Source organism: Pezoporus occidentalis, unplaced genomic scaffold (assembly GCF_034315485.1).
Source record: "Pezoporus occidentalis ecotype Australia unplaced genomic scaffold, CSIRO_AGI_Poc_V1 ctg35, whole genome shotgun sequence".
Classification (NCBI taxonomy): Eukaryota; Metazoa; Chordata; class Aves; order Psittaciformes; family Psittacidae; genus Pezoporus; species Pezoporus occidentalis.
The window spans coordinates 3,250,964-3,379,582 of NW_026915483.1; the positions used below are offsets into that span (position 1 = coordinate 3,250,964).

The 128,619-nt window shown below is 44.0% G+C and overlaps 2 protein-coding genes and 2 long non-coding RNA genes across 9 annotated transcripts; 3 read left to right on the plus strand and 1 right to left on the minus strand.

The window, feature by feature from the left end:
- The first annotated feature begins 35,357 nt into the window (after positions 1-35,357).
- On the plus strand, positions 35,358-43,885 carry LOC134169578 (uncharacterized). Its single transcript, XR_009966930.1, has 3 exons — positions 35,358-36,437; positions 42,243-42,418; positions 43,541-43,885. It is a non-coding gene; the product is annotated as an uncharacterized LOC134169578 (long non-coding RNA).
- On the minus strand, positions 35,918-37,716 carry LOC134169579 (uncharacterized). Its single transcript, XR_009966931.1, has 2 exons — positions 37,600-37,716; positions 35,918-37,127 (listed from the first exon to the last, which is right to left on the minus strand). It is a non-coding gene; the product is annotated as an uncharacterized LOC134169579 (long non-coding RNA).
- A 3,907-nt stretch (positions 43,886-47,792) lies between the features above and the next one.
- Positions 47,793-58,524, plus strand: KBTBD8 (kelch repeat and BTB domain containing 8). 2 transcript variants are annotated; one of them, XM_062630276.1, is made up of 4 exons: positions 47,793-47,952; positions 50,171-50,381; positions 51,036-52,150; positions 54,834-58,524. In XM_062630276.1, the coding sequence occupies exons 1-4, from the start codon at positions 47,937-47,939 to the stop codon at positions 55,295-55,297; spliced, it is 1,806 nt and encodes a 601-aa protein (XP_062486260.1). In that variant the 5' UTR covers positions 47,793-47,936; the 3' UTR covers positions 55,298-58,524. The 2 variants fall into 2 exon arrangements, with proteins under 2 accessions (XP_062486260.1, XP_062486261.1); XM_062630277.1 differs by having other exon boundaries at positions 47,794-47,952; positions 50,222-50,381.
- Positions 58,525-62,273: 3,749 nt separating this feature from the next.
- On the plus strand, positions 62,274-104,032 carry LOC134169588 (monocarboxylate transporter 2-like). Of its 5 annotated transcripts, none has more exons than XM_062630278.1 (7): positions 62,274-63,315; positions 66,833-66,983; positions 67,188-67,445; positions 76,343-76,456; positions 93,272-93,415; positions 98,199-99,074; positions 101,917-104,032. In XM_062630278.1, the coding sequence occupies exons 3-7, from the start codon at positions 67,229-67,231 to the stop codon at positions 102,207-102,209; spliced, it is 1,644 nt and encodes a 547-aa protein (XP_062486262.1). In that variant the 5' UTR covers positions 62,274-63,315; positions 66,833-66,983; positions 67,188-67,228; the 3' UTR covers positions 102,210-104,032. The 5 variants fall into 5 exon arrangements, with proteins under 5 accessions (XP_062486262.1, XP_062486263.1, XP_062486265.1 ...); XM_062630279.1 differs by having other exon boundaries at positions 66,843-66,983; XM_062630281.1 differs by lacking the exons at positions 62,274-63,315; positions 76,343-76,456 and having other exon boundaries at positions 66,184-66,983.
- The last annotated feature ends 24,587 nt before the right edge of the window (positions 104,033-128,619 follow it).

Sequence of the window (128,619 nt, forward strand, 5' to 3'; positions counted from 1 at the left end):
ATGATTTCATGACCTCCCCAGTGCCAAGACCAGTCGAAAGAACAAGTCATGCTTGTGCTTTATGCAGACCATATGCCACCGATTTTTCTCTCTGAAACACAGCCAAAATCGTTCTGTGGTTAGATGGAGGTGCGTGAATAATGCATTTTCCCATTACCGATACTTCATGTCTAGAGCAAATCACAGATACCTTTTAAAGCAACTCCTCCAAAGATTTATTAAACACCTGCTCTTTCTCCCTGCTTGATGTTTGGCTCGGGCCTGCACTGAAGAGCAATTGATGCTGCTTTTAAACACAATGTCAGATAGTTTTAAAAGACTTAGTCCTCCATTACAGTGAAAAAATCTCTTCTTAAAAAATGAAGTATTTATTCTGCTCTTGTGCAAACACAAATCTGCTTCTTCCCTTGTCCTGCCCCCTGGCCAGCTGCAGTTCACCTTCTCTACTGAAATGGGGTGGACGAGTGGCTCTTCAGCGAGACGTTTATCAACAGTGGTTTGCAAGCCCATTGCTAAAAGCTCGCCTTCTTCCCGCCGCCATGTGTGTCCTGTGGAGCCCTGCTCCTCTTTCACGGCTTAGCTGTGGCTGCATGGCTGCTAATCTCATCTTCTCGCCCGCCTGGGGGGCTAAACCATTTGACCTGTGACCCTGAGCTGATCTGAAACCTCCATCAATCCTTCTGAAAAGTTTTACTGGAATCAGGGCTTCCCAATGACCCTTTGCATAGTTCCTAAAAGGAAAAGAAGAAAGAAAATAACCAACAACCTACTCAAAAAAACCACCCAGCCCTGTGCTGTTTTCTGTTGTTTTAGCACAAACCAAACATAACTCATAAAAACACAGGCAAGGAAAATAGAGTGCGCTGGTTGCCAGAAAAGCAGATTGTAACAGAACATAGAGGGGCCTCTTGCAGGGAGGAGGCAGGGAAGAAACACCTGTGATTTCCATTGAAAATCCCCTGATATCTGCATTCCCCCGTTCCGCTCCAACGCAAGTTCTGGTGTGCTCTATCCCTGACCTCAGGGCAAGGTCTCCATGTGAGGAGGTCCCTCTGTGTTGGGCCGCCTGGATGCAGCTCCGAGCGCTGGACCAGTGAATCACAGCACAGCTGAAGAGCGCCGAGCGCCTGCCAATTGTCCTCATGTCATTGCTATGGTTATCTCAGAGTGCTCTGCAGATGTTTGTCTGCTTAAAAAACAAAAGGGAAGAAAAAGGAGAGAGGAAGATAAAAACAAAGCTTTAAATCTCTCCCTCCCCCTCATACAACTGCTAGACCAAAGTTGCTAAAAACCTTGGATGGAGGCAGAGCTGTTTTTGCTGATGGGGTTTTGGACCGTGATGGTCCCTAGAGGCTCTGGTGGAGAGAAGATGCCCAAATGGTGCTGCTGTGCCTGCAGGGGCATGCAGAGCACATCCAGTGACAAGTGAGCAGAGAGCAGGGATGGTGCCCAGGATATGTGCACAGTGCTTGTATGGGCTCACTTCTGCTTTGGCCCTTCCCAGAGCAGAGGGACATTCACAGGAGCTGTGTTGGCCCCTTTGACATCCCCTCCACACTAGCTGCGTTTTTATATATAATTTTCCTAAAACTCCTTTGTTACCACGTGAAATTTGGGGATTGAAATCAGTCACACACAGGCAATGGAAATGGGTACCTCTGCACCACATCACGGGCACAAATCCTCCTGGAACCTCTCAAAAACCAGGCTTCAGGGTTAGGAAATGTAACTGCACCAGAACAGCTCCTCACTGGATAAATAGCTAACAGATGCACTGATTCCAGGACCCTTCTTAGGACTGTTGTGCAGTGTGGACATGCCCAATGGGGTAATCACAGCGCTGAGCTTTAGGACACAACTCAAACATCCAGTTTTCAGCATTGAGTAACATAACCCCACCTGCAGGTGCTTTTGCAAACACCATTACTTTGCTGCCTGGTAATGACCCATGTTCCTCATTATCCTTCCCCAAATGCTCCTTGATCAAAATGCACAGGGACAGTGGGGCTTGGAGATCTGAGGCTTCATGGACCTGAACTTGGTGCTTCAATGTTTGTTGTGGTTGTTTAATAGCTTTTTCAGACTTCTTGTTTATGGGAGGCGTGATGATAAGTGATGGGAGAGATAAGTGCTGTGGATGTAATTTGGATGAACAGAAAGATCAAACAGGGCCTGAAGGAGCTGCTTTGTGTTATAACTGCTGTGGCACTTGCACTATGTCCAAATGCTGTGCAGAGATGTTACAGGGCTGTACAGCTCCCTGGAATCAACAGGAGATTTTTATCTTCAACTTAGATGAGACCTGAATCACATTAGAATTGAGTGTGCGTGTCCTCAGGAGCACCACCAGCTCATTGGGCTTGGGTGAGTTACAACAGGACACGATGCACTGTTTGGTGAGGAGGCTGTCCCTAAACCACACAGCAAGAGAAACAGCCTGGGCAGAAAGATCCCTCTGTTACCTTATGGGTGGTAGGTTCAAGAGCACAGTGTTTTCAGGAACATTCTGGGAGGCTGGGGTGGCTAAATGTAGTTTCAAATTAATACAATTTCCTTTACAAAATGGGGTGAAAAGCCCTTATTAGGAACACAGAGCCCAGCTTAGAGTTGAATAGAAAATAGTTTTGCTATATAAAGCACCATTGCCTAGGAACATAAGCCCATGTGCATAAAGAGCTCAATTCAGCAGTACATGAGATGCTTCGCTGACCTGAGGTCTCCAAATTGTTTGCCTTGCTGTGGGACAGGAAGAGATGCATGGCTTGGAAACATTTGACAAACCCAGTCTTTGGAGCTGCCTGACTTACCTTCCGAAGGGCAAAAGAGGGAGCTCATGCTGCAACAAGAAGACAAACTATGCAGAAGTTTGTCTTCCTGACTTGCTTCTCAGGACAAGGAAGATCCCAAGAACTCTGGCATCTGAAACTTCCCTGCTCTCGTTAGAGCTATCTGAGCATCTCCACAGCTGAGGGGGTTTCCATTGAAACGAATTTCTTTCAATAACCGAAAAAAAAGTGCGAAAACTTGCCAATTTCAGTGCAAGTTTTTGGTTTGGGGTAGCCTTTGGAGTTTATCTTCTTACTGAAGGTACTCGCTAGTATTTTTATTTCCTTCTTTCCTTCCTTTATCCTTCTCCCCCTACATGAAACACACCAACAAACACCAACCCAGCTGACAGAAAGAAATGGGCAAGAAGAGAAACCAGGAAACATTTTGGAAGGCACTTCAGTAAACATTGGCTAAACCACTGAGAAAGTGGGTTTGTTTGCTTCTTGGAGTGGAGGAAGTCTCTCCACATGTGTGTTGAGCTGGTCTTTTGCCCCTAATGTTTGAATGCCCCATGCATGGTGCCTGGCCATACTTCCTCCCAGGCGTCATTCAGCTTCACCTATAGCATGGGGATGTGCTAGGGCACCTCTCTTGCGTGGCATTGCAGCCAGGGCACTTGTCCTGCTTCCAAGTCCTTTTCCAGTTTCCTTTTGGGGTTTGCTCAGTGCTACAGCATGTGACATCTTTAGGTCCAGACCAGATTAAAAATGAGCCTGTACAGATTAAAAGCAAGGAAAAACACTTGAATCACCACCAAAAGATGCATGCCCTAAGTAGTAATTCTGGATGAATGATATTTATAAGAGAGCCAGCTCTGTGGTCAGTTGCAGTACTTGTGCTGCTTTGGAGTCAGCCAGCATGGCCTGTATCTGAAGCTTGCAGAGATTTGGTGCGCACAGCTCCCCAGCTTGTGCTTCTGTGTTCAAGCTAACAATACCACTAGCTAGTCATTTCAGTTTGGTTCTCCATCTGAGGAGATCACTGTCCAAAGAGGGATAAAGGGTTCCTTTCTTCTGGGTAACATTTGGAATCACAGCCTGGGCTTTGGTAACAGGATACTGGTGGCTTCAGTTCTTCCGATAAGGGGGAATGCTTCTTTTCCTTGTTGTTAATCCTGGGAATGGAGATCAGTTGCAGTGCAGGTGTCTGATTTTCATTAAAATTGCAAATTGGACTGGAGGCTTGATCAGATAACAAAGACATCATTGAAACCATGTGTCTTCCTTCAGCAGCAGAACAGGGACAAGACAAAGAATTTCCCAGTGTGTGTCCACTTGTGCATATTTACTGCAGAGAGAGAGTCTTAATACTTTGGTCATGGGTGAATAAATAGCTTCTAAGAAATGCCAACCCTATCAAGCTTGCTGCAGCTTTGGAGCAGCTTTTGAGCTGAATTGAAGAACTACAGTATTAGCCGTTTGGGGAAAATACAGGCTGTTCTCAAAGGAAATCAATTAACTGTAGCATCATTATGGTCCTGATTTGTCAGATCTTCCCTTTATATCAAAGCACTTAAGTGTTTTCTTAGCTCTAAGCATGAACTTAAGTGCTTTGATGAATAAGGATGGACTTTCACACATGCTGCTGTCTTCTTCATAATCAAGGTCACATGTTTTTTACTATGGGAAAGGGAACATTAGACAGAAAGTATCAACAGTCATTCTGTTTGGGAATTGTATGCAAAAACCTTGTCTGGAGTAGGAAAGAGTGGGGGCTGATGGAATATACAAGATGTTTGGAAAGGAAGTTCCTCATGCGATGTCCTTTTGGCAGCTAAACAAAGTGATTTTGAAGCAAACACACAAACATTGCCTTTCCTAAGACAACATCTCCTCACCAATATCACTGTGTTTATATGTCTTAATTATGTCTTGTTTTAAATCCTTGTTTTCTCATCCTCTTCTTTGTGGTAAAATACCAATGAACTTCCCTTAGTCATGATGAAGGGAGCAGCTAAACAAAGATTCATCTGACCCAAACTATTAGCTAGCAGGAATCTAGGACAGGTTCATCTTAATCCTTTAAGCATTCCAGAAACCATGATCAGTGAGAAAGGTGCTGAGCTGTGCGTACACAGGGATGTGCATTTCTGTTTAAACTCTGCGAGATGGGGAGGTTTCAGCTGCGATCTATTCAGCTGGTGTTTGCAGAGCTTCTGAAGAGGGTGTATTTCAAATGGAGCATGTTAAATGGGTCCTTGACATTAGAGGAACTCTGAATGATCTTATCGCACCATCAGTAGGGTTAGATGAAGCTAAAATGTAATGTTTACCCATTCATGGGTGAAAGAAAGTCTTTTCTTGATGCAGGGGAGCAAGGACGTCCAATGTTAAAAACACCTTATTTGGAGGCTCTTTACCAAGTCTGCTCTGCTCTATGGTAAATGTTGCAGGAGTAATTCCTCAGGGTGTTTAGACAGCTCTTAGCTTAGGAGGGAAAACAATTCTTGACTTTTACAACGAGACAGTAGCGAGAAGTTCCTTGTGTCCTGCACACATAGCACACAACTCAACTTTTAAGTATAATTTGTAGTCCTGGTGTCCTTGAGTAAAACCTTCTCACCATGGGCTGTCTCCAGCACAAGTCCCATCTCATCTGTGAGAGAGCTTGCTTTGCTTTGCGTGAAGGACACAACATGGACAGTGCTTGCCCTCATGGCTCTGGCCATGGGAACAAAGTCATGCAGGGGCAGCTGGCTGTGATGTGCCTCGGAATACCCTGGATGCGCACTGTGAATGCTCGTGAAAACTGCAACTCTGAGAAAAATCTGAACTTTGCACCCCCAAAACGCTGTGAGAAGTCCATGAAATACTGTGAAACATTTTGTTTTCCAAGGACTGAGCATTATTTAAATATTACAGAAATATGCAAGGATTCTTCGGGACTCGGACACAATATAGACAAACTGATTGCTCTGACAGCTTCCCATGCAATAAGCACTCCGCATTTACTGTTCATTTTCATCCCTTGGTAAATGGGAGGTAATTTGAAGATATTTTCATTCCTCTCAGAGCATCACTTGGGATATCTGTAGAATCACTCAGCGTCACGATTCCAAGAAATCTGCCAGGATTATGTTCTGAAGTTTGCTTTGGATAATGAAGGACTCAAAAGGTCATAGATTATCCCAGGACATATCAAAACATGCATTAAGAATTTCCATGTTCTTGAACTTGTGGTAAAAGTCAGCCACATTCACTCAGTTTTGTTCAAGTTTAAACTCAAGGGACCTTATCTCTGCTTGCCAGTGTGTCAGTGCCTTGAGAGGGGAGGTAGAAATGCTCTCTGCCTGCGTCCCATCAGAGGGGAAGTGAGTGCTGCAACTGGAGCAGGGATCATTTGGACTATAAAGCATGGGAAACCACTGGCCCAAAATAGGACCATGTAGAGTTACAGTATTAATTAGTGCAGAGGAGCAACTATTTGGGCATCATTTGTAACCTTCTCTTATGGCAGTGGAAATCTGTCAGGAAATTGCTTCATGCAGGGATAAGTCAGATGTGCCCTATCCATGACAGCAGGTGGTTTTCAAGGACAGCAGTCATCCAGAAGCTGAGCTGTGGGAAGCAGCTGCTATTGTCACTGCAGGGAAAACAGTTTGCTCCAGCTCTGCTTTGCTTATTGCCTAAAGGGATGAACATTGCAGCAGAGACGACATCGCTATTCTCACCTTTTGCTGTAACTTAACAGGACTTGAAGCCTCTTCAATGTGCAGCAGATCACCGAAGGGCACTGCTACTTTCCTTGCTGCCACCACCTTTTACTAGCTCTTATATGAGCAGTAACCTCTTTTCAAACAGTAAGGTGAAGGTGACACGTTGGCACACCGTGGTACCTACCAAGTTGGTCTCAGAGGATGCTGGCACAGAAATAGATGTTGCAGCATGTTATGTGCTGCATCTGTAAAGCCTGTCCACCTCTCTGTTTCAGACATGTTGTCATAGGATCATTTCTAATCACAGAAGAATGGTGTCGAGAGGCAGATGAAATCATCACTGGGCAGGAGGTTCCAAGCAACAGCGACAAGATCAGTTGAAGCCCCTTGGCCAAAACTATCTAATGAAGAGAAGCAAGCCAGAACTCCATTGGTGACCCTGAGATTGTTTTGGCTTTTAGCAGCTTAAATAATCTCACCTGGCAACTCTGCTCTAAACAAAAACAGGGGGTTCATGGCCGTCCTCAATGCTTTTGCTTGCACTACAGTGGCAAAACAGAGGGTCAGGAATGGAAAACAGATGTTTCAATGTGTACGACAGAAGCAAGAAAGCAAATACTGCAAGCACAAAGTCTGACATGAAAAAGGAGGGTACCTCGGAACTCTAATGATAAAAGACCCACATTAATGAAGCACAGGATTAGATAAACTGCTAATTGTTTTCCATGGCTGTTTTCATGGCTATAAAATCTTAGTCCTTATATCTGAATCAGAACCTTACTTTAGCGTAGCCTGCTCCTAGTTCATACAAGGATAAACTACTGCACGAGTAGGGTTGCAGGAGAGTGCTGTGCTGCCAAGAAAACAATACAAGATTAATTATTTGCCTGGCACACTGCTGCCAGGCTATGAGAAATGCTTCTACGTATTCTTTTAATTAAGAAGAGATTAATGAAGGGACCTGCTTTGAAATCAGAGCGATTTCAATATTTCAAAATCAGTTTTCATTCCAAGTTGGATTTCTAAACCATGTCTATTCAGAGAGATTTGTAGTAGTGTCAGAACATTATGTAATTCAAAATATGTTTCTCCTGCAATATTTAAGCTATTGATGCACATTGGGAAATTATTACCATGAAAGAGAATCTAAGTGAATAATGTTTCTTTTCCTTTAAACAACAATACACATTCCTGAAGTGCATTAATTTGGACATGCTTCATTTTTGCATAGAAAACTATTTGGTTTGGTTTGGTTTTCACACCAACAATAGCAATATCTATATGAGTTTCAATCTTCATCAAAGGAATGTGATATAAAACATGAAAACAAGTGATTTCCTCAACCTGTTTTTGTGGGATGCATACAAGCACACAGAACTCCAGCGAGACGGTTAACAGAAATATTGGAATTGCCCTATTTGAAATGATAAAGATCATCTTGTTCTTTTTCAGCCTGTCTCCCTGCTATTCTTGGATGAGGAATAAAGGGTCTCAAAAGTAAATGTTGCATTGAAATCCATTGAGAAAAAATTAAACTTTTATATTATTTACTGGGAAAAAAGATGATTCTGCGAGCTGACATTAAGGGACAGATTTTCAACATTATTCACCCATTGAAAATAGCTCCTATTGTTCCCAAGTTCAAAAGCCTCTCTGGTTATTGCAACTTTGTCCTAAATATGTGGCTGAACAGTTGGGCTCAGGCTCTTAAAATGCAGTTGCAAACACATGTGACTTGCCCATGTAGTCACCACCCGGCGCATGCAGGGATCCTGCTCGCACCCTCCGGCCCTGCCGCAGACACTGTGTTTGTACTTGGGTTTAACAGGACCATGGGTTTGGCTGCAGCAAGAGCACAGAGAGGTTCTATGAGCCCTCTTTTCTTCACCCAAAGCTGGACCTTAGTGTGTTACTGTATTTCTGATGAGGGTATAAAAAGAAAGGGAGCTGCTTTGTCAGATCAGCCAATGGTAGATGGAATCATAGACTGGTTTGGGTTCAAAAGGACCTTAAAGCTCATCCAGTTCCAATCCCCTGCCATGGGCAGGGACACCTTCACCTTCCACTAGACACGGTTGCTCAAAGCCCTGTTCAACTTGGCCTTGAACACTGCCAGGGATTTGCTGCTTAAGGGTTTACCAGGAGACTAAAGGTCTCCTCCGGGTTGAGTGATGCTCTGTAGCCTGGGCACTGGGTCTTCCTGCTAGGTATTGTTGAAGGGGTTCTTCCCCTCAGACTTCATCTTATCTTATTGTTCCATGTCAGCATATGTCAGACAACAGTGTCTTATGGGGAAGCTACTGTGGGATTGTAGGTTTTATTGAGACAGCAGAAACTGTGATCACCCAAGAGGCTGTGCCCCCAAACAGGAACAAACCCAGTCCTAGGCGTGGGGCTGGAGGGTCGGAATGGTTCCTGACCCACCTTGAAGGATGGTGGGAGAGAGCTAGCACTGGAGCTGGGGCCAGCGATCGACGGTAACACTTCACACATGACTTTTGTGTGAAATTGAAGCAAGATAAACAGGATTTGGTATGAATTTAAACATGACACTGGTTATATTATTTGGGAACAAAACAGTTGCATAACACTGTGGAAAACAGCACAGCTGTTCAGGCTGGACAGGCACGCCAAGAGTCGCGTCCTTCCCTGCCAGAGGGATGTGCCTGCAGTCAGGGCTCCGTTCCACACCCCTCATGGTGATGCTCGCTCCCTGTCCTGGAGGTCCCAGGCAAATCGACTACCCCCCTCCAATCTGGCTTCAGGAGTCATCTACAAATACATACTTAAAAGACATGCAATGGGTCGTCCCAGCTGCAGAGCCCCTTGCACTGGAGGAGGGAAGCTGGGTCCTTCTCGCTCTTAGCCTGTGATAAATGTGCAGAGCATGAAAATCCGATTTGCTGTGAGATTAGGGGAGCATAATCCCATTAACAATGACAAGCTCCACTGGTACACTCTGCCGCCCACTCCATAGCCCTGCACAGCAAGCAGGAGCTTTGATTAACAGCCCACTGCAAAGATAATGACCCCACCAGCTAAGCTGGCATTGCAGGGAGATGTACCCTGGATGGAGCCTTAGGAGCTGGGCATCAGTGCAATCCCATGGGAGTCAGGTCTACTTGTGTGTGGTGTGATGGTTAATTTAGGACTAGATTTGGTACAGTCCCCAGACACAATATCCCCATAAGTGTTAGAGATCTCTGCAGGACTGATCACCGGATAACCCCCATCCTGAGGGATGCTTGTGCTCAGCTTTCCTTTAATGGACCCCAGTTTGTATTCACCAAAGATGCTCTGCGATGGGACAGCCTGCATGGGAAGGAAGGATGACTGGGGACTATCCCAATCCTACGTCAACACTATCAAGCCTCTCCAGTTTACTTACCTCAAAGGGAACTTTCTACTATTAAAGCCAATGTGCTTTAATGTGTGCAGTGCACTTTCCAAAATATCTCAGATTTTTCCTTTTATTTTTTTCCTTTTATTTTTATATGTTAAATTAAAATCAGCAGAGCAAATAGCTCTTATTTGCATATGCAAAAGGCACATCAACATGCTAATGATTACCTGCTAACGGTGCAGGCACTAATCCTTACAGGAATATGCTTGAGAAGGAAAACTAGGACCCAACCATGGGGCAGGTATTACAGGCAAACAGCTCTCTCAGTGACAATAAAAAGAGAAGTCTAATCCTGCAGGCGTTCCGGGAGTTCAAGTTTATTCACATTCCTTCCCTGGGCATTAGATGGAAATCCTTCTTTAATTAAAAACTGCTCCCAGTCCGCCAGTGCAGCAGGTGCTGTGCTGTGCACTAAGATGTGTGCTTGTGCATCCCGCTCTCCCCATCCTCCTATTTCCATGAGTCCCACTAATCTCGCCTTGGGTACAATCCTCATGCAGCCCTTTCAGGATGGGTCCTGTTTTCCCCCATGTATAGGGAAGAAACCAATCAAACAGGATGGTTTCCAAGGTGAATGTGTGGTCCCCAAGCACTAAGGATGCCTCTGTGCTCTGCACGTGTCCGTGGCGCCCGTACTCCGATGCTCTGCATGATTTCTTCTCAGAAAAACTCAAATATTGCTCAAATACTTCCCTGAAATGAAAACTATTTTGGAAGCTAAAGATAGTCCAGGCAGGAAGGCAGACATCGAGCTGACACTGAGCAAATAAATACAAGTTATGAAGAATTCTTAGTGAAAATAAAACCCTGGGGGAATGGAGCTTGTTACCGAAAACAGGGTGGGAAGCTGAGACAATGTCAAGCTCCACTGATAACTGTTGGCTCCAGCCACATGATGCTTTTTTGGGGCTGGGGAGCATCCACAGTTTCTGTTAATGCCACCAAATCATGCTGCAGGTAAAGGAGATCACAATACTGTCATATGTTGTAAGGTACCTGGTCTTGCACAACTTGTGGGCAAAGCTAGTGGCTTTCACCAAGCAGTGTGCAATGGTCTGTGGTCTGCAGAAGTATCCTGAACAGGGTGAACTGGAGTTTTGCTGTCAATTCCATTCCAGTCAAGCATTTTTGGCTGCAGATGGAGGTCAAGTTCCTTTCACAGCCAAGACAAGCTATGGGGCACATCTTCCCAGGACTTCCTCAGCATCACTTTTTTGGTCAGGTTGCTCCTAAAGCCTGGCCTAGCTCTTAGGAGCATTGCTGCTGTTAAATATGCTTGTGCTGCTGCTTTTCCAGCCTTGAGGCACTGCCTTCAGGCACTGACATTTCTGAGTTTCAAGGGGAAAATCAGTAGGGAGAAACAGTACTCAACCCAAAGGATGTATTTTTCCAGTGTCTTTCCTGGCTTGCTCTGTTCTCTAGATTTCAGTGACTGAAGTACTAGGAACAGCAACTGATCTTCTTTAACCTTTATTGCTATTGAGTGAGGATTTAACAGAATCAGGTGGAATTTCAGGAAAAAACAATAGTCTGCAGAAATCACCCTTCTTTTCAACACGCAAGCTTGTGTGTGTGCACCTTTATCTACTTCTAACAAAGGTTATATTGGTGCTGTTGTCACCTGTTGATGGTGGTAGGACATTGGTGCTAAGCAGAACTGCTAGAAATACTTTTATTGGGTTTTATGTGTTTAAGAGAACTGCCATTAGACAGTGGTTTTCAAGGGATGCAAAGCAGAAGCTTCAGAAGAGGCACTGAAGTGTTAGCTGAATGTCAGGTCTTGCTGGTAGCTTTACATGAAGACTGTGGTTGAGTATGTAAATACAATAGCAGATAAAGAGACCAGAAGAGGATTGAGAAAAGATACTGAAGGCTGAGGAGTGGTTTTGCACAGAGAGCATCCTCCTGTCTGATGTTTCAGCTGTGAGGTAGTTTTGTCTTGAGGGTTGAAGCCTCATTCTTTCATAAGAAACCAGTTTGGTTCCCCAACGAGAGGCTGATTTCCTTGGCTCAAGGGGATCAAAAGAACTAGTTGTTGCTTGCAGGGGTATATTCGTGGTAGTGTCAAACTAAAAGCAGCCAAGGCACGTTCCCATCACACAATGCCGGCGCACTGCACTGAGCCTGTAGTGAATGTCTGCTCCCCTGGGTGGATAGGCTGTCCCCAGCACATGCAGTCCAAGGGAACAAGGAAGGATTCTCTTTTACAAAGAACTGCTGAAATGATGTAAAAGACTGGCACAACCAGACAAGAAAAGTTCTCAGCTGCTTACCAGTGCTGATAGCTGCCATTATTTTACTTCCTGGGGCTGAACCAGGGCTATTTTGCAGAGAGTGGGAGTAAATCCCATATTGAAATACCACAGTGAGTATTAGCTACTAGAAATGCCTTGATAGAAACACTAGATAGAGCCACAGCAATCAAGAAGAATATGCCAGAGATGATTTCACTGCTGCAGAAGCTAATTAGCCTGATAGAGGAAGACACTATTATTAGTGTCTGCAGATACTTCCAGCCTGCCTTGTTCAATAAATTCCAGCTCACGGGTCTTGTTTTCCAGTGTGGTTTATTGCAGAGCACAGGGCCCATCCCATGACGGCATCCTGCAAGTCCCAGGCTGGTGTCCCAGGGGATGTCAGCTGTGATGTGAGCCATGCTGCAGGCTTCCTGGACACCTTCATGCACCCACTTAATTTCCTTGGGCTCCATCTTTCTGCATCTTTCACCTGGCACTATAGAGGCTGGGGGTTATGTTCAGATACCCCATGGGGAGAGAAAAACCTACTGTAGTGGTTTAATTCCTTGGGTAACCCTGGGATGCTCTTTAACAGGGATGCAGCTCCAGCCTTTGCAGACTCTATAGCTACCTCAGTTTATATTGTGGTGAATAATAAGTCAGTCCTATGGCCATACTGGAATCATGGTGGTGACTTGCAGGTTGCGGAAGTCCATATGGGCAAGCAGCACCATAAGAAGGACAAGCTCAGCTGACAGGCACCACTGGGTGGTGGTCCTTTTGCAGTCTTTGACCACATTTGATTGTACAAATGTGGATGTACCTAATGGCTCGGCTCAAATTGAAAACCCGGATGCAGATCGTTAGCCTTCTCCTATGGACAAGGTAGGTTCGTTCTCTCAATGCAGCCAATGTTGCTGGGCAGGGACATAAGATCAAAGTTTGCCCGATGCCTTTCAAAGAGAAGCAGCATATCTTCTGATTGGGCTCTTAAATAAAAGCCGTGCAGCCACCCTTTGAAAATGCATGGACCTGAGTGTAAACATTGCATTATGCATGGAAAACACCAAGAGCAAATGCTTTTATCAGCGAGAGCAATCAGGGCTGGCTATTAGCTTAATACAGCACTAAGAGGACAAAAATTGGTCTGGTTGATGCAGTTGAGAGAGGTTATGAGTTTTCCTTTTGGAGGGGCAGGATTGGAGTGGAAACACGGGCAGCAGAGGTGAAATGGGGTCTCCAAAGGACATACAACCCAGCCAATTGTGGCTCAACTGTTCCCTGCACATTCTAGGTCTGATGCTGCCTAGATTCTGCAAGCAGCTTCAAAAGCAACTAGGTGGTGCTCACACCAGCCTGGCAAGAACATTGCTCTGTGCTTTAATACAGCCAATATGACAAAGTCTGAGCATCTCTGAATGTAACAGAGGATGCTCCCAGCTCTTTGCAAGTCAAATAGTTTGTGTGAAGCAGTTTGGCAGCACAGTGAGGTGCAGCATCTCTTGAAGCTATGGGAACCAGGAGGGAAAGAAGGCTGAGATGTTGGGGTGAAATCATGGATCTCCAGAGTCTCTTCTTGGCCCTGCTACAGATGTTCTGCATGACATTGGCTCTACTAATGCAATGACTTCCATTCACTGAAGATGGGGCCCTTCATCTTTTCTGCTCTGGGCTCTCTCTTGGTAGATGGAAAATGCTTCCTTTTCTCTAAGGGGCTCTCAGGATGCATGTCTGTTCTCACTACTGAGGTGCTCACAGGCCGAGGTGATGAGAAACCTATAGAACCAAATCCATCTCTCTCAGAACCGATGAAAATGAAATGGGAAACAAATGTTAGCCTCAGATTGGAATAAGTGCAGAGGGATCGCTCACTCTGTTGGAAGAATAAAGAGTAATTCTGTGCATTTTGGTCTCCATTTGGTGTCGAACTGCACAGCTGTGAGTACTCCAGGGTGACATGACAACCCATCCTTAGGAACACTGCGCCTTCGGAAAGACAACGGTTTCAAACAATTTGGTCCTAATTGAAAGGGGTCACATGAGACTGACTTTACAAAGTTTACATAACAAAGAGTAATTCTGTTAAGTAAAATGATTAATTCCTGTCATTGCACATCAAACGGCGTGGTTACAAAACAGTATTGTCTATGCTCCCGTTGCATTGAAAGCCATTTTTCCCTCCAATTTCCCTTCCCATAACGCAACCTTTTGACAGAGCCTTAACTCTTTGGTGTTATTCAGCGGAGGAATTTCTGAATGGGAAATGAGTAGGCTGCCATGGACGTGTGAGATAAGTTACGCTGGTGTGGTGGCAGGCAAAAGACAACAGCTCTTTAGAGTGGTCCCAGCTTACCCAGGGACCCAGCGCGATGAGAAATGCTTGCCAGCACAATGCGTCGGTTGTCGCCTTTCTTCAGCATAATGAGGCATTGAGGGAGAATTGTAACCCCAAAATGGCAAATTTCGCCTTTGAAATGCTTCCATGGTGTCAAGAACCCACAACAGCAAATGGCTGAGTAATTTGGTACTTGGATAGACTGGGAGAACATGGGTATCTTCACATCCACCACTGTGTGCTTACATGTCCTAGGGGTAGCCTGCAAGCTGTTCTGAGACTGAAAAACCTACGGAGTCCCTGTGTGATAGGCATGAGTCTGATAGGAGGAGAACCTTTGAGTTTGGAGCTGTTCCCTGTTAAGGCTGTAGGGCCTCCAGCTTTGGAGGGGAGGCTGTATATCTTTTCCAGCCCTAACCTTGCTTCTACATCCATGTGGCTGCAGGGAGACCAGACATGCATGGGTTAGAGATCCTTTGTTGTCCTCTGGACCAACCTGTGTTTGTAGGTGCTGGAGGACGCCTTCCCAGCTCACTAGGCAAGGGGCTGGTCTTTGCTGCTGAATAGCACAGGCAGGCTGGGGAAAGGTTGGAATGCTCTGGGATGCACTGCTTTGCTGGAGAACCATGCTTGCAGCTTGGGCTGGCATTAAAACCCATTGCTGTATTTTAATATGAGGTCTCCTCCATAGTTTGGGATTTCCTTGTGTAAAGCTAATTCTACCTTTGCCCAGTCTGTGGAGTATAAGTGACTTTCCTGTAAGAACTTATTCTTGCTCTCTTATTCAATATAAAGTGCTTATTTGCTCCCTTTGTGTTTTTTCTCATTACAGTCCCTTTCCTTCCCTTTCTCCAGCCTCCCCTTGGGTCTCTCCCTCCTGGCCTGCATTTCAATTCAAAGCCCTGTTGGAGTTTTCCATTCTCTTCTAGGGCTGAGTCACTGACTTTTGTCAGCCTCCCACCATGGATGGCAGAGGGGAGGGGGAAGAGAAAGAAGAAACAGACAGAAATTGCTTCAACACCAGCCAAAAGCTGCATAAAAAGGCCCAAATGTTATGGCATCTGAAATAAAATCAAGTACAAGCAATCCCTGCCAAATCTCCCTTAAAATGCTGGAAATCTGGAAGCGTTCAGCACAGCTGAAGAGCAGCTTTCTAGCCCGAATGTCAGCGGAGGGGTTGGGTGCGTATCCTGCTTCTCAGGTGGGATGTCCATGTTCCTGGTCCTTTTCAGGCACATCCAAGATCTGCATCCCTTTCTGGTTGTGAGGGCATTTGCTCTACAGAGAGATGATGCCATGACTCTTGGTGGCCCAAAAACCAACATGTAGTAAAACTTGAGTTAACCTCCCCATGAGCACATGGTGGAACACTGCAAAGGATGGTGCTCACCTAACCCACTGTCAGCCCCTGTCCTGCCCCTGGCACCCTGTTGGAGCCAAGGGAAGAAAGGCTTGGGTCTGCTGCTGTATTCTAGTGCCGACTTCAGCCTAGGTCATGCAAAGACTGAGCTTTGGACTCTGACTTGCATAGAGCCCTCCCAGCTGGTGAACAGGACACAAGGCATGCAACACAAATACTTCCCCTGTACAAATCATTCAGTACCTCTTTATTTGATGGCAGCTGATCTCATTTCTAATTACTGAGAAATCTGCCAGGTCTAATTAATCTGTCTGGGACCTCCTCATACTGAAATCAGACTCCTTTTTTAGTAGAGAGCCCTGGGCTCAGCATGGCATATGGAGTCCCTTTTGCTGGCCATGGGCTGCACCTCAGTGAGTACCTCGGTCATGGGTGCAAGGAAATCCCTATTCACTGAACATCCAAAGCTCCTGCAGCAAGATCATTATATCCCCTGTTCAGGTGGAAATGATGGAGCAAAAGAATCTTATTCTTCTGTGTGTACAGTGAGAAGTCCCACCTCTCCCAGGTCTTTGCCTGAAGAGAGAAGTTGCTCCAAAAGGACATTCAAGCTAGATTTTGTCCCTGCGTTTGATGAAAAATAAGCCTGTTTTTCTCCACTATGTAAGTACTGATAGTCACCATCATGTCCCCTACATTAAACACCAACCCCCTCTGCACCCATCACCTTGCAACATCATTTCAAGGCCCCGTGACAGACCTTGCAAGGTTTGCTCTATCACACTCTGTTCTGATAGCTTGCAGAGTAGGTGAAGGTTCATTTCGATATCTGTCCACTAACATCTACTTTTGCCATAAAAGGCTATCACTGCCAAGTCCCGGCCATTTTCTACACCTCTTGCTATAAATCTAAGCAGTTTCAACTACATTTACTTATTTATTTGCGCCACCAGCTAATCTGTTCTGTTGGGAAAGCAGATTTTGTATTGTTTGTCATTTCAGAGACATTTTTCCATCTCTTTCATGTGCTAAATCACAAGCTCTTTAATGCTGCAATCCATTTTTCTCCATAAAAGTGTTTAATAATGATAGATTAGATTGGCTCTTCTGACAGATTAGATAGGTTCTTTAGCTTTGGCCTTTGATGAAATTACACGGGAGAGCACGAGGCAAGTAGTAAAAAATGTCCTCGTAGTGAAAGGTTTGACTTCTTATCTTCATAGATTAGCACCCTGCCTCTGCAAACAGCTTCAAGAAAGCTTAATGAGTCTGTGGGGACTGGCTGTTATTGAGAATGGTTGCTCTCTGGGGACTTGAAGGGCAAGGAGCAGCCACTTTGATTTAATGAGTAAAAATATACTGTGCTGCCCACTGCAAAGGCCATTAAACAAAGGAGGTCATGGGCTTTCTTATGGCTGCCCATACACCGTCTTCTACCTCTTTCTCTTATGTACGCCTATCTTAGAACATTCTGAGAGATCCCAGGACAGCCAGTGCAATCAGGACAGGTAAAGGCTGGTGGTTTAAGTACTTGGTTCTGTCTGTGGTTGGGTCCAGCCAGCCAGGAGAGGGATGACAAGACCTGAAGTCTGGCTAGCACATGATTTGGCAAACCAGTGTGATTTCTGCCTAATAAAGACAAATCTGAGGACATCACCTGTCTATCTGCAGCCCTCCTGTGATATATATTATTCATGGCAGATCAACATGGGCTCTCTCTGCCTGTCTCCATGAGATGGGAGACAAACACACACAAGTGCACCCTACTGTCGCACCCCTGCCTGTGATGAGTTATGCTCCATAGCTGTTACTAGTATATAAGGAGACTGGGCACCAAACGGATACCAAGTGAATGGGAAAGATGGAAACCAAAGTCCTTAATATCCTTTTCAGCTGCAAATGTGTTGAGGACCTTAGAGGAAAAAGTCTTGCAGAGCATCTATGATGGACAAAATACGCTCTGAGAATGCCTCAGGTCAAATGTTTCCAGGAGGAGCAGGGATTTATGTATGAAGCATGTAGAAGCTGTGAGTGAGACACTCTCTAGAATCATACACTATCTGTGTATGATTCTAGTCACCCATGTTCAAAGACTTGCAGCTGAAACGGATGGATGGGAAAGCTGCATGATGAGAAGGCAATGGGGAGTCTGGCAGAGAAGACACTAAATAGGCTTGTTTAGTCTGGCAAAGAGGAAGGGTGGGAGGGTGGACTCTATAAATACACATTTGCAAAGCAAGGCCCCATATTTATGTATTTGTTTTCATTAGATCAGTTTAAATGGGAAACCTGATTTTGTTTTCTGAAAAATAAATGCGGTCGAGTTCAGTGTCATTTCCACATTGCAGCATCCTGAAATTGATCCATTTTACGGACATTTTCAAGTGTTCCAGCTCACTTTTACCTCATTTTCCAGGGGGACTGAGTTCAGAGGTAGCAGGAGGTGATGGGGGGACTGGAGAAGTGGGTCCCACCAAGGAGGACCAGTACCTACAGGTGTGTGGGACACACGGTCACCGCACAGCCTACATCTCTTGTGCATGGATGTGTTTGCTCCTCCATAGCCTTGTGGTCCACAGAGCTCATCTCCACGGGGCCAAAATTCCTGAGGCAGAAAAGGGGCTGGATATTTGGTCATCATGGGAATATGGCCATTTCCATGTCAAAGGAGGATGCTCTCTTCCTGTGTGGACTTTTCTGATCCTGTTGTTTCCTCCTGCAGCAAGAGCATCACAGAGAGTATCTCATGGCAGTTCCACCACAAACTATTGCTTTTATTTTTAATGAACTCAGAATGTTCCCTTTTCAACGACTCAAAGCCAAAAGGACGTCCTGGGCCTTTGCATTGTGGCTTAGTGCCTTAAGAAACAGTCCTGTCCTGTGGGGGTGCAGGACTCCCTTCCCTGTAGGGGAGGGGACCGGTTTTCATCTGACTGTGTGGTGCAGTGCCCTATAGCAGTGCCACAGCCCTGGGGACTTTGTATAGGGCTGAGCTGGGCAAAGAGCTGCAAACACCATAGGGGACCTTTATAGGGGAGTGCAGGGATGTGGCACGGACTCTCACAACGCACAGTAGGTGCCTTTGCCCTTTAGGGAGTGCCAGCGATTCTTAGGGGGTTTTTCACCATAAGAAAGAGAAGATCAGCATGAAGCATGCACAGATTTCTGAAGCTGCTCTCATCCTACAGCTTCCACCCATGGAAAGGCTGATGGGGTATCAATGCAGCATCGTTTCTCTGCAAGGGAAAAGGCAAAACACCCCATTGAAGCAGAGCCCTTGTACCTCCCCAGAAAAAGCAGATTCAGCCATCTCTCTGTTCTGCTCTCATAAGACCCCACTTGGAGCACTGTGCGCAGTTCTGGTGTCCTTAACGTAACAAGGACATGGAGCTGTTGGAGCAAGTCCAGAGAAGGACCACGAGGATGATCAGGGGACTGGAGCACCTCCCGTATGAAGACAGGCTGAGGAAGTTGGGGCTGTTCAGCCTGGAGAAGAGAAGGCTGCGTGGAGACCTCATAGCAGCGTTCCAGTATCTGAAGGGGGGCAATAGGGATGCTGGGGAGGGATTCTTCATTAGGGACTGTGGTGATAGGACAAGGGGTAATAGGTTAAAACTTAAACAGGGGAAGTTTAGATTGGATATAAGGAGGAAATTCTTTACTGTAAGGGTGGTGAGGCACTGGAATGGGTTCCCCAGGGAAGCTGTGAATGCTCCATCCCTGGCAGTGTTCAAGGCCAGGTTGGACAGAGCCTTGGACAACATTGTCTAGCATGAGGCATCCCTGCCCATGGCAGAGGTTGGAACTTGATGATCTTAAGGTTCTTTCCAACCCAAACCATTCTATGATTCTATGGAGCTGAGTCAACAATGATTCTAAGTACCCTTTTTTTTTGGAGGTGGCTGCTGTGCTGCATCCCTGAGCATAATTCCAGCAAAATGACTAGCTGGTTGGTGAAAAAAGTATCTTAACACCATCGCCAAGCCCTTCTCTGAAACAAGTCAGCCTCCAGATTGCAGCTGCAGTTTTAAAGCCCTGCAGTGTGCAAGCACTTCAAGAAACCTGGCTGCAAAGAGGGACCTGCGCCTTCCCCTTGTGCATCTTTATGAATCCCTAATTCCCTTTTGTATTAAACTTCCCAAACACAACGATTTCCTTGCAACTTTTCCAAATATGCAGTTTATTTTAGGAATAGCACCTAAACCTCAGGGACCTGTTATCAATGCAACTGATTTATATTAACTATGGAGCAGGAATCCTTTGGGGTGAAAACGTGAGCTTCCAGGACATCGTGATGCACTGCTGATTTGTATTTATTTATTTATTCCACAAAAGGCATGAAAACTGAAAGGCATCCCAAGGATTATTTTAATCTCCTTGCCCTATTCTGGCTATTGTTTGCATTCTGGGGAGATCACTCGATGTTTCAGTGCTGTCTTCTCATGCAAAGGAGATGTTATTAACATGCATATTCTTTGGCAGCAGTTCCATGTGTTTTTTTGAACCAGGAAGGCATTTTTTATCTTGCTTGCATTTGAAAGGTGGAAAAACTGTTTTTCCATTAGGGCAGATTGTCAAGGGAAAAACTTCAGGCTGGAAGAAATCAGTCACAGGAGTGTCAATTCAGCTGCACAGGGCCCCAGAGGAAGGCTTGGAGGAGTTTGGCTCTGTCTGGGCTTTATCTAGCATAGCAGACCATTCAGGCCTGAGGGGTTTTTGGTGCAGAGGGGGATACCCAGGGAGCTTGTGAGGGGCTGTGGTGCAAGGTGGGTCTGGTGCAACCAGACTTGGCATGGAGAAAGAGAGACTAAAGCATCAGCTGTGCTGCTGAGGACTTGTAACTCGTGACACGTGCTGGCTGAGCCCGACTCCTCTTGGGCTGTGTGAGATGCTTTTGGCAAAATAAGGGAATGAATTCTCTTGTTGCCTGTGTTCTGGGCTGATACACGCTGCAAGTAACACAGGGCAGCCCTGTGGAGGGGTACTCTGCCTCTAGGCTTTAGCTCACAGTTTGGGTTAATCTGAATGAATTCAGCTGCTTTCTCTAGACACAAGTCCACGGGGTATTCTCCTGCCACAGGAGCATGAGCAGGAAAGGAGCTGTTTTCACTGGAGTGCCTGGATCCAGAAGGGGTTTGGAGCTGTGAGGTCCCCAAAGCACAGCTGGGCATTGCTCCCACAGGCACCAAGGAGATGGCTCTGCCTCCCCTGTGCTCCTGGACACCTGCCAGCATGATTTCATCTTCTGGCCTAAAAACCCATGCAGTTATTTCACTGTTTGCTTTGTGTCTGTAACAAACATGCTGATAACACCTCAGTTCAGTTATACAGAAGTGGTTTGTGTTCTGTCAACCGCATCTGCAGCCAACGGAATGAACGGCCCCGGCTGGCTCCGTTTCTTTCCCTGTAGGAGGGACGCAGGTGAGGAGGGATAGTGCCAGAGAATGGCCAGAATTGGATGTCCCAGCAGAGCGCTAGAGATGAGTCCCCTTTCCTGACGGCGTGCAGGCAGTGCCCTCTAGTGCTGTGCCTTTGGACGTCGCTGGCAATAGTGAAAAGAAACGGCAAAGCCCCTGTCCGAGATGTCTTGGTGGCACAGACAGATGGACATAGAACCCTGAGCCCATGTACCTGGACATGGGGTGGCTGTGGTTCCTCTTCTCCATGGAGGAGCTGCTGGTGGTGGCAAGAAACTGGGGCCACCATGGAGTGGGGAAACACAGAGGAAAGCCTATTTAACACGGATTCTTCCCTGGAGTCCCAGGAAGAAGTGGGATGTGGGGGATCTGCAGGGATGTCCTCTCCCAGTGGTACCTCATGTCCTCAATGTCGTGACCAGGATCCCTGCAAGCTTGTATCAGGCTCATGTTGGGAAGATCCCGTACAACCCATCATGCTCTGCTGGCCACTAAACCAGTGTGTTTCAACCAACAAGTGATACCCAACACAGTCGAACTGAGGAAACCAACGCCACGGGCAATAATGGGAAGAAAAGGTAAATCTGTTTTGAATTAAGAAAACAGCAACATTAATTTAGATTAGGGACTTCTTTTGTACCTTTCTTCCTTTTCATTTTTCCTCCTTTTTATTGCCTTGCAAGTTTTATTGCATTTTAATCATTTTATTGCTTCATTTTCATTTCTTGATCACACTTCTGTTTGCTGTTGGCTCCCAGCTTGAATCAGCTCTGCTTTCCAGAAGGGAAAAATGCTTTTTTTCTGGATGCATGTATGTTTAATGAAAAGCAAAAAAAAAAAGCCAAAAAAGCCCATCCTACCTCTGGATTGAAGGAAATTTTCATGGGTACTCTCGGGAACAGGCAAAAAGCTTTTCTATTAAAACACAATGAGAGAGGAAATCTGATCCATATGATTCACCACACAGCCTCTTCCTTCTTATTTCTGGCAGCACACTCAGAGGATGTCTTTTATCTTCATATCATCTTGGCTGACACTAGCCACAATCCAAGTACTGCTCTCAACATACTTGAGCACAGATAAAAATGCCTCCAATTTCTCAGCAAGGAAGATGTCATTTACTACTTCTGCCCCCTTAGTCTCTGGGCACTGAGCAGAGAGCAGGTTTCTTCTGTGTTAGCTGCTGTAAATACACACAATTAAAAGTTGTCCACGACTTCTTACAGATGGAGGCAAATGGGATTTGACCTACCTTTGGCATCAGTCCCTTAGGGCAGAATCAGGACCAATGAGGTACTGGCAACGGAGCTGTGTCATGGAGCAACTGCCTCTTCTCTGCCCATCTCAGCTCCATGGAGACATCCCTTTTGAAATCAAGAGGGCTAGAATGACTCTTTGGTTGATGCATAAATATCCTGGTCTGATACTGGAAGAACAAGAATCAGGGTATCACTCTCTGGAAAATCTGGGCACAAGTGCTTTGTGGATTCCTGCTGCAACTGATACCCTGATACTTGATCATCCCCAGTGTAGACGGTGCTCATTAACAGAAGAGTTTTAAGAGAGGCACATCCCAATGCCAGCATGGCCAGAAAGCAGCTCTCCCTCCTTTTAGTGACCTGAAGTTCTTAGTTAAGACTCATTTTTCCTTAAATGATATTTCAGTGCTACAGTAAATGATCAATTCCTGTTCCTTGCATCCAAGGTCAGGTGTGAGAGAATAACAGCCTCCTCCTCTAGCCTTGCACGCTGTGGAGAAATGATTTATTGCATTTCTAAAAGAGGATGCTTGACATTTTGAAAACGCAATGTAGTCCAACAGTAATTAAGCAAAAAGTAGACTGCTGAACAATTGATTGCCACTGTCAGCAAAGCCTGATTAACTCAGATGCTTGAAGAACTCTTTCTGCCACCTATGAATTAAAGGTTAGTAATTAAATTTATGGGCCATGGCCACTGTCTCTGGGTGGTGCTTCACGTATAAGGGGCCTCATGAAGAATAATCAGATGGAAAAAAAGCAGGTTGTTAAAGGCTTTTTACTGAGACAGACAGAAAAGTTCCTGAGGACTGTTCCAGCCTCCACACAGTGTGATGGAGCAGTGCCAGCCATTGGGCAACTTGCCTGAGGTGGCCAGCAAAGGCACATCTGGCAGGACTGATGTCCCAGTGGGACCCACATTCAAACTGAGAAGCAGGAGCTTGGCTTCAACAGGAATATTGATTTGAAGGGATGAGCATTAATAACTTCTCTCCCACTTGGAGTATTCGGGGCTGGCTCCTGATCCAGCAGCCCTGAATACTGTGCCCGAATTGGGCACAATGTTAACTCGGCACAATGGTAAGTATGATGCAGAAGTCACTAGCTGAAGCCAGGAGGTGGTCACTTCTGCAATGAAAGCTGGTTATAATCACACCTGGAGTGATAACAGAGAGTCTATTTTGGGGCCCAGCTGGCCAATGTGTAGAACATGACAGAGAGCAGCTGCCATGAAAAATTACTGAACCCTAAAGACAAGGGTCATCTCAACATTACCAAGGCCCCATATTTCAGGTCCTCCCTTCTGCAAGCTGGGCAACATGAAGGATTTGCAGGAGTCTTACATCCTTTCAAAGACCCAAATTTAGACCTTAGGTGTTTAGGCTTTCAGGCCCTGCTTTTGGCTGGGGCTGCCTCATCTGGGACCTACCAACCCTAGAGTAGCCAAAAGGCAGAGTTTAACCTAACCACAAGTGAAACAACACTTTGGGGTTGGGTGAAGCCATCATTTTCATACTAGATTTGTGAAAGACGTGCCTTCACCATGCAGGTTTATTGTGTGCCTGTTGAGGTGAAGCCTTCCTATTTGGATAAAGATGTGGCTGACAAATGCTCTTTGGTTTCTCTCCATCAGTGAAGCCTGGAGCTCTCCTGTGGTCCAGTGCACTGAGAGGTGGTCACTGGAACAGGGAGTCTGTGAACAACTTAGATGTGGATGTCAACAGGATGAGACCGTGGTGCAAATCCACTGTTGGCAGTAGAATGCAACAAGCACTTCTGGATCCAGCTGCCATGATGGTGTGCAAAGGCATGTTCTCCACCTACGCCAGCACAATGCAGAGCACCTCAGGCACACCTTGCGCACAGGAGCATCCAGGGGTGGGGGACACAGACAACTGAGTGTGCTCTCACATGTGAGTGCAGATACCCACATTCTGTCCTTTTGGGCAGCCTGAGAAGCCTGCACGAGCATGCGAAAACTACAGCAAAGCACCATATTGGCACAAGCCGAACCTGGTTAGTGCCAACATCAGCCATCCTCCTGCTACCCTCCATCTGCATGGCGCTGGGAAAGCTGATGGCTGAAGGAGGTTTGGGGGGAGGCCTGAAGTTTTGTTGCTGAGCAGAAGTTAACGGGTGTTATTGGATTGCTTTGACAGTCTTGAGCATTGGCTTTGCAGCTTTTTTTTCCCACTGCTGGGCTGTCATTCTTCATGAAAGCAACTTGAATTTAATTGCAAGGCTACGTAAGACTCCTGCAGAAGCAATTTGTAGTCTTGTTCTGACATTATGATAAAATAATAATAAAAAGAAATCAATGCATAATAATTTCTGCAAGCTGCCATCGTCTTTGGTCAAACTCATCCATAACAAACTGAGTAACAGTAAAAAACCCACTGCTTTAATGAAGACCCAGCAGTAAAAAACTCTCTGCTTTAATGCAGACCCAACTTTGTTCATTGTACATTTAAGATTTCTGCAGCCTTTCCTCCCCTTCCTGCCAATCTTGACACATACATTTAAAATCCTTGCACTTCACTGACAACAAATGACTCCTGGTTTCAGCAGCTGGAAGAGCACAGTGTGATTGAGCTGATGATGCACCTTTACTATTGTTTCCCCTCATGGACACAGACCTGCAACCCCTCTGTGCAGTCAGATGGTGTTTCTACCATGCACACAGTGTGTCTCAACATGATCGGGATTCACACTCCCTTGCTGGTGCCAACACACAGTACCTAAATGTGCCATTGCCACTAGGTTTGCTGCAGTACGTTACCTCTCCTGCTAATTGCATCTCTGTAACTACCACTGCTGTGTCTCAGCATGCTGCCAGCAGCTCAGGCATTTATGAAGAATTTATGGTGTTTGTAGGATTTTGGCTGCGTTTGCCCAGTGGCACTGGGAATACCTGTTATGTGTGAAGGAGCTGAGCTCATTCCTGTGTCATTGCCGACAACATCAAATCTGGTTGAATATCCAAAGTGGCCATAACTGGAACTCAGAACTGATTTTTTCCCTGAATTTCATAGAGGATAAGAGAATTAAAAACCCTGTCTGGAACTCAAAGTGCTGCTTCCTATGCATCTAAATAGCAAAACTGCTCCATGGGATTTTCTTGGATCCAAACCAGCAGAAATCTCATGGGTTTTTTGGTGATTTGAGGTTAAATTTATTAGGATGCTGGGAATTTTATGCTGCTGAATTTCAGACTTCGTCCTTGGGCTCTTCAAAACTGAAACCTGCACTGAACTTGTCCTTTTTATGCATCTAAGCAAGAGGCTGAACCAGTCTCCATTTAAAAACTGGTGCTTTATTGAAATGAACAGAAAAGGGATAAGAAAACTTACCACCATCAGCTGAACATGGGATGACTGGCTGCCTCCTAGAAAGTCTAACAGGTAAGTGTGGTTATTACACAAGTAGTTAGGATAGTAAATATTCCTTTATTCCATTTTAAAGTACATTTGGTCATCCCAGGAAAGTGAAGTGACATGACCTGCATTGAGGGGTTCACAACTGTGGTCTACAGGCTGGCTGTGGTCCATCTTACAGCACCTCCAGAGGTACTCTGCCTCATGGCATTGCAGATGGAACTCTCTGGTGAGCACACATGGTGCTCATCTCACACCGCAAGAACATGAAAGTATCCCCATGGGGCAGAGTGGGTGGCTGGGGACACATGGCTGGGGCAGCAGCAGTCAATCATTCAGCCTGAATGGGATAAATAGGCAGCGATTCATATCTCCATAGGTTCAGACACATTCACACAGCCATAGTGAAAGGAGAAGAAAGAGTTATTTATGATGTGTTCTGAAATATAAATTATATCAAAGTCAAAGCTCAGGGTAATTGCTGCTGAAATAGATCCAAAGTTTGGCATTATGATTAAATAGTGCTGCTGCCTTTTAGGGGAAATCTTGTTACAGCCAAACAACATGGAGGTCAGCAACAAAATATAATCCAATTCTGAGCTATGAATTAATGAATGTGTTTTAGATTAATTTAAATCCACAAAGAGACTTTGTGTTGCAGAAATATTCATTAGGAAGTTTACCAGATGATTCCTCTGGCAGGGGTTCAGCTTTCTGCACTCCTCCAGGTGAACCCACTTCCCGCAAAGCACAAGGAACATGCCAGCTTTCCCTACAGAATGGATCTGTTTTGGTTTTCCGATGCTTTCCCTCCTTTGCAGCTGACCTGTACAATGAATAGGACATCTGTGGTGTGCACCGGCAGAATGAGAGCCTGAGGGTTGTTTGAGCTCATGGATGGAAATACCATCCATGGAGCAGGTGATATCTTTCCATCTTCTGCTCTAAGAGCGTGGCCTCTCTGCAGGACAGCACAGGCTTCAGTGTGTCCTTGAACGTTTTCTGGAATAATGAAGCTCTTCCCAGCCACTGTTTATGGGTGTGTGCACTGGAAAAGCTTGTATTTTTGAGATTATTTGGAACCTCTTCTATGTGATGATAGTCTCTGGCCGCATTCCTAATCATGCAAGGAAAAGAGCTGATACAGCCAAGGACCATCCAGGAGAGGAAAATGAAATGCTTTCAGTGGTGGCAAGAGGGGATGGAGTGAGGACACCAGAGGTTCACAGCTCTGCCAAGGGATGCTGAGCCCCAGTCCTGCCTCCAGGAATGGTGCTGGAATGGGAAGGGCCCCTTGACCCACCACCCTTTCCCCAGAGGGAGCTGGAGCTGAAGGGACTGTGCTGGCAGGATATAAAAGCAGCTCTGACACTGCCTTGGCTTTGCTGTCCCCACTCATGGTGGTGGAGGAGGGAGGAATGGCCAGGCCAGAAGTCCACCCGCTTCCTTCCACCTCCTGTGAACTTAATGTGCTTCTTCCCAGGGCTGGAGGGATTTACGATGACCCTTTACAGGGCAGAAGGCTGCACTTGAAATAAGATGGACAGATCCCTCTGTCTTCACTCAGGGCTTCTACGGCTTTTGATTGCAAACCAAACCACAAAGAGTCCTAGGGCTCGGGAGGAGAGCAGATAGCACCTCCCTAGAGTAAAATATTTACCTATTGAGAGCCAGGTCATCTCACCCCCAAAACTAAACTGCTCTGAGCTTGCTGCCACCAGCTCAGAGCTGCTGCTAACAGAGATGGTTTGTCTGTGCTCAGCACACTGTACCTGCATGTGGTGTGCATGTGGGACTTTAGGGGTGGCTCTGGGGGTATCCTCTCATATTCACCTTTTTCTTTGCTTCCCCAGCAGCTCCTTGCACTGCATTTCCAGCAATGATGCTGTTCCCCCTCAGCTGTAATCTGTGTTTGAGCAACTTTGTTTTCTGAGTACAAATAGTACAAATTGCCTGAGCAGTTTGCTCTTCGATTTCAGACCTGCCACTCTTGACACAAGTGCTTTGCTTTTGCTGTGCTCCTTGCTTTGTAAACCATTAGTGGCTGAGGCTATGTGTGTGTGTGTTATTTGACCATCTGGATTTCAATGACTTGGCATCCTGCTTTTTAATTAATATGATGTAATACAGCCTGTGCAGGAGCCTCCAGCGAGGGCGACCACTGGCCACAACAGCCACTGCCTGCTCTTACTTGTGACGTTGCTCAGTGTCCCCAAAGCACTGAAGCGAAAGCTTCCAGCCTCAGATGAAACACTTTGCTCCATGTCCTAAACACGATTTGGTTGATTGCATCTTCAATGCAGCACTGCTTTTTCTGGGTTTGTTTTTTTTTGGGGGGGCTTTTTAGGTTTTGTTTGAGGTTTAGTTTTAGTTTTTCTATTGCTGTGGCTTTATATGGTTTGTGTCAGAAAGCTGCCCAAGCCTTGGGTAGCCTCACCCTTCCCAGCCTTGTGCTCCAGATGGTTTTGCTTTCCTGCAACAGCAAGATCTCTGGGCACAGAGGCCAGCAAGTAATAATTCATGAGCTGTGTTTTGGCCTCTTTTAGCTCCACAGTCAGGAACCAGGGTGGAAATGCATTTATTATGGAGAAGTTTTAGCCGTTAAACTTGGACTCTGCCTTCCAGGCACTGCAGTAATTCCTCACCCTGAAGTTTCTCTCTTTGCTTATGATAGGAAATCAGCTGCAGCAGTTCAGGATGCTCAGGATGTGGCTTCTTTCACCCTTGTGCATGCTCAGGCCTCAGGTGAAGACTCTTCTATACTCATAAAAGGTGATTTCAGTGATCACCAATTCAGACCTGGGGTTTCTGGAAGACTCTCACTTGGCTGAATGAGGGTATTTTCCAGACACAGCCTTGGGGTCCTGTACAGAGGGCACAGGATAAAACCCCCTATCCTGGGATAATGAAGCAGGTGGGCTAAGGCTTGTATTTCTTTCTTGTATGGCAGCTTTGAAAGCTGGAGTCTGAGAACAAGACTCATAGCTAGCATGAAATGGTATAGCTTTAATGAGCTCAGATAATATCTGCTTGAAATGAGATGCTCCTGGTTTCCAAGCAGCAGGAAAAGCAGCTGAAGTTGCTTGGCTGAAGTCTCTGAGCATGAAGAAAGCAGAAAGAGGACGGTCAAGGCAAGTCTCCTTGTGCTGCTCTTGGGGATCACAACCCACGTCCTCCCCTCTGAGATTTAATCCAGCTTCTATTTAGTCACAAGTCCCAGCCTCATTCTTTCTGGGTGCTGGAAATTACTTGTCCGTAGGCTATTTATCAGAAGATTTCCTTTCCTAACCTAAATGCCACGATAGCATTTGAGCTGGGCACCTGTTCCCAGCAGAAGCATTTCAATTCCTGAACAATAATTCAATATTCTGGCAGTCTCCAGGATAAGCATGTGTGTGTTCCTGTTATCAGCATGTATCTACTATCTATTACCTGAATATGCTAAAGGGTCAACATGATATTTGTAACCCTATCCCATACAGGGCCCCATGCTGGAAGGAAGGGCCTCTGTTGATAGTGTTGCTGATGACTGAACTGGATGCTTGACTCAACCTGAAGTTTATTAAAAGACTCCTATAATTTTGAAGGATTTGGGACTAGAACTATACTAAGCATAGAAGACATCTATAACTAAAGCTCAAACCATAGTGAGAGGAAACCATATGTGAATATTTGAAGTAATAGGTTCAGGAAATAGATGTTTTGAGCTTATGGAGAGTCCTCAAAATCCATAAAATTAATTGAACCAAGAATTACACAAGTGACTCCAAGGAACAGATGCAGCACAGAAACCTTGGCTACTTACCTTTTGCTATAAAACCACAGCCCAGTTTCTCTTCCCACTCCCACCCTCTCTGGAGGGCAATCTCCTGGTGTCACTGTGTCCCTGCAGCATGGAGGCCACTGTGACCATTACGGAGCACTGGATGTTTGGTCTCTTGCGAGTCAATTAGCTGGGGCATAAAGATGGAGACAGAAAGATTGTCCAATGGAAAACGTGCCAGTTTGAGATGTCTCACCTGCAACCAAAGCATTCCCAAAGGGTTTAGTGCTTTTCTCTCCAAAGGTACTTGGCTCCTGTAGCCTTTGGATGAGATTTTCAGCTCCAGGGCTGGCAGCCCTTGAAGGACTGTGCACTTAAATTTTATAGCCTGGTTTCTGCATGGTTCCAGGAGAAATTTCTATCCTGGAAGATAACCAGTTGAGCGGGTGGGAAAGGCTGAAGCAGCTGCTGGTCCAGGGAGTACATCTGGAGGGATTTCTAGGCTCTCACCCACCACCAGCTCTGGATTGGATCCAGCCACGCTGATGCCTCGGTGAATCTCCCAAAGAGCATCTTGCACTGACTCTGGTACCAGCCTCGGGCATCGGGGGTTTTATTTCAGCCTCCCATTGCTGGAGCCTGAAACTGCCAAACGCTGAATTTCATTACATGCAATAGTTTTACTGGCGGATTTGCTGACTGTGGGCTCTGTGTGTGTTCACTGACCTCTCCTGGCCAGACCCAGGATGCACCAGGCATTGTGCAGCCTTGAACTCGGACGAGGAGTAGCATTCTGGGTGGACAAGGAGCGATAGGGAAGTTTCCAGTTGATAGGCAGAAGAAAAAGAGGCAGAGACAGCCTTTTTTGGGAAATGAAGGAGATCTTCAGTGATGTCTTTAATTAACAGACTAAACGTGACTGGGATTGCGAAAAGACCATGGAATGCAAGTGGTTATTACTGCAATGATAAACCACAATATAGGACCCTGGGCAAGGGAGACCTGGAAGCATCCAAAATCCATTCCTATCCTGCAGTCCTTACTGGGAAACTGAGGGCTGTAAAACCATGTAGGTGAGAAAACTGGGCAGCCTTGGAAATATTAAAGAAATTAGTGCAAGGAAGAAAGGAGACAACACAGGAGGTTATCACATGTACTGGGGAGGGCATCATCTGCTGACGGAATCTGTCATATCTCTTAGCTCACAGTGTGGGGCCTTTTGTAAAAACCTGTATGATAATGACTGTTATTTTGCAGTTGTAGTAAAAGTTTAAATAAACAGCAGTTATTTTCCTGAGAAGATAAACCTCAAATCTCCCTGTTCTTATGGATTTCCACAAATTCCCCTTACTTATGTAACCACCTCAAAACACCTCATTCAATGGCTATCTCTTGGCTGAATGTTTCAGACATTGCCACCTCACAGGCAGAGTATACATTTGCTTTCAGGAAGAGCCAGAAGACAAGTGGTGCCTCTTGCCATCAGCCCCAGGGCAGCACTTGCCCCTCTGCAGCTCCCTTGCACACCAGCGCTCTGGGTCAAAGAGACCCAGACCCCCCTTCCCATCCTGCTTTCTTTTCTTTATTCTCCTGCTGGAAAACAAGGAGGATCAGCCAGGCCTGTAGCTTCAATATTATAATGATTTGGTGGTGCTATTTGATTTTTTAAATGCCTTCTGCTGCTATGCTAGAAGAGGGTTTTCTTTGTGTGAGAAAGCCTTTGTTTGCCTGAAACAGGTTTTTCTCACCCATGTATAAACACCACTTTGAAAAACTGCATCACAAAACCCACAGCAATTGTGATTTCAGAAAGAGAGCCTGGACTTGAAACTTCACATAGCTCTGCATCGAGGAGAGCGTGGCTTTCATCTGACAGACTGTTTAAGGATGGTTTGACCTCTCTCTTCCTTTACATGCTGGGAGTTAACTTCTCCTGTAAGTGTCCAGCATAAATTATTTTAATGCAAATTTCCTTGTCAAAACTACAAACACATTTGATCAAAGGTCAGCCCTCCTTTGTGTTCCTGTTTGATAGAGAAATTTCTATTTCATCTTTGACTGTCATGGTCGGTTAGGGGAACTGTAGCCTGATGGGAAATTACGGATGCATTTCATGTCTTCTCTCCAACGAGGCTTTTTTCCCCCCTTTCATATCTTTTGGGTATTTTAATTTGAATATGTTTTCATTTTTTTTAAATGGAATAGTTAAATTAGCTTTGAAAATGTAGTGGTGTGACACTGGAAATTGTCTGCTTTTTAAACTGAGGCTTGATATCCTGAGAGCTGATCAAATCATTATTTCCTCACTGCTGCCTGTATTTCATGATGGAGGAGGGAGCAGGGCTGGCCTCTGGGGCTGTAAAAAGTGCAGGGGTTGTTTGCATGAATGCTGTCATTTAGAGAAAGAGATGCTGTGGTTAGAGAGCTAAGGCTTGTAGGGCACCTGGGGGTTGGCAAACCTGTGTGGAGAGACAAACGATAGATCAGAAAAAAGCTGAACAACAAATGGCTGTGGAAGAACTGTCCTCCCTCCTAAATGGTTCCCCTTCCTCAATGAGAATGCATTTTAACATAAGGGAATGTTGCCTTCATACATAAAGCTACTTAAGACCAAGGCTTGGAAGACCCAGTCATGACTGAGCCACTGCCTCCTCCTCTCCAAACAGCTTCAGTGTGAGCTCCCAAGACCCGAACTTCCCCTTCTGCTCTGTAGCTTTGCAACCCTCCCTCAACACAAGCATCTCCCCATGGCTCTGTTGGAACAGGATGACCAGAGCTGCTGATCTATAACTCACACTGCTAGGCTGTGTCTCCTCTCCACAAAAAAAGCCTTTTAAGCAATCTCTTCTCCTTTCTTGTGTCTCCTTCTCTTATCTTCAAGAACACAAGCTGGTTCCTTTTAGACTGAGGTGGATGCGAAGCAGCTTGGATGTGCAGCGCTGTCCTTTGCCAGGGAAGACTTTGTCCTTCCTCAATATTTGGGACTAAGTCACCCCTCATTTATCCAACAGGAGTGAACGCAATTTCAGCCTGCAGCGTCCCAACTCCCCTCCACCGGGTGACAGTGACACCAGATGGCAGCAGTGGCCTTCGGATCCCAGCAGCGCTGCCAGCTCCGAGCGAAGTGTTTCTCTGCACCCGGATATTTCGGGGACAGCTTTCCTGTGTTCTCTCCTTCGCTGGGGCTCAATCAGCATCCATATGGGCTGTCAGAAATAATTGCAGCGAGGATCTATATACTGCAGTTGTTTAGTGTGTCAAAATGACACACAGACTCCAACTTAAAAAATCAAGACAAAAACTCCTATCTCCAGTTGGGCTTTAATTAATCATTTTGTCACGGCTTTGATGGCTTTGGTGCTGCATTGACAGGTGAAAGCAAAGTGTAGGATCTGTGAAGGTCATGGGGATTTTTGGGTGCCTGGTTACAGTTACCATCTGTTTCCTGAGGAGCTGACAGTCGATCACGGATGACTCATGGCATCCTGCATCTTTGACCCTTGGTCCTAAGAGGTGCTGGGAGATGTTGGACAGTGCTGGCTGCACCATCACAGAGCCTCCTGCCTACTGTGAGTCCAGCCACTGCCCCATTGTAAAGTCGCCAGTGGAGTTAGCATAAAACCATGGCAGAGACCAAAAGGCCACGGGCCGTGTCAAGAAGTGAGATTTTGGAGATACATTCACCTGTGAACCTCCTTTGCAGGTGTAGAACATGGGGCCCTGTGCAGTGCTCCCCAGGCAGAAATCCCCTCTGTCACTACAGGCCAGTTGGGAGATGTGGTGCAGGGTGTGCGTCCTATAGGAGGAACTGACTGCAAAGCAATCCTCACAGGTCAGGCAAAGCTGGCTCCATGTGGCTGGCTGCATCTCAGAAGACTTTCAGGACATGTTCCCAATGACTAGAAAAAGGGAAATATAGCCCCCATTTTCAAGAAGGGGAAAATGGATGACATGGGAAATTACAGAGCAGTCAGTCTCACCTCTGTGCCTGGCAAAATCTTGGAGCAGATTCTCCTGGAAGGCATGCTAAGGCACATGAAAAACAACAAGGTGCTTGGTGACAGCCAGCATGGCTTCACTAAGGGGAAATCCTGCCTGACCAATTTGGTGGCCTTCTATGATGGGGCTACAGAACTGATGGACAGGGGTAGAGCAGTTGATGTCATCTACCTGGACTTGTGCAGTGTGTTCGACACTGTCCCACACGACATCCTTGTCTCTAAATTGGAGAGACATCAATTTGATGGATGGACCACTCGGTGGATAAAGAACTGGCTGGATGGCCGCACGCAAAGAGCTGTGGTCAATGGCTCAGTGTGCGGCTGGAGACCAGTAACGAGTGGTGTCCTTCAGGGATCTATGATTCTATGTGTGTATGGTTCATAAAACAAAATCATCAAGTTCCAACCCCCCTGCCATGGGCAGGGACACCTCACACTAAACCATGTCACCCAAGGCCCTATCCAACCTGGCCTTGAACACCGCCAGGGATGGAGCATTCACAACTTCCCTGGGCAACCCATTCCAGTGCCTCACCACCCTTACAGTAAAGATCTTCTTCCTTACATCCAATCTAACATGCAGCTGGGCAAAATATTGCTTACACCACTTTTTTTTTTTTTCTTGGAATAAATCAATTTAAGAAAGTTACATTAACTGTCTGGGCAGCAGGTTACTTTCTCATTTCAAATTACCATGTTGTAGTGCTTTAATCATCAAATCATAGAATCATAGAATAATTTGAGTTGGAAAGGACCTTCAAAGGTCATCTTATCCATGCCCCCTGCAATAAGCAGGGACATCCAGCCTGGCCTTGAATATCACCAGGGATGGGGCATCCATCACCGCTCTGGACAACCTGTTCCAGTGGTTTTACCACCCTCTTTTAGTTCAAAATCATCACCCCTCGTCCTATTGCAACGGTCCCTGCTAAAAAGTCTTCCATGTCTCTCTGATAGGCTCTTTTTAAGTACTGAAAGGCTGCAATAATGGGCTCTGTTTATGATGATGCCCAAATATTTATTGATTTTGTTATTGATCAGAAGGTTGCCAAGTTACCTGTTAGCCACTGGGCTACTCAGGAATTATTGGTGTACAAACTGCAAACAGAAGAAGGAAAAACCCAGCTTGGATGATGTATTGTTTTGTGTGATTGGCCAGACAGTGCCAGCAAAGAGAGAGAGTGGAGCTACATCCATTGGCAGGGGAAGGTTTCTGATGGACAAAAGCAGAGCAAGGCAGGCCAAGTGCTGCTTATAGTTCTGTCTGTGCTGGCCATGCTCCTTCAATGGATTTCTGAATGGTACCAAACCCAATTAAAATGGCAGTAAGGAATTCACACTGGCACACTTTAAAGCAGTGAGCATTTTAAGCAGCCTGACAGTGAGAGTAATTTTGCTCAGCACTGGAGATGGACTTCTTAGATGAAATAGGAGAACTACTGAAACAATCAAGGAATCCTGTTAATGTGCTTTTTTTCCTTTAGATACGAATAACCACATTTTCACCTCTCTCCTACTGACACTGACCTGGTCTGCAAACAGAAACAAACCACTTCAGCTTAATTTATACAGGCAGTGACCCTGCAAGATGCAGGACAGGAAATCTGGGTTCAGCTTTCTCTCCATTGTGCCCAGGAGCTTGAGGACACAGGAAAATCGCAGAAATGCCAACTTAAGTTTCTTTATGTCCCTCCACTGTCCCTGAGCAAACCACTGGTCTGGGCTCCTGGTGTCCCTATCACAGCCTGGTCATCCTGGAGAACCAGGAGAGGCTGAGATGGATATCTCTTCAGTGTTACTCTGAAGCCTGGAACATGAAGCCCCTTCAGAAAGGACCAACAGTGTCTCCTACATATGAATAGCTTGAAAACCTGACCAATCTCACTAGATACCTCTGCTACCACAGAAACAAGCTACCACCTAGAGCAGAGATTCTACTGGGGCAGCCAGGCAGAGCAGGCTGGACCCTTCTCCTGAGTTACCAGTACTTATGTCCAGCTGTATAACCTGAAAACAGCCATCAGCACGTGAACAAAACTGGGTGTTCACAACTGAAAGAGGAGCTTGCACCAGCTTTGGATAGCAATAGTCTTTAGGCTTTGCAGCTTGGGATGCTAAGAAGGTGCTGCAGCATATTGCCTTGTAATAACATGAAGCAAAAACTCAGCACAAAGTCTGTGAACCAGATAAGATTGATTAAACAATTTCTAACCAACGGGGTTGCACATAAAAATTTTATTAAAACCTCAAGTGCTAATTTTATTTCCTGGGTCTGTCACTGCTATTTTTTTCTTTTTTTTTTTTTACTCAGTAGTGATAATTACTACATTAGAAATTAAATGAACCTCATATACTACATCTTTCAGACCTCCTAGGAGAGTTGTGAAAGTGATTTAGAGAAGTGAATTTGTTATTGTGCCTAATCAAGTTACAGTAATTGTCACCTATAATTTTAGCTTGACTGCTACGTGTTTAATTGGGAGCTTTGCCTTTGAATTTTTGTAACTGAGCTTCTCTGTGACTGTTCTCCTACTTCCCATCCCTTCCCAAACCCACTGACAGAAAACAAATCACTGCATACAGCTGTGCCATTAACAGCACTGCCGTTTGCTGCTACATTGGTTTCTTCATCAACCTGAGGTGCTGCAACATCAGGTGATTTTCCTTGCGAGACCAGCACCAGGTTGTCTCCCTCTAGGTCATTATCACAGCTGTGTAGGTATCAGTGGCAATAAAGGGGCTTTCTGGCCTACAGGAATCCTTAGTAGGGCTGTAAGTATTGCAGTACTCTGGGGATTGCAAAGGTAAGTCCTAGGACTGTCTTACATGTGTTGGGGTGCCTGCTGCTCTGCTCTCTACCTTGTCCTTCAGAGATGCTGGGCCATGTGCTGCCACCTTAGAAAAGCTTACTAATAAGTCCCTTAGTCTGATTGCCCCAGTCAGGCCAACAGATTTGCCCTCCATGACCTTTGCAGGACAGCAAACTGCCAAGCAAGCCGAAGGGTTTATAGGACAGCAAGATGAGACCTGCAGGTGAGCGGCAAAGTAAGATACAGTGGAGCCAAAGGCATCCCAATGCTTCTTAACAAGATCCCAAGCTACCCTAGTTGGAAGCTGAGTCAAGGGTAGGCTTGTGGAGGCTGCTAATGCTTCCTCCCAAGCAGACACAGTTAGTTTAATGCACAGGTTCCTTTCTGTGGTCTGAGATCTGGGTCATTTAGTTCTAAAACAGGCCTGCTTGTTCCTCCTTCCCTTTTCTTGCTAAAGAAATGGGTTTAATGCACATACATATATGCGTGCGTAAAGCCCGTTTCTAAGACAAGGGGTTTGCACATATATAGACCCATGCAGACTTAGGCCGCAAGGAAATGAGGGTTTTTCTGGATTTAGGGAAGCTGGGGATAATTATGAACATGGAAACTCTAAATGCTTCATGTAATTATTGATCTTCAACCCTCCTGGATGCTTGCCCAATATCAGATTGAAGAATGAGGCTGCTTCTGAGCAGGACAGGGACCTGCTGGAGAGAGTCCAGCGCAGGGCAACTAAGATGATAAAGGGAGTGGAGCATCTCCCTTATGAGGAAAGACTGAGGGAGCTGGGTCTCTACAGTTTAGAGAAGAGGAGACTGAGGGGTGACCTTATTAGTGTATATAAATATATAAAGGGGGAGTGTCACGAGGATGGAGCCAGGCTCTACTCAGTGGCAAACAATGACAGGACAAGGGGTAATGGGTACAAACTGGATCACAAGACGTTCCAAGTAAACTTGAGAAGAAACTTCTTCTCAGTGAGGGTGACGGAACACTGGAACAGGCTGCCCAGGGAGGTTGTGGAGGCTCCTTCCCTGGAGACATTCAAAGCCCGCCTGGACACATTCCTGTGTAACATTATCTAGGTGTTCCTGCTCCGGCAGGGGGATTGGACTAGATGATCTTTTGAGGTCCCTTCCAATCTCTAGCATACTGTATACTGAGCAGCCCTCTTCAACATAATGTAATACTTGCCCCACTGCGGTCACGTAATATATAAAACCTGCTTAGTTTAGGTTGGGATCAGGCTCTATGGTTTTAGACAGTCTATTATGGATCCTTAAAGATCCAGAAAGGCTACATTATGTTGATGCAATTAATGGTGGTTATTTGAAGCTATTTACCAATGTAACACTCACAGAAATTGTGCTTGTGTGGCTTTGTGCTTCCATTCTAGAGTGATGCGTGTAGAATAGCAGTAACCTTGTCTTTGAATAATGCATGTTGTTTGTCAGCCACTCTTTAAGCCTTTGTGCTTAACCACAGAAGATTAGCGTTTTTGTTTCCTTTTTAAACAAAGGTTTGGGGTGGAGGGAAGGGGGGAGTGTTGATTTCCTTTCTAGCTTACTTTAAACACTTCCCCAGGCTTTCAGTCTGTAACTTAGCTATTCAAATTGGGGTATTTTGACCTTAGAAGCATTTTTTGCTGGCTCTTAGGCCTGCCAAATTTTATAACTTTCTAGTAAATCATGAATAAGTTGAAAGGCTGTAGAGTTTTCTTCCTAATTTCTCAAGGGTCCTTTTATTTCCTAATTTGTTTTCATCCCATGTTATTTACTAACTCTAACCAACTCTTCTGGTATTGTTCCAGTCCACAAGTGTGGGAAGGTTTGGCAGGTAATGTGTAACAGCAGAAGGGGTTTGAAAGATCCTGGCCTTGAAATGAATATTGTTGGTTGGAAATTGGACTGCATTCATTATGTGCTGGTGTTCTTCTGAGCTTTGTCTTCAAGTAAGGATGCCCCAGTGGTGTAAGCTAGGGTTCTGAGGTGATGCTGAATTGCACAGCTGCAGCACAGAAATACTTAGCCTCAAAATCAACAGGATGTAGTTGAACCATAGCAAATTAAGGCTTGGGGGTACATTTTCTTTGCATCTGTTTTGGGGTCATGCAAAGTAGTGTTTGAGGGTGTTTTGCTTAAATTGAAAGTGAATTTGCCATACCGTATTTCAGGGAAGGAGGACAACAGAGGTAAGACAAAGGGTTTGCAGTACCACTAGCTGATGGGATGACAACAGGAGGCAGCTCACTGAAACCAGCCTGGCAACTTGACGGGGAGCTCCTGACCAAGAAGTCACTCAGTCAATGACATAGCTCCCTTGACTGTGTGTGGATCCACACTAGCACCTCATATCTGAGTCATCACTGGCACACAGAGCAGCCAAGACCTGTTGGCAAGAGCATATCACTGAAGGGGAGATGTTTGGGTTGTCATGTTGACAGATTTAATACAGAAATGTTGATGTGTGTGAAGAGCTCTATGGACATATTTGGTGAAGGAGAGGTTGGGGTGAGATCATGGTTATAAGGAAACAAATTCCCTATTTCTGCAAGGCATCTCTGATTTCCACACTTATGTGTGTTCTTTTTCCATGCTCTTTATTCAACTTTGAATCTCCCTCTGATGTGCCAGGTGAGGTCTGCCAGAGGATGGGGTGACAGAAGCTGGTACATGGCCACGGCTATTTGTGGAGCACTGTGGTGTGACAGTCACAACTTCCTCTGGCAGTTGGGTTGGACTATCTCCTTTTTGCCATTGCTGCTGCTTTTCTTTTTCTCTTTATGCCATAACATTTAGGAAACAAAACCAGAATGCTCTTGGAAAACAAAATGGATTTTTAGAGACTGCTGTGTTACATCCCAAACTTTGCTGTGCAAACTTTCCAGTCAATCTAATTTTCAAAAATGCTGGCACTGAGCTTCTCACCCTTCCCTTATTGATACCATTCAAGCCTCTTCTTCTGGAACTGCAGTTTGTTCCCTGTCGTGTGCATTTGCCAAGAGCCAGTCCACAGCTCCCACACTGACATGTGGCTGAAATGACAGCTCCAGCTTTCACACACTAGTGCACTGTAGTCGCTGGGGAGTTTCTCTAGTTTCTCTGTTCCTGTTCCACTATTAGGTTTCAAACCTCCCTGCTGAGTAGCTGTCCTCAAGTCACATCAGGTAAGCTTAGCTATGCATTGAATTCGGAGAGTGGAACTAATCCCACATTTCAGCTTTAGATAGAGAACAATGAGAGAGGGAGCTAAGCCTGGCCTCTGTCTGCAAGGTAAGGGTTTTAATATATTAAAAGAAACAGATGCCCTACTAAAGCATGTGTGTTGCATCTAATTGCAGGTCTACATCTGAGCTGAATGCCAGGCCTACATATTTGAGTTAAAATATGTATAATGCATAGTGTATTACACACATGTCTAAATTATGTGTATTGTTCAATGTGTGTATGTTTTGGTTCATTACTCCTGACAGGAAAGCTGTAATGCCAGGCTCAATAGTCTGTATAAATTCAGGAAGCTACTATCATTAGCAGAAAGGAGCCGACCTCAACAAATACATACTTCTGCTTTCCCAACTCTTGACACTTACATCCCCAAGTTTCATCTCCACCGCTCTGTGGAGGAGTGACTGGCTCACAGTGAATTTTCTCCCAGCATTCCCTTTGCCTGAAGGGGACATTTATATTGACTATGATAGAAGTGAGTTTAAATTCTTTCAATGATAAGATGAATCTTTATTCAGATCTGAATTTATAAAATCCTTATTTATAAAGATTTGAATCTTTTAGCTGAAAGGAGCGGATATGCTAGCTGCTAAAAATGGTACTTCATTGTCTTACCAGTTCCCCAAAGTGCACTTGCTATTTTCTTTGGCAAATAGAAGAAAAATTAAATTTTTCTTCATTTAAAATGTAAAAAGAATGGTGAGGGAGTGCCCCGAGATCATGCCTGCACAGTGCATGCTAGAAATGAGAACAATCTCTGCAAGAAGTGGCTTTAAAATTACTTTCCCTTTTAGCATTTATACTATTGCTATGATTAGTAAAAGAACTGAGTTCTGAGTGCACTCCATGCCTATGACGAGCAAGCACGATCAATGTGAGAATGAAAGTCCTCACTCATTCTCCCTGCCCTTCAATTCCCATGCTCCTTGTTTTGCTGATGAGCTTTGCCTTCAAGTTTGTTTAGGGCAGCAGGAGTCATGGGTCACTTCCCAGCAGGTGGACGAGCCCTTCCCAAGCCAGGTCTTGGGAGGGATTGATGAGCTGCTGAGGCCTGAAGACTTCCCAAGGAGCTGATGGGTGTGTGGGCCATAGCTGACCCAGCCATTCCCGCAGTCATGTTTGTAGGCTTGCTTTCTTGGAATCCCTTCCCCTTTCCACCCAACAGCAAAAAAAGTGAATGCCCTGCTAGCTCCAAGTATCACATGAACCATTTTATCTTAACTATTTTTGCTTGGAAAGCTCTTCTTTATTCTTCTAGGTTAAAGAGCAGGCATGTTGTCTCAGCACAGTTAAATCCCACAGCTTATTACCATGAAATACATGAGCTTAGAGGATATGAAAGTGTTCCATCCAAGAGGATATGAAAGTGGACTACCTAGAGAGAGTTCAAGGCCTCCTCTATGAGGACCACAGTTCCAGGCTTTAAAGGTGTGTCAGGATTTTCAAAAAGGCAGGTTGCAAAATGGCCTTTTAAACCGGCAATTGTTTTCCATATATCATCAAAGCAGACTCTTGGAGGAGCCATTCAGTTTGGAAGGGTTCCTCTGCTTCAGGGGTGCAATGGCAGCATGTGCAGGGAGAGTTCGGCTGGCTGCAACTTGACTGGCTCAGAGACCCAAGAGCAGGTTAATCACTGAAGCCTTTAGAGCCTAAATTGGGTGTCTGGTGTGTACTGCAGCTGGCATCATTGCAGCTTTACTGCTGCTAGTATGTCCTTGGTGTGTATATACATAAGTATATACCTGAACGACCTTATCTGAAGGAGGGCGGGGTTCAAATGGGAGAAAACCCTGTTGTCCATCTTGCTCCTCTGGAATCCAGAATGAGTCATCTTCCTTTCTGTATATTCAAACACAGTATTTGCAAATAACGTCTAGGAATCCACCCATTGTCTGACTTCCAATTATCTGATTTACTCTGCTGCACAGGGATTTTAGAGGAAATAACCTTTCATTCTTTTTAACACACAACAATTAAATACACTTTTACAGTCAATAACAGACCAGGATTCTCTGAGGACCTCAGCTCAGTGTCTCTCCATTCAACAATAAAGCTACTGACCACAATGAGATAAGGATCTAAAGCCACAATCAGAAAACAAAAATTGCCAGTACCCAGAAATATGTAAACTGAAGTTGTCCTGAACAGTGCAACATTCCAAATCAAGCCATAGAACATAAATGATGCAGCTGAGTTTGGGTGAGTCAAGCAAATAAGGGCAGGTAATGAGACCTGTATCTCAACCCACTACTTTAAAAACCTAGTACCAGGTATTAAACTTACTTCCTTATGAAAGCTGATCCACTGGGCTTTCCTCTATACAGGAAAGCAAATACAGGGACACTTCTAAAAATATTCACACTATCCATTACCCTTTCAAGGATGTTAAATTTGTTTATGATTGTTACCTTTCTGCATTTAGTGAACAGGTCTATAATCCCACACTGCCCCATCTTGTCAGACAGCATTGACTCAAAAATGCCCCTTAAGAATCAGACGTCTGCTAAGACACTTTTTTTAAGCAATGGGCCTTTTGTGTTATGAAAATAACTGCAGTGTATTAACCTTTCAGAGTTCTTCAGGCTGAAAGACTGAAGGGGAGAGATACTTTCCTTCCTGTTGCAGCTCCAGGGATTGTCTCTTCTGTATTCAACTTCTTTAAAACACACACACAAAAGTTACTGAAGGGAGAAAGAGCTAAGAAACTCAGCAGCTCTAAGCAATAACTTCAGAATGGCTCACTGGATGGTATTGAGTGGTTGAAGTTTACTGTACTATCCCTAAAAAGAAACAAATAATGGTTGCAGCTATGCCAGCTCCCCCAGTTAAGAAGGAAAATGAGTTTGCTCTTAACCTTCATGACTTGTTCCAGCAGAAGTGCTTTATTTTTTTTCTCTCCCCTTTCCTTAGCCATCTGTACTCTTTGGGAAGTGGCTACACCTTTCCCCTGGTTGAATCCCATTCTGACTAGTGGATGGATCAGTTTACACCTACATTACTGCATTGAAGTCCTAGCTCTTAACTGTAAGAGCTGACCAGGCCATTGGTGACCTGGAGGTCTGTCTGGGTTTTTTACATGCAAGCTGCAAAGTTCTAGTAATACACACATGTAGGTAGAAGCAAAAGTGGATGCAGAAGAGAAGGGGCAGTAAGAAGTTACTGCTCTTCTCTGTTGTGGCTTCATCCAGCATTACAAGGTTTGGTTTTGTCTGGGCCCACTGGATGTAAAGAGGAGGTAGCTAGAAGGGTTTGGAGATGAGTTTAAACTACTTGTTGCAGCACAGTTCTGAGACAAGCTCAGGAACATGCCTCCTCCTGCTCTGGATGGGGCACATTCCACCTTTGTGTGTGGTTTGGTTTAGAGAGTGGCCCAGAACCCTGCAGAATATGGATCATATTTGCCAGTGAGAGGGATTTTGGAGACTCCAGGTATGATACACAGTGTTTGGTCCAAAGCTGCAAGAAGCTGCTGTTTATTTTTCAAGTGGTGCTTTTAGACGGCTTTCAGGAATAAGAAATTAAACATGCACAGATGTGCATGAAATACTGACATAAATATGTTATCTACAGTTAATTCAGTCTCTGAATGCTCCAGTGGGGCCACATTTTTTGGTGGCAGCCAGGCTCTGATGCACCCCTCTGTAACAGCCAAGAGAATCTTAAAAGTCGTGGCATGTTAAGGAGGGATGATCATAAAAATATGATTAGAGACTTGACAAATCTGAATAGAGCTCATACATGGAGTCTGCTGTAACCCAAGCAGCGTCATTCCCTTTAAGGCTGCTGTTGGGTTATACCTGCTGGACCTCTTCTTTTTGTCCCCTGTGTAGAGCAGATCCAGTGGAGTACCGATTTCCCATCTCTACGCAGATACCCAAGCCTTCTGTGTTAGGCTCCTAGTAATGACAGACTGCTCTTGGGAAACTTTATGTCGATGATGAATGAATGGGTATTTTCCTCTGAAGTGGCTGCTCCAGAATACATCACTCTCACATCATCTAAACAATGCTGGTCATCCACACCACATTTCCAGTAGCTGCTGGGACTCCTGAAAAGGGTAGAGCTTGTTATTCAGAGATAAGGAGGGATTAGCTCTGCGATCTCAGTCAGCCTTAAGAGGAAGGTTAAAAACTTTGGGAGAAGGAAGTATGTGTGTGCATGCACATGTGTCTTCCAAAACAACAGATGGTTTCAATAAAGTTGCTCCTGCTGCTAGGAAGTGGCACTTCTTGACATTAGCAGAGCCATATCTCATCAGGGTTCTTGTTTCTACCAGCCTGTCTCGGCAAAGTCAAATCCACTGTACTGTATGTGGTAATCAGAAAAGGCACTCTGATATCTGCCCCATTAATTGCCCCCTGCCGGCTTTCCTTCTCTCTTGATGTAAGGCCCACTGTGCTCAGTATGGAGGGATCTATCAGATTTGAAGGGCAACCTTAGCTAATGATCTGCAATTCCCCCTACTTAAACTGCAGCAAGAGCTGTCCTTTTAAGGATCCTGCAAGAAATGCATTATTTCTGGGAACCGCTAAACAAAAACCTCTCCACTTCAATCGATACATCAATGTATTAAATTATTGTGCAACTAAATTAATGTGCCCCTTGGTGACAGGATTGCAGAAAATGAGCAGTGTTTTATGCATTAAAGCCAAACTGGTAAAAGATTGTTTTCAAGGTTAGATTGTGCCATAGTGAATATCAAGATTTTTCCTATTAAAGTATGATGGGGTTTCAGAGTGCAGTTGTCACCTCTATTGCTTCTTACAGACTCACAGCACAAATTAACATGTACAAATAACTGAAGAGTTGTAAATATTAGTTATTGAGACATCTGGGAGACAGCAAGGAATATTATTTACTAGTATTTGATTTGAATTTTATAATTAAACAGTTCTGCTGGAAATTAATGCTTGTCTTCTTACCTTGAGCAACTGATTAAAAGAGACCTTTCAATGTTGCTGTAAAAGACTAAAAAGCTGGTTGAACAACCCCCTAATTCTATATTTCTTTACATTTTAGTCCAATTGCATTTATTATCTTAATTTTGCTGGCAGGAGGCAGTATGAAAAGTCTTACCTAATACTGAGTAGCAAGAGCTGGCATTATTCAAATGCTCTGTGCATTATCTCTTGCGCAGCAGGAGCACAGGGGGTGGCTTGGGCAGTTCCCTACCAGATGACCCAAACCAATAATTTGCCAAAGATAGGAGGCTTTCTTGGTCTCTGTGTTGAAGGCAGATGAACCACAGCTCTCTAATTAACTTGTTCTGTAGGTGTAATGAAGGAAAGCATCTCAACAGGCTGAGAGAGTTGGGCTTGTTCAGCTGGAGAAGGCTCCAGAGACCTTAGAGCAGCTCCCACTGGCTAAAGGGGCTGACAAGCAAGCCAGATAGGAGATTTTGACACGGCTTGTAGTGACAGGACATGGGGGAATGGCTTTAATCTGCCAGAGAGGAGACTGGGATGAGCTCTTAGGCAAAAGTTCTTCCCTGTGAGGGTGCTGAGGCACTAGCACAGGATGCCCAGAGAAGCTGTGGTTGCCCCATTCCTGGCAGTGCTCAAGGCCAGGCTGGACAGGGCTTGGAGCAACCTGCTCTAGTGGAAGCTGTCCCTGCCCATGGCACTTTCCCCACCAAGTGTTTTCAGATGTATGTTTTCAAGCTGTATCTGAAGGAATGATAAATTAGGTGTGAAGCTAAAGCATAGGTGAAAGCATCCCAGTCCCTCAATAACCAGCACCTTTTGGATTCTTGCAACATGTCAAAATGGTATCACTAGTTTCAGTGCATTGCTGACCAACAGAAAACGTAAACCAACCAAAATACAAACCAACAAAACCACCCTACCCAAACTAATTAGAATATTGATAAAGGAATTGACATCAATATGTCTATCCATAGCTCCCCTGTGTCTCCTGGGAAGCCAAAATCCATGAAATCAAATAATTTCATCAACAGCATGCAAGTAAATTAGTGTCAGCACCAAGCTGAGAACCCAATATTCTGACTTGTAGTTCTGTGCTTGAATAGAGGGCCTGCATCGCTTTGCAGGCAAAACAATGACGGAAGAGAGAAAGAAAAGGATGCAGCAGATGCAAAGGGAGCTGGAACTCATTAAGCATCTTGTAATTTCTGAGAGAAAGGTTCCAAAATTTGTGTGTAATGCAAATGCCATTTCTAATACCTAGCTTCAGCATGTTAGGTGACTGACATGGATTTCAGAGCAACTTGCACAGGCACATGCTTCTCATTTTGCACCTCAGTGATCCAGTAAATAATATGCAGAGATAGGTGAAAAAGCAGGTCCTTGGATTTCTGTGGGTGTGCTCGATTGTGCTAAGTCTTCTAAGTACTAAGGACTAATAGTGAAGGCTTCCACAGAGGAGAGGCGTGGTGGCATATTACACTTGAGAAGACTTCGAACTAAGATAAATAGTTGATACCAATGCCTCCTGAAGAATATTTAAACCTGTTTGTATCGCAATTTATGTGCTTCACCAAAGGCCATACAAAGATAAGCTATTTCAAGAAAAGCTTTCACGCCAAAGTATGGTTCAATGTGGTATCTGTATTAAAAAACATTCTATGTTTTGCTTTTGCATTTTGAATGCTAATCCAGTCCGGCCCAAGTGTCCCCAGCAAAGGAAATGAGCTGTATCAGGCAGTATAATTTGCTGCAAGGTAAGAATAGAGGTATTCTTCTTCCCTCCGTTTTACATTCCAAGGGACAATTTCACAGGCCGTGCCATTGCTGAATGGGGAAATTGGAAAAACTGCAGGATTGATTTGCAGACGCAAAGTTCTATTTTCTTTTACACCTCCTTCTTCAGCATCTCTATCATCCCTGTGCTATGTGGCGTTAGTATCGACAACAGCCTGGACGCCACTGATAATTGCTAAACTGGGAAAAAGCCGTGCCTTGCAAGTGAAAGCAAAGCCACGTCAACAGCAGGCAGACGACACCGAGTGGTAGTGTTCTTGCCTTTAAATTCATCCACTTTAGAGCACTGGTGATGGACCCATGTTACTGTTTCTGAGAATTAAAGGGAAATGTATTTTACAAATATAATTTAAATTGGCTTGGCTTGCAGTTTTTAACAGAACTTCCCAGCTAGAACCTGCAAAGTTGTATTAAATCTATTTTCATCAAATCCAGAGAAACATACTGGACTTTGTCATGCTTCCATTATGGTTAATTCTTCATTAACTGCATTTCACAAAGGAGGAAAAACCCCACTCCTGCAGCAAACTTCTGAGAATGACTCAGTTACCAAGAACGAAACCAGTGGCCAGTGGCTGGAGAGAACTGGAAAAGCTGGTGAATATCAGCCCCTTGATCTCTGGGATGGAGAGAAATGTGCTTTTGTGGTATTAAAGGTCACTGCCAACAAAATGGTTGCTTGTTTGCTGGAGTTGTTCAGCTGCTCTGTGTGTAGGGCTGGTTCAGCACCAGCCACACTGCGCTGGGTGCTGTGAACAATGGTAAAATAAAGACTCCTGGCGTGATGAGCTTTCAGACTAAGCAGTCCATTATGCTCTTCATTAAAGGTCAATTCCGCCTTGCACAGCTCTGGGTCTTGCATCCAGAGGCTGCCCTGCCCCAACCACATCCTTGCATTATTAGGATGATGGCAGGCATTTTCATCTACCCCGTTTCTGCCCGTTTTCCAGCAGTGCCCATGGTGGCTGCTCTGCCCGGCCTGCTGGGCCCACAGCTTCTGGGTAATGCCTCTGCTCCACTTTGGGAGGGTCTGCAAGTCCGTGAGCGCAGGAGAGGCAGCACAAGGGCTGATAAAGCAGGAACCGGGATGGGTTTATTTGCGTGGAGAGGCCATTTCTGCTGCGTGCCCGTAAAGAGCGGCAGACTCACAGCAAGGTGCTGAAGGATGCCCGCTCCCCCCTGCCTGAAGGCCCCAAAATGGCTGCTCCGCCCTGGGGCGCGTTGCTACGCGACGGGCAGAACCCGTCCCCACGTCCCCCTCCGCCTCCTCCTTTAAGCTACAACACCCAATCAGACCGCCCCGCGGAGAACTACAACTCCCGGCATGCCCCGCGCGGCCGGGGGCGGTGCACCGCCCGGATGGAGCCACGCACTACATTTCCCGTCAGGCTGTGGGGGTTGTGGCCAATCAGCGCGTCTCAGGTTGGCCGGTGCGAGGAGCGGGGTTGGCTTCCGCGGGAGTAAGCGGGCCGCGGAGAGGAATCGGAGTGGGTGACATTTCCTCTCGGGCCGCCCCTCTCTGCCGCTGCCTGAGCGGGGCCCCGAGAATGGCAGCGTTAGGAGGTCGGTGCGGCCGGGCCAGCCGTGTGGGGGAGCGGGCTGGAGGGGGAAGCGGCTTGTGGGATGGGGCACTCGGGGTGGGGTGGCTGCTGTGGGGGGCCTGTGTGGTGAGGGATGTCTGGGGAGGGGAGGCACACAGAGGAGGGGAGTGAAGCCTTTATCTGGGGGGTGGCCGTGGGGAGAACCGAGGTGGGGGTCGCTGGGCTGAGGGGTGGATGTGAGGGGGGACGGGCCCGGGGTGCTTGGATGAGGGGCCTGCGGTGTGGGGAAGGTGATGGCAGAGGAGGGTGTCCGAGTGGGTTGTGTGCAGGGGTGTGAGGTGAGGGATGGTGTATGGGCAGAGAGCAGGGCCGCGTGAGGTGTGCGGCAGGGCTGGGCTTTGTTAGGGTAGAGGGAGGGTTTCCTGAGAGGGGCACCTCAAAGCTTGTGGTCTGTGTGAGGGGAGCTCAGCCGAGAGGGGTTGTGCTTGATGAAAGGCGTCTATGAACGTGGATGTGTGGGGAGTGGAGAAGGGAGGGGGGTCTGAGAAATTAACATGGAGAGTGTTTTGGGGTGATGTCTGTCAGAAACAGTTAAATTTTGAGGTGCAAGTGAGAGGAATATTGACAGAGGATAAAGATCCTTGGGGCAGGATAAGGGAAATGAAGGTGATTAAAATGATTGGGAAGGTTTTATGGGGTGAAAGCTGAAATGTGGATAGTGTAAGGATTAAATAGAATACATGCATGAGTACCTATTCTAGCATTAGACGGTGGCTTGCTTGTATTTGCTCATTGCCCGAGTTACTGTCAGGGTCAGAAAAGAACTGTTTTACATCTTTTTCACTGTTAGAAAAATAAACTCTCCTGCAGTTAGTAGCTACATCAGAGCTTTGTGTACATCAAAGCTGTGGTGGGTAGGAAGCCTTGGAGCCGATTTAACAAAGTATTGTTTACTTGGAATTTGCTCGCTGGTGATTGACACTATTTCTAAACAAGCACCAATTCTCCACTTCCCTAATGATTGGTGAGGTTTGAATGTTGGAGCTCAATTAGTGTGATAAATTTGAATCCCCTGTTGTAGATTTTACCTGAAGTATTTACTATTGTATGGGAGGAGTAGGGAGGGAGGGACGAAAGTGTTTTGAAGACTTTTCCTAACAGTATTTTATAGAGACACTGATGATATTTGGCCCCAAGCCTCCCTGGGAAATGTGTGCCCAACAGCAGATCCCCATTGATTTAATTGTGCCTGCTCAAAGCTGTGTCTTAATTCTGAGTAAGAGAAACTGTAACTGCTGTTTATCGCTATGAATTAGAATTGAAATTTCCTATTCATCATCGGCATTGTTGTTTGCTGTCCTCTTTGCCCCTTTGTGTTGCCTAAAGTTTGTTGGAAGCATTCTCTGTTGCAGTCAGCAGCTTTACCTGATTTGCAGCTCTTGCCACCTAATGTTTTTCTTTTGAGCTCTCCTTTGTTGTTGTTGTTGCGTAAAAATTTGGTTGCTATTACGAAACAGTTTTTCGTGCTTGAGGTATTGCTCAATTTTCACTTTGGGCTTTACTTCATTAGGCACATCGCATGTTACTTAGAATAATATGCTCCACTCCATTCACTTTTCACAATGATATGTGAGCTCCTTCATAGCCAAGCAATTTGATATGGCAGTTGTGTTGTATTTGTAAAAAAAAAAAACATTTAAGCATCCATACAAACTGATGTGAATTTAAGTTTGTTGCCCAACATATTTACTGTTTCTTCATGAGTCCATGCTATTAACCATCACTTGTGTAAGCTAGAAGCCAGTTCCTGTTTCAATGTGAAGTTAAGCTTGTGCATATAGACTTGTGTAATGATGATGTAGGCTGGAGGCTTATGTTATTCTTCTGCATTCTTTGGTTTTCCTGTTTTATAAGTCAGTAAGCTTTGTGATTCTTGACTTAATTTCCCAGTGATACGGAGTAAGCATGAACTATTTGGTGTTTTTTTTTTTTCCTTAATGTTAATAGATATAATTTAATGGTTAATGGTAACCAATGCATACATTGAAAAAAAAAAGATATCTTTATATCTTTACTCTTGAAAGTGTTAGACTTGCTGTTGATGAATAGTGACAATGTGGAAGTATAAAATATTAATTTGAGCTAATTCTTGCTCCTGCATGGTTTTTCTTTGGATGGAGAGCATTGCGGTATTGTATTTCTTGTTTGTTAGTTAAACAGTTTCAATTTTTGCCTTGTAGAACCAAGTAAGTTTTCACAAACACTGAACGGAATTCCTTCTTCAAACCCAGTCAGCAGTGGAATGGACCCCTTCCATGCTTGTAGTATTCTTCAACAGCTGAAAACCATGTATGATGAAGGACAACTGACAGATATTGTAGTGGAGGTGGATCATGGGAAAACATTCTCCTGTCATAGGAATGTTCTTGCTGCAATCAGTCCTTACTTCAGGTACAATAGTCCATTGTTCTAGTGATCAAAAGCAGAATTATAATTGAAGTTCATTATTAAAATTAAAAATCACACCTATACTAATATTCCATGGAACTTGGTAATACAGTGAACCTAGTTAATAAAGGTTATTGTTCTCTTCAGGCCAGTGAATTAGCAGTGTCTGTTTATAAAATGAGTTTCACTGGAGAAAATGTTACATGATTTAACAAAAAAAAGAAAAACAAGCCCAAACAAAATTGCATCCAGTTTTGAGGGTATCTTGGATACAAGAACAGCATATTTAAACTACTTGTTTCCTTTTAAAGTTATATATTCTAGTATGCTAGAATGTGCATGTGAAATAACATTTTGAAAGTTGAATGTGAAGACTTGCGCATGTCAAGAGCTTTGCTTGTAAACTGAGTGAATTTTAATATGGGGTTAATGAGATAATTAAGCAAGAAATTTGAGTTTGCCATTTTTGTTTCAGCAAGTCTAGAACTGATCTTAAATTTAGGTATCCAAACAAGACAGTGTAACATCAGTGATAAATGTATTTATGCTGATACAAGGGCAAACTGATTGGGATTAGCTGTACAATATAACTTCATTTCTCATACATGTACGTGGAAGGTGATTACAAATAAACTGCTGAATGTTTCTCTTTTGTAGATCTATGTTCACTAGCGGCCTTACAGAGAGTACCCAGAAAGAAGTTCGTATAGTTGGTGTTGAAGCAGAGTCAATGCATTTAGTATTGAACTATGCATATACCTCCAGAGTAATGCTGACAGAGGCCAACGTTCAAGCTTTGTTCACTGCAGCTAGTATCTTCCAGATCCCTTCCATACAAGACCAGTGTGCTAAATATATGATCAGTCATTTGGACCCACAGAACTCCATTGGGGTGTTTATCTTTGCTGATCACTATGGTCATCAGGAACTCAAAGACAGATCACAAGACTACATTCGTAAAAAGTTTCTGAGTGTCACCAAAGAGCAAGAGTTTCTTCACTTGAGAAAAGACCAACTGATAAGTATACTCGACAGTGATGACTTAAATGTAGACAAAGAAGAACATGTTTATGACAGCATTATAAGGTGGTTTGAGCATGAACAAAATAAGAGAGAAGTGCACCTTCCAGAAATATTTGCCAAATGCATCCGTATGCCTCTGTTGGAAGAGACATTTTTAGAGAAAATCCCTCCCGTGTTTGCACAGGCTATGGCCAAAAGCTGTGTACAAAAGGGACAACATAGTGCCAATGGCTATACACAACGGCTTGGAATGACCGCTTCTGAAATGATCATATGCTTTGATGCTGCCCACAAACACTCAGGAAAGAAGCAAACAGTGCCTTGTTTAGATTCGGTCACAGGGAGAGTGTTTAAACTATGCAAGCCACCAAATGACTTGAGGGAGGTTGGAATTCTTGTATCTCCTGATAATGATATTTATATTGCGGGTGGTTACAGACCAAGCAGCAGTGAGGTCTCCATTGACCACAGAGCAGAGAGTGATTTTTGGATGTATGATCACTCTGGCAATAGGTGGATTCCGAAAGCTCCTTTGTTGCGAGCCAGAATAGGCTGCAAACTGGTTCATTGCTGTGGTAAACTGTATGCAATAGGTGGTCGTGTTTATGAAGGAGATGGACGTAACTCACTCAAGTCTGTGGAGTGTTACGACAGCCGAGAGAACTGTTGGATGGCTGTCTGTCCAATGCCGGTAGCAATGGAGTTTCATAGTGCTGTGGAATATAAGGATAACATCTATGTTTTACAGGGTAAGGTGGTTTGACTACATGGTGTTTTGTTGGTAGTGGGGATTGTTCAATCTGACTATGCTCCCTAAGCACCTTGGAAAACCTAAATTTCCCGGACATTTAGAGTATACCTGGAACAACAAGGTGGAATGAAGGCTAGGGAAAGCAGTGGGTGAGGAAGAGTGAGGTTGCTGCCTGAGTTCTCATGCCTTGGGAATGTGTACTGAATTGTAGCATTGAGTATTGCACAAATGGCAATTTTGGTGGTGCTAAGTCAACAGTATAGTATTAAATTTTACTGTCGAAATTCTTTATTAAATCTTCATCTGGTTGAAATGCCCTAATGTTGAAGAAAAGATACTGTCCTCTGAAAAAGCAGGTTTCATTTTATTTAGCTAAACCTGTGAAAATTCCTGGTGTCTGTATTCTTGGTGACCACTGAAAACCTTCATTTCATCCCCTACCCTGCTATTTGAAGTCAACCTGGAAACTAAGAAAGGTGATTTCTCTTTCTAATTAGCTCTGTTTCTTTGATCAGTAATTATATAGTGCCTTTACATCCTTTCTTCAAGAAAATAATCGGACTTATTGGTGTATTAGATATTATTAAATTAATAAACAGGATAATTATCAGAATGGATCAAATAATTTATTATTCATTCTTCTATAAAATACCTATTTGTATTTTGAGCCATACAGCAGTCTGCGCATAAAAGGGCAGAGACTGGTCTATGGGGCTGTAGTGAGAGTCCCAAGAAGTGGAGTGAAAGAAGAGAGGGTGTCTTGGTTATGTTTTGCTAAAGGCCACCTCTGAAAACACCTGCAGAAGTTGGAGTCCTAGATTCACATCAACACCCTCTTTGGGTTGCTCTCCATACAAAGCTGGACCAGAAGAAAGAAATAGGATAGAGAATACTGTAAGGTCATTATTATGTACTTGAAGAACTCAAGTGGATTTCTTGACTTTGCTTTCCTGCTACTTGGTAAGGTTGGGCTTCCACATGACTGGGAGAGACTTCTGTAGTTTCTGTATCAGATTTGACTCTTGTTGATTGTGACTTTAAATAATTGTGTTACACTAGCAAGTTGTCTCTGTCTGTTCTGTTGGGTCAGACATCTGTTTTAGGTGGTTAGAAGAACACAAGAATATTTAATGTAATACTTTAATACAAGGGGTAATGGCTTTAAAATGAAAGAATAGATTTAGATGAGAGAAAAGGAAGAACTGCTTTTCAGTGAGGATTGTGAGGCACTGACACAGGTTGCCCAGAGAAGCTGTGGCTGCCCCATCCCTGGCAGTGTTCAAGGCCAGGTTGGATGGGGCTTGGAGCGACCTGCTCTAGTGGAAGGTGTCCTGCCCGTGGCAGGGGGTTGGAACAGAATGAATTTTAAAGTCCCTTCCAACCCAAACTTGTCTATGATTTAACTTGTTAAAAGCTTGTTAGAACTGCTAAAAAAATAAACAATTTTATAACCTGCATAATTTGTTTACAGATTTTAACTGCATTAATTCTGTGCTTCAGTGGTTTAAATGACAGCTCAATGCTTGCAAGGTATTTCACTGTGCAACCAGCAGATTACAAAGATTTAAGTTATGGGAAATAGGCAATTCTTCTGTTTGAGTGTGGTAGATAAAACCTTGATTGAGTTGCACTGAAGTAGTATAAAAAAGTTAACTTTCAGTAACTTTTCTAGAGAAAGGTAGTAAGTTTGAAGTAGTCAATAAGGATTGAATGTTTAAATACCAATGGAACATGAGCATCAGTCATAGGAGATTACACTTTGGAATAAAAATTAATTATCAAAAAATGTATTATATGTAAGGCTTGGCTTTTAAGTTGTCCCCATTTTATTGTATCACTGCGGTATTCTTTGTTATACTTGAGGTGCTTGGTTACACAGCAGCTTAATTAAGATTCTTAAAACAGCCATGTGAAATTATATATGGTTTGAATTATGCTGGTATTTGGCAAATGTTAGACCTTTATTTCCCCAAGCTTTACAAAAGACAGAGTAATCTTTATCTATTTTCATCAAGTTTGCAGAGCATAAGCTTTCAGTCAGCTGAACTGAGCCTGTAGATGCTTCTCTGTGCAGTGAACAGAAGAGATGTTTTGTAATCGCATCACGAAACTAATGATGAATCAGTAGCTTCATGCAAATACTCACCTGGCATCCTCCTAAGCAAATCAACCCAAATGTGTAACCCAGCTTCCTGATACAAATGGTTTCAAAGTCTGTGTGTGGTGCAAGACACAATTGTTTGCTCAGGTTTAATGACTTTCTGGCACTGAATTCAGGGACGCCATGGTCTGTAGATGACCTATTGTGAAGATGTTAAAGAACAAAACAAATACTCCAGACATTTCAAGCCTAGAATCTTAAGAGAATTTGTCCCACATTAGTAAGCATGGTTTAGAAGTATTGAAGGACATCTAGTAAATATGTAAAACATTGTATTTCTGATACAATTCACATTCCCTCTTCTTCGGCTGGAATAGAAACTCAAAGTAGTTTTTACTCATGTGTTTGTAACCTGGACGAAAGCAGGCCATGGTGCTAGGGTTTCTGTTACGGGATCAGGGCACTTAAAAATTGGTAGACTGTGTCTATGGAAGAACGTATCTGAAAGCTTAGTAGCTGCAGAATTACTGGTCTGAGAATGAAGCATAAGTTATGTTTTATTTTTCCTCTCTTTTTTCAGGGGAATTTTTTCTCTGCTATGATCCTCAGAAGGATTACTGGGGCTTTTTGACCCCCATGACTGTGCCTAGACTCCAAGGCTTGGCAACTGTGTACAATGACTCCATCTACTACATAGCTGGAACCTGTGGAAACCATCAACGTATGTTTACCGTAGAGGCCTATGACATTGAACAAAATAAGTGGACTCGAAAAAAAGACTTCCCTTGTGATCAGTCCATTAATCCATATATAAAACTCGTACTCCTCAAAAACAAACTCCATCTCTTTGTCAGAGCTACTCAAGTCACTGTTGAAGAACATGTTTTCAGAACCAGCAGGAAGAATTCACTCTACCAGTATGATGAGGTTACTGACCAATGGCAAAAGGTCTATGAGACTCCCGACAGGCTCTGGGATTTGGGCCGGCATTTTGAATGTGTTGTTGCTAAATTGTATCCGCAGTGTCTTCAGAAAGTTATTTAAATCTTGTTTGTTTTCAGTCACAGGCCTTAGTGATTTCAGTGGTGATATGATGCTAGAGAAAACATGTCTTAAAAGAAAACAAAGAAATCCTGTCAGTATTTATTGTAAGCTGAAACAGACCGTTTTTTGTGTATGGGGACGGGTGCTCTTTAAAGGTTGCAGTCTGGGGAGGGAATACTGGTTCAGTTTCATATTTACTGATGCTTTCCTGGGAAATGAGAAGGAGGTTACAAAGTGCAATTATCAGCATTCTTTTTTTTTTTTTCCTGGTAAACACTTGTTTACCATGTGTAGTCATGTCATACTAGAGGGGTGGTTTTGTAAGAGCAAATTAAGTGGAAGAGCCAGGATAACTATGCACTACAGTGAAAGAAAATCTAGCATTACTAGCTAAGGATGTCCAAGATGTTTTGAAGTGACTTTTCTTTTTTTTCCTTTCCTTTTTTTTTTTTTTTTAAATACGGGTAAATTTTGAGGCAATATCACTACGTTGGTTTTCTTTGGTTGTTTATTAGTCTAGATTGAAAGTACATAGAGGAATGATAGATCCTGATTCATAATGATCTCTCTTTTTTTTTGTACTATTTTTGAAGTCTGCGAAGATGTTTTGTGATGTTTGTGCACTACAATTTAGGAGGAAAACTCAAGTCCTCGAGTCAGAATTGGAGCACAGAGTACCTTTGCCCCGGATGGATCCTGTTCACATTACTGTACCACTTCTTGTCTGTGGATTTCTGAGCTTAATGATGGGGGTGGAATCCCAACACCTACTTTCTGCCACATAGACGTAGTGTTGTAAAACCATGTATTTTTTTTAACACTGCTTAACACCTTTTTTTCCATCCCATAAAGGGCTTTAACCCAAAAGTTGATGGTGCTAGTACGTTTTTAATACTTGTTTGTCTGAAATGGGCCAGCTTTATGCTACTGTTTAAGACAGCCTGTTAGTTTCCATGAAATGTGTCTGTCGTGAGGCCCTGTCCTGTCATCAGGTTGTCTTTTTTAACATAACATTTTTACTGCAGTGGTATTCTTGCACAGAATGGTGACAGGATACGGCCTTCATAATAGTGATTATTTTTCTTTTCTTTTTGTGTGGAGTGTTCAGTTTGTCTCCACTGAAGTACAGTGCTATGTGCAGAGTTGGCACGTGCTCCAGTAGTTTGGAAAAGCGTGGCTTAACTTTACAAGTTGTTGTTCTTTTCTCCTGGCAGTCAAGCCCTCAAATAATTCCTCTTTCATTCTGATCTATAATGTGAAAATTTGCACTACTGAGCTGTCTTCATTATCTGGTGTATTAAAGGAAAATTGACAATAAGTGTCCATGGCCTAAATGCTCTGAGGTGCAAATGCGCAATAGGAATCCAATGTATTGCAACACTTTTCTCTACGTATTTAACATTTAGTTTATTTTTGAGTAGTAAATGAGTTCAAAGTTCAACCTCTACTTCAGTACTGAAAACTGGATTTAAAAGGGAAAAGATGAATCCCAAAACATCTATGGGCTCACCAGGTTTACTTTGTTACAGCTCTAATTTTTGCAGAGCTGTGAGTATGTTATCTTACTCTTCCCTGTTTTCTCCAATTGACCTAAGGAAATCAGTTAACTTGCAGTGGCCATCGCTGACTGTAAGTGCTTACCACTATCTGGCTTCACAGCTGATATTTCAGTAAGCCAAATATTTAGCTTGTTGTTTATCCCCCCTGGCATGGCTGAGGATTTTGATACTGTTTGTTTACAACGTGGCGTTACTGTTCCCAAATGGGATCTTTCTCATCCACAACAATACATGCCTGGTTCTATTTCTTAATTCTTGCACAAAGTGTTTAAAAGGCAAAAACAAACACAAAAAACTGTGAAATGAAAAGGAGAAAAAAAGAAAAAGCCTCTTTGCATTACATACCTCATCTTCCAGAGACTCACCAAGCCGCTGCTTTTGAACATGAGCACCTGAATTGACACTTCTTGCTAAGACTGCATTTTCCAACAGTGTTGAGGTGTGTTGTTTTTTTGTTTAGTTTTCCTCTGGATACTGTTTTCAGTGTATCCATAGCCAAGAATAAGAGTGTTGGTGTTTTTTTTTAAAGGGCAACTGGCTTCGTTTTTACAATTACGCTTAGTCCTTGGCTAGCTCTTTGCTCTGTTGTAGGCCTCTAGCTGCAAGCTTTCTGAAGCACCCTCCCTAACAGTGTTGCATTTATGTGTAAAACCATTTCTTTGCAAAGTGTTATGTACATTTTTTTTCTCTCTTTTTTTTTGGTTGATTTTGGTTTTTTGTTGTTTTGGGTTTTCTTAAGCTTGGTTGAATATTTACAAGACTTCTTGCTGCTTTTTGACAATCTATATTTATTTAGTAGAACAAATTTCAATATATTACTTGAAACTATGAAATAGAATTGAGTTAGCAGTTGACTGGTCATGTGATGTATAGAAGTACAATATGCTGTGGTTAATTCTACAGTAGGTTTGTTCATTTTGTTTTATCTGCACTAAAGTACGAAGATCTCCATTCTGTTTAACCATTCAAACTGAGGGTGTGATCCAAGTCTGTTATGTGTTTAAAAGTTAAATCCTGGAACTTGCTGTGGGAGTAGAATATACTAAACTTTTTGCATGAGGAGTTTGTTGAGACAGTAATGTAGCTGTGACATTTTGCCAATTCTTAAATGCTTCTACGTCTTGCTGAAAGTCAGATTCCTGCTAAAGTTTTGCTTTAGAGTCAGGCTTAAGTAAACTTGCACAGCACAAGAGAAAAAAGTAATTGCACCAAAGGTACTGATAATATTTAAACAGTAATCTGTACATTTTCCCCCACTTGGTATTTTTTCTGCATTCATTTCTTGCCCTTTATTAAATGAATTTCTAGCATTGTGAGGACTTTGTGCGTGTAAATCTCTTCTTCCAGACTTCTTAGTTACTTTAGAAGGCAACATTTTGTAATTTACACTTGATTCCATCAGTAAAATTTAGCCTAACTAAAAGCAGTTCTGGTGCACCAACCATGCAGTGTGTGTATGTTCTACAAGAAATCGAAGAGCTCCCTGTTCGTAAGGCTGTTTAGAAATGGCATCCAACATTCAGTGCTCAGGTATGTTAGTAAGAAGTACTGTAGTCCTATGAGGGCAAATGTGTGGATTTTTAAACATTTTGCCATAATTGCACAATTTTGCATTTTTACTTAATGTCATGTTATGTTTCTTAAAATAAACCTATTGTTGAAATACAATTGAGTTCAACTGGCTTTGTGATACATTTCTTGCATGCTTTTTAGTAAACTTCTGCAAGTTAACCCAGTGATACATTGCTTTGATGCTTGTTCAGTTGTTTCTCTAATTGTGTGTAATGTATCTATGTCATTTTTTCCTTTTCTTTTTAAGGCTGTTACTTGGGGTGGAAGGTGCTTTGTTCTGCTTTGCTGTCTCCTTGTTGTTATTCAGGTCTAACTTCTCATTTGCTTACATGCAGGTGACATCATCTTTCCCTTTCACTTCCTCCTTGCCTTTGCCTGGAGCTGTCATCACAGCAGGAATGTCAAGTAGGGCTTTCCAGTCTGATACTGCTGCACATTGGAAAACCCTGAAATGCTTCATACTGAGTTTCCCAACATCCTTAGTAAGGAACCTTCCCAGGTGGCAAAAGGGAGGTGGAGAGTACAGTGATGCTAGTTGCAAAGGAGTCTACTGCATTGCTGAGAACAAGAAGCCTCTTTTCCCCTAGCTGTTTAAACAAAACTCCAGCCTTATATGTGGCTTCTGATGTACTGACAGTGCTTAGCACATCTGCTTGTAAATTATACTCTTCATTTGAGAACCTTTGTTCCCTTTCAGGGACTGTCTAATGATGCTCAGTCATTGCAGGCTAGGAAAACATGAAATTCTCTTGTTTGGGAAGGTACCCCTTTTATTGAGTTCTTGCAGGTGTTATTTCCACCCTCCCACCCACTCAGCCCCTCACCTCCAGCCTGTAAACTTGTCTGGTTGTGATTTAAAGGCTGTTCACCTGGTAGTCTGCTCACAACAGAAAAAAATCAGCATCCAGGCTAGTGGTGGTGGTGTATCTACAGATGAGCTCTGCACACATGGATGGTGAGTCAGGCTGCCTTGGCTGCCTGAGCTACACAGAAGACTGCTCATGAGCCATGCATTGCAGTACCCACATGTCTGGAGACTTCTGCATGATGATCCTAGCCTTGGGTGAGTTTCTGCTAGGAGATCCATGCTCCTGGTCACCGTTTCAGAATTTTCCATTCTCTCCAGTTGTACTGAAGAGCAGTACCCATGGGTCCTGGCCTCTTTTTGTAGTCACTGGTTTATTTTATGTGATTGCAGCATTGTTCTTCATAGGTGAGCTACTTTCTTCCAACCTATGACAGCATGTACTGGACAGTCTTGATATCTTTTCTGTTTGCAGCCTTCTGTTGCTGGGAAGATCTCTTTGGAGTAAACAGCCAGTAGAGCAAAGGCGCCACTTGCCTGCCTACTTTCCTGTCCAGATCTGCAACTGCTCTGTCACAAACCAGGGATGTGTCCCCTTGAAGACCTAGCAGAAGAAAATGATGAAGCCAGCACAGAGGAGGTAGGCTTGAACTTTCTAAGACATATCTGGAAGCCACTCTTGGTTTGTAATGGCCACGGAGGGGGACCAGAGCCAAAACTGGGACAGAAGCAGTTCAACCATCTTCTTTGATTTCCCTTTTGCTCTCATGGCAAAAAAAAAAAATGATAAATGAACTGGCCCTCAGTGCTCTTATGAAATCCTTCTAACACTTGGCATGCAATGAATGAGAACTTTGCATGGTCAAGTTGACCTATTCAGGTATATTGAGGGTCATGGCTAACTAAGGGAGCAGTTTTGCAAATTATTATACCCTCTAAGTGTCAAAGAGGATTTCCCTTCTTTGGATACTACAGTAAATTCTGATGTATTTTTTGATGAGAGAAATATATGGGCACTTGTGAAGACTTTCTGTCCTGGGAGGGGGTGGAACTATTTTCTGGCCATTTTGATTTTCCCTTTCAGACATACTTAGGGAAGCAAGACAGGTTATTTTGGAAGCATTTGCTGGAGGAATGGAACACACATGTACACCCCAAGGTAAAGTAGCATTACTTAAATGAAATAATCCACCAGGGTTGTTCGACTTTCATGAATCTGTGCCCTGGTTTTTCACAGCCCCAAAGTTACTAAGAAGTACACTCCCATATGCTGTGTGCAGGGGATATCTCGCAGCTGGGTGCTCATGCTGTCAGAAGCTAGAGAAATAACCACCCAGGCGTTGCTATCTGCTTACCTCTGTGCAACATGTACTCCCCTCTCTGCCTCAAAGTTTGAACCTCACCCCTTCCTTAACATCTAGTTAAGATCCCATGTGCCTCACTGCTGATTTCTGTACTTTATGCAAATGATAATGCAAATATCCACTGTCAGAGGCAGGTATTTATTAACTGTGGCTGAGTTTGTGTGATCAAGCTACAGGTTAACGAGTTATTTTGGGAGCAGCAAAACTGATTTCTAATGTGTCTCTCTGTAGCAGGTTTTCTGAACCATAACAAAGGTTGTGTTTGTCAGCTTCCCCCCTGCAGGAAGTTGCACAGGGTGCCCAGAAAAGCTGTGGCTGCCCCATCCCTGGCAGTGTTCAAGGTCAGGTTGGACGGGGCTTGGAGCAACCTGGTCTAGTGGAAGGTATCCCTGCCCATGGCAGTGGGGTTGAAACTGGATGAGCCTTAAGGTCCCTTCCAACCCAAACTAGTCTATGATCTCCTTCTGTTCTAGCCAACTAATTGCACACAAAACCTGTACAGACTACACATCTTTGAAAGCTTTGGCCCTCCATAAAATGTAATTTAAACCAGACAGCATCTCAGAAGTTGAGGTGTATGTGGTAGCAGATAGTGAGAGTAATTGAGTACATAAAAAAAACCCAATAAAACTAAATACTGTGTTTCCTCAAGGAAAAACAGGCTAAAATCCCCTCTTGAAGAGTTGGCTGGGTTTGACTCTTTTTGAAGGACTAGGCAGTTTCCAATATGTAAGTTTTCGAGTAAAGAAGATGTAGATCTGCATGAAGAGGGGCAAAAGGGAAATAGGTAAAGCATTGTGTCCTACTCTTTATAGTACCTGAGTGAGGGTGAGACCTCAGCATGGAAGGACCATTGCTGCATGCAGTTCTCTAGAAGTGAGTCTCAGGTTCTCCTAGCCCTGCTGCTTTGTGCTGTGGCCCCACAGCCACAACAGGTTAACGGGGCAGGAGGCTGTGCCCTTACAGTCTCAGTTACCACCTTCAAAGTGTGGAGTCTGACCTCTTAAAAGACAGTATGTGCTTATTTAGATCTTCAAGTGTCACTGAATACTAGCAATGGTAACATATCTGTAAAACATCAACCAAAATAGTACCAAATAAGTCCATTTTAAGGAATGCTCTCTGTGTTCCCATATATCCTTAGGACCTGCACATGACCTCTTTTCTGCAGCTGTTAGTATTGCAGAAAGCTGGCAAGGTCCCGTGCAAATGGAAGATGTGTGAACTGTACACTTGGTTTGTGCCAACTTTTGATTCTTTTTTAATGATAGCTTTTCATTATTTGTAAACTCAATTCTAAATTTTATGAGATTTATTGTTTTGAAGTCAAGTTGGTATGTGATACATCAGCTGTGGGAAAATACTTGCAGTTAAATTTTGAATTGCTTTATACCCTTCTAGTTTGATTCTGTTCATATTCCTTCAGCAACAGATTTCTTCAGGCATTTTGGAAAGTTGAGGGGCAGGACTATTTGGTGAATATCAGATTAACCTTCTTTCACAGCCAGTAAGTGAAGTGCTTAAATAGTATTTACTCTGAAACTTGCATTTTGTTTTTTCTTGAAAGAAATAAGAGATGCGCCACATTTTACATCAAAAATGGTATATGGAGAGCAAGTATTAAAGAGCCATCTGATTAGTCCTTCACATTTCAATTTTTTATAGGTCGATGAAAGCAAAGTTAGCTTGGATATATTATTTTTCTCTGTGTTTATTTACCTTTCTGTTGCGTTTTGTACTAGATTGGATGAGAACATTACCCTGACCTGTCTACAGTCAGCTTGATTCCTGCATTTTCTTGTGCTTAAGTAGTGTATTACAACGTCTGGATTATAAACATGCCAGGGGAATGTTTTAAATCCCTCAAGTGGGGATTTGCAACCTAAGTCTTGTGGAAACATTCCTACTGAAATTGGGTTATATTAAACCTCCACAAAGTGTGGACTCACACTGTGGACATTGCTCGCTTGTCCAAGTCATCCACTTGTTTACTGGCAAGAAATTCAGGAACTTTGCATATCCTCCTCCCCTCGCTCCTGGGTGAAATTGACCCTTTGATAAGTGTTGCTGTGGTCTGTGAATCCCTTTGCTCTTGAGTGATCAAAATAAGTCTGATGCAGGATTTTAGGTGACTTGGATGTTGTGAAAGAGAATTTCAGGCGGGAGGTTAAAATTCCTACAGCAGGATAGGCAAAGATAAGGGATCTCTGTATGCAAATGCCCCCAGAGGAGAGAATGGGAGCAGAACCTGCAGAAGTGTGGTGTGAAGAAAGAATAAGTTAATATGTACAAGGAAGAGAGGAAGGAAGGAAAAAGGATATCTGGCAAGTAATTTATAAATATCAACAGAGATGTGAGAGGCCAGCATTCCAAGCACTACAAATGGGGAGCTGGCACTCATGTTGTCTCTGGTAGGCAAATGGCCATCCCTGTTCCTTGGAATATTAGTTAATGTGGGATGTAGTTGCCTTTGGATACAGCTTGAGGGGTTGGGTGGGAAAGGGTGTTGCGAGTTACAGCAAGGTCTTGTATCTGAGGATACAGCCTCTGATCTCAACCTTTGATCTCTGCTGCATCTGGGGTGGGGGAAGAGTTCAGCAAATGGTTTTAAAAGCTGAGCAGGTCACTGCCAGGGGAGCCAGAAACAGGAGAGACACAGGAAGGAGAGTCCCAGTGGTACCCATCTCTGCGGAAGAGAGAGCATCCCACTGAACAGTGGTCAGTGAGTTTGTATGTATGTATGGTGTGCAGTGACTTGCTTGGGTTGAGGGAAACCAAGGGAGTCCTTGTATAGACAGGTGAAGCTGCGTTAGGCTTGGGTTTGATTTGTCATGGTGCTGTCCTTTAACAACAAAAAATCACACCCAACCAAATAAAACAAATATAGAAAGTAATTGTATAGTCTAAGAATAGTCCCCAGTTGATTTAATTACAGAATGGAGGACTGTGATTGTATATGTTGGTTCCAAAAGAAAAAAATGTTCAACAAATTAAGAAGATGGTAATATCAACAAGATTGAGATGTGAGGGCCTTGATTGTGCAAGAGACCTGAATTTCTTTATTTTGAAGTTGTCGATAATAGCTTTATCTAGTTTCCTAAACAGGAGGAAAAAATAGTGGATAATGAGTATCTAGATGTGATCAAGAATAAGTAGGTCTAAAAAAGTAAGAAGAATAAAGCAGGAAGCCTATAGGGAATGGTGGATGGAGAAATGGGAATTCCAGACATGTATAACTTTGTAAAAAAAGGAAACATTAGTAAAAGGAAAGAGCCTACCAGTGAACTTGAGTCAGGCCATGTCTATACGAAGGCAATTTTCTCACGATTTTCCTCTGCTCCAGTGAAAGGTGAATTAAGAGGTGGAGTTTTCAGTGCTTTCTGAGTAAAGGAAAGAGAAGCGATCAAGGTTGGGGTCATTTCAGAGACCTGACAAATGAAATTACATGCACAATGTAACTAGAGAACAGCAAATGAACTGTAATGCTTCCATTCATTTAAATAAGACCTGGAAAATTATAGGGCTGTAATTTTATTTCAGTGGTGTAGCAGGGCCTGAGCAATATTGAGCAGAGGAAAACCCCAAACGTGGTAAGGGTAAGCGAGGGCACTGATGTAAGAAAACAGGGGCTTCCAGGAGGAAATCAAACAGTTTAGAGAACAGTTATTAAAAAGGAAAATCAAAATGCAAAAGTTTTCCTTGAAGTGGATATTGGAGAAGGAGCTGCTGTGACGCCACATGGTAATGAAGAACAAACCTATAGAACACGAGGGCTGGGGCTGAGGAACTTTAAGGTGACAAGGACATGGCTGAGAGCATGGTAACTGAAAGGGGTAATATCCCATGAGAGGATGGTCCTGTGCCCTCCTTAGTGCTGCTGTCCCCACAAACCATGGGGGTGCCACAGGAGACGTGAGGGAGAGTATCGATGTTTCCCATTACTGTTTATTGCTCAGGCTATTAAACTGTTAAAATAGTCCCTAAAGTTCAGTTCCTCCAGGCCAGCCTCTGGAAGACTTGTTTTACAGTCAGGGAAGTAAAAGTCAGTTTATATGGTTTTTATTTCCTAGTGTACACTAGGTTTTCATTTATCTTCAGTTCCTCTCTTTGGTTTTCTGTATTACGTAAGAAATTGCCTTGATAAAGAAAAGCTGGACAAGGAAACCGATACCAGAATCTGATTTTATGCTAATGTATTCTTAATAAATCTCCCATTAAACAGAAAATGAGATTCAGTGAACAAATATATTCATCTTGTGAGACTTTTAAAGGTGGTGCACAATTAGTCAAGGTTTTACAGGAGGAATGAATTGGTGGTAATAAAAAAATGACCTTTCTTGTTAATCCCTGAAAATATATTGGAAGTTCAGGCTCGACCTTTTTAAAGGGCTGCCAAAAGAGATATGAATTTGAGGTGCCCGAGAAGTTTTGCATATTCTAAACTTTGGTAGACTGTGAATACCAAACATAATGTTAAATAAGGGAACATGTCCTCACAATGCTCACCCCTTAATCAATTTTACTTTGCCTGATTTCAAAAACATGAGGATATGTCAATGGTTTTTTGTGAGCTTGGTGTTCTCTAATATTTGGGTAGCTTAAATTGAGTAGAATAAGCATAGATAAAAGAAACAGTGCAATGAAATGCAAATATGATAAGTAATAAAAGCTCTTAAACATCTTGTCAATGGACAGTCATTCCAACATCACCACTATTACTCTTTAATTTAGGTTTCCTTTTAAAATCCCACCTATGGTAACAAAGAATAGTTAATTCTGAAAGACAACTATTCTTTCTATGGTAAAACTTTAATGATGAGGGATGATAGATTCTTCACCAGAATAACTTGTTCCATATATTCTGAATGCCAGTAATGGGGAAATAATGTTCCATGAATTTCCATGAGACTATTTTATTACTTAATATCAGAACAGGAGAAACTTTGCAAGTGCCATCTGTCTTGCTGCTGAAATTGTACCGTAGCATCCCTCATCATGTAACAGGACATTTTCATATTATTTATTATTTTGCTGCAGTAAAAGACTTCTTAGTTGGCCTTCTCTTGGTATAGCAATGAAATCTCAGAAAACCCAGCAACTTGCTACCCTGGATTTCATCCAAGTAGAAATTAAAGACTGGATATATTAAATAGGAGCTTTTTGGACCAATGTTTTCTCCAGTACAGTTAGGGTTTCTTCAACTGCTTTGGACAGGGGGTTAGGGCCATGGGGGTTTTCCTGTATGTTAAAAGTTGAATAGTTCTTACCTGTGCATTTGCCAGGAAGTCCTTGGAGCAACAGCTGTAAAAGCAGATGAAAGAAAGCATGAATTCAGGAGTATACCTTCATAAACCTATACCTACCAGCTTAAAATACTGTTTGTTTTTTTTATTTCTCTATGTTTCCAGTAGTGTCCCTGTACTTACAGTTTGGTTCCAAACTACATCTCTCAAGAGGCAGTGCACTTTCAGATAGATGCAATTTGCATCTAACTTTTCCTAAGGTTCTGGAATTTTTCTCCTCTCTTTTTGCAAGATGAGCAAAGGTCCCTCTCTCCCCAGTTAGCTGACTGTTGCCTCTATGGTTCAGTAAAATGTGTCCAGCTGATTATCTGTACTTGCTGCTTCCCATTAGCTCTGATGATGCCTTTTCCTTCTCAGCTTCTGAGTTTGCAGTATATGAAGATAATAAATCACCTTTTATCCACAAAGATGCAGGTGCACCTACGTGGCACTCCTTGCTGTGGTACCTCCTCCTCTCTGGTTTAATGCGTTGACCTTGACAGGAGGCCTATGGACTAACTCCCGAGAGGTGGTGCTTTTCCTTTTACCCTCATTTTATTTTAATGGCCAGGGAAAATGGGAAGAATGCAAGTGAGTGAATGCCCTCTTTGATCTGTGTTGCTCCTGAGCATAATCTGCTAACCTGGCAGGCACCAGGCACAAGTGGAATTGCTGCCCCTAAGTAGAAAGAAACCTCAGCCTCTTTGCAAGCAGTTGCTTACATGTTGCTTGTTGGCTTGACGGAAACGAACAGCCAAGAGAGCCTTGTCCCCCTGCAGAACAGGAGAGCTGGACATGCTGTGGGGCCATTCTGCTGTTCACATAATGGGAATTATTCTTTTAAGGAGGGATAACACAAAATCATAATGTTTTCCACCCACATCTGAAAAATACACAATGAGGCATTTACCCTAAAAACACTACAACTGCATCATCTGGTTCTCTCTGGTGAGACTGTTGCAGGAGCAACCTCCAGCAGCCAACTCCTGAGTTGAGACACCAAACTACTGGCTGGATACAGGAGAGAAGAGAAAGCAGAGGCTTTAACTTCAGTTGTGAATGAGGTGTGTCCCTGGAGGTGGAAGCTGTGGGAGAACTTTGAGGGTGTGTATATTTAAAATACTGGTAGAAGGGTTATTGGGAGGGAAGGGTGATTTTGGTTGTGTTAGAACTGCACAACAGCAAAAGATCAAGGCTTCAAGAGTGGGTGATCCTCTGTACCTCTAAATTATATCACTATGCTTTAAAATAATGTGTGATTACACAGTATGCATCTTCTGTAAAACATACATATCCTTTGCCCTGCAGGACAGCGTGAAGTAGATTTTGCTTTGAAATCTGGATTGACCATGTCTCCTCCAGTCTCTTCGGACCTGGGCTATGTACCCCCTGATGGCGGATGGGGGTGGGCAGTGGTGTTTGGAGCCTCAATCTCAGTTGGGTTTGCATATACCTTTCCTAAAGCTTTCACAATCTACTTCAAAGAGCTCCAGGCTGTTTACAGCATCTCCTACAGCCAGATTGCCTGGGTAACGTCCATCATGTGTGCTACCACCTACGGAGGAGGTAAGTGAGGCAAGACCATATTTTTCTTTGGAAAAGAGGAGGTTGGAACCCTTGGTAGGGGAGAATATATTTCTTTGACAAAGTTCTTGGAAAGCTCTAACTGCAAGTTTGGCTGTTTTCTGATGACATGCATTGGCAAAACAGAGAAAACCACTACTGTTGAGTATTTTATTGACGTGTATGATGCCATCAATTCTTGTTATTTCATCAGAAGTCTTGCTATGTGTGGGGAGAGGCCATGTTGGGATTGAGTCTTGGGCAGTTATTTCAGCATATTTAGTACTGTCTTTAGTTCTGTTCCTACTGTTGGCTTTCTGTTTGAAACAATAAATGTGTTGCTTGCATTCATGATACCGGATACTCAAAACTTTGGTGAACATGCATGTAAATCTTGAGACAGGATACAAGTATGTCTTTCCCTAATTCTCTTGCTAATATTTTGCTGCAGATAATTTATTAAGGGATGATGATTGCCTCTGCTGATTTTTTCTGAAAGAACAAATGTGCCCACCAGTTACTTGAAGTTAAAAGATTCACTGGGTATTTGTACCTTGGCTGCAAAAGTTGCTGTTGCACAAAGGTGTTGTGAAGGTACTGCTTGTCCTCATAATTAAATCCTCGAGTGGATATGCTGAGGGATATTTCCCTTGCATACTGATGCCAGGTATCAGTCTGTCACTTTGATCTGAGACGCTGGTGTGTATCTTGCTGTTAATGGTTAGTAGAGGACCATCTTGCTTTTGGTCATGATGCTTGTGAGTTTGGGGGTTATTTCTGGGCTCTTAGCTGGCTCTTAGATCCTCTTAGCTTGTTTTGCAAGGGTGAAAGGTAAAAGGATTAACACTTGAAGAAAACAAGAGCAGTCACACCAAATCACATCTACCCAAACCCGTATTCTTTCTCAAATGAGGTCATGGATGCACACTTTGGGAAAGACTATTACAACAAAGTTGTAGATGGAGGGATCCTCTCAGTATCCCCTTGCTTTCAGGTAGGTGCAGTTTGGAGGCTTCTTGGGTCACGTACTGTAGACATCAGGGGTGCACCCTGTGTACAGAAGTCATGCACACTTATCTCATGTATTTTAGGAACTGGTTTTACATGGCAAAAAAAAGACATTTTGTCATTGATACGGATGGATTAAGTTGAAAGGGGAAAATTTCTGTAGAGCTCGTCTGGCACTTGGAACAGTGATACACATTGCTCTGTCAGTGCTGCGAGGAATACCTGTGACTCTGTGGACAACCTGTGTGTACTCCTTTGACAACTCATGCCTTGTGTTATTACGCGTGCGATTCCCAAGATAACAGCATGCCTTGGAAAGCTGGCACAGGAGCAAGCGACTTTGACTTGCTGATTTGAATCCAGTCCTTGTCAAGGGATACTAAATGGGTCTCAGCGGGCTGGTGCCGGTGTTGCTAACCCACCAGGGATGATTGGCATGCTCAAGGTTTGGGATGTATGTGACTAGAAAGAGCCTTTTCACATCTGGCTGTGAGGCCAGGCAGCGAGGAGACTTTGCGGAGTTCTTTGGGCTATTGTCTCCACTGCACATGGACAGAAAGGTTCAGTTCCAGGGTTATTAAATCAGCAGCTATATTGATCACCTATTTCCCCTTGAAACAGTGAATGTGTATCTTCTGGCTGCTGTTTGGCTCTGGTGGTTTCATGCACTGAGAAGGGCTAACAGAGGACAGGGTGAGAGACTGGGTGAGAGACTGAGGACAGGTTCAGGCTGTGGGCACTGTCAGAGGGCTCATTTTTCATTTCCTCAGTGTGGCTTTTCACGGCCCTCTGAAAATTGGATGTCTGAAACTGAGCATTGAACGTTAGACAGGTTGAGTTGACTGGTTGAGATTTTTGGCTTTTCATTTTTCACATTCCCTGAGCTAGGGCCCTCAACATCTGATGCAGATACAGGGGAGAGTATACCAAAAAGAACTTCTGTCAGTGATCTTGATGGGGGCTGAGGCCATTACAGAATAAACCCTGTGGTTTTCTTCATTGATCTTTACATACAGACTTTTATGAAGTCTTATTGCTGCAGAGCTATCATTAAAACTATGGCACATGCTAACAACAGGAGGGTGTCAGCATAAAGAGGAAAATACAGGATGCTATGAAGCAAGATGAGTTTTCCTTTGCAGCATTGCATTTACCTTTACATAGACCTTGAGTGAAGAAGTCAGTGCTGACAGGGGGGTCCCATCCCTTCTTGTCTGGTGTTTTCACAAACATTGCTGCAAGAGCCCCTTTCCTCTCTGAGGTCTGTCCTGTGGTCTTGTAGCTGTTGCTCTTGACCTCAGTTTTTACCCACTGTAGTATCTGGGTTTAAAAATGAAACAAAAACCTCAAAGTATGAAACAAATAGATCTTGGATACAATAAAAAGTCTTGGGAAGCATCCCTGTGTAGCAATTACACTCTTCTAGAATTAATGAACATCAGTTACCTCTTCTGTGCAAACAATTAATAATTCTAAACATTTCCCTGTCATGTTCTAATCTTTCACTTTTTGTTTCCAGTAAATAGTGTTGACAACTCCATAGATCTGAAAGCAGCAGCACCTGAATAGTAATAGAAGAGGGACTGGCAGTAACAGATTTAGGAGTTTCATCTCGGGGAATAAATATCTTTGGGTGCATAAGTAATTGAATACTCAGTTTGATCTTCCTTTCAGCTACACCAGCATAAGTCTAGAGCTATTCTGTAGCATCCAGGGAAGCTGCACATTGTATTTGAAGGAGGAGGAAAGCACCAGCAGAGCCTGCTCAGAGTGGTTGAGGACATGCAAGGGATGGATCCCTTTGGGGAGAATTATACCTTTAAACCCCAACTTTAGTATTATGATATTCATAAATGCTACAGCTAACTACATGAGTAGTCGTTTGGGACAGCATGTGTTTCTTTGCATTAGACTAATTAAAACAAAAAGTTTCAACAAACACTGAATATTATTAGTGGATGAAACTGTGGCTGTTCTGAAGTCAGCAGGCACCTTGCCATCACCTTTAGTGGAGCCAGGATTTCACCTTTCAGCTTCATTGGTTGATCTGCTGATCTATAGCAGTAGGAACCTGGCAAATTTCAGCCCCAAGCGTGGCATTTGGGAAAGGGGAAACCAGATGAGATTTTAGCAATGAATTCTGCATCTGTAAAAACTCTTGGTTTCACAAAGGTCTCCAGGAATGTTAAGTGATGGAATGCCCTATAAACACAACCTAGATAACAGGTGCATCCTTGAAGCCAGTCTTATGAGGAGTCATTTCTGTTGCACTTAGGGGGCTCTTGGGAAGGTCAGTCTGTAAAGCCAGGATTACAGCAAGCCTGAGCAAATACTACACTTGGACCGAAAGTCTCCTCCTTTTGATCTTGTGGGATGTACAGTGTCAATAGTTCAACAAGCTTCTAAAGAACAATCTGTGTAAGAACTTGAAAGTTAATACTAAAGCGTCGTGCTTGATCTGCTAGACAACGGTCAGCCAGAAGGGCAAAGCAACATAGAAGAAGCAGGCACAGGAGCCTGTCTGGGTTTACCTAGAGTAATTCTGTGTATTACATCACCCCATGTTAAGGGCATGGAAGGCTGATCAGCCTTGAGTGATATTACACACAGCTATCCACACCACATGATGCATGAACTCATCTCTTCCCACCTTAGACTGTGTGGTTGCTGCCTTTCTGGTATGTTACCATCACTTCGTATCTTCCTAAGCAAAGGGATGCACAAGATCACATGAAAATAATTACTGGAGGTAAAACTGGGATTATACAGTGACTCTAAACTGGCTGAAAGTAGAGAGAACTTGCTCTGGGGTGGAGAAAGCTGCTGCCTCTGTTGCTGGTTTAACCTGGTATCCTTAGTGGGATCAGCTACCCTGTGACAGGATGGGGGATCTGGAGGGTGGTACGTGTGTGACAGTTTGTGTTTACCAGGACTTCCCATCGTTGACACGGCAGAAATGTAGGTTATTTATTTTTAGCGTGCTTCTGCTTCAAAACAAGAACAAGCAGGCAAAGTAGTAAGGCAAACTGGGATAAGATGGGATATAGTACTGATGTTACTTTGACAACACTAAAGTGCCTTTATTCACTACATATTTACCTTGAGTCAAAAGGTATGAGCCTGTTATCCTGCAAAGAAACCTCACAGCAAGGAAAACAAGGCTTAAGTGTTTTCTCCCACCTCCTGGAAGTGGAGAACCAGGGGGTGGGAAGGCATAGGCTCCCTCTGCACACAGTGATCTCCAGTAGAGTCCCCTTTCATTTTGGTACAAATGAAAGAGCAACCTGCTTCGCTCTGGCTAATGTGTAATTACACCTTCAACGCAACCTTATGCCCCAACCTTTTGTTTGTCTGTCTTTGTGTGCACAGGCTGAAATGCCACCAGGCTCTGCATTCAGCAGTGTTTGGAACAAACCACAGTATTTGTCCTAATTTTCAACCATTCTCATCTTGGCATAGCCAGACTTCTGCCATAAAAGCTAATAGCTAAATTCTGGATGCATCTTTGAGTACTTCAACAGAGTTGTTTTTCCCTTTCTGTGCAGTCATTTTCCAAATATAACAGAGGAAGATCCTACTGGGATTAAAATGTAAATGAGATGAAGATGCAATAGCAAAGGAATAATTTGTTTTAATTCCCCAGTGAAAACGTTCTAGTTATTAGATTTAGATTAATTGTGGCCATCTCTTTCCTAACAAAAATGTTTTGGTTTGGGCTGCTGATTAAACTCCTGCAACAGGGGAAAAACAGCAGAACTTGATGTCACTGCTCAGTTTATTTTATCACCTCCAGGAAAGCAGCACATCCAGCAGCAATGCTGCATGCACCTGGTTGTTTTGATGGTGTGGATGCAGGGCTGGAGCCATCCGAGGGGTTTGCTGGCTCTGGAGAGATTATTTTGTGTTGTATGAGCCCCTCTGCCTGGCCCCTTGCTATTAATACTGGGGTTTAGCAAAAAGCAAGCTGGACATTTCATAACTTTCTGTTTTAACCTCTCCTTGACCCCCTTGTAAAACATTACTCAGTGGAATGCAAAGCCACGAGGCCCTGCCAGCATCCCAGGTGGTTCTGAGCAGTGCCAGCACCGACATCCCTTGACTCCACATGGTGCCAGGGACACATGGAGCTGGTGACTGCCCACAGCAGAGCATCTTACATAGTGGTGAAGAGGTTGTGTAGAAATTCAAGTTCCCCCTGAACTAGCCATAGGGATGTAAAGGGATGCAGGTAGATGATGCTTGACCCACATGCCCCATTTGGACCATGTGTAGGTACTGCATTGGTGGGGTGCTGCTCGCATCCTTCCTGCTGCTCAGTGCTCTGAGAGCTGCTGAGCTGAGGTTCCCTTTAATTAAAACCTTGAGTATAAAAATATTAGTGGTAAATCCATGAATGCTGGAGGTCTTGTGGCTAAACACTGAGGAATGTGTTGTATCAGCCTGGTCATGCTCTGTGGTGAGGAGAATGCAGAGGTATGAGGGCAATTCGGTGCTTGCCAGAGAGGGTACTACTGATCTCTCCCCAGGTCTGTGTTTTGTGATTGCATCTGGTTGGGGTCCAGAGCCAAGAGTTTTACTGAATTGAAACCTTTTCCCAGGTAACACTCTATATTATTATGGAAAAAGTTAAGAAGATTATTAGGAAAATAAATGTATGGGCCTATTTTCAGAGGGCTGGGATATCTGTCTCCTAAGAAGAGAGTAATGGCATCATGTCCTGGGCCACGGCATTCAGCCCTTTGGTTTTCTGGACAATTGCTGTTTATAATCTCATTCATTAAATCAGAAGCTCCATTTTAACTGTGGTTATGGATTGTGTTTCACTGCTGATGCATTTTATGGGCAAATGGAAGATGATAGTGGAATAATTTTAAGAAATGCAGGTGTGCCATGGAAGTGAGGATTGCAGGCCCTTTAAAGCAGCGCAGAGTTGCCTGTTTAGGTGCTCATTTGTCAGACACTGTTTTCATGCAGCAGAGCTAGGTATGGATTTATTTTTTTAACGTGGGAGCAATCTCTAAGGCCTTTAATTGACTTTCAAAGACTCAATGAAGGAAAACTGTTGGGCTTATGGAGTTGTAGCTCCTACCTTTGGCTGTAATAAAATGCCTTGCGTAAAGGCTTTGAACAAAATTCTTTCCAAATACCAAAGTGGTGCACTTGAGAATAAATAGAAATGCTTTCCATTCTCATGTGAGCTCATTTCTTTCCTTTCTTTTTCTTTTCCAGGAAAAGAAAAAGCACTCAAGTTGTCAACACTTGCAATTGGTTTTCTGTGACCTTATGTTGTTCCCTGTGAGGGTGTTGAGGCACTGGCACAGGTTGCCCAGAGAAGCTGTGGCTGCACCATCCCTGGCAGTGCTCAAGGCCAGGTTGAACAGGGCTTGGAGCAACCTGGTCCAGTGGAAGGTGTCCCTTCCTGTGGCAGGGGGTTGGAGTTGGATGAGGTCCCTTTAACCCAAACCATTCTAGGGTTTTAAATATTGTTCCTCAAAGCTTAAGTTTCAATAATGAATTATGTTGGTTCATTTGATTTTACAAATCATGGCTTAAAATATCTATGGGAACTGTCGTGGAAAGCTTTGCAAAGTTTGTGGAATAGGCCCTTTCCATAGAGTCGTAGAATTCTGTGATTCTATGGGAAGGAAGGATCCTATGAAACGGAAGTGAAAATGGACCCTTTTAGGGGGAGAGGAAGAGTTTGGTATTCTGCCTTGCTCCTGGCCCCTCCTCCCACTTTGCCCCTCTTCTTTGGACAGCTCTGTAGTGGAGTACTGGGAATACACCACAATAGCAGTCACTTATTTACATGGAGCACTGCGATAGGGGAGTGAGCCATTTGGAGAAGGTATTTGCAATTTCAATCAATTTCATTGCTCCTTGCCAGCAAATTAAAACCCTGCCCTGCAGGAAGCTTCTGCTCTCTGTGGATGGGTGAGTGGAGCCTGCCCCGGGGGTGCTTCTGCTCCCTGGATGGAGGGGGAGCACTCACGCAGGCAGCTACTGTGAGATGAGCCCAATCCTCCCCACATTGCTACTTAGTTCTTTTTGACCTAGGGAACACACTGTTTCGGCTATCAGACCCACCCTCTGCTCTCAGGATGCTGTGCGTTGCTTGTGAGCATCCAGAGTAGCATCATGAGGGCGAAGAGTAATCGTTTTCAGACTGCCCCCAGTACCTCCTGCTGCAACTGGTTTCCTGCTCCAGTTCTGAGTTTGCCACCAGCCTGTGAGCACATGTATGCAGAAGCTGTCATATCAAGGTTTGCTGAAGGAACATGCTTTAATATGGGACTAAATTTAGTGTTGGAAGGAAAGGCCCATCTTCCAGTTGAGGTCATGGCTGCTTCTTCATCCCTTTGCTCCTGGGTGTTTCCATCTGTCCTCCCCACCTTCCACACTTGCTGCTGAGGATGTGCCCGAGTTCAGTCTCTGGTGTGTTTATGCGTATTTGGTCTGAGCTGTTATTTTTGGGGGGGCAGAACACAGAAACCAGCCTCTGAAACAAACCTTATTCCCGTTTATGAGGAAAAACTCCACTAATCCAAACCCTCATCCCTCTGTAGTAAAATAGAGGGAAACAGCCCTGTCCCCTGGGCTTATCCCCTTGTTCAGCTGCAGGCAGGGCTTTCATGCTGGAGAGACTTTAATTGTCTCTTGTGATGGCAGACTGCCCACCACTGCACTCTGCTCCTTTGTGTGTGCAAGACTACATAGTAGAGGTGATGCAGTAAAAGTAGGTAGCCTCATGGCCCATGAAGTGGGTCTGGGCTGTATGGAAACAAGACTCTCCAGGTCATCCTGGAGCCCTTCTACCTGAGAGTAAAGGCCGCCCGGTCATTTTAAGTTTACTCAGTTTTATAGGAAGAAAGAAATAGTAGTAATAAAACATCCTACAGACGTGTTGTAAGGGCATCTCTAAAGCTCTAGGTTGATTGTGCCAGGAAAACTACTGAGTTAGGCAGTGATTTTATTTTTTTTTCCCATTCCTCTTCATTATTGCTTAATTATGTATGTAGAAAAATAGGATTTACAGTAATGCAGTGTCTGTTTTGAGAGTGTTGGAGGGAGGATGGAAATACAGAGGAGCAGAGCTCCTTATTTCATCACAGATTGACATGGTTGTACCTGAACAACAGTGGTGCCACTGTTAAAATTGTGTTGTTAGTTCAAGATTAGAGAAGAAACACCAGCCAGGAGCAACAAGCTTCGTCCCCCATTCCTTGGGGAGGGAAGAGCTCTGTACAGGCCCAGAAAGGTGTGAGACAGGATAGTGGCCAAACCTCACAGAGACCCTCATGAGCAGGGATTTGCTCTTCCTGGACTGCCTGGGAAAGGCTCCCAGCATCCCCATGCAGAGGACCTCCATCTTTTTGGACAGAACTTTAAATACAGATTTTAAACCCAGCTCATTTCCACACACTAAACTGGTGTGACTTGGGGTTTTGAGTGTTAGGCTGAGTGCAGCTTTATAGGAGATTGGGGAAGAGTTGGTCTGAGCCTGAACATGCAGAGAAGCCAAGGCAGAAAGGGAAGCTCTGCTCGGGGGAACTGGAAAGAAACTGCTGTGTTTGCAATGCAGGCAGTGTGATTATTTGCAGGCAAATAATTTGGTGTTTTGCCAAATTGATTTGTAAAATCTGCCCAAATCATTCCCCAGTCTTCCTGGTTACACACAGAGGAAAGAAGGTCTCTTGTGGGAGGTGACAGGGTGCTGACACTCACCTAACTGCTCCATATGAATGTCCAAAACTGGGGCTGGAAAGGCATGAGGCTGAGTTCCTCCAAGAGCCAAGGGCTGTTACTTAAGGCAGGTTGAGCAAGATGCATGTCTCCAGCGAAAATTACAACTTTCCATCAAGGGCAAACATTGCTATCGCTTCCTGAAACAGACTTTGACCTAAAAGCCGGAATATACATGGAATGGGTGAACGTAACCAGCGGGTGGATGACCGTGAGGCTGCAGTGCTGTGGAGGTACGGGACTAGAGAGCAGCCGGAGACTTTGTAAGGAGGAGAACGGAGCTGGGATACTGGTGGGAACACAGGGAGGGAAAGAAATTACTGTGGCTGCTTGCCGAGTGCCTCGGCTGGGAGTGCGTGTGTGTGTGTGTGTGTGTGTGTGTGTGTGTGTGTGTGTGTATGTGCAGGAAAAGCGGTAGGGGAAAGGAACAAGCAGGAAGGCTGTAGAACCCAGCGGCGGGCCGGGGCAGGCTGGTTCCATGTGGGGCGGTGCAGGCGGCTCGCCCGCCCTGTCCTGACCATCCTGTGCCATTCCAACTGCGTCCCGTCGGCCACAAGGGGCTCCGTGTCCGTGCTGTACTCCGCAGGTGGGTGCCGCCACGTTAGGGTGCGGGGTCCATGCATGTCCGGGGCTGCAGCCCAGCCTGTCCTGGGGCTGGGGACACGCACGGATGGGGTGGTGCACTGGTTCTAATTCACCTCCACTGTGCATACATGGGACCATCCTGCTCTCCCGCCAGCCCCAGCATGGATGCGGGAGGCTCTATGCCATATAACTGGTATATTAACTTCATCTCTCAACAAGTCATAGGACAAGGGCTAGCAGCGTCAAGCTGCACCAGGGGAGGTTTAACTTGGATATTAGGAGAAATTTCTTTACCAAAAGGGTGGCCAGGTTTTGGAGTAAGGATAATGTGAGGTGTCCCTGCCCATGGCAGGGGGGTTGGAACTAGATGATCTTAAGGTCCTTTCCAATCCTAAACTATGATTCTATGATTCTATAATCACCATCCCTGCAAGTGTTCAAAAACTATGTAGATGAGATCCATAGTGACATGGTTGAGTGATGGTCTTGGCAGTCCTGGGGTAAAGATTGGACTTGGTGATCTTAAAGGTCTTTTCCAAACTAGGTGATTCTGTGATTCTCAGTTTCACCTTGAAGATGTGAAGCAGCAGCATCGCAGCTTCAATCTGGTTACTTATTTCTAATGTCGCACCCCTGCCATTCTGTTTTGCCATTTAACATGAAGATACCAGTTATATGGAATAGACTGGGGACCTAGGACTGACTCTCCACCTTTGCACCTTGTGTTTCAGGCTTTCTGAGGAGCCATGCCACCGCCTGCTAACACAAGGCGAGCCCCCAGCCCACCGGATGGTGGCTGGGGCTGGGCGGTGGTCTTTGGTGCTTTCGTGTCTATCGGCTTCGCGTACGCATTCCCCAAAGGCATAGCCATCTTCTTCAAAGAAATCCAGGGTTTCTTTGGCACGTCCTATAGCGAGGTCGCATGGGTCTCCTCCATCATGTTGGCCACGACATACGGTGCCGGTGAGTAAACCTGCACCAGCGCCTGCTGTGTGGTGCATTGGAAGGGCAGAAATAAGCCAGAAATCTAAGCTCTAGGACAGGGCAGAGGGACATCTGCATGGGTACTATGAACAGGTTCATTTTATGATCATGTTTCCAATGTCCTTTAGGGAAATGAGTCATGCGTGGAGCCTAAAGGGATTGAGGGGAAGTTTTGCAGAGGTAAATTGGTGTTGGTTTGGATTTTCAAACATGTCTGATGCCCACCTTATTTATTACTGGGTTCAGGCATCTTTTGACTTCTCTGGGTGCCTTTTGGCTTTTTGGAAGTTTCTAAATGCCTTGGAAATTGTGGTCCATGAGCAGTTTGATGTTAACATTCCCTTTATTTCCAGTTGGGGTTGCAGCACCTTTGCTACTTTCCAAAATATTGCCCATTTCATTAATATGGGCACAGAGGTCTCTATAAAGCCTCTGCGCATCCAGAGGCCTGACCCTGGTGTGTTGCTGATGGTAGCAGTGAGCTCTCCTGCTCAGAAATCGAATAGCTTTCCATGGGCATCAATGAAAACACCCTGAGAGCAGGCTGGTGTGCAATAGCTGGGCCTAGGTTTCAGCCAAAGGCAAGCATGGAGTGGAGCAATAAATGAAGTAGCTGCTCGTTTCTTGTGGCAGCTTATAATTACAGCAATGAAATCGCCAGAGTCCATCATTCTTATCAGTTGCAAAGCAGTGCATAGAGCTCTGCTCTTCTTAAAATGATTCTGATAGCACTTTCATGGCTCAGTGAAAAACTTGGACTGCCTTCAAGTCTGCAATGGGAGGTAGATGGGAACCACGCTCTGTAATTGCAGGAAACTTTATCAATATTTATCTTGGCTGTTCAGGCAATTCTGAAAATATGCTGTTTCTTGAAAGCAGAGATTTTTGCTTTGTTTTGTTTCCTTAATAGTGCATTGTAGTGGTTTTTTGAGAGCACAGCTGAAAGTAAAGATGCTTTGTAAAGGTTTGTAAAGAGATGCTTGAATCAGAGCCTATAGTAATCCATTCTATCATAACCCACTGCAAAGGTTTGGTCCCACAGAAAGTAGCTCTGCAAGGGCTGAGTTCCTGCTTGAGAACCCACAAATGGAGCACTTTGAGGGCAAGACCCAAACAGCTTAAGCCAGTGCCATTGTCCGAGGCCACACTTTTGGCCTCCCTGATGTGATGCTGAGCCCAAGCCCTGGGGAGTGCTGCCTCTTGGAGATAGATTTCCACTGGGGCTTGTTATTAAATGTGGATAAAAGCACTTTTGCCTCAGCCCCATCAATATCAACAGAAGCAAGTGAGTTGTAGTGGGAGAGGGAAACTGCTATGGGGAGGCAGGCAAAAGGACCACTTGTCATTTAGGTTACACTTAAATGCTGTTTTAAAAGGCTGGGGTAAACTACGTGGAATGTCTCTGAAGCAGTCAAGTGGGGGGAAAAAAAACCAAAGCAGGCAGCCCATGCCTTTGGTGTGTTCAATTGTCTGCAGATGAGTGTCTGAGGAAGTTACATGGTTTGAAAGTCAAAAAGATGGCTAGTATTTGGTGCCAAAACTATGCAAATGAGTGGAGGCTACTGTAAATTTCATGGTCTGGTACTAAAGTTAGGACATCACTGGAGCAGGTAAAATGCTGCTCTGGTCACCTCTGCGTTCTACTGTCTGCAGGTTTTCCAACCCGCTTTCTTCTCTTTCCAAGTTTTCAAGCCAGTGGCTCTGTACCTGGAACACTGTAGTAGACTTTTATCCTAGTCAGCTGTCTCCTGCCTTTTGTCAAGGAGTTTTAGCCTTATTCTCCCTTATGCTATTACATGGTAATATGGGGGATGATACATCTAGGTGCTTTTAGACTTAATGCAGGTGATTGTGCTTTTGTACCTTCCCACTGGCCCTGCAGTTGCTCAGAGTTATGTCCATTTAATAGTCCTTTCCTCCTCTGCTCTGCTCTCAGATAAGATTTATGCTTGTTTGATCACCCTGTCTGCAGTGATCTGAGCTGAGACACCGTCACTCAGTGGCTGCAGACAGGCGCGCAATGGGAGCTTGCAGAACATGGAGCTAATGGAACACGTGCCCAGGAGTGTATTTAACACATCTCATTTGATTGACTGAGCATTTAGCACCAGAGCAGTTTGACTTATGAATGACTCCAGTGATTTGGAAATTCTCATCAAAGGAACAGGGCTGCCCAAGTCTCGCTCTGCTGCGGTGCCTGTTAGAGCTGTTCAGATGCCCATGCAAAGCTTGATTTACTTTGCTGAAAAGCTAGAGAATGGTTTAACACTGGATTTTTTGCTGATCTCTCCTGAAAAGAAGTTTCAAAAATGCCAAGGGAAGCGTTCAACATAGTCCTGTGTAACTAGTGGAGTTATTAAACCAGGTAATTATTGCCATAGCTTGCCCATTCCTTTCCCATATCAGCAGTGAGGTAGAACTGTCACTGTGTGGAGGTGCAGGGGGGTGCAGTCTACAGCCATGTAGGAGCCGTGTTGGGGTGTTGAGTATCTCCTATGTGAAGCATCAGGCCCGAGGGCTGGTAGGGGGTGAATGGTGCATTTGCTGGTGTCAGGTGTGGGCATCACAGCCATGAGAGGAAAGCCCCAACCTTGCCTCACCTCCATCAGCGCTGAATGGCAGCAATTTGGATCAAAAAGCGTCCCTGAAGCATGTGGATCAAAAGCTTTCCTGAAGCGTGCAGAGGCTCTGCTGTTTGCTTGCTTGGCCTTAGGGAAAGGCTGTAGTGTTCCTGTCCCATCGCCGGCGTTCAGCTGTGTGCCTGTGCTGTGGCTCTCTGAGCCAGGACTCAGGATGGGGAGGCACATCCAAGCACAGGATGTGTCCTACGAGGACTGACCAAGCCAGCCGGTCCCCTCTATCCCTAGGAGCTCCAGGCAGCTGTTGCCCGCAGCGTATGCAGGGTCTGATGCTTTCAGTGACAACAGTATTTGTTTGTACACACCCTTAAGTGATAGTCCCTCATTTCCTTGGCATGCTCCTTGTGTGGGGACTTGCTGTTAGGCTTGGCTGCTGTGTAACAGAGCTTATGTTTGTGTTTCATAAGTAGCGCAAATATCTGTGTTCTGAAAACACTCGGTGAACCATCCCAAGTCTCCACTAGAGCAGCTCTTTTTACTTTGACAGCATGGATGCAGATTTACAGTGACCACCTGAGGCTTTAGCTTGTAGCACCAGAGCAGCTCCATTTTTTCAGACTCAAACTGAAAACCAGCAGCCGAGACTGTTTCTGCCCTTCACTTTTTGCTGAATTCCCCCAGGAAGCTGTTTTGTACCAGCTGAGGCTCTGGCAATATATATTGCAGAAGTTTTAATGTGTCTTATCCCCCAGTTTCTTAATCTGAACTAGGCTGCAGAAAACAATTCTGTCACTATAATACAACTAGTAAAACAGATTAGTGTGCAGTAAAGTGGGTAGCTTGGACTTTGTGATCGGATGCTTGTAGTTCTCGGCAGCATTCACGTTCAACAATTCCCCGCTTCCCATTGCGGAGGGCAAGCTGGGAGGTATGTGAGTGAGGAGCACAAGGGAACATTGATTTTCCCTGACCAAATCCTGCAGGGTGAAACCTATGAATCTGATAAAGAAGGGTTTTGTTTTGCAATATTTACACTTTTTTTTTTTTTTGGTGTGAGCTAGGAGCTCATTCCTTACCCCAAATGAGAAAAGTATTACAGAGCAGAGTCTTAAATGGATGGAAAGAAAAGGAAGGAAGATTGCATCACCTTTCCCTAAAGGTGCTTTCAGCTGCACCTCAGCTTCCAGGTATGTCCTGGGTTCAGCAGTAGCAGTCATATTTTATTCCTTAGTAGCTGGTGCAGTGCTGTGGTTTTGGCTTTCAGCCTGGGAATAGCACTGATAACACCGATATTTTTAGTTACTGCTCAAATGTTTAGACTGACCAAGGACTTTCTGAGTCTCATGCTCTGCCAGGGAGGAAGGGAAGCTGTGAGGAAGCAGAGAGAGGACACCTGACCCAAACCAGCCAAAGAAGTATTCCATACCACAGCATGTCATGCCCAGGATGTAGAACTGGGGGCAGTTACCCGGCAGGGCTAGATCACTGCTCGGTCAGGCTGGGTATCGGTTGGCGGGTGGTGAGCAGCTGTATTCTCTCCCCTTGTTATTTCCCTTATCATTATTATTATTATTGGTGGTAGCAGCAGTGGTTTGTGTTATACCTTAGTTACTGAACTGTTCTTATTTCAGCCCATGGGAGTTACATTCTTTTGATTCTCATCCCCATCCCTCCTGGAGTGGGGGGAGGAAAGTGGGGGGGGAGTGAGCGGGGACTGCGTGGCTGGTTTACGGCTGAGCTTAAACCATGACAAGGTATCAGGCTGTAGAGGTGACAAGGACACACCAACATGTGAGCATCACAGGGCGCCCATCATGCTGCTGCAGGCCTTTGGCAGGATTTCCTTTTGCAAACTGCCTCCTTGGACTTTGCTATGCCAACACCAGGGTTCCCAAGGTCTTGTGTAGTGTACAGGGATGAGTTTTGTTGAGGAAGACAACCTCAACTAATATAATTACAAAACCAAAAGCCTTTGGCCTTCACACCACCTGACTTGGGCCGTGTGTTGCACTCACAATGCCAAACTGAGCTGCCCTTCTCCCATTTTCTAGGGTGACACATTTCAAACTAGGCCACAGATGAGTTCCTGGAGATAATCAGTACCTGGGGAAAGCAGGAGGCTGTTAAGCTCCCAGAAAAGAAAGGATAAACAGTATTAATTTGCTGGTAATTCAGTTGCCCTATTCAACATCAGGGAAAGCAGCCAAACCTTCTAAAAATAAGGAATACTGATGCCACTAATTTAATAGCAGCAATGTTCTTGTAGCTGTTATGGTCTCTTCTAAGGCTTTGAGAGAGTCAAGGATTGCAGGAAGAAGTAATGTCTTTTATTATAGCCAACTTAGAGCTTGAGCAGTAAGCTTTCTGCCACATGTGCCAGAATAGAGAAAATAATATCTAGGACAATATCCTCATTTTCAGGGGTTTTTAATAGTGAGTGAGTGTGAGGATGCTCCTGTCATCACTGTAATGAAACAACAGGAGTCACCTGAGTCAAACACATAGATTAGCTCCTGACACAATCATTTCAGCTGCTGAGTGTGAATAGCTGGGGCTGGAGCAGGGGACATCTGATCTGATTTTCCCCCATTATTTTGAAGAGTCTCACTCTTTCTTTTGCAGTTGCTGTGCAGCTGAGCCTTGTGCATGTTTGTGTACACTTCAGATGTAAATATGACCTGCTTCTGTTGCCCCTTTACATATAAAGCTAAGTTTCACCAGGACCGTACACTGTTGTCATTCAGAACGTAGTGCAGTGGAGTCCTTGTCTCAGTCTCAGTCTACGCTGCTGTAATATTCCCCCTAAAATCTCCAAGGGGCTGGTTTTATCCATCCAAATGTATATTAAATTTGGGCAATCACCTTCTGTCTATTTTTCAGACAGGAGCAGAGAGCTACCTTTTGCAAGCACTAAGGAAAAAGAGCGTTTCTGAAGCAAAAGCCTTATCCCGAAGTCAGTCAGTGTTTATTACTCCCGTTATTTATTATTTATTATTTATTGGTTTGTAATTAGATGAAATGGCTGAAGATTTAATTCTGGAGATGCTCCACAACAGAGCATCTTTTCTTCAAAGAAACTTACTCCCAGAATTTGTAACTGCTTAATATGGCACCTGCTAAAGCAGCAAGGAAGAGATTGGGAAGTTGAAAGTCGACCATTGACCTTGAGCATTTAATCCAAAATTTTATAGCTGTGTTTTATTACACTGCTGCATGATAAATTGCAGTGACAGGTTTAGAAAGCACCTTACAACATACAGCGGTGTAAAGCTGTATTAATAATGAGCTTGATTCTGCAGTTTTTCACTTAATCAAAACTGCCAATGTTTTCTTCTGGCCTGGTCTGGACTCCATCAAAACCTTCTCTGCCTCCAGAAGACCTCTCCCAGGGCTCTCACCCATCCCAGATGCTTGCAACTGGTTGTGAAGTATCAGTGCTAAAAGGGGACACTGAGGCACAGGAAAGGAGGTGTGGGGTCTTTTAAAGAACAAGCAATATGTGGGTAGCAGAGTCCATCCCAGACTTTAAGAAGTGTGGCCTCTGAGCCACTTTTGGCTCAGACATTGCTGATGAGCAACAAACAACAGGCAGGATGTGCCCCGATAGGTAGAGGCTTTACCTGCTAGAAGCTTGGTGATAGGTTAGGGCAAAATAATGTGTTGTGCATTGCCCAGCATTCTGCAGTGGATTTTCCGTGTGTGGTGTTCCAAACAAGTGGGTATCCCCATCACTATGGGGAAGAGAGCTGCTGGTGTGAGAAATAGGTTGTCTGTGTGGAACAGCCTATAGGGCCGTTGTCTGGTTTAAGAAATAGTCTCCGCAAGGCACAAGTTTGCATATACTGAACTGGTTTTGGCTGCGGTAGAGTTACTTTTCTTCATTGTATCTAGTTTGGGGTGATGTTTTGGATTTGTGCTGAAAACAGCCTTGATAATTCAGGTGTGTTTGTGATTGCTGAGCAGGGCTTACACAGAGTCAAGGCCTTTTCTGCTCCTCACACTATCAGGGACGAGGTTGCGGGTGCACAAGGAGTTGGGAAGTTGTTGCACTGTGGGCTTCCCATCATTTTCTATAGCATGGGCTCTGCAGAGAAATAAATGGATTGGCTCGGTTTGCGTTTGGAGATGCTCAGTTGATACACCTGCAGCGTGGATCTTCGGTGTGCATCCAGCTGCTCACCGATCTTTTCAGGAAATCCAGTTCCTGTGATGTCTCTGACCATCCTGTGAGATGCCTTAGTTACCGAGGGTGTCCAAAGTGACAGTGGCCCTTAGTGCTGAGTGAGGGGTATGAGAGAGGAGAAAGAAGGGGAGGACAGGTGGTATTTGCAGTGGTGTATCTTGTATGAGCTCACTCTAGTTATGTGCTTGCAGCATTGGTTCAACAACAATTCTCAAGCAGGGCTTTCTTCAGTATTTCCCTAGGCATGTTCTTTTCCAGATGTGTGGGCTGAAACAAAAGGAATATCTCTGTTTATCCAGGGTGGATATCCAGCATCCTGCCATTGTGGCCCAAGCTCGGTCAGGTGCTCCCTGTGTACCCACTGCTCAGCTGCCCTGTGCAGGGCTACATCCTTTTGCTTATCATCATCACCTCTTGGAGTCCCATCAAGAGTCAATCAGCCTCCCTGTGTTATTGAAACAAGGCATCTTTCCACACTGGGGCAATCCCCAGGGTAGCAGCACCATTACAATCATGGATTTTGTTAAGAAAGCTGGATGAGGAATGATTTGATTTCTGTAATGGATGATGATGCAGATTCATATACTTTTCCTGACTCTCAGAGAGCACTCAGGCCCTGCAAGGTCATCGCATATGTGCTTCTATTTTTTATTTTTTTAAATAGCCCTGTTCTACTTAAGAGCTCTAATAGCGCTATAGCTTCAGGTGAAATATTTCTGTGTTTGTGGACTTGGTCACAAAGCTTTATCATTTCGCCCTTCATTGGAGCCAGCAAGGTCACCAGGCAGCAGTAATAGGGATGTGGGAGACTTTATAAACCCCAAGATTAATAAGAACTAGGAAGAAGAACACACAGAGTTTTGGTTGAGGTGGTGTTAACACTTCACAGGTGGGTCTTAAGCCCAGGACTAAGTTATAATCCACTCCCCTGGTGAGGGATTCTTGGCTGTAGTGATAGGACAAGGGGTGATGGGTTTAAACTTAAACAGTGGAAGTTCAGGTTAGATATAAGGAAGAAGCTCTTTAATGTGAGGGTGGTAATGCACTGAAACAGTTGCCCAAAGAAGTTGTGAATGCCCCATCCCTGGCAGTGTTCAAGGCCAGGTTGGACAGAGCCTTGGGCGACAGGGTCTAGTGTGAGGTGTCCCTGCCCATGGCAGGGGGTTGGAACTGGATAATGTTAAGGTCTTTTCCAACCCAAACCGTTCTATGATTGCAGCTTTTCTGCCCTTGGATGACTCTCCAGCATAACTGGTCTCTTGGTCAAATATGTAGAGCTTCCAGGAGGTAGATAAAGCCCTTTGGAATGCATGGCTAGGTAGCGGCTAATTTGCCAATAGAGCAATTGTGTTAAGACCGGAAACAAAGAGCTGCTGATCTTGAGGAATAGGTGTTTCAGCCATGTAGGAAACTCGTGTTCTGCAGCCATGCTTCAAATGCCAGCAGGGATAGAAGCCTGCAGTCCTGCCAAAGCAAGAGGTTAGCTAAAGAAACCATAGGAAAGCAATTCGAAACCCATGAAGCCATGACCTTCTGCAGGTCAGCAGCTGTGATCTGCTGTGTGGGGAGATCCAAACCAGCAGCCCAGGGAAACCACTGAGCACAGGCACCTGCAACACCATCCTCTTACAGGAGCCGTTATTTAATTGACTAAATATAAAGTGACACGAAGGACCTTGGCTTCAGCCCCGGGTTTGGAGCTGTTGGCCTGTGGCTCCTCTATGTGCCGCAGGAGCAGTGCGAGTCAGCTGTGTGATGTGGAAACTGAAATGCTGAGGCACTGATCAGATGGGATTGCTGGATCAAGGAGAGAGCACTTGTTTTTCTGAAGCTTGGGCTTCACCTGCCTTTTTCTTTTTTAACATGAGGATGCTGCTGTGGCAAATGCATATTTCTGATGGGAGGTCAGGGTCCTTTCTTGGAGGTTGCAGGTTGGTTTCTGCAGCAGATCATTACACCCACTGCCTTCTGAGCTGGACACGGTACTGAGACCCAGCACCTTTGATGTACACACCATTTTCCTCACCTGCAAGGAAGAAAGAGGCATCTTCTGGTGATGGGTTAGCTGGTGGAGCTGCTGTTGCATATGCTGGACTTCAGCCTCCTTATTAAAAATTATCTGCAGTGCAAAGTAATACTAACAGAAAGCATCAGGGAGATTTGGGGGTGAACAGATCTTTGGAAGCTGCCCTTTGGGGTCTGGCAGAGAGGTATTTGATACCATGATAGTCACCTGGGGTGTTTGTTTGCTGCTGCTGCTTGTCCTCCAGCTTGTGCATGGCCATCCTGCTTCCATCAGCCCTGCCTGAGGAGGTGCCTGTTGTGTGTGGGCTCATTAGCCATTGCAGGTGCAAAGCAAACCATCTATACCAACCAATTGGGACTAATAATATGCTGTTATTACTAGGTACCACCAGCTCTTGTCTAGTTATCTGGAACTGGCACATGCAGTAAACTGAGTTACTGTGGGACTACAGTGAGCAGCTGTTCTCCAAGCCCTGGTGACACTTAAGTGCATGACCATCCAGGTCCTGGACCCTTGGTCTTCTAGCAAGGAAGAAGAGTGAAAAGCTGCAGGTTTGAACCCTCTCATCCCTTCCCCCTGCCTTTAGAACTGTTTTCTGGGGCTGTGCACCATTACCAGTGCTGGTTGCTGATGCTGATCCCCTCTGCCTCGGGAGCTTGGTGGATTCTGGCAGTGTGTTAATAACATGGAGGCACTTGCTTTCATTTGTGGGGTAATGAGGAGGTTGCTTTGTTACAATGGGCTGGTACCCTAGTGAATAAATTACAAGGCCAAAGGCAGTGTTGTTATTCCATCGGGGGAGTGAGATTATTACTGAGGAAATTGCAGGCCTGCTCCTGTCGTTTTACTACTAGTATAGTAATAGACTTTGTTTTATCAGTATAAATGATTCCCACCCCCCCCAGCTGAGTATGCTCTGCTCCTTCTTACGTCCCCAGTGACTCCGTATAGTCAATGCCAGTCATGTTGTGCTGCATTCCTTAGTATATTATGCTATTCCTTCGTATACCAACAGCAGTTGAAAAACATCGAGTATCTGGGCAGTTCTTTTGGTGCTGACCACTGTCCCTTTGCAGGAACAGCTCTTCAGAGCCACTTGTCACTGTGGAAAAGCGGGAAAAGCTGGGCTGTGTGTTGCAGCCCCAGCAATGGGGGTGACATCCCAAATCTGCCAACACTGGGGTCCATGCAGGGTTGCTCTTCTGTCATCTGCATGGCCATCAAATGGTCTTAGCATCAGGTGTATAGCATTTGCAATGGCTCTGTGCCACTCTACACTGGCAGAAGGTCAGTCTTGTGAAAACTGGGAAGACCCCCTGTTGCATGGAGGCCCCTGGGTTACAGGATGTGTCTTTCAGTCTCAGCTTTCGGCTGCTGCTCTGAAGGCCCTGCACAGAGATATTTCAGCAGGAATTCACCCAAGTTCCACCAAAAAAGGGAAAATGCTGTTAGAATTAGGTTAAAAAAAAAAGGACAAACCAAACTTTATAAATAAAGGATATATAGATACATATATACTGTCAGAGAGACAGGAGAGAAGAATGCTTTAGTCCTTGTTAAAAATATATTGTGTTTTGTACCACCACTGGAAGTTTTGCAGCTCATAAAAGATTCATAAGGCTCGTTGAGGAAAACAGAAAGGCAATTCAGGTGTCTACTTTTTGAGTACCATTGTACTTGCAAAAGTTTAAGCCAGTCTGGATTGATATTTCTTGTTAGATGCCAACTCTGTATTATGATCTTCTTTGGATCATAGTTCAGCAGCTCAGAAAGAATAAATAACAAATGGCCCGGCTTTGTGGAGACCACAGGATTCTGCATTTTCTTTATGGTTTTGCAAACTCCTCTTCAGGGTCCTTTTTACTTCTACAAACACAAAACTCAAGGTGAGAAGTAATTGGACAAGCTAATAAATGAGACAGGGCTTGCTGTGTTTCCCACTGGCGAGCTGCTATGTTTTGCTTGCCACCAAGATCAGCTTCTTTGACATGGCCTTTCATGTACCAGCTAACAACAAATGGAAATCTGCCACAGGTATGAGGAAAGAGGCTTTATACAGGACAGGCACTAAACCAGCATGATTTATATGGGTTGAGGATAGCGCTTTACACTGCATCAGTCTGTCAGGAATGCCATGATCCCGGCTACATCTTTCGGGGATATTTGCTGTAAGCTGCTGCTCTCCTGACTGCAGGGTTTTACTGCAGTAAACTCTTCTTGTGTGCACCCTGTTCTGCAAGGGATTGGGGTGTAAAGTGAAGTGCTTGAGTGGGCTTTCCTTGCTCTTTCCTTGCCGGTGGGGATGGTGGTGGCCCCACTGGAGACCACGTGCCCTTCCAGGACTGCCCTGTGAGCCAGAGGAGGTGCGGAGCCATGGGCACAGCTCTCAACAAAGCCAGCAGCAGGATGAGGCTCAGCATCTCTCTTTGTTATAGGTGATAAATGATGGCTGGAAGTTGGTCAGGAGGGAAGAAACCACTTGCTGGTTTGTGGAAGGGGCTGCCTTGTTTCCCAAGGCTGGGTGGGTGGAAGTGCCATCTCTTCCTGCAGTGAAGCACCTTGTCCTTGAAATGTATTTGGTTACAAAGGGGTGATTAAATTTTACTTCTAATTTCCTCATTAGATGTTGCAGTGCTGACATGGTGGTGGGGTTGTGGGAACAGTGCTGCCTGGGTGACACTAGCCCTGGTCCCAGAGAAGCTGTGCACTGGAGATGAGAAAGCTTTTGCTCCTTGCTATGACTTTTCAGGGACTCGGGCAGCATTCATGTAGCTGGTTCCGCAAGGTGAAGCCAGGTAAATATCATCTTTCTGAGAGCTTGTGCTGTCCTCACCTGCCTCTGTAAATTAAGAAGTAAAAGTCACCCCAAGTCCTGATGGCTTCTCCTGGCTCGCAGGAAGGAAGAATGATTTAGTTTGGGTGCCAGGACAAGGGAGCCTGTGGTTTCTGCACATTTGACCAGGCAGGTATTAGCAAATAAAGGTGCCTTGGGATCTAAGCTGCACACGTTGTGACTGTAAATGGTTTCTGGGTGGTAATACACAGCATCTTTATTCGTTTTATGCTGGCTAAATAACTGGTAAATGACAGGTCCTGCTTTTCAATTCCACCGTGTTTCCAGGGGCTGTCATACTTTTAATTTGTGCAATAGCTGCAAGCAAAGCAGTAATCGTGTTTCCCATTTCCCACAACTTCCCAAAGCTGTGGGCTTTGTTGTTCCCTCTCCTTAATTCCTCTGCCCTGACTTGAGCTATTTGATGTTTTCCAGAGCTCCCCACAAGGCTGCTGTTGAAGTTATCTAATGTCTGATAGCTAATAAGCCCCTTGCCAGAGACACGCTGCAGGTGGCATGTGGCAGAGCAGGGCAGGAGAGGTGCATTTACATCTGTTGGGTGTGATGCTGATCAGTGAAGACGTCTGGGCAGGGTGAAGGTGCACGTGTCTGTGCTTCATGTGCCTGCCCAAACCGGCAGGGTTTGCATGCTGAAGTGTGCACAGCAGCTATGTGACATACTGCACACACTCGGTTTCTGCTGAGAGATGGGACAGCTTTTGAAAGGCTGCTCCATTAAAGCCTATGATTTTCTGTAGGACCAAATGACTTGAGTGGAAGTAATTTTGGGGATGTGATTTCGCATTTGCTTCAGTGCGTTTGAAAGGTCTGCTCAGGACTGTTATAAAACCTTTGGCCTGTGAGCAGCAGCTCAGGGCAGTTTGGTTTCCCAATTGTTTTGAGTCCTTGGGTTGGATTCTCTGGTGTCTCCTAAAGCATGGGATGGTCTAGATGGTGCTTTCCTTGCAGGCTGAGTGCTCATCATGGCCTTCGCTGTGGATTCTCTGATGGCTAGAAAGGTTTAGTCCCAGTGCTCTGCTACTGTTTTCTCCTTTAACTGGCTGCATTCAGTATCTTGAAGGTCTCCAACCCTCAGTCCTATGTGGGTGAGGCTGGTCAGGAAGATCAAATGCTGTCACTCACAAGAGTGTGCTGTGATCCTGTATGCTTTGTGTCTTTAGCAAAGCAGGCCCACTGTGTCTGGATGTAAGGTTTCAGTCTGTGAAGGAGAAAGGCTGATGTTGCTTCTGAAGTTCATCACAGTTCCCTGAGAGCTCAGCCCAGCCCAGGCAGGTAATGCCTTTGAGACCACAGCTCTCCCACCCAGACTGGCAAACAAGTGGGGTTGATTATCCCCCTGTAAAACTGAATGCTCATTACAGGAGATGAAGGCTGTTTGCTGAAGATCACTGCTGAAACACATTGCCAAGAGATCACACAATACAAGAGCAGGGACCAGTTGTAGTCTCTTGGCTCAAATACATCTTGGGATGTATTTGAGGACATTGCATGTTTGTGGGGGGTGCCACAGTGACACCCCCATTTGTAAAGCCAGTGGTTGGGATACAAATTTTTGCTTTCATCTGCTCCAGCCTCTATCCCAGGTTGTCTCCATAGCCAGGAAGCAGAGCAGAATGTATCCCACCCTCATCCCCTTCCAGTTCATCATCTGCTGTCATGGTCCAAACCCACCCTAACTGATGGGTGAAACCAATACAAGAGCTTGTGGACTTGAGTGAGAGCACTGTGGATCCATATTTCCCTTCTCCCAAGGTGGATGCTGCAAGAGTAGAACATATATGAACATTTTGCTTGACTTCTCATAGCAGGGGCTTCTTTCCCTGCGATCTGTCCTGTGTCAGAGTAGGAGAGGGGCCTTAGCAAGAATCCTGTGGGCTTTAAATGCTCTGCTCCATGGTGGGACATCCTGTATTTTTAGGGCTAATGTGAAAGCCCTCTTCCAGTGGAAAAAGGTAATTGAAACCATATTTTCTTAGTTGAGTAATTAGATTGATTCTGGAGAAATATGGACATGTGGAAAATTGAAAAATGGAAGAGTTGTGTGCCCTTAGGCTGCAGATGAACATGTTGGTGCCTTTCCGAGGAACACTGGCTTGATCTATTTAATTAAAGGACACGCTGACACTGGCTCAAGCATGATGCAATTCCAAGCTCTGACCAGGGAAAGCTCAGTGAGAAAAGGGGTCCCTTTCCTGCTGTGCTGATCAGATGTATGTATCTCTTTCTCCAGAACTTAACTGAATTCTGTAGTGCTCTGTGCAGCAAAAAGATGCATGATGTGAATCCAGTCACTGGTTTAGGACAAAAAGCTCTCTGTGGAATTGTACACTCACATAGATGTTAATCGAATGGTGTATTCAATGGGACCAGCTCAGATCCTGCAGATACAGGGATGCTGTTAAGACTGTGCTTGTGTGTATTTCATTTAGGAGTGATTTGACCTTAGACATCTAGTGGGAAGTATTTTATATGTACATTTTCTATATTAAACCAGTCACATCTACTGGTTTTTATTCTTGCACATTGTAACAGCTGAGAACTTGTTCAGATGCTCTCAGCCATGCTCAGGGAATATTGGGGTTTTTGGGTCTCATTCCTGTGTGCCATGGTTTGCAAGGTCTGGAAAAAGTTCTGGCACTATTTCTGGCTAAGATTATTTAAGCAAAAGTAAATATTCTACTGACTGGCTCTGCAGTGAGGTGGATCCCACAGTCAAACTCTTCAGAGATGCCTGTAAGCTTAAAATAGCTGTTTCCAGTAATCTGTATGTGGACAGCATGGGCTGTTCCTAAGGGCAGGAATGAAGGCAAGCAGGCACACTGGGCTCTGAAACACCATTGCTGAGTAGCACCAGAACCAGTCAGGTAAGATAAGATAGTAAATGCTGCCTGTAGCCCCCTGCCTCATTTCCAGCATTTTTTTTTTGCAGCATTTTGCTTCAGGGTTTTTGAGGAATACAGAATCTTTTCTTTACATCTCGTAGCTTGATTTCTGGACCACTCTTTCCTGCTCTGTTTGCATTCCCTAGTTCTGACATCTCAACCTTATCTACCTTCAGAATTAGCTTTTCTTTGAGCAAGAGTTTAGTCCCTTCATGGTCCCTCCAACATAGATTATTCTCTGATTCTGATTTGTACTAGTCCTTCAGCTAGTTGGGACTACTATACACAAAACCTCCCTTCTTTCCTTCACCACTCAAAGCTGCTGGCGTGTTTCACTTCCTCAGATTTCAGCACTTGCTTTCCTTGTGTGCAGTCTTTGTTAAGCCATTTATCTCCTCCTTAATTTTGCACTGTCCTGCACCACCTCTTTACATAAATGCAAGACCAAACTGATTCCTTTGAGATCTAGGTAATCCATCATCCCAAACCATTTCTACCTACATAGACTGCTATTAAGATTTAATTAACAACTGTTCTGCTGAAGCTTCAGTTCTGGTCAGCACTATTGGAATTGCATTAAATAGAGGCATTAAAAATGCAACAGTACTCATGATATCAGCCTAGTAATATGAACCCCTGCTTTGTGTGTATGGTTTAGCATCATAATAAATCAAGGAGGTCCTATGTTGGGATCATGTGTTCACCTGATTTGGTATTGCTGTTTGCCTTCTCTGATGACACTTGAAAGTCCTGAGGGCAGGAACTGTCACCAGCAGTGACACAGTGTGGCACGGGACATGCTGCCATCTCCACACAGTGTGGATCATCTTTCTCTCCTTTTCCATTTTCTTCCTGAAGTCATGTTAGAAGCTGTCAGCAGCATCTCAGGGGCACTGATATTGCAGATTTTAACCTCCTTTGTGTAAAACATGCCCTTCTGTCAGAAGATACCTACCTCAAGGACCATTCTGTGCTCTTTCCCCAGGTCCCATTAGCAGTATTCTAGTAAACCGCTATGGCAGCCGACCCGTGGTTATGTTTGGAGGCCTGCTGTGTGGCATTGGGATGGTCTCAGCTGCCTTCTGCACCAGTATCATGCAGCTCTACATCTGTGTGGGCTTCATTACAGGTAAGAATAAAGCATCTCCTTTCCATGTGCACTTGAGGTTCACAACTGGTGGCTTGGGGTGTTCACACTTGGGCACTGCAGCCAAACGCAATGGGAAGTGAGATAAAAAGCTGGTAGGACAAGGGCCCTCTCTTACTAAGTGCTCCAGGTGAGCTTTAGCGAAGAGCACATCCCCTGCTAAGTGCTGTGCTCCTGAACATCGCGTGTGGGATCACAGCAGTGGATCTGCTCTTTGCAGATGGGCACTCTTGGCTGGAGGCAATGGTGAGGATGGCCATCAGTGCCCTCAGCTCCTGCTGAAGTGAATGAAGGTTGACTGCGCTCTGCCCTGGGCATGGCGAGCCCTTCGAGATAGAATTGTGACTATGAAGAAAGCACCTGTGTTCCTATATTACTGTGTTGTTTCCCTCCATGAGATACAGGAAATGAGAGTTCAGGTGTTTGGTTGTGCTTTGTCTACTTGTGAGGTTATCTGAAAATAACAACTACTGGAGTTGATTGAAAAGATGCAGTATTCTCCCTATTAAGAAAAAATAAGACTGTATTTCCTTATTGAAGTTATAGTTTGAATTGTCTGTACTGAAATATGAATTTCCATATTGGAAACTTAAACAGAAGAAGGCATAGGCTCAGTCCAGCATCTTGAAAGCCTGCAGGTGCTGGGTTATTGCTTTTAAAGGTAGATGGATTGGAGTTCCCAACCTGAGTTATAGATTCTTAACTGTAAGCATTTTTGTTTGATAATTTTGGCTAAGGTACATCCACTGTTCCTTCCAGTGCACTGAGAACACCTGCCTAAAAACATGACACAATGAGTTCAAAATTGGCTTTTGAGGTTGCAAGGCATATGTTTAAATGAGTGTTCCCTATCTCTCTGCAGCTGTATTAAGTGCTGCTGCTTTCTGATCATGAAAAGCACGAGCTCAACATTTAAAATCAATAAAACCAACCACTAACAAAGTAAATTGGGACAGAAAGTTTGTCACCCTGTTCTCCTACACCAATATTGCTTTATTAAATCCATACAGTAGAGAATAAATCCCTGTGTAGGATTCCCTCTCCTAAAACTCAATCTTTCCAAGTAGAGTCACTGCAGTTAGATGAAACTGTGTTATTACTGAATGACTAAATCTTGCAGATTCCTTGAAAGAGATTCCATAAACAAAGCAATGAGAAATAAAAATAACCAATGTCTCCCATGAATAAATTCAATAGTTATTGATGCATGAGCTTTGCATCATTCTGTACTAAACAAATGTCCTCAAGCAAGTTGACTAATGCTGGATTAGGGCATGGAATCCATAAATCCTTTGCTAAAAATATATGCATTTTGGTAAGCGGAAGGGCTCAGGCAAGGAACAGTGCTATAGGAAAACACTAACTCCTGTGTTCAAAGATACTTGTCTAAAACCATGCCAGGAGGGAATTCTGTGCCTGATTCCAATGGGCCTAGGATTTATGAACACCCTGCTCTGCTTTGCTCCCTAATATCTTTACAAATCTGGTCCATTGCTCACCCCAGAGAGCTGATAGTATGAGCTGTGCTTGATCCACACATGTAACCCTTGTGCCAGCAAAAGGATACAGGGCAAACAGCCCCGTATCTCCTTGTGCTTAATGCTGTGATATTTCCTCAGAGCAAAGCACATATTTTGTTGTGTACATCTTTTCCTCCTGCTTGCTGAATGGGGGCAGCTGTATGGATGAGGTTTTAGCTAATAACCCATCATTTCCAGGCATGGTGTGTGAGCTGGGGAAGGAATACTAATTCGGCAGAGAAGGGAAGATGCTTGTAATCCTGCTAACATGCTTGATGCCTCTAATTGCACTTGAAGTGCTTTTGCTGGTCAGGCCTAACATGGAAGCATTCAAGGGCAATTATGAAGCTGCCTGCTCATCATGCAGCTGAGACAGCATCAGTGGAGAGAGACTTCTGTAAAGATGATTTGCAATGACTGGAAAGCAACCTGTAAACATCACATTCTTTCTAGCCTCCTTCCTACCAGCCTGAAAAGGAAACAGGCTGACGTGAAAGACCCTGTTTGTGTAATTCACAGGGATGGAGATAAAAACAAGATACTTGTTACTAGGAGGTCTTTGCCACAGTCCTATGCTTTTGGCATATTAATAGCAATCTCTTCAGAGGGGCAGAGCAGGAAGTATCTGTTTACAGTGGAGGGATTAGACACAGAAGTCTCAGTTGCTTTCTTGATTATGTCTTTTTCCATTTGCATGCAGAGCAGGGACAAGGCTTTGCTGCTCTGAAGCAGCTCTGTTCTTGATGGCACCGAGCTGTGGGCTGCATGAGGCACTTTGCATACGCTGTAAAACCCATGTTCTCTTCCTCACGTGTTTCCCTATAGTGCTTAGAAAAAGAGATGGGGTTTGCAAGCTGTTGACCTGGATAGATGCCAGCCTGGGTGCATTAAATAGGTGTTTAGGCATGCAACCCCTTCTTCAAGTCTGAGGTAGAAGCAGCAAATTTCAAAGCTAAATGCAAGACAATAACAACTGGTCAGAGTTTAGTTCCATCTGTACCAATTAGACAGCCATGAAATAAAGTGGAACCTAGGGTGAGGCATGTTGACTAATGAGACTAGAGGTTTTGCCTTAGCCATAAGTGTTGAGCATTGAAATACCTGTGGAATCTTCCCTTGCTAATGAGTTAAGAACAAGATCAATAGCTACACAGCTTACTCCTGTAGCACCACTTATTTCTTTCTAATATGAGGGAGATGTATTTAATCCAGGGAGAGATGCACCTTCTGGCATAGGCTTGCTTCTGTTCATGCAACACCATCAATAGGCTTTTCTGTCATATCCCTGGGGAGAAAATGTGGTTATTTGAGTAACGATTTCAGCTATGGAAAAGCTGCTGTAGTTCTGAAAACTGGAATAAAATGGATATAAATATTTCCAACTAAAGTCAGCCAAAAGCTTAAAGCAAATTGAAATTCCAGTCAGTCAGTTTGAAACTCTCCAAATTTAATTAATGGGAAGAGCATGAGGTAATATTAAATTAGATTTGTCTGACTGGCAAATTAATGTTCATATAATAAAAAAATGGAGTAGATCATTGTTTAAGGAACCTGGTGTCTGATTTTTCCTTCTCTGCATGACATGTGCTAAGTCCCTACCAAAAATGATTTTGTGGAAATGATGGTTCAATTTCTGCCCTTATCTACCAGCATGGGAGAAATAGGGAGATAAGGCAAACTCTAATCCACTGTGCTGCATCTTCTCAGGTGAAAATAGCTGCATTCCTGTATCTGAGCACCATCAAGGGTTTTCTCTAACCATGGCTGTGTTTTGTGTCTGTAGTCCTCAGGTCAGCCCTTTAATGGGGATGAATTTGCCCCCTTATGCATTATGAGCAGCCTGTACTTCCCAAAGATATGCCCTACCAAATAAATGGACTATCTAGAGAAGTTCATGCTGAGAATATGTTTCATATCAAGGTTAATTTTAATCTGTTGCCATTTCAATTTATTTTAATGCTGCAAACCTCCAAGTATTTATTTTTAAAGAATCTTGGACTTGGTAAAAATCATAATTTTGTAAAACCATTCAAACTGAAGCTATCCAACATCAGCTGAGTTCTGCTGCATCAGTTGGATTGTGCTCTATCAGCGACTAATGATAGTGTTCCTTAATTAATTTTGAGGACCTTGACCTTTCTAAATTCTCTCCTGTAAAGCAATATGCCTAATTATGTACTGCACAGTTAAACAAACTAATTATATAGACTAATGAACAAGAAAAATCTGCATGACCCTATTTTCGGGATTCATGTTACAATCACTGATATATCTGATATAATCACTTCAAGGATTACATTTCTGCTTTGTTCTAATGGGGCTCATTCTTTCCTGGATGATAGGGTGGAAAATATGTGATATGCTTTTTAAATGTCTTTTTGATGGAGTTCTGAAAATTGAACTTTTGAAGGAAATGCTGCACATTGTAGCAATGTTTGAAAAGAAGAGATTGTTACAGGCAAGTGCTCTCAAACAGAAACACAGAAAGTTGAGACCGTGATAGCATTTGCCTTCAGATTTCACCTGTGCAAGGGAAGCTGGCTAACTGAATTAGCAATGCAAATTTGTAATGCCATTTATATATCTAAGTGCAATAAAAATAAATTCTAATTAAAAGAAACACTCTAGGGCCCTGTTTAATTAGCATCCTCAGTCGCTGTTCTGCTGTGTACTTGCAGACCTCTTCATCTTTTGCATCAGACCTGAATTCCTCATGCCACCACATTAGTAGCGGCTGATAAGGGTGATGTTATTTTCTGTGCCCAGCAGCAGTGTTGGGTGCTCACCACCTGTGGAAGGGGGTGCTCCTCAAGATGCACCTGAGGAGGCTGTGGTTTGGTGGTTAGCACTGTCCAAGCCACAACAACCTTCCTCAAACTGGGAGCTGCCATTTGTTTTTTAACAGATCCATCCTCTCCTGCAGCAACGCTGCTGTGTTTGGACAAAACCAGCGCACTGAGAGTTATAGTTTCAATTTATTCTGAAGCAAACTCTTTGTGATAAGTTTGCCATCCAAGAGATTTGCTGTGCAAGAGGAAGGAGTGTTTTCTGACTGCAAGTGTCTTCCTGGGATCTCATTACCCGCATGCTAGCTTAGGGATATTTTGAGCAGAGTTTGTATCCAGACTACCATGTTGAAGAGCCACCAGTGAACCAATTGCTCATAAGTTTGCCTTAAACAATGAGCTGAGGATAAATGGGTCTCCTATCTTCCTTTGTGTCTCAACTACTTTTCTCTGTTCCAGGACTGGGCCTTGCTCTCAACCTCCAGCCATCAGTGATAATGATAGGGAAATACTTTCTGAAGAGAAGACCCATTGCAAACGGCCTTGCTATGGCAGGGAGCCCCGTGATGCTTTGCACCCTGGCTCCTCTCAACCAGTTCCTTTTTGACAGTTTTGGCTGGAGAGGCAGCTTTTTAATCCTTGGGGCAATTTTACTGAACTGCTGTGTGGCAGGAGCTCTCTTCAGACCCATTGGGCCAGGCACAACATCAGTCAAAACTCAGGTGACCGTGGAAGGGAAGGGTGCTCTGAAACGAGACGTCACTGAAGATGCCGTGGAAATGAGCAGTCCCACAAACCTGCCCATGAAGAACAAAACGGAAGAGGAAGGAGACAGGGACTGTTGTGAAAAAATCAATCAGTACCTTGATTTTTCTCTCTTTAAGCACAGAGGGTTTTTAATTTACTTGATTGGAAACGTGCTCATGTTCCTGGGCTTTTTTGCCCCCATTATTTTTCTGGCACCCTATGCAAAGCACATTGGCATTGATGAATATTCAGCCGCTTTCCTCCTTTCAATCCTTGCTATCGTGGATATAGTTGCCCGCCCTACCACTGGCATCATTGCAAACAGCAAGTGGGTGAGGCCACGGATTCAATACTTTTTCAGCTTCTCCATCGCTTTCAATGGCATATGCCACCTTCTGTGCCCCCTGGCTTCGAGCTACACAGGACTCGTCATCTATTCTGTCTTTTTTGGCTTGGCTTTTGGCATGGTTTGTGCCATGCTCTTTGAAACACTCATGGACCTCGTGGGAGCTCCCCGGTTCACAAGCGCTGTTGGCCTGGTCACCATTGCAGAATGCTGTACAATACTGCTGGGGCCACCTATTGGAGGTGAGTGCATTTTCTTCCTCTGTTCCCACTGGGTTGTCACTTACATTTAGAGTCTTGCAAGCACAGTTTGTGAGAAGTGATTCTAAATGTGTTTTCTCTGCTTCCCACCCACCATTTTTCCACTAGTAATTGAACAGGGATGGCAGGTCTTAGGTATCTCCTTCCTGTGTAGCCCTCCAGTTGAAGTCAACAGTTTGGAAGTGATCTTTTCGTTCCTGATCCCTTCAACTACTTGAACTGAACTTGCGGACTGGGACTTCTGCAACACCAGATATCTCCTCCTGGAGACTTCTTCTGTTGCAAAACTTCCACATTTAAGCACAGTAAAACACAACAGTTCTAACAGATCCTCTTGTTGAATCAAACCTCAGCCTTGCTATTTGTCTGTAAGGCTTTGAGTACTTCCTTTTATGGATTTTAATTATTATATAATCACATTTAGTCATATCATCACAGCCTTAAATCTATCAGATTGATAAGGCTGTTCCAAAAATAATAACAAAAAAAGGTTTACTTTGGATGGGATGGTTTAAAGTATCAACAGGCAGAGACCCTCAAAGGTCCATGCTGACAATATTGAACCTCCAGAAGGGCTTACAGTCATCTGAAGGTAAGTGGGAACAGTGGGAACAGTGATCTTCTGTCATTTTAACAGCCTCTGCTTCTTCCCCTCTACAGCATGCGCTCACTTCTTTTTCTACAAGGAGCACACCTTGTCTGGAAGACATAGGTTTTGAATTTGAATGATATTTGAATGTGGCATTTGGCCTAAGTAAAGTCCTTATCAGATCTGAGTTGGCTATGAAATAAATGACATTATAGGTGACATCATCTCAGTGTACAGATACTGTCATATCTGTATATGTCCTGCAATTTGCATATCACCTGTATGAAAGTTTGAATAACTAGTTTGGAAACTGGTCACCTTTAAGTATGCAAAAAAGTTCAATTAGTTTGTGTGTGCTCTCTGTATTCAGATGTGTGAAAGTTAAACCCTGCTAATTCTTTTGATATGACAGTGTCATAATATAGGTAAAGAATGAACAGAAAGAAGTCACTTTAAATCTGTTTCCTAGATTCAAAACTGAGACGTGGCTGATACTCTGTATGACACATTTTGCAGAGCCATTTAATTCTTCATATTGCCATGTAGCTCATCCAGTGTGACAGAAGCAGCTGTATCCTCTTGCTATCTTACTGATTCATTTAATTAATGACAAACAAAAGAAAATACAATTTCAAAATGACTGTTTTCTGAATGATACAATTTTCTGTGTGGAAGATTAGGTTAATGACCAGAGACTGCTAATGAGGCTAAAACTGTTCTATGCCATAATCAGGAATATTAGTTTTGTAGGCTTTTTCCCCACCATTTTAATAAGCAGCAAATTTATTGGCTCTTTGGCATTTTAATAACCTACTGCAGGGTTCTGCTTTAATGAACTAAGTAAATTGTTCCCAGTGTGTTTTATGACTTTATCTTATTCTCAAAGGAAAAGAGGCAAGACGATCCTACTGTTGAATTTTCCAATACTCTGCTCATTAAAACTCTCATTGAAACTCATTTAGGAGACCTCTAGGTCATCCTGATTAGCAGAAAAGGGAAGATTGTTGCAATTAGCATTTGGTTGATGTTTCACCAGTAACATGAAAACCACATGAAAACCAGTGCATTGACAAGATATTCCAAGATACCTAGGAATGATTCAGGAAGAATCATGGCCAAAACCAGTTAAAACCGATTATTTTTGTGATCAAGAAACCTATTTGGTGGCCATAAAATCCTTTGTTAGTGTAATGAAGTGGCATAATTAGCCATCAGCATTTCAACATTAGGGTTCAGTCAGGAAGTAACTAAAGGTCCCTCCTTTTTAAGGAGGAGAACATTTTCCAAGAAGTCAGAGAGCTAATGGATGATGGGCCAGTTTCAAGGAGGGCTGATCTGTACTGTGAAGGCCAGGTTAGGAGTGGGTCTTACCTTAATTAGGATTTGGGATGTTAAGAATGGTTGGTGTTGCACCAGTAAATGGAATTAATGCTCAGGATCATAATCCCAGTAAGATTTTCATTACATTTTGACATAATGGAGAACAGTGACATTTCAATTAAGCCTTCTCCCTTCAATTACTCTACAACTCCATGGCAGAGGCATTAACCTTTGAGAAGAACCTGTCGCATTTGTCTTGGCATTGAAATTATCTGACATTGACAGCATCATCTTTGCATTCCCTGGAACTAATGTTTTCCAGTTCCACACAGTGCCCTTTCATCTTTACATCATGAGTATAAATGCAGCAAGGTCAGCTGTGACCAAAAGATGAGTCCCCTCTAGTGCTGGTGAATGAGCAGTGGTGGAATAAATTGGAGGGTCTTTGTCAGGAGTGTAAAATGAGACTGAGTGGCCAAGTGCTATCTCATGAAGGTCTTCCCAAAAGCTGATGCTTTTGCTGTCAGCCTGATGGCTATCAACTCAAATGAACATCCTTGTAGGTGATCACCAGAGTCAATGGAAAGACTGTCTCTGTGATGAGAGGATTAGTTTCTGCATGGGAAAAGTAGATGTGCTGAAAAGTCCAGACTTTGCAGTGTAGGTTTCCTGTCACCTTCTACTTAACTGCACAAATTATTGGTAGTATTACTTATCTCAGTGTTGACTACCCAAAGGATATATAGTGGAACATGTGAAGTATTTGAAGGATCAGAATATTTATGGAAGAGATCAGAAGTCTGAAGAATGTCTTATTTTATCCAAAAGCCACAAGGGTGTCCTTTAGGATCCTAAACCACAATATTCTTACCTTCATCTCTAAGCTCCTTTTTTTTATATATGTATCTTTTACAGGAACGCTTATCGATACCTTTGGGGACTATAAATACATGTTCATTAAATGTGGAGTTGTGATGGTCCTGGCAGGAACCTTTCTGTTCATCATGAATTATTATAATTATCGCATGCTTGCCAAGGAGGAAAAGGAGAGAAAAGCAAAAGAAGAGGATCCTAAAACTGTAAGGACAGAAAATGAAGGCAGAAATAACTGGATCAAAGAAACCACACAGGATGGGCCTGAGCTGGAACCTTTGAGAGAGGAACAAGAAGAACCGAAGAAGGAAGTGAATGGCATAATTGAGGTTTAAACCTGTTTTCATGGGCTGAATGGGATATTATTTCTGGGTTAAGTGGATGCCAGCTATGAAATCACACTAGGTTTTTAAAGTTTGCTCTATGTTCTGCCATGTACTTCTCTTCTTTGTTGTAGAAGACTAGAACAGAAACAAATTTGGTTTATTGTAAAGTGCTAGGACACAGTTCAGTATCTGTACTACACCTCTACGTAGTGCAAGGCCAGTGGCCATCAAAATCAATGCAGAGCTCTTCCAGCAGCCTAACAGGCTTTGCATTGAGTACTGTGGTGGCTGGATCTTCCCACCATGCAGTCAAAACTCTTTGACTCTCTTTGGCTGCAGTGTTGGAATCATCCCAGGGATATGGTGCTGCCTTCCACTGGCAGCTGCACTGTGCTTTGCACCTCTGGCTCATGGAAATGTAAACTAGACTTTACACTCATTTTAAATACAACATGAGAGAGCTGTGTGAGCAGAGCAAGGGCAGTACATATCTGTGCATTCGGTGGCAGCAAGGCAGCCTGTTCCTCTGGCCAGAGCATCCTAGGAAGGAACTAATGTGGCTCGTCATAGCTTGACCAGGGACTTACTCGGGGACCTCTGCATTAGCAAAATGCCTTGATAAAGGTGATGTTATGCAGATGTCAGCATAACAAGGCCAGCATGCTGCAGGAGTCTTTCTTCCAGGACTGAAATTATCTGGGACAGAAATTCAGTCTTAGAGGGCTTAAACTTTGAACTATATTTGATCAGTTCTTTAAAGTTTTCCTTAGGAGATTACAAAATCCTTATTATGTATCTGAGTGCCTTACTGTTTTTAGCATGCTTTTTCTTTACGACACCCTGGTGAGGCAGTAAGTGTTGTTACTATTAATTAATCATACAATGGAAAACTGAAGCACAGAGGAGCTATGGGCATCATTGCATTGGTGAGTAATGCTGAGGCATGCCAGAGCTGAAATGGGATTCACTGCCCCAGATTAGGTACCTGAAAGCACAGGTATTGGGTGCCGAGCACAGGTGCCCTCCTGATAGAAAATGGGGAAATACCATGGATAGTTGTACATTAAACCACAGCCCTCTCTGCAATCCAGCCTGCTTACTTTGTGCTTCATATTACTTGGGATTAATGATTTTAAACACTGTTTTAGAGCTGTGACCTTGTGCCATACTTCTTTACCCTGGTTGTGTTGCATCCACCCTGGAGGGAATCCAAACACAGCTGCCTCCCCTCCTTGTTTGGGCCGGGTTAGACACCTCCCTATTGCTAGCACTGGAATACCTGGTGGCTTCATGCCGTCCTGGTGCATGAAATAGTTTCCCCAGGTTAGTGATGCAGAGCTGGAGCTGAAGCCACATGGAAAGCTCTTATTCAGTGGTGATAGTTTTGAGCTGGGAAGATCTGGATTCTAGCAGCAAGCAGTGATATGTTTTACGATAAGTAGCTGTTGCCCAAGAGCCATGGATGCTGAGCATGGCATCACGTGGCTGAATCCTCAGTGTTTTGTGGATTTAGCTCCAAGTGACTGGATAAAAAGAAGAACTCTTCAGGCAGATCACCCAAATCTGATTTTTCTCTGCTGTAACAGTACTATGTGATCAGATAGTATTTTATCATGGCACTGTATGCAAAGAATGGATTGTAAAAATACTTTCATAAATACACTGTACTCTTAAAATTTGATCACTTCTATCTCTGTGTACAAAATCTTTTCTTTGAAATCTTTTGTTCACTGAAGAATAATGGTCTTTGGCTGCTGAATTCAGGAGGACTTAAATTTTATCCTTATCTTGTATTTTCTCTGAAAAAAAAAAAATCTGAACAATATACTTAGGCTTTTGTTGCTGTGTTTCCAATACTCTTCATTTCTGTCAAGTATATCTATGGTATTGCAGTAACAAAAAGCATAGAAGGTCCTGAGCATTTTCCACTCTGCCTTTTGTGAGCTTTCTTCTACTCACTAAAAATATTTGTAGAAAATGAAAGGAGTTTACATTTGCCCATTGGGATGTGTAGGGTAATGCTGCCTTTCTATTCAGTAAGGAATTTATCCTCATATGGTTTCTAGTCCTGGCTCCATGTACATGGTAATACAGCTCATGGTTTTAGCTTTTTATTCCAGGCCAATCACAAGTAGCTGTGTGCCACACAGTTTCTTTGCCATCCTCAATGGTTTGGACCAGCCTGACCCACACCTCCAATTGCATGGGCCCATGAGCCTCAAAGCAGCTGAGAATGATGTGGCAATGATTTGACATGATTATTTTCATACCTTCCCATCAGATTGTATCAGTTAATTCTAGGAACAATGACCCAGATCCTCAGCTGCCCTTACTGAGAGAGCTGATGTAGGGCTCTTTGTCTAGCAGAAACCCAAAACAAGCTGTTTAGGTCATAAAACTTTGTTAATACAGATAATATTTTCAATAAAAAGGCTTTCTTTCCAGCTATCTATACAAATTCTCTGGCAAAGAGACACCATGCTACATTGGATAAGTGGCTCTTTACAGATTCGGAAGTCTTCTAACATTGAGCAGTGACTTCATTTAACCTACTCAACCTCCTGTCACAGCACCATATACCATCTTTAAGATTACGACACTATTTCTATCACATAGGAATCCAGACTGTTTTAATACAATTGTGGTGATTATGACTGGCTGTCGGTGGTGGCTGGCCTGCTTCCTGCCCCACCATAGGTTCACATCTCTGATCACATCTCACTAATCAATGCAGCAAAGCAATGCCAGATAATTCTGCACTTTTAGGCATGTGAGTAGCCTTAGAAATGCTTTGTTGAGTCAAATCCCATGAATTCTACACTTTGCAGGCTCAAGCTGTAATGCAGACTTGGGAACCTCTCAAAGTTCCCTAAGAACATCTTCAGTTATTAAAAAAGACTGCTGCGATATGAAATACCCATTAGAAGAAGCTCTTGTGAAGGAATAGAAGCTGCCTGTGCATCTAATTTTGTGATTTGTGTGCCAAATGGAACACGATATTCATATTTACATGCATGCTTAATTCTGGAAAGCACCTACGTAGGAAAGTCGAGAGGTGTGAGTTTTGTACCATAAACCTATGTACTGTGCACATGGGACATATTTGGGATATCAGATATGAAAGGATGACCGCTAACACTTCCATTGGAGTGCAATTACTGGATGTCTTTTATGTTTCATTAACTTGTGACCTTATTAGAGGATATTACCCATTTTTTCCAGGGTTGCTTGAACTTCTACAAGAGCCTGATTGTAATGCTGAACCATCATTCCTAACAGCCACAAAAGCAGCCAACAGACCAGGCAGCAGCACAGCACTCCCCACAGCCATGTGCCAGTGAGGCACGAGCAGTGTTTGATGGGAAGGTGTGACAAGCACCATGGATTAGATTTAGATTTATCCCACATACTAATTTCTTATTAATAGTTTCCCTCACTTTCCCCCCTCCTTATATATTTAGCTTCCTAAATTTAAAGGCATGGAGGAGGATTTTAACTATTTCAACATATTCAAGTGGCAAAATTTGTACGTCTTCCTACCTCCCTTTTTAACAGAATGATAAAGCAGTGACCAGTCCACATAGTGGAGTGTCATGATGCTGGGACATTTTCTACCATCACCCATTGTGCAAGATGTTGCTTTGCCACACATGGCATTGTCTTGGCCTGGGAAAGGAGCAACACAGGCTGCTTGAGAGCAGGGCTGGTGAGCAAGGCTGGGAGACACAGCACTGCTGGGTCTCAAATCTGCAATCTGTGTGATGAACTCAAATATACAGCTGTGAAGAGTTGTAGATTTGAGCTCATCTCACACAGCTTCAGTGTTTCTTATTTTATACTGCCAGTTAAAACCTTCAGCAAAGAGGATGCCGGAGAAGTCTGGAACCATGCGTGAACGGAGGTAACTTGGTAGTAACCATATTAAAACCAAGCAAAACAAGCAAAGAAGCCAAAAACTGAGGTACCAATCTATGTTTGAATGTGCAATCATTCTAGACAGCACAAGAGAGTATTCAGAAGGACAGCTCCAGTTGCAGCTGATGCCACATTTATTTTGATGTGTTCAGAAAATGCCTAGTAGACAATTCAGGTGCATTCAGATTACATTGAGGAATGAATTTAAAAGACTTTGTACCCTCTGTGGAGACAGTGACATTGACTACAAACCAGTGCTATTTAGGCTTATCAGAACCCTGCAAGGGTGTTGTGATGAGTGACATTCGTAACTGTCAGCAAAGCTTCCCATAATGGCTGTGCAGCTCAGGAGCAAAGACTTGATTTGCTGTCTGCTTTGGCACTCACTGAAGTATTGCTGCTGCTGTTTATATTTGGAGAGAGGTTCAGGTAGATTCTGACACCAAGTAATTCACATACACAGGTAAAGGGGATGTCCCCAGAAGGGACATGACATCACGGTCAAGTCCCTTCTGGCACAGGTGATAATTCCCCTTGAAGAACACACAACCCATCATCCTGCAGAGCCAAGCACTTGCCGAGGAGTGACCCTGCTATGGTGTCTGTCCTGCAACTCAACCTGAATAGGCTGAGCCTCCAACAAGTACAAGAGTAGAGGAGTCTAGAGGCTTAAACAAACACAATCTGACACAGCTTGAGATACGCAAACCCTTAGCTCATCAATCAAACAGTTAGGATATTTATGCAAAGGAAAGGACCTCCAAAAAGGCACAAATTTGGGCAATATTTAAAAATGATTTTTCCTTTTTTTTTTTTTAGCATTTATGTTTGTTTCTATGTTACTACTTTCTGAAACAAACTCTGCATCTCTTCAACTTGGGCATTACTGATGAATTTGGACTGAAAATGCTTCCTCTAATGACTTCACTTTCTCTTCTCCTTTTACGCTACCTTATTCAGATACATTAACATGGTACTGAACTTGGCTATCATCGCATGCTGTTTCTACGCTTTTTAAAAGCACATTTTCCCCTATTCCAACACTTCTGAAGTAGTAGGAAGTTATTTAAGAGTTATAGATCATATTTTAGTCAGATACTCAAGACACAATTCTGCTGGACAGCTTAAGAAAGCTGTTACCGCACAAGCCAGACAGGGAAAGTTTCAATGGAACCACACCACTCCTCTTTCAGCAGGGACTAGGTAATTCATGGAAAGTCTACAGCACAGACATGGAGTTTTTTGCCCTTCAAATATAACAGTCCCTCCCAGTGTTCAAGACAGACATTTACATCTTGATTTCTCTGAATTCACAGAGGATGCCCCAGTCAGCTATCTTTTGTAACTACAATGGACCTTCTCTTCAGAGACCACATGTCCGGCACTGCAGAAAGTGCTTCTCTGCAAAGGCTTATTAAAATCACACCAGAAGCTTTCATTTAGGTGAATTAGTGTTTCCCAGCCAATGCAGATGAACTGATACAACTGAAATGAAATAGGGTCAAGTACTTCCTTCATATTGAAGGGCTTAGTGTTTCCTTCTTGGACAGATGGGATTATTAAGTAGCTTTTAATCAGCATGTAATCATCCCTGGCCATTATTTATGCCACCTGATCACAAAACACAACTCCAGAGAGAGATCCTAAAAAAATCGAGGAGGATCCATGTATTATTAAGTGGTAAAACCACAGATTCCGCCTATCACCCATGAATACTATGTATAATACGCACTTGTTTAGCAAACTTGCCAAGTCTAATTCATTCTCCCAGCAGACTGTAGGGTTTCTTTGGCACTTCTTGAAGTCTAATGGAGACCACAGCAGGCCTGCTCCTGCAGAGGCAGCATCAGGAAGGAAATCTCTGATGTGCTTCTGAGATAGCCCCTACCTTGTGTGCACATGCATTCACCATTGCTACATCAGATGGAGGGAAAATCCACAAGCTAAAGCCTTGCCCACAGGGGCTGCATTCCCTGGTGTTGTCAGGATTGATGTCTTAAAAGCACAAGTCATTCAAGTCTGGTAGCAAGAGGGAGCCTCAAACCATCTCTGATGATGCCTGATGGGTCCTAGCCATGTGCCAGTCACAATGTGAAGCTAGAAGGGAGCTCCTTTCAGTGCTGACTCCCAACCCCAGATCACATCAGGAGGAAGCACAACTTGCTGTCAATGTCTGGGCTCTCCTTTCCATCCTTCCAGTCAGAACAACCCACATAATGGCTTGTTCACAGTCCATGACCTGGGACCTGATGTATGATGGTTCATATTTCTTTTTTCTTTGGACTTTTACCCACTAGGTGTTTGTCCTCTCTCCTGCCTGTTACAGATATCCTTCAAAACACAGTATTGTGCAGTGCATCCCAGTATGAAGCATGAGGGACAGCAATATCATGATTTCAGCTTTCAGCCAGAGAAGATAGCAATTATGCACTACATAAATAGGAGCGCAGTGAAGCAGCTTTGTGATTACACTGTAACCTAAGCCGTAGCTAATTTACTTGCAGTCTGAAGTGCACTGAAGTTAGCAACAAGGTCTGGTACAGGATGAAGCACCTTCACCAATACATATACCAATATACTTACCTTCACACTCTGTATTATTTTTCACTCATATCTATCATGAGCCTAGATATTTTCTAGGGATTAATGATAGGCAGTGAAAAGTTGATAGCCTGAAGTTCAGCAGAGAGCCATTAAACTGGCCTGGTCATTAATCCCTTGAAAATACCCTGCATCAAGGTTGCTATAAGGTGAATATGGGAAATAACCTTCCACTCATGTCGACTTTTGTCCTTGCTGTTATATCTTTGATGGTGTATAGAAACAATACCCTAAATGCAAGTGTCTCCTTCTCCCTTGTATTTGGATGTGCTGGATGTTAAGAGGATGAATCCTTCCTAAGTTCACCTCTGTACACCTCTTACGGCTGCCAGTAGAAGACCCTGAATAAACAGCTTGTATTCCAGTAGGTCTGGCTTAGCCACAGTTGCATGGCAGTGTATGGAGGTTAATTTTAGACCAAACCTCCATTTTCTGAGATGTGTAATTCCAGCTTCTCCGAGCTGAGAAACAACACTGGCAGCCAAGTAAAAATATCCATTACCAGGGGAATATATAAAAACACCGTTCCATCAGTCATCCTGCTCACACAACTCCCTCCCAGAACCGAGGGTGGTAATGAAAGTAATTTAACATACATCTATAATTAATTTACTACATTCCTCCTGCCAGTGGCAATCATCTTACCCAGGGAAGTTCATGAAATTGATCTTAATGCATAAAAATAGAGATGGAAAAGCGTTAAAGGCAGCTCGATGTGGTTTACTTCTAAGCATGTAAGCAGTTAAGCACTGTTTGGAGAAATGTTTTGGGGCTGATTTAAGCAGGAACCATTACCTATGAGAAATGACAGTAAGCACACAAGCTGAGCAGGGCTTTCCCCTCAACACACACAGCTTGTGAGTGCTGATGAGAGTAGCAGCCCTTTGCTCCTGGAGGTGCTCTTATTTTGCATAATGCAAACAGAAACCTGAGTGTAGGTTCAAAGAGCCTTTGCAAAGAGGACAAAGCTGCTGGAGAGCCAAAGGTAGCACCAGGGACACGAACTGCACCAGTTCATGACTGTTACTCCAGTGCCACTTTAAGCCCTGAGCCCACATCCCCAGCATCCATTCAGAAGGATGAATCTGGCCAATGTGCCAGTCATCCAGATGTGCAGATGTGTCTGGGCACTCTGTGCACCACATACACACTCATCTACACACACACTGCAGACGTGTGACAGAGAGTCCTATATATACGTGTTCAGGCTGTTTCTAGGACTTCCTAGTGCCTCAAAAGCATCCTTGGATTGCTCAGGTATCCCTGGTTCCTTGTCTATTTGCTATTACCGTTTCACCAGCTGTGGTTTTTCTGCACATCCATGAGCCACACACTCAGCTGAGATGGTGGCTCCTACCTTCCCAGTGTCTCTAGGCTTCTAGAGCTGCAAGAGCAGGGCTTAGGACCATCAGGCTGATAGGAACTCATACACTTATCTCTGATCATGATCTGCAGCTTCCCAGAGAATCTACTTTAAAATGAAGATCATTAACTTTATGACTTTAATACAGCCTGGAAAACCTAGAAAAGCAGAAGCACATAGCAAAGAACACTTCAATACTTTTGTAGCAGCTATATAAATATGTATATAAATAAATAAGGCGGCTTTTACATGTATCTTCCATCACTGTGACCTCCATATGAGGGAGTATAGTAGCCTTACATGGATGGGGTTCAGAGAAGTAAGAGCCACTACTCCTGTTGGTGCCCTTTCGAGGTGGAGCACAGCCTGTCCTGACTGCACTGCAAGGGAGGAAGGAAACCCTGCACATGAAACATCATTCCTGCTGTGGAAAAGCCCTAAACATGGAAGTAGGGCAATTCTTTCATTTCCCTATGCCTGCCCATGCAGGCGAGCCCACTGAATGGACACTTGACCTTTGTAGTTGGGGCTGCTTGTTGCAAGCATGGCTGATTCCTCAGCAAAGGCTCAGCAAGAGGCATTTTCTACAGGCTTCTTCCTTAGTTCAGAGCTGTTGACTGGCTTCTCCTTAACACCAGAAAGAGCAGGATGTGTCAGGCCTGTGCTGCCAGAGAGAGAAGCATGAATCAGCCTAAGGATCTCTACAGACAACAGCAGGTTGCTGCAGGACTTTCATTGCCCGTTGGCTGTCATGCAGCTCCTCATCACAGGGCATCAAACACCTTCAGTGCTGACTGCTGGAGCCATGAGAGGGACAGCCAGCAGCAAAATGTATAAAACAGCTCTGAAGTCAGCAGAAACTATTCAGGGATGCTTTGAAATGCTGGGGCATGAGCCCCGAATACCTGCTTTTCACAGTGTCCCCATGGCAGGAGCCTGGGAAAGTGTCTGCCCCACCAGAGCCCTAACTGCTGACCAAACAGCTATAGGAAAGGTGGCCAAAATTGGGGAGCTTCCTCTGTATGGGTTTGTGTTCCCAGTTCATGCTGGCATGAGCACGATTACTCTCTGTGCCCTCCTGGAAGAGCCTCCAGAAGCCCTTGTCCAATCCAGTCCTAACCAACTCATAGCATGAACTACTACATTGTGCAAGACCTTTCCCCCTTTAACACTGAAGTGATACCAGAACCAAAAAAAGCCTTGTAGTAAATCTGCCCTCATGAAGGCAATTTCAGGACACAGGCACCCCATGGAAAGATGAGTGAGACAATTGCAGGGAACAGCCCAGCTTTTGCCAATAAGGAAGAGGCAGGAAAAACAAGATCCCCTGGACTGAAGGCACAATCTGAGTCACAGAGCTCTATCTCCAGCCAAAATAAGGACACTGACTATGGCAACACAGGGGTCAGTGATGGGCACAGGGCAAACAGCTACCCCTGGCCAAGAGCTCCACTACCAAGTGAGAGATGCCCTGAGACATGTTAATTACTGAGATTTGCATATGTGAGGAGTATCAGAAGGCGATCTTAGCGGTGCGGGTGGTGGGAAGACCAGTGTTGGACACTTAAAGACAAAACCAAACCCACCCTTCCTATAAATTCCCATACATTTCAGGTTGGCTCCTTCCCACTACATTACAGTTATGTGATGATGAGGCATTGCTGTCTTTCCCTGAAGCGGCTGTGGGTTTGGTGATAACATTACTAGCTGTTGTTGTGAGACACCCAGCTAGAGAATAGATCATGGTGTGTTAGCTGCTGTATGGGCAGAATGAAACCTGCTTGGGAGGAAAAGGATGTGACAGGAAAAGCACCCTTAAATGAGCTATGTTAGATCAGTTTGAAGTGTTCTTAGTCATACCTTCTTCAATTAAAGAAAATTAATACTTTATCTAGAAAAAAGAAATGACTTGCTTCAAAGCACAGCAACGGATGAAATTAAGTTTGTAGGTTTTTCTCTCTCTAGACTTAAGCAATTCTCATCAGCAAACATTATTGAGCAACAACTGCTAATGGAACAGACAGAAATATACAGCAGTGCTATGTGTTTTATCAGCTAATAAAAGAAAACCCTCAGATTAGGGAAGTGTGAGCATATATAATGACATAAGTGATGCTCTGTGTGGTTTCTGTTTCAGTTACTTGTCAGCATTATGTGGAACACAAATACATACAGTGACTGAAAAAGCAATAGTGTCGTCACCATTTGTCTTGCAGCTTGATAACAAATTAGTGGGTTTAAGTGGTACAGCACAACCCTGAGGGACATGGCTTGCCTGACAAATCCAATTCTGTATACTCCTTCAAACTACATAGTGCTCATCAATTCTGTCTGTTTTGAAATGTGTTTTGGATTCCTCCTTTACTCCTGGTTCCCACGAGTGGTGCCTAAACAGCATCTGATTTTCCCAATTCCCCTTTCAGAGACTGACTGAGAAACCAGAAAACTTGAACCAGGCACTAATGGCCTGGTGCACAGCTGAGCAAGAGCTGCTTGGCTGATGGCATGAGTTAGTGAGGAGTTGCATTTTCCTATTGGAAATGGAGAGGAACCACCCTTTCTCTTTCAAAGAAATAGTCTTTTTTCTTCTTCTTCAATAGCACTGCTAATATTGTGCATGGAAGGCCATCCCTTTGTCTTCTTTTTGTTATAACTAGGAAGAAAACTATTTCAAACAAATGAAAAATACTTCATTTTTGGCTTGTTACATCTCCTTTTCCCACCTGTCCATCACTCATAGGAGGAACAAAACGGAGGAAGTAAAAAGAAACCAGGTATTCAACAGAGAATAAAAAAGAAACAATTGCTATGAACCAGAATATAAAAACCAGAAAGATCCAAGATCAATGTTTTCCTTTTCTATCTAAACAGTGTTAAGAAGCACAGTACCGCAGGCAGAGCTCTGCTGCAGGAGACGCATGGTAGTGCTGCTGCCAAAACAGCTTTTTAGCGAGAGAAAACACGTTCTGCTCTGTTCTTAAAGGTGAAAAAATACACATCTGGGTCAGTTCCCACCCAGAAGATGGGTGCTGGCAGTGACACCCCAAAGACAGCCCTCGCTTTGGAACCGCAGAGCATGGGAGCTCGTAAGCAGCAGCTTCACGCAGCCGCTAGAGATCAGCCTTGCCCTGCTCTTGGAGCTGCACAAATCCCCTCCGGCTGCCTCGGTCCCCCGGCTTTTCACATCCGACTTTTTCTCTCCTGAATGTTCATGTTCTTTGCAGTGCATTTTCAGAGTCCCCTGCGCTTTTCCCCCATCGCTTTGCACTTGGGTGTCATTAATTGCTGTTAATTGCAGGGGAATTCTGTGCGTTCCTCTGCAGCAGAAATGCAGAGCTCCCTCTCTTTCCCCAGGCTGTTTGCTTTGTTTTAGCTGGTTTTTATGTATTGTACACTGTTATAGCATTTTGGAATGTCTCGCCCTCCCAGCTCCTGTCTGCTGCCAGATGACTGTGTTAGTGCTATGCCTGACATTTTCCTTTCTTAGATATATGCAAACCTGGGGCCAGGGACAGCAGAAAAAGGAAGAGGATGTTTTGCTCTTCTACAAGAGTACTCCCATCCCAGCCTGCTGTCTGCTCTCTGAAATCGGAGGCAGTGGGCAGTGACAAAGCCAACACAACCCTGTGTGGTCCGAACAGGGCTGATGGGCATCCATCCTCCCTCCCACCCTGTGCCCACACCACTTCACTCACACACTTGGGATACTGGGGGCAGTGATACCGCGCTGGCAAAGCAGTGCGCAAAGCTTCCTCTGGAGCTGCACTCTTCTACCTCCTGCTTAGAGGCTCCTATTCAAGCTCAATACTCCAATTAAGCTCACAATTTCCCTGTTTCAAATATTTCAGCCCTTCTCTGATCAACTCTCATTTTGTGCCTCAGAAATATATTGAATATGATGTGCTGACCTAACCAGCCGCGACAAATTGTGGCGTAGATGTGGGAAGCATGCAGAATACAAAGGGATGTAAAATGTCAGGAATTGAGCTTCAACTTCATTGGTGTTGTAGGACCTCAGTTATCATTTTGGCTCAGACAGAACTGTGTTCACCCTCAGGTTTGTCCCAGTGCTTTACCAGTGCTGGGACCATCTTCCTAAACAAAGAGCACAAGAGTTAATGTGCATGTCTGCGTGTGTATGTATTTATGTTCATCTCTCATGACATGCCTATGGTTTGGATGCATGCCTTACTATTAGAAATAGTTAATCTGGAATAAATGCTTTTAGTTAACTACAGTTTCTTCAGCAAAAACATGTGGCAGTTCTCATTTTGCCTTACTGCATAAACCTACCCATGGGCTGGCTTAAGCTGATGAGTCTACTCTCCTTACTCTCCAGCTACAACGAACAAACTGAAAATGAAAGCTAACATGACCAATGTGACTGTGTGGTACACTGAAGGCTGATGTGGGCTTAGCCTTGTGCTCTGAGGTAGCCAGATGTGGCAGCCCACAAGGAACGTGCCCACCTGAGGTCACTGCTGCTCTGGAAGCCATGCTGTGCAGCTACCCGAATGGTGGATTTGAAAGCCACTATTCAGGTGCTGGGAGCTTTCCTCCTCCTGCTCATCTCAGGGGAACAAATTCAGAAGGCACAGGAAGATGGCCAAAATTAGTGTACAAATTCTGCAGAGATTCTGATTGTGACACCTGTATCTACCTCAGTCTTGAAAGCTTAACATGTTGATACCCACACCTTAGACTTGTGATGAGCAGGCTCCTTGAAAAGCCAGAAGTGACAGCACATGTCTGCAGGTTGATGGAAACTAGACAAAAAGAAGAGCCAGCCATTCTGCAGGAGGCACTAACCTGAAGTGATCCCAGCAAACTGGGGCAGAAGCTCCAGAGTCAGAGACAGAGTGGGAGGAGAGCTGAGAGGAGGGAAGAGTACAAGAACTGTTAGTCCAAAATAACCTTCACGGGTGCCCAGAGTGCTTTTTTCTGCTCTCACACATGCTATGTGGGCACATGTTATTCTTATGCATTCATTTAGTGTCACCAAGGCCTTTATGACTGCAGGGGACAAGAATGGGCCTGACATTATAATATCTATTCCTGCAAGTGCACGGTACAGAGGATTTTACAAGAAGCATGGCAATATCTGAGACCCTAATCTCTCTCAAAGAGAGAAAATAACCAGAAAACACTGGAGTGAGTCCCAAAAGAGATGTCACTGCATTTAATGTGTATTTATGCAACTGTTTAGAAGCAAACGAGAAGCAGTGATTATGTATAGAATAAAATGGAACAACAAACTGAGATTGTTTTAGCTTCCGCTCTATCTGATTAGCCAGGAAGAACAACAGACTGACATGCTCTGAACAAACAAGAATACGCTAAGCCTGAATGCTCTGGTCCTTGGGGGATTCATTTTTATTTACTGCCTGAAACAAAGAGGGAGAACAAAAGAGATTTGTTTCAGATCAGCTGGGAGGCTTGGCAGCCCAGGCTGAAACGATCCTTCTGTGCACCTATGTGCTGCTGCAGTTAACGGGACTTTTCATGCTGCTTCTCTGCTCCTTGGCTGAGAAGAAGTCCTCAGTTAACTGTAGCACCAACAATGGCAGTTTGCAAGTCAGCCCTGGCAATTGGTGGGAATTGTGGCATGGGAAAGTGCTGCAGCACAAGGTATTCCTCTCCTAAATATTTAACAGCAGAATATTAGGTTGAATAGCGGGACCAGATGCCTCACGGTCCTCTGGCTCAGATGTCTGCTCAGTGTAGTGAGACATGAGCCAGATGCTGAAAGAATGAAAACCCATTACAGATATAGCCAGAGAGAATGGAAACCGGTGATTTACGAGGACAGGCAGCGATCTTTCCAAACCCCACTCGCAGCTATAAGGAGCACTGAATCCCCGAGATGCTTGGCATGATCACAGCACAAGATTTAACTGGGGAGACTTCCAGGAGCCAGGTTTTAAAGAAGGAAGCAAACTGCAATTGTGCATGAGTAGGTAGTTGCTAGATCTATAACATAACATCTCAGAAAGACCAAAGTCACCAGTCATAGCTTTGCTCTCTTGACCCCTGATAGGCACTCAAAAGGAATGTGCTTGTATTGAGCAGGAGCCACTGGATTAGCTCTTTGAAGTTGCATGGTTTCATTCATCTACCTTTAGCACATAGCATGGGACCAGCAATTGCTAATGAGCATCGTTGCTCGGTGCACCAGGTGATTATATATTACCAAGGCTCAGGTACTACATTGTAAGGGTAACATGCCTCAGATAAGTGAGAGAGTGGCTGGAATAACTAGTTTAGTGGTAAAGGTGAATGTTAAGTAGCTTTTTAATACAGCAAATCAAATCCTACACTAACAAAGACCTCATGACCTAGGTAATAAGTAACACGACTGGAGCAGGCAATAAGACTGCACGGAACCAGTATTTTGTGTACATGCAGCCATTGAACTAACTTTTAACACAACTGGGGAGATCAAGCCAAATCTTTTTTCCCTCCTATTCTTTCACAGGGCCATGCTGGTGTGGGCACCCCTCAGGGTGCAATACACTACAGCAGCAAGATGTTCTATTAATTCATCTCTGCTTGCCATCTGAACCCTGCTCTGTGAGGATAGAAAACCTGAGTACATCCCAAAAGCTGCAAAACCACCGGAATATGGCTATAAATGGTACATTTTATTCTCTCTCATCAAAATAGGACACCAGGTTCTTTCCTCTGTTATCCTATCCTGTCTCCTTAAATGTTTTAATAATATTCTTTCAGTCTCTCAATTACATTTTATGTGGAATGGGAAACTGAGGTTTCCTCACAAAACATGTTGTGCTAGAATACCATTACAGATATACGTAAGAAATGGTTGACTAAACACACTGATGAAGAATAGGAAGAACTGTTCCTACTTAGAGACAACGGTATGATTTTCAACTTGCAAAGAGATCCTGTTAAGCATAAGGAAAGGTCAGCAGCATAATACTTTGTTCCTTTCCCCAAAAAGGGATGATTCATCAGAAGAGAAAAATATGGTTTCTGCAAACATACTTTAGCAAATTTCTAAATAAAGAATGGCAATAATTTTACAAAGCCTGGCATGGAAAAGGTCATTTGTGGAGAGGACAGCCAGTAATGCAAAACCCAAGTGAAACAGAGACAACTTAATAGAATATGTCAGAAAGGACTGTTCAGCTGTGATAATAACAAGGCCTCTGCATTTTATTATGGTTTAGCCTATTTTCCCAGTCAAGTGAGGCTCACACAATCATATTCCGTGTACCTCTGTGTGTCTATGTTCTCCCCAAGTAATTCTTGAATCCATGGGCCTGTCTGCACCACATTTGAAAGGGAAAAGTAGTTTCAAAGGCAAGTGAGATCCTTTGGCTGTCATGAAAACAGGCACTGCTATCCCCACTGATGGAAAGGCTGCAACCATCCTCATCTGCTCATCCTACCTCAGCCATGGAAGAGTCCCCATGGGGAAAGATGTTATCAGCATCCCAAACCCAGGAAGATGTTCAGTGGAGTCTGCCCCTTCCTGGCTACCAGAAAATCAAACTATAGAGTACAAAACTAAGAAACCAGCTTTTGTTCGTCCCACTACTGAGGGAACTACTCACTCCCTCTGTAGTTTTATGCTGTGAAGTACAGATATGCCTAACATAGTTCTCTTTGTCCCAGCCTCAGTGATATCTCACATTGTTCTCCCAGATTTGGAAGGATGAAGCCAACCATCCTATTAAAGCATCACAGTACTTCTGTTCTATTCTCTGCAGGTCAGGGGAGAGAGCTGGGAACATTATTTGAATGGGTAAGGAGGAGGCTGATCGAATTGAGAAGCAGCATTAGTAATCCTGATCTGAGGAAATGCCTGTGTTTATCAGGGCATTATACCCTTCATTTATCTGTCATCTCTCCCCTTCTTCAGCGGAAGGTTTTACATTGACCAGATTTGGCAGGCTTCATTTTGTGTATTTACTTTTTCCTTGTCATCCTTGCAAACAAATGCACATCCCACACACTGACTAGTTTATCTATATAGCACATACAGAGTATCATCTCTTATGAATGCACTAAAAAGGTCAGAGTACTCAGCTTGCATTGCAAATCAGCACCAGTTACGTTCTCTGACAGCACCAGATGTCAGCTCCAAAATGAACCGCATCTGTTCAGCTGTACACAGGAGCAATGCATGCAAAGATGAGACCAGACTCTTGAATGGCCCCTCAGAGCCAGGGCTGTGGACTTGCATTGCAAATGCAACGAGTCCATCTGCAAAGAAAGGTTTGGCCTTCTCTCCTAGGACTTGTTGCTCTTCTTAAGCTGAGCAGAGAATGAGAACTGCAAGTAAAATACAGCCTTGGGGCTGGCCTGCGCGTGGCAATTCCCTTTCCTGACTCTGAGCAGCTCAGGTCTGCTCTTATTTTTCCATCAGCTATTTCCTACTCCAAATGCTGCTCTCCAGCATTCCACATTACATCCACAGCAACTCCTTGCTCTGTGCAGATGACTTCTTTGCTGGGCTTTTGGGACACTTATCCAGCCAACCTTTCCAACCTATTGCAGAGGTGCCTCATGTCACAGCAGTGGGAGTCAAGTTCAGAGACATGGTGCATCAGCCTTTCCAGTTTGGCTGCTCATCCCCACAGTCCTGCCCCTTCAGAAAGGAGATGATGTTTCCTAACAGGATACTGGAAACACATTGTGAAGACCAGTCCTAACTCGTTCACCACTGATAAGCAATCCAGATGACCTTGGTACGTGGTGTATCTGGAGCCAGCTGGAGGAAGGGACACTTGGGCTACTCTGCTACCCATGTGTGTGAGTTTGGGCTGGTTTTTGCAGTGTGAAGAAGCTTGTTTACACATTGTTTTGTGGTTGTTTCAATCAAGATCTGACCTGACTATGACTGCATCAATGGGAGCATGGGCAGGGTTATAGCTGGAGCTCTGTGCTTTGCCAAGCAGGTCCTCCAATTAAATTTTTTCTAGCATATTTGCAAGCCAAATAATTAGCACCCTTGAGATTTCCATGGCCTTCTACAGATTCCCAACTTCTACATTTACAGCAAATTGCTAGAAAACCGAATAAATGCAGTAGTACAAAAAAGGAAACATTATCTGCTTTCATAGGATCGTAGAATGGTTTGGGCTGGAAGGCACCTTGAAGACCATTCACTTCCAACCCCCTGCCATGGACAGGGACACCTTCCACTAGACCAGATTGCTCAAAGCCCCATCCAACCTGGCTTTAATGTTACTTGTTTGTAAGTATTAAAACACTTGATGAATTTTAATAGCTGTGACACTTCCTGCCACTCTTTATAAGAGGTATAGTGCTATAGATTCAAAGTGAGTTCCTTCACCTATCAAACCCTCAAGAAGCATCTTCCAGCATGCCAGTTTTCACTGATGGAAGAGCTGGTTTGGTTGCAACAGCCAAGGCAAGGCTTCCCTGCTTCAGATCATCCAGCCTGGAAGGGCTCCTCAGAGTCATACCTGTTGAGTTAATCATGCACCTCATGAGGCTTGATAAAATATATACTCACTGAATATGATGAGATAATTTGGCTTATTTTGTCTGAATTTATCTAAGGTAAGGGCACAGAAGGTTTCTCCTTTCCTCCCTTGCACATTGTGTCTGACATGATAAATCTTTTAACAGTAATGAGAACAAGTTAATACAGGACTACATTTTCTCTTCTCTTAATGAGCTTTGTCATGGAAATGGATTGATTTTATGTCACTTTCTTGTCTCTTTATACTTTTTATGGGTGGAATGAGGGAGCAAAATTTTCTCTCTCCTAAATTAAATAGGAATTTGCCTTAGCCTACATAACTTCATGTTTATTTTGGCCACTTATTTCATTGCTCCCATGTTTACAGCCTGGGAAAGAGGGGAAATGGCCAATCAATCAAAATCTGGAATACTGAAAAGGTCACAGCCATCCGCATGATAACACCATCCCCTGCAGCATTAGGCATTTCCCAGCTGCTGCATCGCTCCAGATGTGCGTCTCTCTGTTTTTCATGTCATTTCCTCAAGCCCTGGAGGAGCTGGGGGGGAAGGCAGATCTTAGCTAAAGGAAGCCCAAGCCCAAAGGGCAGGAGTGAGAGCTTTCTGCCTCCCCTCCAACCAGAGCAGATGTCCTGTCTGGCACATGGCGAGCAGTGTGCGGTGCTGTGAGGAGCCACCGCGCTCACGTATGGCAAAGCTCCCGTCACGCTCCTGTTATCCCGTCTCTGATATTGTCAGCCCCTCAGAGGGGAAATGTATTAACTATTTACTGGCTTCTTCCAACTGCTTTTCCTTGCAGCCCCAAAGCTTGAGGCTTTGTGGATCGATTCAGAATAATTTCCCCTGGAATGCTGCATGGCTTTGTCCATCCCCTCCAAATTTCTTGCCTATGACTTCGTATTAATCTTCCTTCTCTCCAGTTCAGCAGCTGCCTCTGTGACAGAGAAGCAATTTTCTCCCCTGTACACACAAATAAAGGGGGGGTTGAACTTTAGGTATTACTCCTTGTAGGACTAAACCAGACACCTGTATATTTATCAGTGCTCATCTCATTGCATAGACTAATTGAAACTTGAAAACCCTTGTTTAAAAATGGGAGCATGGAAATGAAAAGGGATTTTCCACTTCACTTGTGCAGCTGACTATACGCAAAACCAGTTGTAATGGCTACAAGTAGGACTGTTATCTTCTGCTGCCCACAAAGCAGGGCAGAATGTATGGATGGTAGATGTAAATCATGACAGCCTCAGTGTCTACTAAGGAGTTGGACTAATCCCTACCAGGTAAGGATCTGGCCTCTGGAAGTCAAAGTGGATCAATAATTTGGGCTCATAATGAATTGGCACAGAGTCAGAGGATAGCTCAACTCTCTGAAGATCGTAAACCTTTGCAGTAAAACTGTGTACTCCATATTATGAGACAAACCCATTGCTGAATGGCATTTAGGATAACAATTCTCTTAAATGGGAAGACTGTATGGAGGAAAAATTAAGCAAGGGAGTTGTAGTTTTGCATTTTATGTGATAAAAACAACTAGGGAAAGAAAGAAACGTGGCCACTATTTTACAAATTGAGTTGTGGAAGCCAAGCTCCAACTTTGCTCCCATTAAGGACTAACATCTGGAGATAAGAGTTTAAAATCCAATACTGCCTTGAAAATGAGGCACAGACACAGCTTCAGGTCATTGTATTGGCTATGTATTCACAGTTCACCAATTTTATACCCCTCGTTTTCCACTAAATTATTCATCCAACCATCCTCTATGTTTCCTTTACATCATGCTACAGCTGGAAGAGAAGGAAGACATCCTGCATGTGCCATGGCTCCTTTTGTCCCTGCTTTCACCCTCCAGGTGTGGCACGCTTCCTACCTCCTTTGCTTTGCTATACCATCACTGCTGCAGGCTTGAGGTTGTACCTGCCACATAAAAGTGGAAGTAAGTGGGCAGGTTTGTACACAAATAGCCACACAAGGCAAAGAATGCATCATGGATTGTGATCAAGCCAGGAAATCAAGCACTCTTTCTCACTTTAGCTCCTCTCCAGCCTGCATCTCTCCAAATAAGTATTACACTCCTACAGAAAACAACATCCCACTGTACTATGTCAAAACTCCACCACTTGAATGCAGCACCTTCATTAACCCACCAGGCAGCTGTTTCTGCTGTCTTGCAGTTATATCCAAGAAGTGCTTCCAAGCATCCATCAGAAAGAAATTCACAATATTCCCCTGTGCCCTGCCAGGTTACACAGTTCCTGTAGGCCCTACAAAACCGCTTTGTTAAACAGCCCTATCAAATACCACAGAAAGGGAAGGAAAGCTGAGGCATGTTAGGTTGTGGAATGAGAATCAGCCTCTCCCTTGTCTTTCAAGAATAACTGTCCTCTGCAGCACCTCAAAACCATCACACTATTAAGTGAGAGAAAAGACCTACTGTATTGAGTTTGCATGGCAAAGTTTTGGTAGCGGGGATGGTGTAGAGGTGCCTCCTGAAAGAAGCTGCTAAGAAGTTTCCTCCGCTACCGACAGAGCCAATGCCAGGCTTTTGGGATAACACATTTAAGAAGGGGGGAAACGTTACTGAGCAAGAGCAACTGTCCTTATGTTGACCCATGAGTCTTTCATTGTATTTCCTCTCCCCTGTCCATTTGAGGAGGGAAGTGATTGACAGACTTTGGTGGGCACCTGGTGTACAGCCAGGGTCAGCCCAGCACAACAACTCACTGCCGAGGTTTCATTTTCTTTTTCACCTTAAAGAGAGACTTATGGAAATATGAAGGGGGTGAGGGTGGATAAATTAGTACATCAAATACTGATTAAAATCACTGGAAAAATTTAAACCTCATTATACCCGTGATATATCTGTTATCTGCCATAGTCAGAGTTTGAGTAGCTGCTGTGCTTGTCACTAGGGTTAGTGCAGCTGCCGTATTTGGAGTTGGAGTAGCTGTGTTGCCTGTTGCTTTGCCATCAGATCCAGAGACATCTTTTTCCCTTTGAAGGTGCTGGGTAGTGTTGAACAGGGCTCTGTAAGCTTAGGCCAAGCCCCAGCACGTTGCCATGATGTGTCCCTCTCTGGTATGACCAGGATGACCACACACCTCATTTAAGTGTTTTACTAATTTTGTCTGGATTTTGCACTTGTTCAGTGGTGAAGTTCCAAAGCACTGGAGGGGCTCACTGACCTAGATACTTGCCCATACTATACCACAGACCCTGCCACTCATGGCTGTCCAGCCTCAGGGAAAATCTCTTGGTCCTCCTATATCGTCATCTAACCCCAGACAAGACCCAAACCCTACTCTGCTTAACTCTTGAAATCAGACGAAATGGTCATGGGTAAAACACACTGTATGTGTGCCAACATGCTGCTCCCCATCAAAATCAGCAGGTGGGTCTCGAGGGTATCCAAAGGCCATTCAAAACCATCAGAATACTCAAATGATGCTGTAAATGGTTTGGTAGGGGGGCTGGGAAGGTAAGAGAATGTTTCCTTCATAGGTTGACCACCCGAGGAGGAAACAAAGATGTGTAGTGGCTAAACATTTTCATTATATACCTCCCAAAGCATAGAGGTGATGACCACACTGGGAAGACTGGGAAGCAAGCCAGATCAGTTTCATGACCAATGAATCTATTGTATTACAAGTCATTACCATAAAGTACAGCGAAACAAGAACATTTACCCAAGCCCCCCAGCCGATAAACACTAAAACAGCAAATACAGGCAGTAAGGTACGACATGCTGAAACTCTGAGATCAAGAGCAACAACTTTGAGAGCCAATAAGTCAGCATTGTGACGAGTGACTATTAATTCAAAACAATGAATGCTTATCACAAATACAATCAGACACACTCCAGTCAGATTCATGCCCCACAAAGAACTGTCGTGGTTTAAGCCCAACTGGCAACCCAGACCCACGCAGTTGCTCGCTCACTCCCCCTACTCCCAGAGGGATGGGGAGGAGAATCGAAAGAATGTAACTCCCATGGGTTGAGATAAGAACAGTTCAGTAGCTAAGGTATAACACAGATCACTACTGCTACCTCCCTGGCAGAGCATGAGACTCATAAAGTCCTCAGTCAGAGTAAACATTATTGAGCAGCAACTACAAACTTCAGTGTTATCAGCGCTGTTCCCAGGCTGAAAGTCAAAATCACAGCACTGCACCAGCTACTAAGAAGGAGAAAAATGACTGCTACTGCTGAACCCAGGACAAAGGGGAAAAAGCCCTAGAGAAGGAGAAAAAATATTTCAGATTTTCAACTATTGAACAATGCCAGCATACACACAAACGGGCATCATATGGCTTTCTGAAGCATGAAGCTTGGAAATTAGAAGTCAGCTTTCACTGAGAGATTGAGAGAGAGAGAGAGCAAGAAAAGAGCATATCTAGGTCCTATAATACTAATATTAGCAGGTTTGAATCACTTTTCCTTCCACGAGGTAACCAAATAAATAACCATTGATATAGAGAATAAGAAATCCGTGATGCATAACCAATGTGTAAGAACTAGATCTGACTGTGTGTTACATATTTAGCAGAAGAAGGTAAATAAAGAACTCAAGGTACTCTATTTAGAAAAAGAAAGACAAAATACTTTCTTTTCTTTTTGACAGCAGAGTGCATCAGATTCTCTCAAAAGTGTTGTGAATAAATGTAATTTCTAAGTAAGGATTTCTAGAGGTAAATAGAGCAAAAACCCCAACTCTGTGAGCAGTGATGGTTGGGTCACTACAATGGGTTCTCAAGTTTGAAAACTGAAACTTAATGCAAAGCAAAACCCATCTAAATCCACTCAAACCTGAGTTTGAGTTCTGAGGCTGAGGGGTCAGTGCAAGTGCAAAGCCCGGGGGATGCTCTACACTAAAACCTGTGTTGCAGTCCTGGATGAATCCTCACATCCACTTAGAAGCAGGGCAGGAAGGTTTGTGCTGGAACTGAGCTACTGGTTCCAGGACTGTGACAGTTTGTTCAGCTGCATTCAGTTTAGCACCGAGCACTTCAATCAGCTAATTGACAGCTAATGGCTTGTCAGCTCAGAATATTCCTTTCTCCCATAAGTAGTAGGAGTGGGGAAAAAAGAGCCACCTGGGAGTCAGTATAAACTTTCTGTATGCAAAGCTTTTGGATAAATCACATTTTCTTGGCAGCTAATACAGAATTGGCCACAACTGTTCAGCACACCTCCATTGCTTAATACAGGGGCTCTAACATATTATTCACATATGAATGGAGTTATGAAAGCATGCTGTGATTTATAGGCACCTTTCAGTTTACATCTTTGATGCAGCTAGGCTGGGATTTGATTCTGGGAGTTTTTCACTGGCATTTGCAAAGCATGAGACTACTGCAGGCTGTGAAGGACTTAAAAGCTCAAGAACAGTTGTTACTGTTCATCCCTAACAGAGACAGAGCTCTCTGAATGAGGACAATAAGAAATGGTTACCCTGCAAATGATTTTTCAAATCCTCCCTCAAAAAGCCTACTGCTTCTGCAGTATGTCATCTTAGCTTTACAGCATGCCTGTAAGGAGCATCTTGGGATAAAACTTAGAGCAAATATGTCTTTCCTGAATTGGGGGAAAAAAAAAAAAAATCAATTGCCCTGGTTAAACACATCTGGACGAGGTGAAGTGATTTGAATATTCTTCTTGTCCCATCACCACCTCCTTGACTGTTTGCCATCTGTTGCCCAGTCTTTGCTGCAGGGCAGTGTGGTCCATTGGCCACATGAGAGACCCAAGAGAAAGGTCTTGGTTTACAGATGCCAAGCATCCTCAACACATCACCCCTCCTCCTCTTCCCTCAGCTTGCCCATTTGGAACTGGAGGACAATACTGATCTCCTCGGAAAAGCCTTTGGGACTGATGGCTGATATTAATTTTGAAGGAGCAAAACAAACAGATGACGGTTTATGACTGAGGAAGGATGAGCTGCCCCTCAGGCATAGCAGCACACAGTGGTGAACGACAAGGTGTATTCCACCTTCTTGAAGAGCCCTGTGGGACCTCTTGTAGCTCTTTCTTCTGAGCTGGCTTTCTTCAAGCTCCTCAGTTGTCAGCAATCCTTTGGGTACACATACTGCAGAAGGCAGCATCCATGCATCAGTACAGTCATGTTTGCTTCTTTGCTTTCTTTTCTAACTCATTCGTGCTGTTCGCCCAGGTCTCACCTTTCTGTCCAGCCAGTAAATGTTTCATGCCAGGATTATGTTGGGGACTGGATGAACACACAAAGAGCTGATATCATAATAAATCCAGTATTAACACAAAAAGAAAGAGGAAAGGACTTTGACAGGGACCATGGGCTGTTAACTTGACAGAAACAGCCAATAATGCGATTGTATAATTTTAGTTCTCTTTGCTGACTACCTGGCATTAAGATACCTCTTAGCTTCATGTCAGAGCTGAAAATTTAAATGAAACTTACATCATTTAACACTGCCTTGAACATGGGTGACATTTATTTGCCTTCCTTTTTCCTTTCATTAATTCCAGTTTTGCTTTTAGATTTATTTGTTAATCCTACAAATGAAATTAAACCAAGGCTGCTCTACATAAAGGGCTTGCACGGATCAGATCTAATAATGTCAGATTGTGTTATTTTATACAAAGTAATTAGCTAGTAATTCTTTTAATGGAGGAAAAATAAACAAAAGCCTTCATGAAATGGGTATTTCACGTGCCATGTATGGCTAAAGTCATGCTAACTGTGCAAAGAGTACCAGTTACTTCATGCTGGATACATGGTCCCACTTGAATCAGCAGAGTTACTCCAGCACTGGGAGCAAGTGTTGCACAGTATGTCACGGACCAGACAATAAGCAGCTGATGTAATTCACTGTGGTTTTACTGATGCTGGCATTGCTGATGTTCTCGCAGTAGCATCATCTCCCTCTGTAAGGTGCTCTGAGTGGTGCAGGAATATTCCACATTGTGTTCTCCTGTTTGTGCATGTACCAATGTACCAGATTTTGCTTTCCTTTACCATAACAGTAGGTGTAATAAATGGCTGTAAAACTTTGAAAACTAGTTTCAGTTCCCCATCTTGTAACAGCCCTGATCATCTCTCCACACCTCTGCGGTCTGCAGTGGCTCAGGTCTCTCCCTGGTTGGGGTGTCCATCCATCTGCAGCTTCAAGTGTATCACAGATCCACTGAGCACAAGTGTAGAAACTGCACAATGCCCGAATGACAGTACATGGGCAGTTAAGGCTTTTTTAAGCATCTTATACGTTTAAAATTCTTCACACACTGCATCAAGATTTTAAGTATCGCTTCAGCTTGGTGTCTGTTTAGAAATTCTACTCCATTCTGCTAGCACCAAGGGAACTATGTTAATTTGCCCCAGAAGAGAATTTGTCTCTTGTTTTGATCAGTAGCATGACCAGGATATTTGTGTATTTTCTGTTCTAATGTCAGAGTGCCTCAATGACATGCACAAGCTATTATTCAATAATGATGCCTAAATGGAGCTATCAGAAGGGTTATTATCAAGGTTATTAAAAAGCAATTCTTACTGCCTTCAGTTTAACCATGAATTGCAGAGCTAGCCACCATCTAGGTGAGGATGTGCATATTAATCAAGAGGCTTCCTATAGCCTACCTAGATATCCTGAGCCCAGATAATGATTGATTTACTCTACTTTTAGATCAGCACACAATCAGCCAGGGGTGTTGAACATCTGACCAGCAGAGTTATTTCATAATGCTTGGCAACCATTGTGTTATTTTCTCACATCTGTTCTTTCTGGCTGAGACACTGGATTTCTTTTAAGAGCCCAGAAAATGGCACATAGAGAAATGTTTGTGGTGCAGTATTCCCTGCTATCAAATGGTAACAGTCCTACTAAAACCCCTTTCACTTCAACACGTTTCCAGGAGAAATAAGCCATCTATATTATAATATGCCAGATGCTAAAGTATGGAAAATGCCAGCATTTTTTAGTAATCATCTGAAGGTAGCTGTACATAATTGCATTCCTATGCAAACCAAAGTTGATCAGGTAAGTTATTACAAAGCCCATGAGCACTATGTGGGCCGAGTCCTCAGCACCAGGGAAATGTATTTAATTCTGCCTCTGGCTTAGCTTAGGTAAAGGGCAGACCCACATTGCTCTCACGTGCTTCTAGCAATCCCTCAAGTGCAACATGGCTTGCATCTGTTGATGCATTTTCTATGGACACAAGCAGTTCAGCTGGCTTGGGTCTTTTCTGCCGACCCTGTGCTATCAAGGCATACATTTCAGGTTTGGCAAAGTTCTCACAGTGCTGTCAAGCTAACCAACACATTGAGTATTAAATGGTTTCCCGTTTGCTGTTATCATTTTCACAGGCTACACTTCAGCTTTGCTATGTACTTTCTAACACTTTCAATATTGCTTTTTTCAAGAGCTGAAACCAGAGATGCCAAGACACAGATGTGTCCACTCCAGCCCCTTTCCCCAGCAGCCTGAGGATGGCACTTGAAGTTAAAAACAGTCACTAAAAGCAGACAGACTTCTCTCTGGTCTATCCCTCAGTTATGTTATCAAAACTGTTCATCCTGTCTTGGGGAACTGTCAAAGATAAAGTGTGCAGAACAAATGGGAAGGTGGATTTAATAAAGAGTCTTCTGAGAAGTATTGCTTGCACAATCAATAAAAAGCTTTGGAGAGGCCCTCAGGGCTTTTGAACAGTGATTTGAATACAAGGAGCTGAGCTTCAACAAAATAGGAGATACAGGCACCTTATAAAGAACCTTCTTAGACTTAAGCATTGCATGGCAGGCAATGGTGTGCTGATGAGCAATACTCTAATGTTTTTAAGACATTATTGTGAAGAGTTATGGTGATCACACTGATTTGGGATAGCTGCCAAAAGTGAGAGGAAGAGAAGTGGTATCATTTTGATTCATAGAAAAACTCTAAGAACTTGCCAACAAAGTTTAAGTTGACAAGCATGTATTTATTGTAGGGCCGGGAGACATGGGGGATAGCTCCTCCAAGCATGTCTCATTTGAGCACCAAACAAGCCATGATTATATAGTCAAAGACACATTACCTTACATGCATATTCATAA

What these genes read in the sequence shown, in the direction of transcription:
- KBTBD8 (XM_062630276.1), top strand. An exon ending in GCAATCAGTCCTTACTTCAG is followed by an intron (nt 50,382 to 51,035) that starts GTACAATAGTCC and finishes TCTCTTTTGTAG; the next exon opens with ATCTATGTTCACTAGCGGCC. An exon ending in TAACATCTATGTTTTACAGG is followed by an intron (nt 52,151 to 54,833) that starts GTAAGGTGGTTT and finishes CTCTTTTTTCAG; the next exon opens with GGGAATTTTTTCTCTGCTAT.
- LOC134169588 (XM_062630278.1), top strand. Translation starts at nt 67,229, where the DNA reads ATGTCTCCTCCAGTCTCTTCGGACCTGGGCTATGTACCCCCTGATGGC. An exon ending in TGCTACCACCTACGGAGGAG is followed by an intron (nt 67,446 to 76,342) that starts GTAAGTGAGGCA and finishes TTCCTGAAACAG; the next exon opens with ACTTTGACCTAAAAGCCGGA. An exon ending in GCTGGGGCCACCTATTGGAG is followed by an intron (nt 99,075 to 101,916) that starts GTGAGTGCATTT and finishes TATCTTTTACAG; the next exon opens with GAACGCTTATCGATACCTTT.